Genomic DNA, 128,561 nt, shown 5'->3' on the forward strand with positions numbered 1-128,561 from the left:
AGAGGCAGAGACCCAGGCAGAGGGAGAAGCAGGCTCCATGCAGGGAGCCCGACCGGGGTCTCCATCCAGGGTCTCCAGGATCACGCCCTGGGTGGAAGGTGGCACTAAACTGCTGAGCCACCCGGGCTGCCCTTGTAGTAGTCATTTAAGAAGGTAAAAGAAAAAAAAATGAATTAAAACCTATATCCAAAATAGTATTTTGATGTGTTATCAATATGCAAAATTAGTAAGTCGCTTAACTTACTGAGTCCATGAAATGCAGTGACTGACTTACACGCACAGCGCCTAGGGCACATCTCAAGCGTTCAGGAGTCGCGCGTGGTGGCCTTTGAACGGGGCTGCGCGGCCCTGGAAGGAGGCCGCGGGGATTAGGTGACACAGCGCGTGGAGGGCTCGGGATCCGGGGCTGAGGCCCCTGGCATCCTCCGTGGCACGCAGGCCCCGCGCAGAACTCGCCGCAGCTGCACGGCCCTTACCAGGGCCCAAGAGCCCAGGGGATGCGCGGGGCCAGCGCAGCCCCTCGCACACCCACCGTCTTCCCGACGCGGTGGCACCTGCGGTCCCCGGAGCCCCTCCCCCTAGTCCGTCCCGCACCCTGGCTGCGGATCCGCACCTGCTCCAGGCCCCGCGCAGGCAGGAGCCCCGCACCCCGCCGAGGCCCCTCCCCCGTCTGGGACCCGCGCCCCCAGCCCGCCTCGGGCGCCCGGAGCCACGGGAGGGGGCGCCGGCAGCCGAGCCCCGCGCCCGGCCAGCCCCGCGCCGCGCACCTCGCACCGCGCCCCGGCTCCCCCTCGCGGTGCCGCAGTCCCCGCCGCCCCGCCCCCCGCCCCGCCCCATTACGTCACCGCGGGCCCGGCGGGGGCGCCTCCCGCGCTATAAAGGGCGGGGCGGGGGGCGGCGACTGCTCTCTGCTGCGGACTCCGCCGGCTGCGCCGCGCTCTGCTCCCCGGGCCGCGCCTCCGCCCGCCTGCAGCCCGCACCATGCGTGAGATCGTGCACATCCAGGCCGGCCAGTGCGGCAACCAGATCGGCGCCAAGGTGGGCGCGCCCGGGGCCCAGGGTGCGGACCCGGCGGGGGCGGGGAGCGGGCGGCGGGCTCCGAGGGATGCGGACCCCGGCGGGGGCGGGGGAGAGGGTGGCGGGACCTCAGGGTGCGAACCCCGGCAGGGGAGGGGGAGGGGCGGCGGGACCTCAGGGTGCGGACCCGGGCGGGGACGGGGAGGGGGCGGCGGGACCTCAGGGTGCGGATCCGAGTGGAGGAGGGGGAGGGGCCGGCAGGACCTCAGGGTGCGGACCCGGCAGGGGAGGGGGAGGAGCGGCGGGACCTCAGGGTGCGGACCCGGCGGGGGCGGGGAGGGGGCGGCGGGCTCCGAGGGATGCGGACCCGGCAGAGGAGGGGGAGAGGGTGGCGGGACCTCAGGGTGCGAACCCCGGCAGGGGAGGGGGAGGGGCGGCGGGACCTCAGGGTGCGGACCCCGCAGAGGAAGGGGAGGGGGCGGCGGGACCTCAGGGTGCAGACCCGGGCGGGGACGGGGAGGGGGCGGCGGGACCTCAGGGTGCGGATCGGAGCGGAGGAGGGGGAGGGGCCGGCAGGACCTCAGGGTGCGGACCCCTGCAGCGGAGGGGGAGGGGCGCCGGGACCTCAGGGTGCGGACCCGGCAGGGGAGGGGGAGGAGCGGCGGGACCTCAGGGTGCGGATCTCTGCAGGGGAGGGGGAGGGGCGCCAGGACCTCAGGGTGCGGACCCGGCAGGGGAGGGGGAGGGGCGCCAGGACCTCAGGGTGCGGACCCGGCAGGGGAGGGGGAGGAGCGGCGGGACCTCAGGGTGCGGATCCCTGCAGGGGAGGGGGAGGGGCGCCAGGACCTCAGGGTGCGGATCCCGGCAGGGGAGGGGGAGGGGCGGCGGGCCCCAGGGTGCGGGCGGGGGCGGGGGCGGGCCGGGGCCAGGTGTGGGCGGCCGTGGGCCCCGGTGGCGCCTGTGAGCGCGGCGGGGAGCGCCCCGACCTGCCCGGGCCCGCGGAGCCGCAGTGGGGCTCACGCTCACGGGCCTTAGGACTCCCGGCCGCTGCCCAGGCGCTGGGGTGGGCGAGCCGCCGCGCTGCCAGTGGCCTGGAGCGCAGCTTAATTCGATTGTGTATGTCCCTCTATAGTTTGAATGAAAAAATGCAGTGTCATTGGGGTGGCGAGCTAGAGGGACTTCTTTTTAGGTTACAAAGACCAGGATGCTCGGTGCCTACAGGGGCGCCATGGACGCCGAGCCCCACTGTCGCGGGCCGCTGCCTGTGGGCTGGTGGCAGGTGCGGGGCCCTGGCTCGGACCGCGGCGGGGGGGGCGGGGCGGGGGGGTGAGGCCGCGGCTCTCCTAGGGCCCGGCGCTCCCCTCCGCACCCCCCGCCTCTTCCCCCGCCTCCCCCCGCCTCTCCTTCATCCCCCCCCCCCCCCCCCCCCGCCGCTGCACATTCACACGGAGCTGCGCCCTCCCAGCGCCCGGCTCCAGCCACCGACCCCCGCAGGGCTGCCGCTCCCACTCTCCTCTCCCCATCCTCCTCCCTTCTTCCCTCCCTCTTCTCCCCCCTCCCCCCCTACTCTGTAGGGCTGCCGCTCTTCCGGCCCCTGCCCTTTCCCCCCCTCCGTCCTCACCGCTACCCTTCTCCTCTCCCCCACCCCTCCCCACCGGCCCCCGCGGGGACAGGGCGACCCGCCCGCTGCTGTCCGAGGTCCCGGCTGCTGCCTGCAGGGCTGGGTGGGGTTTGCACCCCGAGCAGGAGCACGCATCCCCGAGGCAGTGGCGGGGCGGGGTCTCCGCAGGCCTCCCTGCCCATCAGGGGCGGCTGTGACCTTCAGCCCTGCCGGGGGCGCCCGCCTCCCCAGCATCCGGGGCTCTCCCTGCCGGGGCCTCCGCCGCGCCCCCCCTCCCGGGGCAGTGCCCCTGGCAGCCTGGGGGAGGGGCCGCCGCCCTGCGCCCCGACGAGCCCCCCTGCGGCAGCCCCCGCAGCACACGGGTGCAGCTCTAGGCCCCCCCCCCCCCGCCCCCACGGGGCCCCTGCTCCAAGGACAGGGAGGGGACCCAGGGGCCGCCCTCCTCACTGGCATCCAGGGTGCCAGCCCCCTCCCTGACCTGTGTGTCCTTCCCCAGTTTTGGGAGGTCATCAGTGACGAGCACGGGATCGACCCCACCGGCAGTTACCATGGAGACAGCGACTTGCAGCTGGAGAGAATCAACGTGTACTACAATGAAGCTGCAGGTGATGAGCCATGCTTTCTGCCCAGTCCCCCTGCTTTGCACGCTGGGGCAGATGCAGTGTCCTAGGGACAGCCGGTGGCCCCGGCACAGAGAGGCTGCTTGCATGCATTTAAAGTGTCAGCTGCTAAAAATGACTGGCGAAGCCCCCCTGACTCCTGCATGTTGGCCATGACTAAGCAGCCGCCGCTGGCTCCTCTTCTAAGGCAGAGAGACAGCTCTGTTCGCTGCCTTTTGTCTCTGGTGCTAGAATTTTCTCTAATGATGCTGCTGTGAGAGGCGCATGGAGCACAGCCCGGGCTGTGATCCCTGTGCCCCCCGCCCGTCTAAGTCCGGCTCTGTTCCCCGCAGGTAACAAATACGTGCCTCGGGCCATCCTGGTGGATCTGGAGCCGGGCACCATGGACTCGGTCCGGTCCGGGCCCTTTGGCCAGATCTTCAGGCCCGACAACTTCGTGTTCGGTACGTAGTCACGGTCAGGGCAACGGGCTCCAGGAGTCTCCTTCCTCAATGCCGGGCAAGTCCCGATTCTTAGCGTCGCCTGCCAGGTGAAGACTGGGGGTCCACAGAGGCCTGGGTCCCGGCCTGAGCCCCCGGCCCCTCTCCGGGCAGCTCTGGGGACAGTGTGGGCCCAAGGCGGCCTCTAGAGCCCTCCCAGCGCGCAGCGGCCTAGGACGGGTCAAGAACACAGAGCGGGACCAGCGTCCCCACAGGAGTCAGTGGGCTTCTGGTAGCATCGCAGCCCAGGGCCAGCGGGCAGCCACTTCAGGAAGCCAAAGGCCAGGGGCACAGGTTATGCCCAGAAGTGGAGGCAGCTGCTTAGGGCCCATCTTCTCTTCGGATCATACTGTGCCCTTGCTCCTGCCTGTTTATTTCATCTGCTGTGAACACTTGTACAGAGCTCCTATTAAACCACCTTCCTGATAAGTTAATAATTCCATATAAACTAAACTTGCTTTTATCTCATTATGATCTCCAGTGGTTTTGAGGATCATTGATATGTAGAAAATTTTCCATGGGTAAAAAAGGGTATATATAAGAGCAGAACCGGCAAGTCTGCAGATTAGTCTGCAGTCCAATGACAATTCAGAATTCCTAATGTTTTAGTGTCTAATATTCTCCTTTCCCCCTGGCAGGCCAGAGCGGTGCCGGGAACAACTGGGCCAAGGGCCACTACACGGAGGGCGCCGAGCTGGTAGACTCGGTGCTGGACGTGGTGAGGAAGGAGTCGGAGAGCTGCGACTGCCTGCAGGGCTTCCAGCTGACGCACTCGCTGGGCGGCGGCACGGGCTCGGGCATGGGCACGCTGCTCATCAGCAAGATCCGCGAGGAGTACCCCGACCGCATCATGAACACCTTCAGCGTCATGCCCTCGCCCAAGGTGTCGGACACGGTGGTGGAGCCCTACAACGCCACCCTGTCGGTGCACCAGCTGGTGGAGAACACCGATGAGACCTATTCCATCGACAACGAGGCCCTGTACGACATCTGCTTCCGCACCCTGAAGCTGACCACCCCCACCTACGGCGACCTCAACCACCTGGTGTCGGCCACCATGAGCGGCGTCACCACCTGCCTGCGCTTCCCGGGCCAGCTCAACGCCGACCTGCGCAAGCTGGCCGTGAACATGGTGCCCTTCCCGCGCCTGCACTTCTTCATGCCCGGCTTCGCCCCGCTCACCAGCCGCGGCAGCCAGCAGTACCGCGCGCTCACGGTGCCCGAGCTCACCCAGCAGATGTTCGACTCCAAGAACATGATGGCCGCGTGCGACCCGCGCCACGGCCGCTACCTGACGGTGGCCGCTATCTTCCGCGGCCGCATGTCCATGAAGGAGGTGGACGAGCAGATGCTCAACGTGCAGAACAAGAACAGCAGCTACTTCGTCGAGTGGATCCCCAACAACGTCAAGACGGCCGTGTGCGACATCCCGCCGCGCGGCCTGAAGATGTCGGCCACCTTCATCGGCAACAGCACGGCCATCCAGGAGCTGTTCAAGCGCATCTCGGAGCAGTTCACGGCCATGTTCCGGCGCAAGGCCTTCCTGCACTGGTACACGGGCGAGGGCATGGACGAGATGGAGTTCACCGAGGCCGAGAGCAACATGAACGACCTGGTGTCCGAGTACCAGCAGTACCAGGACGCCACGGCCGACGAACAGGGGGAGTTCGAGGAGGAGGAGGGCGAGGACGAGGCCTAAGAACTTCTCAAATAAATTGTGCATCTTTAGTGACCTTCTGTTGTCCTCAATCAAGCATGGTCTTTCTATTTGTATACTATGGTGCTCCGTTTTGCCTCTGTCAGAAATTCACTGTTGGTGTAATAATGTGGAACTCCTAAAAACTACAGTATTGTCTAAGATACCTATACTAATAAAAAAGCATGTGTCCAAAACGTTGTGGTCTCTTCAGTTTCATTTCAGGCAATTTTTATTCTTTTATTTATTTTTTAACATTATATTTATTTATTCATGAGAGGCACAGAGAGGCAGAGGAAGAAGCAGGCTCCCTGTGGGAAGCCCAATGCGGGACTCGATTCCCCAGACTGCGGGATCAGGACCTGAGCCAAAGGCAGATGCTCAATCACTGAGCCACCAGGTACCCCTAGAGGATGTTTTAATGTCATTATTTCTATTTGGGAGCAGTTTGCAGGGAGGAGTAGAAAGTATGGGAAAGCAGGTGAGCTGAGGAATGACAGCAAGAGGCTCACCAACAGGTGATTCCACAGTAAGGCATCATCAGGTTCCTGCGGTTCTCGGGCATTTTTACTGTAGGAAGTCTTCTACTAACTTATTGAATTCATCTGCAAAGCGCAGATGGAGGTTGTGCTTGCCTTCTGGCATCAGATGCAACCTGAAAAGAAAAAAAGCTTATGATTAATGGCATACCATTTAAAACACTTACCCTTTCTAGCATTTCATGAAAATCTGAAGTGAAAAACTGCCCCCGTCCGTTTTTTCATGATGCCTATTGGGGAGGAAATGTAATATAAACTTTTCCCGAATATAGACATAAGGGTGAAAGCTGCGTGGGGAGTTTACAACCAACCTGGGGGTTGACTTAACAGAGCACACACAATGTATTTGGAATTTGGAACTGTATCATGTAACAAATGGTTTAACTTTATTTTTTTTTTTTAAGATTTTATTTATTCACGAGAGACACAGAGAGAGAGGCAGAGGGAGAAGCAGGCTCCACACAAGGAGCTCCAATGTGGGACTCGATCCCAGATCCGGGGATCAGGACCTGAGCCGTTAATCATAAACTTTTTTCATTACCTAAAGGGGGGAAAAACTCTTTAATAAGGTTGATTTTTAAGAGAGAAGGTTTGAAAGGCAAGAAAAATATGAGATGTCCAGACTCCACTGGATTGGAATAGGGGAGCTTCCTGGGATATCCTAGAGTGAAAGCCCAAATCAGAAAACACAGGCCCTAGCGGCTTGTCATTTAAGGTTCAAAATCACCCTGTCATTTTTGGAGGACTGAGTAAGTCTGAATACATGCCATCAGACAAAAGGCAAGTAAGTGTTCCCTGGGATGGTGAGGGCAGCTGGAGCCAGCCTCAACAACCCTTTGTTCTGCAGCTGTCACAACATGTCTTGTGGCAAACCTCACTGTGCTCCTCATAAGACTTCTTCCATAAGCTTTTGGTCAAGTGTGGCTGGTTTGCAATTTCTTTAATACAGGCAATTTTCCCTGAGTTCTATTTATTGGCTTTTTTTTTTGGCTGTGAAAGTACAGAAATAATAAGTTTTAAAGCTAGGATATAAGCACAAGTTCAGGCTGTTGTGTCTATAATAACAATTGGACATTAAAAGGATCCTATTGGGGCAAAATGCCAGTTATTACACTAATTCTCTGACCTTTCAACAACTGGGGGTTGAGAGCTCTATGAACTTCAGCGAGCACTAGGGAGGATTTGTGGGGAGCAGGAACTGGGGAATAGCTGTCCTTGGACAATGTCAGTGCCCCCGCAGCTCAACCACGTGGGGTGTGGGCTAGAAGTACCTAGATACACATCTTAATCCACTTGAAAGAAGGATATATTGTTGCCATCTTTCTGAGGCCCTTGGGAAAGCTTGTAATGCCATTAATAATAGCCAGAACCCTCCAAATTCAATTCTAATGCTGTTCAGAGAAAAAAGGATCAGCAGCACCAGCCCCAAAGACAGGATCCCAGTTGCCCTACGCAAGGAGCAGGGTCTGCAGGGATGCTCAGGGCCTCCAGTTGTAGAAGGCAGAAAATAACCAACTGCCAAGGATATCGAAAAGTCATAGAAGGACATGTCTACGCTAAGCTGCATCTCCTCATGTGTGCTAGGCTGAACTCTGAAGCAGAGGGACCCTGACCTACCCAAGCTGGAAGTCCACTTTTTGGGTAACCAAGCTGGCTATCACATGCCCTACCCTGTTTCTACAATTTGCTCAGATTCCCAACAATGAAGGAGAGATACCAGCTGTGCCTCATTTCTTTTTAGCCTCAGTGTACCTGCACTATTCCTACGGGAATCTCTGAGTCTTAGGGAAATAAAAACTAGGTCCTCTTCGTTAACAATATGCGAGGCCTGTTTTCAGGCATTTAACCTTAGAACTGCCTGGAATGGAGATGGATGGATGGATGGGGCTAAAAATAAAATTGCTCTTCTCCTTGATACGGTTTAGGGGTCATTATAAGGTCCTTACTATATCCTCATCCTTTAGGTCTGACACAGCATTCACTACACTTAAAACCTATCATGTGTTCCTCTTTGGAAAGAATCCCCCAGACAAGCATAACTATATAGCTCTCAGGGCAATGCGGCAGTGTACTGCTGATGTAGATTCTCGCCCAAGTAACAAAAGGAACTAATCACATGCTTCATGGAGGGTGGTTTTCAAACAATCACATTTTCCAGGAAAATGAGTAGCAAGTCCCCCACCATCAGACTCATGGTACAACTGGAAATGGAGGGGCCTCCGAGGGAATAAATGCAAACTGCTCTTTCCCAGGAGAGGTTCCTGCCTGCATTTGGCACCTTCAAAAAAAAAGAGCTTTGACTCTAGATCTTCTGAAAAGCTAGAATGTGTCTGGTCCCACTGTGTACATTCAGCGGTCACTTTACTTCTGCTTGGGAACAATCCTTCTAGGATGCTCCTTACAGATGAGGCGGCCAAGGACAAACATGCTGGCCCCATCATACTACCTCTCCCTCCTTGCCTCAGTCTAACCTTCAACGGCTTGCAGATCAAGCCGTGAGAGCTACAGACTGGAGCAGGTCACGAGCAATGTGCTGTAGCTTTGGATATGACAAAACTCTAACTGTATATAAGGTTGCTAGTTATGTCTGTTTTGTTTTTTAATTTTTAATATTTTATGTATTTGAGAGAGGGAGAGGGAGCACGAGCAGGGGAGGGGCAGAGGTAGAAACAGATGTCCCCTGAGCAGGGAGCCTGATGTGGGCTAGATCCCAGGACCCTGAGATCATGACCCAAACCAAAGGCAGATGCTTAACCAAATGAGCCACCCAGGTGCACCTGTTTTTTTTTTTTTTTTTTTCTTTTTTTTAAACCAAAAAAGGCTGCTGGTTCTTTGTGCCTGGATCTCCTCCACTATTAAACTGGACAGCCATGTGGCTACCAGGGAGGACTTGCCACTCTCAGGCATTCCCTCCAAGGCCACCCAGGCCGGGTTGCCAACAACATCCCCTTTGGGTTATTTATTCTCGGGGCACCTGGGTGGCTCGGTCAGTCAAGCATCCAAATCTTGATTTTGGCTCAGGTTGTGATCTCAGGGTTGAGACTGAGGTGCCTGCTGGGCTTCACCCTGGGCATGAAACCTGCTTCGGATTCTCTCTCTCCATCTCCCTCTGCCCCACCTGCCCCCCAACTTGCACTCCCTCTCAAAAAAAGAGTAATTTTTTATTCTCTGCCTCTTTCAGAAAGCCCATCTAAGAAAAGGGTAATAATGGGTAGGCCACAATCCCCTTTAAGCTGGTGAAATGGGGTGGGAGATGGCCTCCAAGCCTGCATCCTCTCCAGCAGGCTCTTTCCTGGATGATGTTTGGGAAAGGGAAGAAGATTTCTGAGAAGTTCCTTCTCTCAAATGCAACCATGACTCAAGCCTTAGAAAGAAATCAAATGGCGCCTGGGTGGCTCAATTGGTTAAGCGACTGCCTTTGGCTCAGGTCATGATCCTGGGATCCGGGGGTCTTGGGATCGAGTCCTGCACCGGGCTCCCTGCTTCTCCCTCTCCCTCTGCCACTTCCCATATTCATGCTCTTTCTCTCCCTGTCAAATAAATAAATACAATCTTTAAAAAAAGAAAGAAATCAAACTGCCTCAGAGGGTGCTCTTCTGGTAATGCCACAGCCAGGAGCAGACCCCATCTGGGCTGCCAGGGTCTATCAGACTGTGGAGAAGCCAGCCTTGGAGCCCTCTGACCGGACTGAGAGCTTTGAGTCACAGCTGAATGTAACTGGAGGTGATACCACAGGGTTCAAGGCATGGCCTCTACGGGGGCAGGACGCGTCCAGTCTAATCAACATGGCATCAATGCTGGCAAGTTACTTCGTCTCCCTAAGCCACACTTTTCCAGGGGGACAAGTAACAGCGTCTACCCGACAGGATTATTCCAAAGACAAAATGAGATGATGCATATAAGGTGCGTCGTACGGGAACTTTGGGAACGCAGTGAGCAATAGATGTTTCCTGTTCTTTCCTTACTCTGGGTTGCACTGTACAATATGCAAAAGTCCTCGCTATGGTTCTGTGTACAGCTTCGATGATCAATGCTCTGACTTGGGAGCATGACGCATTTACATTTGGCTAACACAATCCGTTCCAAGTGAAGATCCTTGAGAGAGAGTTTACAAAATGTCATAGGTAAAGTTTCTCTAGAAAGGATGAGACCTCACTCCCTCTGAAATAGAAAGGACTCAGCTCTGTAAGGACGAGGCCAATCCTGTCTGGTGTTCACCGGTACCTGGACTGTAAGCGGGGTCTTGAGCTGACTTGCTTTCCCTTCAAGCACAGCAGCAAGCAGCTAGAGATGAGGAACTAGAAGTTCTGGGATGTGGAGAGGCAGACAAAACGTCGTCCGGGGTAGTCAGGATGGGGGGGGGGGCCCGCAGATTTCCCCCCGCTGTCCCCAGGCTGGAGTGGCCTGGAAGTGGGAGCCACGGTGGCTACCCCTCCTGCAGGGTCCACCTGCCCCCAGTAACCTGCCTCACTCTACCACTAAACTGAAGACAATCCTGTCGTCAGCAGGAGCCTCTGTCACCAGGGTCGACTCATTTCAGCTCCTCCTGGGCTGCACTGGAGGCCTGAGGCCATCTAACCTCTGGTGACCCGACTTGAAGAGCCCAGAAGTTGCAGAGGGAAGTCCTTCTTCCCTCCCATGAGTCAGAGAACCTGTGGCACGTGGCCCACTGCCTAGACAGCCTCATCGCGTGTCCCCTCACTGCCAGCCTGCCGGCACACCCTCCCATAACCTACCACAGGCCAGGACCTCCGTGCAGAGTAGCTGGTACCTGTGCCCTCCCTGTTGTGTGGTTGGTTTTGTGTGTATACGGGACTGAGCCATGGATGCCCAGATATTTGGCCAAACATTGTTCTGGGCCTTTCTGTGAGGGTGTTTTCTGGATGAGAGTAACATTTAAATCATTACAATTCAGTGAAGCAGATTGTCCTCCCCGATATAGGTGGGCCACATCCAATCAGGTGAAGGCCCAACCCTTCCCCAGGTAAGAAGGCATTCCTCCTGCCTGACGGCCTTCAAACTGGGACATGAGCTTTTTCTTACCTTTGGGCTCAAACGGAAACACTGGCTATTCTGGGCTCTCAGGCCTACCATCAGCTGTCTTGGGTCTCTAGCTTGTCCACTGAAGGTCTTAGGCTTCTCAGCCTTCATAGTTGCGTGAGCCAATTCCTTATTCCATAAAGTCAACCAGCCTCCGTGTGTGCGTGTCTGTTGAGTGTAACCTACTGGTTCTATGTCTCTGGAGAATCCTGAGACGCCCATAAGCCTACACTGACAATGGTCTGAAAGTCAGGTCAGAGGGCAGCTTGCCCCTGACCTGCTGTCAAGCTACACCCCAGCTGTCTCCTGGGACCCTGGTCACCTGCGTCTACACCACCATTCCAGCCACAGAAGTGGCAGCTACTATGTACTGAGCTCTTACTAGATCTTAAATGTACAAATACTTCCTAATTCCTCAAAAAATATTTTGAAATGATGGGTATCATCCCCATCTTACCTACAAAGAAAGAGAGGTACAGAAATATATGCGCACTGCTTACGGGCACACAGTGCCAGAGCCAGCACTCAAAGGCGGGTTTAATGGGGTCCCTGCCAGTGCTCTTACCCACTGCGGAGCGCTGCTCAGGATCCCAGCATACCAATTCTGCTCTCTTGGCAAGATTCCACCTCCCACCTCTCCCCTCCAGTTCACATTGGACCCTTGGTGCCAACTCTTTGCACACATGGACTTTGCCCCTCATTCTTTCCCACCTGATCTGGCTCTCTGGCCTCGGCCCCGGAACATGCAGTTGGACTCTGCACCACACTTTTTGGGACTGAGTCACCAGTCAATGGCCCCTGTGTGCCTCTCATGTTCTCTTTCTTTCAAAGCGTACTAAGCACTTTAAAATGTACCAGACCACATCCTGGAACCGGTGCTGAGATGCTCAACAGGAGGAAAATTAAATTCATATGCTCACAGCTATTCAAAAGGACCATGTGGTCTCAAAAAGATGAGTAACTGGAAGAGGAGGCTACATCTGAGTTGCTACCTGAGAGATGAGTACACGTGGCCAGGCAATGGGAGAGGGTGGAGAGGAGGGCTGTGGAGAGGGATTCCAGGCAAGGTGCTGGTCATCTGCAGCCGGGTCTGAAACCTGGATCCTGGTCTCTGCTGGTCCTCTCATTCCTGAGATCTGAGCACCTCCATAGAAACATATGCTTGTGCACTGAATTCATGTCCCAGGAATCTGTATGTTGAAGTCCTAACGCCTAGCAATTCAGAGTGAGACCGTATTTGGATAGAAGATCTTTAAGGAGGCGATTATCTTTAAGATAGATTATCTTTAAGGAGATCATATGGGTGGGACCTAATCCCATGTGACTGGCGTCCTTATAAGAGGAGATTAGGGCACAGAGAGGAGAGACCATGCGAGGACACAGAGAGAAAAGCCATCTATAAGTCAAGGAAAGGAGCCTCAGAAGAAATAACCCAGCGATACCTTGATCTCAGATTCCGAGCCTCCAGGACCATGAGGGGATGCATTTCTACTGTTTAAGCCACCCAGCATGTGGTACGTGTTACAGTGGTGCTAGCTGACCAGTACTCACAGAGGGAGAACACAGGTGGCTTCACCAGCTGTGAAGTCACATCCTCTTCTGAGCTGGCTCAGCCCCACTGCCTCCTGAGGCTGGTCTACCGCAACCCCAAAGGCTGCCAACCTCTCCTCGGTGCAAACCCTCTGAAAGCGTGTGGGGCTGGCCTTGAAGAGTGATGCCCAAGAAGCAGCCGGCTACCCAAGGAGGCCGTGAGCAGCGTCAGGGCTTTGCAGTCTAGAGGGGAGGGCTGGATGAGCAGGGGACGCATAGGGGTTGGGGCAGGACAAGGTGCACTCCCCATCACTGCTAGAATCAGAGTAGCTTTTATGTTATGTATTATGTCTTGGACTTCTGCATTAGAGTCTGTTAGGAGGAAGGGTTCAGCTACCTAAAAACAAAGTCTTTAAAAACGCTGAACTGGAATGATATTTAAGGCCTCTTCACTACCATTGTTCCTCACAAAGAGAAAAAGAGAGACAAATTAACACACACAGCAAACAGGCCTGCTAAACCACCTGAGTCTTCATTTGGCCTCCTTCTGAGGACAAAAAGGCATTAGTTTCATACGTGGTATCTATTTGTTGGTATAATCTTTGAAGGGATAAACTGTATCCTTACAGTTAATTATACACGTACCTGGCAAGGTAATGAAATACCGAGTTCACTGCAAACTTGCCACTCAACCTTGCTTTCCTGTTGCCACATGGCCTGCAGTGCCAAATCTCAGGACTTTGGTGCTCAATGAATCCACCTTCCTTTTCTGGGGTCCGAAATAAACCACCTGTGCTCTAGGTGGGTTCAGGCCCCACAAAAAGAACTCTTTTAGCAGAGGAAGGCAGCAGGTGTAAAACGCAAGCCAGTTTAAGATCATCACTGCCAATAACACTTCACCTTCCACTCATTCATTCCAAGGAATATCTGCTCTAAGAGAATTATCTTCTGGGGCACCTGGGTGGTTCAGCTGGTTAAGCATCAGCCTTTGTCTCAGGTCATGATCCTGGGATCCTGGGATCCAGCCCCCCCTCGGACTCCCCGCTCAGGAGGGGAGTTTGCTTCTCCCTCTCCCTCCGTCTCTCTCCCCTGCTCGTGTGCTCACTTGCTCTCTCTCTCTCTCTCTCTCTCTCTCGCAAATAAATAAATAAATAAATAAATAAATAAATAAATAAAAATAAAAAAAGAAAATGATCTTCCATAAAATAGTCTACTGAAATAATTAACATCTGAATGGGAAGGGAATATTTTTTTCCCATATTGATGTATTCTGTTGCTAGGAGATGGGTTTGGAACAGAATTCCTAAATTAAACTTCCTTGCAGACTGACTTTTATTGAACCTGGCTCTCTAAGAGAATACACTGCATTTATCATGGGCATTAGCGTGCAAAAACCTGTCATTTCTGAAGCCAGAGGACAATTAACCAGGTCGGCAAGTATATAATCCAGGCATCTTACCATCATATTAAAGTAAGAGTATGTTTATGAGAGGCAGATGTACTGTGGGGGGAAAAGTGCTATATTAGGAGGGAAAAAAAAATCTAGGATTTGTCATTTGCTATCTATGCAACCTTGGGAGATTACTTAAGATCTTTCAATCTTCACTTTCTCATCTAAATGGGGACAACATTTCTTTTCACAAGTTTGTTGTGAAGCATAATTACGTATTGTATGTAAAATGCCTTTTAAAATATAAAATACTATATAGATCTAAAAATCATACAGGCTTATAATAATCATATTTTATTGTAGAATAAAAAGCATGTCCTTCACATTTAAAAGTTCTCCAAGAAATGTGTTGAAATTTATCATGGAATAGTATGATTAAGAAGCAATGGATGGCTGGAGCCCCTCGGTGGCTCAGTCGGTTAAGTGTCTGCCTTCAGCTTAGGTCATGATCACAGGGTCCTGGGATCGAGCCCCGCATCGGGCTCCCTGCTCAGCTGAGAGTTTGCTTCTCCCTCTCTCTCTGCCCCTCCCTCTACTCATGCTCTCTATCTCAAATAAATAAACAAATAAAATCTTAAAAAAAAAAAAAAGTAGTAGTGGATGGCTTACACCATACACAAAGATAAACTCAATATGGATTAAGGACCTACATGTGAGACCTGAAACCATAAAACTCCTAGAAGAAAGCACAGGCAGTAACTTCTCTGACATTGGACATGTCTCCTGAGGCAAGAGAAACAAAAGCAAGAATAAACTATTGGGACTTCATCAAAATAAGAAGCTTCTTGAATGAGAGAAGATATTTGCAAATGATGTATCTGATAAAGGGCTAGTATCCAAACTACGTAAAGAATTTATAAACTCAGCATCCAAGAAGCAAATAAACCAATTAAAAAATAGGCAGAAGACATGAGTAGACATTTTTCCACAGAAGACATCCAGATGGCCAACAGACACATGAAAAGATGTTCAACATCACTCATCCTCAGGGAAATACAAGTCGGAACTACAAGGAGGTATCAGCTCACACCTGTCAGAAAGGCTAAAACTGACAACACAGGCAACAAAAGGCATTGATGAGGATGCAGAGAAAGAGAAACCCTCTTACCCTGCTGGTGGGAATGCAAACTGGTGCAGGCACTCTAGGAAACAGCATGGAGCTTGCTCAAAAAAAGTTAAAAATGGAGCTACCCTACAATCCAGTAATCACACTACTGGGTATTTACCCCAAAGAATATAAAAACACTAATTCAAAGGGATACATGCACCCCTATGTTTATAGCAGCACTATTTATAATAGTCCCATTACGGTAATAGCCCAAGTGTCCCTTGATAGATGAATAGATAGAGACGAGGTCGTATATATACACAATGGAATATCAGCCATAAAAAGGATGGAATCTTGCCATTTTAACGACATGGATGGAGCCGGAGAGTATAATGGTCAGTGAAAGAAGTCAGTCAGAGAAAGATAAATACGATATGATTTCACTCATATGTGGAATTTAGGAAACATATAATCAAAAGAAAAAAAAGAGAGACAAACCAAGAAACAGACTCTTAACTACAGGGAACAAACTGAGGGGAGGTGGGTGGAGGGATGGGTGAAATAGGTGATGGGGATTAAGAGGACACTTATCAGGATGAGCCCCAAGTTAACATACAGAATTGTTGAGTCACTATACTGTGCACCTGAAACTAATATAACGCTGTATGTTAACTATACTGGAATTAAAATAAATTAATAATAATTTAAAAAGTAGTGGAACTGTTTTTTTTTTAAGGATTTTATTTATTTGAGAGACACACAGAGAGAGAGAGAGAGAGCAGGAGCAGGAGGGAGAGGCAGAGGGAGAAGCAGACTCCCCGCTAAGTGGGAAGCCCAACACGGGGCTCGATCCCAGGACCCCAGGATCATGACCTGAGCCGAAGGCAGGTGCTTCACTGACTGAGCCACCCGGGAGCCCCCGTGGAACCGTTTCTGAGTCTGTTCTCCTTGCTGGATTGTGTGAGTGCTCAGGACAGGGACCAGCACTAACCATGCCAGGCAGTGCTGGCTCAAGGTGGGCATCAGAAATCAGCTCATGGGGGGAAAGGAGCAAAGGAGGGAGGCAGAGAGGAAGGGAAAGGGGGAAGAAGGGAGAGAGGGAAGGAGGGAGGATTTTCTGAAGTCATTAATAAAGCCAATTTCAAAAGAATTCCATAGAATCCCAAAGATGTCCAGAATAATGACAGCATCTCTGGGATTAATACATAGTCTCTGAAGGGGTCGAGACTGACTTAAATGCTTATTTCCCAGTATGTTTGTTAAAAAAAAAAAAAAAGTAAATAAAATCAGGTCACTATCCACCCTGTCACAGCTCACTTTCTCCTCCATGGTATGCACCCATGGCATGGAAAGGAAACACTAAATTTATTCAACTTCAAATTTTCATCTTGATAGAAGTACCAGCAAAACCTGGCTTCTGCGTCAGCCGAAGTATTTAAAAATTAAGTTTCTGTTCCATACAAAAATGTACGGAATTGAAGAAGAGAATTTCTGCTGACATGTATAATAAGCTGCTTCGATGCCCAAGGCTGCTTGGCAGAAACAAGAATGCGAAGAACAAGTAACATGTATCTCCTGTTTCATCGACCGAGCCACCAACACGGCTTGGTATACGTTGGTATTTTGTGATTCTGAATAACAGGCTTCCCATCTGATGTGTACATATTTAAGGCTGAAATAACATGAGAAGTTTACAGCAGAATTCAAAGTGGGGAAAAAAGCAGGATTCAGAGTTGAATACAGAATATAATTATATCTATGTTTTTAAAATACTAGAAAGGAGGAACACACATTAATAATGCTAACAGCAGAGATATTTAAATGAGTGACAAGCAGCGGGCAATTCGTTTTCTTGTTCTGATTTCACAAATTTTCTTTCCTGGGTAGATGGTACTTTTATAACAATAAACTCATCTGAAAATCCCCAAATTATATAAAACCGTTTTAGTTAACACTGCTTGCTGTAAATCTAAGCTGTGTGCAGTGGTACAGAACTCAGCACCTATTAACACATTTGCTCTCGCGGCAACGGCAGCCGTAAGAGGTCCGTCTAAGAATTCCTTTCCTTCTGGTTCCCGTTTACCCATAAGTCAGGGCTCCCCGTGCTCTGGGTTTCCCTGGGAATCCTAAACATGTCAGTACTGTTTACTGGGAGGGTGTGGGGGGTGGGAGGGCTAAGGCTTTAAAAACCCCCAACCCCGGAGCGCCTGGGCGGATCAGTGGCTTCAGCATCTGCCTCCGGCTCAGGTCATGATCTCAGGGTCTGGGGACTGAGCCCTTATGGGGTTCCCTCCCTCTCCCTTTGATGGGCCTGCTCCTTGCTCGTGCTCTCTTACTCTCTCTCAAATACATAAATAAAATCTTAAAGAAAAAACCCCTCCACCCCCAACATTTCCTTTCAATAGCTCCTTCAGGGACATCCTCAGCTCTGGGGGGCGCGCCGGAGCAGAGACTGGCAGGGACTGCACTTACCGCGACCCTTTCACGTGTTTGTGTATGAAGTCGACGTGGGGACGGGGGACCAGAGGATCCTTCTCCCCGTGCACGATTAAGGTGGGGCACTGAACCAGGGGCAGCAGGTGCCTGCAGATATTCCCTGCAAGACAAACAGCACGGAGAAACTGTTTCAGGGTGGCCATGGCGCCAGGTGAGTCAGAGGCGTGGTGTCCTGCCTCCCCCTGGACCTCCGTGCCCCTGTCCCTAAAGAGGCAGTTTGCGCTGGATGGGCCTTGAGGGGTCTTCTAGCTCTCCCAATCAGTGGGCCTCCTTTTCTGTTTCTCAGGTTTTTTTTTTTTCTTCTTGGAAAGCTCTCCTGGTAAACAAGCAGCTTTGCCTGACTATATGTGGAATTCATGCAAAAAAGGAAAATAAACAACAACAAAAAAACCCACGACTCTGTATACCATGAATAGCAGTCCCCATTTTGCAACCTGATGGTAGATGCTTGGCACCTCAAAAGCATTTCCCTTGAAATAAGGTCTTTAGTGTTCCCTGGGGTCCCAGCTAGCCCTTAGGGCTTCTACACCTCACTGCGAAGTTTTAAGTTACACGTGCCAAGTAGGCCGCCCTTCATCCCTCCTGCCTCCGCGACATTCCTGACATACTCTGGAGATGGTGAGGCCCTCATCTCCTCCTGTCACAGCGCTTCTAAGTCCGAGGTGGGACAACCTGGCTCCGGTCCTGTCCTGCTCTTTCCTGCCTGGAGAATCTTGGTGGCTCTTCGGTGATGAGTTTCAGCCTCCTCTCTGGTCAAACAGGGGACAGTTACAGTTCTCTGGGGTGGCCGTGAGGCCAAAAGGAAGTGTCACAGCTACAGTTCTGGGCAGTGGGCAGGTACTCCGTAAAGCAAGCTCCTTCCTCCCCCACCTCTGCTGGGGTCGCTGGGAACCTGAGAAAGCTGGGGTGCTGCCCAGACCGGCCTGCTGCAGTGCTGCCTGGGCACCCGGCTGGTCTCCTCAGTATGGGGGTCACGGCCTGCTCAATGAGAAGGGGACAGGTTGGCTAGGGAAGTACTTCTCTAGGTCTCAGAAGCTGTCCTCTCCGGTCCCTGGGGTGACACACACCTGCTAACGCAGATCAGAACCCCGTTAGTCCTCACAGCACCTTGCAGGGTGGTGATTCGCCTCTTGGGTTCACAGGGAGGGAGCGGCAGCTTAGAGAGGTTGTGAAGTCTGCCCGTCGTTCTGAGAGCGACCAAGTAGCAAAGTAGCAAGGCCACACTTCACACTCGGGCCTGTCTGGCTCCAAATCCATGCAGTTAGCCCCGAGGTGAAACTGAGCACCCACAAACTTGAGTGCACAATTATGGGAAAAAAGGGGGCTCCTGTCAGATTATGAGTGTTGAGGGGAGATAAGCAGTTTATTAACAGGGACCCCTGGGTGGATCAGAGGTTAAGGGTCTGCCTCCAGCCCAGGGCATGATCCTGGGGTCCTGGAATCGAGTCCTGCATCGGGCTCCTACATGGAGCCTGCTTCTCTCTCTGCCTGTGTCTCTGCCTCGCTCTGTGTCCCTCATTAATAAATAAATAAATTCTTTAAAAAAATTAGTTTGTTAACAGTCTTGCTGTAAGATTATTTATACACTGCTAGTTCTTCTATATTTTGACATTTTTTCCTTTTTTTTTTTTTTAACTATATTTGTTTTTTAAAAAATTTAGGTTTTTCAAAAGTGGAGGGTTCAGGGATTTCCTCTGTGCACGTGCACTGCCTCCCCCGCTATCAATATTCCCCACCAGAGTGGGATGTTTTTATAACTGATAAACCTGCACTGACACGTCATCGTCACCCGGAGTCCGGAGTTTACATTGGGCTTCACTCTTGGTGTTGCACGTTCTGTGGGTTTGGGCAAGTGTATAATGACATGGAACCTTAATTATGGGATCACAGAGTATTTTCACGGCCCTCAAAATCCTGCTTTGGCCATTCTAACAGGTGAGTACTGGGATCTTGTTATTTGGCTCATCTTTTAATCAGGTTGTTTGTTTTACTAACAAGAGATGTGAAGAGTCTTGTACATCTGGATCACCTGCTTTAGCAAGTATTTCCTTTGCAAATATTTCCTTCCTCCCAGTCTGTGGCTTGTCTTTTCATGCTCTCGACAGTGTCTTTCCTTAGGATGGAAGGTTTAAATTTTGACAAACACAGGGCATATTTTTGAGCCTGCTAATTCAATTCTGCTTCTACCTTTGGGTCTTCCTACCCCTTCAGTCAGGAAAGCATTAAAAGTCCACATTTCAAAAATCTGTCTTCTTTAAAGGAGAACCGTCTTAGACATTTTTTTATGGCATTTTTGTTTTAAGAGCTGAGGGAGACACATTTGCCACGGCCTATTTCTGTGGCTGGGTACAGCATCTGAACAGGATATATTTGCTGTTTTGAACCTGAACCAAAAAAGTAACATTTCCAAATGTCCTTTTCATTGTGAAAGTTTTGATAGGTGTGACTCACTCTGGAAATGATTACCTAATGGATCAAACTGGTCCTGCAGCTGCAGCCATGTTGTCATCAACATGCTCCCAGATTAGATCTTAGCTACTCTATTCTTTTAGCAATTAAAATAGGAGAATGATTATAAATGTAAATAGCTATTTAAAAACAACTTTAATTCAAAATTTCTCTTTAGGATGTCAGTTCTTCCTGTTACTGGAAATCATGTTAATTTTTCAGATAAAGACGGGGAGCTACAGTCACATAACTAAATTCTGAAGGTGGGGAAATACACTGAACAGTTCTCCTCAGGCTAATTCTGGTGGAGCTGAAGGTCAGGACGGACAGGCCTGCTTTTTTTTTGGCCCAGTGACAGAGGATGTAATGCGTCTATATGTGAAAAAGAAAAAAAAATATGGTATACGTGGCAGCTTGTTTGTTTTCTGATTATCCAACTCCAGAATTAGAAAAAGACAAACACTATTTGAGGCTTCTGGAGAATTACTTGTCATCATACGCACAAAGGATTAGAAGGAAAGAAAGAACAGTTTGCTATTAAAGACTTAATGTGAACCCTGATACACATCATCTAGTTTAAGGTGGATTTATTCTACAAGAGCATGTATGGTATACAATCACTAGCATCCTCTGTCCGCACATCAGTGTAAAAGGACAATGGGTGAATGCATTCATCACCAGGAATTCTGGAACACCAAGGGAGGAATGCAAGCAGCGTCTCTAATCAGCAAAGGAAGAGCTAAACAGTTCATATAACCTACCATCTGGAAGATGTTTAAATTGTTGCATGCCATCCACCCACTTCTCACAGGTCTTGGCAAAGTAGTCATAGCCATATAAGGTTTCGAGAGGTTTTCTTGTTTTCTCACTCCATTTAGAAACATCTCGGATACCTGAAAAATAGACGAATTGACAAGAACAGGTTTAGTCTAGGGGCACTTGGGTGGCTCAGGTCATGATCCTGGAGTCCTGTGTTGGGCTTCGTGCTCAGCAGGGAGCCTACCCCTCCCTCCCCCTCTGCTCCTCCCCCAGCTCCTTCTCTCACTTGCTCACACTCTCTCAAATATATAAACTCTAAAAAAAAAAAAAAAAAAAAAAAAAAAAAAAAAGAACAGGTTTAGTCTAATGATAAGTAAGGTTTATCTTTTTTTTTTTTTTTTTTTTTTTTTTTTTTTTAAGGTTTATCTTTAGGTATTGCAAACATACTCTACTCTGGAGCCACGGTGTTTGCTGCTGTCTGCCTGGAAGCCCCCCAAACCCACCCCACCCCAGCCCACCCCACCTCCTGCCCCTGGTTTCACGTGGCTTACTCCTCACTTTATCCAGGTCACTGAGGCCGCACCCCTCCGAGAGTACTCTCCCTTCATCTACTCTGCTTAACATCTATCAGCATTTTCTGTGCCCCTGGCAGATGGTCTCCCCACTAAGATGAAAGGAACTTGGCTTTGTTTGATTGCCCATTTATCCCCAGAACCCAAACCAGTGCCTGGCACAAAATAAACTTTTACTAACTGAATGAAATTAGATCTGCATTCAATGCTTTCCGTTAAAGTCGTAAGATATAAGATGATATTTCTGCAATTAGAGTTACCTGAGTAGTAAGACTGACATGATTTATAAAAGAGAAGGTTTTTTCTGAATTATATTCATGTCCATTGAAAAAGAGAGAAATTATTCATTCTGGTTTCTGCTACTGAAGAAATATGGGTGTAAAAGGCTAACTACGAATTCAAAACCTTATTACAGATGATTCATTCTTTAGGAAAAGAAATAGTAGCTAAAAATTCCTTTTAAAATGCATGAACAAATTTAATTACTCATTCTTTTCTGTATTTCTTTATGTTTTAATTTTTTTAAAGATTTTATTCATTTATTCATGAGAGAGAGAGAGAGAGAGAGAGAGGCAGAGACACAGGCAGACAGAGAAGCAGGCTCCACACAAGGAGCCCAATGCAGGACTCGATCCCGGGACCCCAGGATCACGCCCTGGGCCAAAGGCAGGCGCCAAACTGCTGAGCCACCCAGGGATCCCCTCTTTTCTGTATTTATTTAAACACACTGATAACTCTAAGGCTTCTGAGCATATTACATATTGCTTACAGACAGCTTTTAACGCAGTGCTTCCCTACACAGTACACCACAAAGACAACACATTACTAATGATGTGAACTACTGAACAATAACCCCACCACAGCACTCTCGGTGGTGCCAGGCCCTTTGGCAGGCACCTTGTATGTACTCAGTGAGTACAGATAACAGAGTGGAAGGAAAATTGTCATGTACAACTGCAACTGCCTTCTAAGGAAGGTAGATGCTGTTACAGATGACCCCAGATCAGTTCATATCTGCAGAGGTAAGCCCAGAGAGCTGACCTGCTCTGCACAGGAACAAAAGGACCTCACAGAGGGGACAGAGAACTCTGGAAATTAGGAGGGTGGGGACGAGATCTGGGAAGAAGAAACAGGAGAGTTGGAAGAGGGGAAAGGAGAGAGGAGCAAGATGTCATAAAGATGGCCAGTAAAGAAATCTCCCATAGATAGTTCTTTTCTTTTTTTTTTTTAAGATTTTATTTATTTATTCATGAGAGATGCAGAGGGAGAGGCAGAGGGAGAAGCAGGCAGAGGGAGAAGCAGGCTCCCTGCGGGGAGCCCAATGTGGGACTCGATCCCAGATCTCCAGGATCATGACCTGAGCTGAAAGCAGATGCTCAATGGCTGATCCACCCAGGCGTCCCTCCCATAGATATTTCTACTTGGGCTCTACTGCAGACCACATCCTGCAGACCACATCCTCTGCAAGGTGTCCTTGCAGTGAAATGACTAGATTTTATTTTATTTTATTTTATTTTATTTATTTTATTTTAATTAATTAATTAATTAATTAATTAATTTATTTATTTATTTATTTTTTGAGTAGGCTCCATGCCCAGTGTGGAGCTCAATGCAGGGCTTGAACTCACGACCTGAGACCTACGCCTAAGCTGAGATCAAGAGTCAGGCACTTAACCGACTGAACCACCCAGGTGTCCCTACAACTAGATCTTTCATAAAAAACTTTTTTTTTGTTGCATTGTTGGAGTTGCAGCAATTAACGGAAACTGCCACTGCCATTAATGAAAAACAGACCATTGATAAAAGAGAAGGGAATAAAATACATTTGCCCTACGGAATGTGATACAGCAAGGATATGCATGTGTGTGTGTGAGAATGAAGAGAACCTAAAAACAGAAAAAAGAGTGGTAAGACTACTCAAAAGGCAGGGTTGCTTTTGGGAGAAACGCGACTACTAGCTGGGGTTGGGTGGGTAGGGCTGAATCTGGGATTCCTAGACTGACTGGAGATTAAGATGGCCCCAATTTGGTATTAATTCCGTGGTTCCCTACAGTAGCATAAGTAATGTAAATCCCATCTGAAGGAAAGCATCATCAATTTGTCTACATGGTCCTTTTTGCTTACGTGTTTTCAGGTTAAGAGTACTAATGACAGGTCAGAAAACAATCCGAATCTTTATACAGCTAATGAAAAAGCTAGAACATTGGAAGAGAAAGCTTAAGAAATGATGCAGACCAGGGCACAGAGAGACAGGAAGATGGGCAAGACACAGGGAAGATGGTAAGACCAGGCCCACAAAGTCCAATCAGTCCCGGAAGGAGGAGAGGACGGGGGAGAGCAGAGGAGAAGCCATTCGGGAAGGACACGGGCAAGGATGGTTTGCAGACCTGATCAAAGATAAGAGTCCGAAAAAAAAATAAATAAAAGGTAAGAGTCCACAGACAAAAATCGAATGTAACTCGAACTGGATTAACTAAAAAGGAATTTGCATCTAAACACACAACAGGGGATCCCTGGGTGGCGCAGCGGTTTAGCGCCTGCCTTTGGCCCAGGGCGCGATCCTGGAGACCCAGGATTGAATCCCACGTCGGGCTCCGGGTGCATGGAGCCTGCTTCTCCCTCTGCCTGGGTCTCTGCCTCTCTCTCTCTCTCTCTCTGTGTGACTATCATAAATAAATAAAAATTAAAAAAAAAATGGCAGAGAAAATAATTTGCCATTTACGTGTCTGTACTTAGCCAAATGATCTTTCAAGGAGTGTGGGATAAAGACATTTTGAGGTAAAAACTGAGCTCACTACTCACAGAGCTGCCCTTAAGGAACTTCTAAAAAACAACTTGAGAAGGAGAAGTGAGCTCAGGAGTATCTGAGATGAAAGAAGGAAAGGCGAGAGTACAGAAAGTGACAAATGGGTCCGTAAATGTAGAAACGCACAAAACTCGCCAAGCTCGCAAGAAAGCAAAACACTGTAACTTTTTTTTTTTTTTTACACTTACGTTAGTTCTGTCTGTAAAGGAAGCAAAAGGACAAGCCATATGCTGTGCAGCACAACTACTAACACGATTCCTAACCAGCAAGGGGAAAATAATCAGATTATCAATAAAACCCTGCCAATCAGTAGCACTGTAATAATAATGGGAGGTGTTCTAGTCTCCTGGGTGTCACCAGGTAGGCCTGTTAAATGTATCATTTTGTACGTATCAAATATTACATAAAAGTTTTAAATCTATAAAAAGATATATAAGGACATGAATAGGTACAATACAGAGGAAACCCCAGTGGTGCATAAATTCGCAAAAAAGATTCTCAATCTTATCAGTAGGAGGAAAATGCAATTAAGTCTCCCAGTAAGATACCATTTCACATCCATTTGACTGGCTAGGATTAAGAAGTCTGGTGATTGCAAGTTTCTGTTGAGAATATAAATTGAGGAATCTAATACGCTGGAGGTGGAAATGCAAATTTATTTAGTTGGAAAACAATGGGTCACTTGTAACGTGGTGTATTTGCATAACACAGTATTCAGCAAATTTCACGTCTGGGCCTACACTCCAGACCAACACTGTTACTCATAGGCCCTGAAGACATCTAGGTACATCAATGTTCATGGCAAGAGTGAAATAGACCATCGATAAAAGAGAAGGACATAAAATACATTTGTCCTATGGAATATGATACAGCAAGAGCATGAACGAATCTTAGAAATTCAATGTTCACTAAAAAAAGTGACTCAGAGAAGATCTATAGTATGAAGTCACTTTGCATAGCTCAAAGAAAATAATGAAACTAAATTACATATTGTTTAGGAATAGAAACATATGTGACAGAAGTGTTTTCAAAAAGTCACAGGGATGATGGTAGGACTCAGCCCAGAGGTAGGGGTACACTGGGGAGGAAGCACGCGGATACAGCAAAGGTATAAGCAGTGATCAATCTTAGGTTCCATGGTAGGCTCATGGGTGCCCGTAATTCAGTGTCACATGTGTTACATTATATGTATCAAGTATTATACAATTAAATAAAATTCAATTACAAAATAATATTATATAACAAATTGCAAAATAAACTTTAAATATATACCTTATATAATATATAGCATATACATTATTCATAATTAACTTATATATTTGTAAGATACACAATTTGTAAGATACACTAGATATAATACAAATGTTTAGTTTATATATGCATTATATATTTTATTATATTATTAATGTAATTAATATGTAATATAAATATAACATTTTGAATTTATATATATTTATTATTATTTTTAAAAGACTTTATTTATTTACCAATAAGACACACAGAAAGAGGCAGAGACAGGAAGAGGGAGAAGAAGATTCCCTGAGGGGAGCCCGATTCAGGACTCGATCCCAGGGCCTCAGGATCACGCCCTGAGCTGAAGGCAGACACTCCACCATTGAGCCACCCAGGTGCCCCTTAAACTTATATATTTTATAAAATCATATGTATTTTTATTTAAAAAAATTCCCTGTGACAGGAAAGCCAAGACTTTTTAAGATCCAAGTTGGCTACTGTTCAATATGAAGACATTTTTCTGCCTAAAATGTAAATTCCTCTTCTTGGGATAGTGGAAGATTTTTTTTTTTTTTAAAGACTTTATTTATCTATTTGAGAGAGAGCAGAGAGCACAAGTGGGGAGGAGTGGGAAAAGAGGGGGAGGGAGAAGCAGGCTCCCCACTGAGCACCGAGCCTACCTCGGGGCTCCATCCCAGGACCTGAGATCATGACCTGAGCTGAAGGCAGACACTTAACAGATTAAGCGACCCAGGCACCGAGCGAGAGATTTCTGAAAGTGAATTAACTCAGTAAAAGCAGGCATTTGGAATGAGAGGTATCTATTAGTATGTGAAATTTGGAGCAAAGCTTTTGACTCTCACAGGAAATATTATCTAAATCTCGAGGGGCAGAAAAATCCAGCTGTAGCTGGAGCAAGCCGGATGTTCACAGCAGGCGCTGTGGGTAAGGCCCGCAGGCTCAGAGGTCATAATGGCTGGGTCTGAATGCCAGCACCTGCACCTGCTAGCTCAGCGACCCTGAGCAAGTTCCTTAATCTCTCTGCTAGTTTCTTCATCTGAAATATGAGAATTATAATAACACTGAGATAAACAGTAAATAAGTTAGATATGAAATGTGCTAACCACGGCACACGGCATATTATAAGCACTCAAAAATATTCTACGTATCTATATACTTACTTGTGTTAACTTTTTTTCAAGAGGAAGTCAGCTTTACCCCAAAGCATGACTTCCACCAAAAAATAAGTAGCAATTATGTTTCACAGTTAAGTTCCTAAAATAACTATTTGAATCAAACTATTTGCTGATTCGAAAGGGATATAATTTATATTCCCCCCCTCCAGACTGATACATTTCTTTTTCTGAGCATATAATTTGTGCTAAGCACCAGAAAACTCATTCACTCTCCATTAATTAGTGAATTAATCCAGTAAGCATTATTTGAAGCTTGTTGAGTATTAGTCACAGCAGGTACAAACTTGAATAAGATACAGTCTCTGCTCCCACGGGCTTACCATCTAGCCCAGTTGTAAGATACCTCTTAGAAGAATGGGGTAAATGTTGTAGGAGAGGCCGGGGGAGGACAGAGGAGGGTCAGTAAGCTCAGAGGGGCAAAGGGAGGGAGTGGTAGTGGTGGGGGGCTTCCTGGAGGAGGCACTGCTAGATTTAAGTGTGCGAGAACAGAAGCCGGCAAGCAAATACGGGAGCCGTGCCACCTATTACTAGAACTTTCAGGTGGCGAAAGAAAAAGATGGGCGTGCGGGGGTAGAGGAGACCAAGCGGCAGCAGAGGGACACAGGAAAGAAGCAGGGTGTTGAGGGGGTAGGGGAGGTGGTCCTGGCTCGCTCAAACTTTGGAAGCAAAGCAGAGGAGTCTGAATTCTGTTTATCTGGAAAGCCATGCGAGACCTTGGAGGGTTTTCAAGTAAGACGTATCTTAGCAAATGACTATCCAAGCAGTTTGGAAAGGAGACTGAAAGGAGGTAAAGGCGGGACGGGGTGGAAAGTGCCGGTCCATCTAAGTGGAGACAGATGGGGCGGCCTGGACCCGGGGCCTGGCGGGAGGAACGGAAACGGTGAGATGGATCCCAGACAGCGCAGCAGACGGCGGGGAGAACGGGGAGGGCTGGATCGCTGCACCGCAGAGGCTAAGCTGCAGAGGCCTTACTGGCCCACCTCCCGGCTGCGCCGTCACCCCAGGTTTCTTTGCCTCCTCAGCCCCGAGCTGAGTAATAAATAGCTACGTTAACGGTGTTACCTCATAGGAGGCACTCAATAAATCATGCAATATGCTTTTCTGGAAGAAAGTATATTCCACTGAGCGTCACTTATCAAGGTTGAGAAACGTAGCAGGAAGAACAGGTGCAGAGGAAAGATTATGAGTTCGACTCTAGACACACTGAATGTAGGGAGCCCGTGGGGCAACTAGGTGAGAAAACGGACCTCGAAGTGTAATATCTGGAATTTGGGAGTCTGACGACGCCAAGCGATGAGGGAAGCTCCTTGGGTGTAAGAACAAGAAGGAGTGAGAGCTAAGGATGGCGGCTGGGGGAGCCCGGTGTCGCAGGGCCAGCAGCACAGAGTGGGGCGGTGTCAGGGAGAGTAAGCAGAGAGAAGGGGAAGCCGTGGACGCAGTGGCAGGAACTTCAAGGTAGGGACAGCTTCACAAAGGGGGATGCGGTCAGTATCATATCATGTGAGTGTTTTCTTTTTAAACATTTGATTTATTCATTTCAGAGAGAGAGCACGGGTAGTGGGGAGGGGCAGAGGGAGAGGGAGAAGCAGACTCCCCGCTGAGGAGGGAGCCGAAGCAGGGCTCCATCCCAGGACCCCGGGATCACGACCTGAGCCCAGGGCAGACCTTACTCAACGGAGCCACCCAGGCGCCCCACCTCGTATTTTCAAATGCTGCAGGATGGCCAAGGAGCCAAAGGGCAGTAAAGCCTCCGGGGGGCTTGGGAGCACCGAGGCGCTGCTTTCACAGGCCTGGAGGGTCCGAAGCCACCTTGACACAAGCTACGGGAGGGGGCACGAGGCAGTAGGAACGGTGCCTGGGAAAGAGAGGGGGAGCCCACACACAGCACACAGTAACCCCAGGGTGTGAGGTTAAGAGAGAGATCCTTGGGGTTTGTCTGCGTAAAGAAGGGAAGCCAGCGTCACTGGACATGGCAAGCGCACCCAGCAGGGGCTGCGGGGAATGCGTGACAGGGCGGCACTGCCCAGGACAAGCGGCCGCCGTGAAGTGCTGTGTAAAGTGTCCTGGCGCCAAACAGGCACAAGCATCCCCCAGGTCCCAGGGCTTAGGGCCCCCTCCCCTTCCTGGAATGGGGGCTGAAGCCGTGCTCGGTGAGGAGTGGCTGAGGGGAGCCGCTCGGGCGAGCAGAGGCAGGGCAGAGGGGCGCCAAGGAAGCACCTGTCCGGGAGTGGCAGCTGTTCAGCGTGGGAGCCGTACAGGAAGGCGGGGGCCAGGGCAGCAGCTGGCTCAACGGCCTCCCGGCCCAGGTGCCCCGAGGTCCTGACCCGAGGGCTTGACGGAGCAGAATCAAAGGACCAGGTTTTGGCCTCAGCAAGAGGACGAGGTGCCCTCGGGACCCAGGGCGCGGGCAGGAAGAGGGGGGTCACCTTCAGAGGCTGAATGAGAGGAGGTGGGCCCCCCCCCCACCCCCGGCAGGACCAGGTAGCCGGTGCTCCCACGCAGGCTGGGGTGGGGAAGAGTCGTCAGGTAAGGAGTCCAGCGCAGACGCGCCCGTTTTGACTCACAGGCTACCTGGACGCAGGTGCCCGCCCGGCGGGAAGAGAGAAAGCCAGCTCCGGGACTCAGGAGGGGTTCCGCTGGACAGCTGCTGAGCTAACTAGGGGTGCTAGCATCGCCCCCCGTCAGAGCAGAAGCCGCGGGACCTCTGCTCAAGTGAGCACCCACTGGCCCTCGGGCCTGGTGCGGGCGAAGCTGGCGCGAGCCCCTCTCCCTGGTGGAAGCTAAACTCCAGACAGAACAAGGACCACCTACCTGCCACGGCCAGAGCGGCAGGCTCAGCAGACTCAAACCTTGAACAGTGGCCCGGAAAGGGGGTGAGCTTCTGACATCCCCTTTCTTCCTCGGAGTCCCAACTCTGAAGCATGCGGTGGGGGTGGCGTGAGTCGCACGCGTGCATGGGGGGGGGGGGGCGCTGAAGGCAGAAACTTCAGGAGAAGACCCCCAGGGTTGGCCGGAGGACCAGGACATGCTCCCCCACATGACGGAGACTGTCTCTCTCTCTCTCTCTCTTCTTACCCTAGTCCATGTTGGGAAGGGGCATGGCAGGCAGGCACCTACAACCCCAAGAGCAGGCTAGCTCTCTGACCAAAGGTACCAGAGATGACTGGTACCTAAAGATGACTCCGGTTGCACAGAACTGTGCAACAGGGGAGGAAAGCATGGAAACCTGCCTTTCTTGTCACAGGAGCTTTGAAGGGGGTCCCTAATTCTGCGTACGGACTGATGAGACAATTCAAGTCCTGGGATCACCCCAGAGCTCTCCATATATGAGGAAGATGCAAAAAAAAAAAAAAAAAAAAAAAAAAAAAAAAAAGCAAAAGCACTGGGCATACGCTTCAAGAACCGGAATACCATAGAATCCACCACCTACGTCCCAGCATAGCCCAAGCAGGGTTTGTGCGGGGCAGATACAAAGAAGCGTAGCACAGGCTTTTGAGAACTGCCCTATGATGGAACTACAACCCACAGAAGTCTAAGTAGAATTCACAATGAACCTAACCAGGGTGGCTGCATGCCAAGAAAAGAAAAAAAAAAAAATCACCATTCCTCAGAGTTTTAACAAGAGATGGCGTCTCACAACATAGTACAATGAAAACAGTCCCAAATTAACCAACACACAAAACAAATAAATGAAAAAGCTCCACAACCTCCAGACAGGCAAATCTGACCCATTCCCAAGGGAAAAAGACAGCCAGCAAATGCTGAACCACCCCCCGCCCCCATGACCGAGACACTGGAAATATCAGACAGAGAAGGCAGGCCCTGTCATATGCATTTTCATTCAGTTCAGTGTTTTCTTTCCTCTGAACCCTGGAGGGATACAAGGACAGGCAGGAGTACCGATCAGGATGGGTGACTGCATCAGACTCATCATTTAAGAGGCTCATAGTCCTTTTCCAAACAGTGTAAAGAACGAAGATTCTACAACAGAACACAGCCATTTAGGGGCTTACTGAAACCAGTGGATTTGCAGAACAGCTGAATAAAACTAGACTTGTCAGGATGCCCGGGTGGTTTGGCGGTTGAGCGACCGCCTTCGGTCCAGGGAGTGATCCCGGGGTCCTGGGATCGACTCCTGCATCGGGCTCCCTGCTGGGAGCCTGCTTCTCTCTCTGCCTGCGTCTCTGCCTCTCTCTCTCTCTCTCTCTGTGTGTGTCTCTTATGAATAAATAAATCAAATCTAAAAAAAAAGCCACCAGACTGACTCTTCAGTCCTGGTGGGCCTGGCCAGCCGATGGTGGTGGCGGGCAGCTGAGGACAGCGTTGGTTTCTGTCCCCGACACTCCTAGATCCCGATGCGTCCTTCTTTCCTCCCGAAAGCCAAGTTGTTTCAGGTTGGCCAGCATGCTGGAGGCTAAGCGAGTCCCAAGCGGCTGAATGCAATTGCACAGCTGGGTGCCTGGGAGCTGCCAGCAGTCACCACCATGTAGGCAGCCACTGTGGGCGCAGGGGAGGAAATGGGGATGGAGGGGACGCCCCCGCTTCAGCTCTAGGCTCTAATGATGCTACCCTTCTCCATCAGTGTCTGGACTTACAAAAACAGACACGCTGGATCTGGTGCACAGGCTGCAGTTTGCAGGTGCCTGATCCGCCTCTAAGAATGTCAAAGATAAGCTTGAAGGATAACCTCATGAAAATTGAACAAAATTTCTTTATCAAAATATAAGGTTCCATGTTTGAATACAATGTTCCTTTTTACACTCCCATAGTTTTAAATGAGGTTATGAATAACACTTTCGGCCAAGCCCTCCCTCCCCGAGGTTCACTATCAGTAGTAGGAAATGGGAACACGGATTTTCTAGGACTATTTCCTGAGTCATGAAGGTGTTGCTTCTGCAAATAGAAAGCGTTGGGACACAAACTGCTTACACGGTACGACTTTTCTGAGAACTCATGACCTCAGGGCTGAGACCTGAGGAAGCATATGCGCCAAGACTTGTCAATACCTACCTAAGTGAGACCTGAGAAGGGAGGGCAAAGGTGCCACTTGTCCTGATCTCTCTGATTCATGAAACCTACCTTGAGGGAACCCTGGGTGGCGCAGCGGTTTAGCGCCTGCCTTTGGCCCAGGGTGCGATCCTGGAGACCCGGGATCAAATCCCACGTCGGGCTCCCAGTGCATGGAGCCTGCTTCTCCCTCTGCCTATGTCTCTGCCTCTCTCTCTCTCTCTGTGACTATCATAAATAAATTAAAAAATAAAAAAAAAAGAAACCTACCTTGATAAATCTTCTCATCTTCATCAGTCACGTAGGCATTAGCTCCCCAGATCACCATCTTGTTGATGTACAATGGGTATTTTGCAGCTGCAATGAGTGCTGTAATTCCACCATCACTCCACCCCAGCAGAGACACTTTCTTAAAGTTCAGCGTCTGCGAGAGAAATAGAGTGAAATGCTTATTAGCACAGCTGGTCCTCTCTGCTAGAAGAATCCGATAATGGACAACTGTCACAATCAATACACCTGTGGGGCTTGGGGCAGCAGTTGGTAATTAAAGAAAAATCTAGAGTCCACCATTTGATGACGTAAATGGTTTTTCTTCATTAGTTTTGGTGTGAATATAAGTATCGTAAGGTCCTAAGTACCTCTGAAACTAATAATACAGTATATGTTTATACTATTGAATTTTTTTTAAAAAAAACTTAATGTACATGGTGTTATTTTGAATCAATGAGGGAACTACATCTTCTGGTTGGACAGAATTTCTGGAAACACTGGAGATCAGCTGTCCTTGGAAATGACAAGTAACATGTGCATGCACGCCCACGCCTGAGCAAAGGCTTTGAGAATAGTAATGTAGATTAGAGAGGGAAACTTGATATTTACTGGGTGAAATGAAGTCACTGCATCTGATAAAACCACTGACTGCAACTGTGGGAAGAACAGGCTGAAGGAGGCTGGAGAACGAGGGAGTCACAGGGAGGTTATATTAGTCCTTAAATCAACCAGGCTCTGAAAATGTGTTTGACAGGGAAACTGAACAAAGATTTCATTGGAGAGATGCTGCCTAGAAGTAAAAATAGGATGACTTGGAAAATAAAGTTTAAACAATTATCAGTCCAAGATACTGATGGGACTATATATTCCTAAAAGTAGATGGGTAATAACTGGCACTATCTTGTAAAAGGAACATTTGCATCTTCTGTGACCCAGCATCATCCCCTAAATATGTATGGAACACCTGCACATGTGCACCGGGAGACAGGTCCAGGGGTGTCCACACCAACATTGTTTATAAAATGTCCATGGACACAACAACATTCGCTGCACTGCTGTTTATAATAACAAGAAAAGCAACTTACAATTTTTGATTATTTGTCCACCATTGGAGAGAGGTGAAATAAGACAGTGCATCCCTACAGTGGAATATTATGTGACTATTATAAGACTTACATAGACTTATTATTTATTAACATGGAAGGATCTCCTTGACAAGTTGTTCAAAGAACAGTAAGTTGGAAAAAACATTACGTATAAGTATGATGCCATCAGTACAAAACTGTGTATTTATATATGTAATAAGATTGGCCAGAAGGGAACCCTCTTACGCTGTTGGTTGGGAATGCAAGCTGGTGCGGCCCTTCTGGAACACAGTGTGGAGGTTCCTCAAAAAGTTAAAAATAGAGCTACCCTATGACCCAGCAATTGCACTAGTGAGTGTTTATCCAAAAGATACAAACATAGTGATTCGAAGGGGCACCTGCACCCCAATGTCTACAGCAGCAATGTCCACAATAGCCAAACTATGGAAGGAGCCCAGATGTCTGTTAACAGATGAATGGGTAAAGAGAATGTGATATATACATACAACAGAATATCTATCTAAAAGAATGAAATCTTGCCATTTATAATGAGGGATGAAACTAGAGAGTATTATGCTAAATAAATCAGTCAGAGAAAGACAAATATCATATGATATGACTCGTGGAATTTAAGAAACAAAACATGAATATAGGGGAAGGGAAGGAAAAATAAAATAAGGTGAAAGCATGGAGGCAAACCATAAGAGATGCTTAACTCTAGGAAACAAACTGAGGGTCATTGGAGGAGAGGAGGGTGGGGGACAGGGTGACTGGGCATTAAGGAGGGCACTTGAAGCAGTTTGGCGCCTGCCTTTGGCCCAGGGCGCGATCCTGGAGACCCGGGATCGAATCCCACATCGGGCTCCAGGTGCATGGAGCCTGCTTCTCCCTCTGCCTATGTCTCTGCCTCTCTCTCTCTCTCTCTCTCTGTGACTATCATAAATAAATAAAAATTAAAAAAAAAAAAAAAAGGAGGGCACTTGATGTAATGAGCACTGGGTGTTGTATGCAACGGGTAAATCACTAAATTCTACCCCTGAAACTAAGAATACACTATATGTTAACTAAATTGGAAAAAAAAAAAAAAAAAAAAAAAAAAAAGAAAAGGTTGGCTGGAAAGCCAGATTCTCAAAGTCATAACAGCAGTATCTCTAAGTAGTTGGATTATGGAATATTTCTACTTCCTAATTCATAGCTATTTGAACTTCCTGAATTTTCTGTAGGAATCACATGGTATTACCCTTATAGAAATAAATAAAAAAAAAAACCCAAAACAAAATAGATGAAGACAGGCTCAGCCATCCTCCCTCCTCTGGGCTCCTCCCTAAGAGACCCACCTTCATCAAATCAACAGCATCTTTTGCATCCCTTTCCAAAAAATCCATTGGGAAATCTCGATCTGGGGGTCTGGAATGTCCATATCCTCGAGGATCCCAGGCAACCACCGTGAAGAGCTTCTTATTCAGGTTCTTAATCTGGGGTCCAAAATCAGTCTTTCCACTTCCTAAAAACAGCCACTTGGTTACCCTCAGGTGAATGATTTCATTATTTCAAGCACATTACAGTAAAATCAGAAACAACTACAATCTTAAAACAAAGTAACTAGTTTCTACTCAAAGTTAGGCAGCAGAATGCATTCAGCAAAGTAGCCTCGTGATGGTAAAATTCATTTACTGGGAGGCTGACTTCCTTTCCTGGTGGAGTTCAGACCTGCCTTTTGTCTCCTCCTAGTGGCTACTTTGAGGACAGAGGCCCTGATTCATTAGGTCCTGTAATATTTCAGCACTTTTGATACTTTTCCAGTCAATCTTCCTTGAAAAAAAAAAAAAAAAAAAAGGAATTTATGCAACTGCATACAAACTGACTTCTGATATGATAGGTTTCTGGGTTATTTTTCTTTCTTTTTAAAAAAACGACTGTTGCAAGTGAGAGTGATCTCGATATTGTATCGGTCAACAAATTTATGAAATTTGGCCCAAGTTATTCAAAGTAGAATTCTAAATTCCCAGGTGTTTTTTTTACTAAGCTAACATGAAGAGCCCTGAAGATTTAATTTTCTGGTGGTAAGTAAACACCAGGAAACTAAAACACTTAAATGACGGGGAGGGGAGTATGTGGAGAGAAGTCAAATTCGCTTGTTTCATTCACAAAAAAAAAAAGAAAAAAGCAGCATAGGTAAAGGAGTAGAAGCCTGTCAGCAGTTCCCAGCCTGCCCATGAGGTCAGGGACACTGCGTGTACACACCCACTGTGTGTGGCGTGGAAGGCCAGACTCTCAAGGAGCCCAGTCCAGGGGCAAGTCAGCATTTAATTTTTATTTTATTTATTTTTATTTTTTATTATTATTATTATTTTTAGCATTTCATTTTTAAAGTCGGCTTAGCTTCTACAGGCTTGTAGCTCAGGCCACACTCGGATGCTAAACATCCTGCTTGATAGGCTAGCTCTTAATTAGAAAATGTCTTTTAAGAGGGCACAGGATCATTTAACATCATCAAGGACCACCATTCTTCCTGGGAACATCTACCTTTCTCAACGTTTGGAAAACCAAAGGCAAAAATATAAATGGATTTCAAGCTGGTGTCTACTGCTCTGACACACGAAGATTCTCTGATGATCCCTGGAGAAAGTTCCACATGGGAACCACTTTGAAAGAGGGGCAGGAGGTGAGAAGACGCGAAAAGAGAACAGTCTAAGTCAAGATCAATTTCAGAAATGATGAGACACTAGCTTTCTGGCACACAAGTATACATTTGAATACCAGTGCCAAGAAAATGAAATCCTTTAAAAAAATTATTTTAAAGAATAGTTACCAGTACATGATACCTGAGAAGGAGACACATCAACACTGGTTGCCTACGGGAACGGGTACTGGGTGCTAGGAACAGGGGATTAGGAGAATCTCACTGTGGTTTTGAGTTTTTAATAAAAAATGGGTTAATGTTTTACATAAACAAAAATTAAATTGCCAAAAGTGTTTTATACCTGGATAACAATCACAATACTGGAAAAATGGAAATCTAAGCCAGTAACTTGTTCATTGCTTTTACAGATACCTTTAGATCTACACCAGTCCCTAGAGTAAATGTCCTCCTTCATTACAATAGTTTAAGAGGAAGAAAAAGATACTAAATACTATTTAGGGACACCTGGGTGGCTCAGCGGTCGAGTGTCTGCCTTCAGCTCAGGGTGTGATGCCAGGGTCGGGGATCGAGTCCCAAGTTCCGCATGGAGCTCCCTCAGGGAGCCTGCTTCTCCTTCTGCCTACGTCTCTGCCTCTCTCTCTTTCTCTCTCATGAGTAAATAATAAATCTTTAAAAAAAAATAAAAAATAAATACTATCTAGACAAAGATGCTTCCATACCTACAATGGAACCACAATTAGCTGTGGCTGTCAAGTGGGACCACCAAGTAATTGAAGATTTTAGCATTTTACTTTTATTTTTATTTTTTTAAGATTTTATTTATTTATTCATGAGAGAGAGAGAGAGAGGCAGAGACACAGGCAGAGGGAGAAGCAGGCTCCATGCAGGGAGCCCGACGCGGGACTCGATCTCAGGACTCCAGGATCAGGCCCTGGGCTGAAGGTAGCGCTAAACCGCTGAGCCACCCGGGCTGCCCAGCATTTTACTTTTAGAAGAAAAGAAATCATAAGGTATTGGGATTATTAAAAAGTATAAATTAAAATATACTAAATTATACTAAAGTACAAATTAAAACAATACTAAAACCCTTAAAACCAAACTCAAGTGTCCTGGGATCACTGGATCCCCCTGCACTGTCTACATGTAAATTACTTATGTGCAAGATGAGATTGGGATCCAGTTGGCTTTACTATGCTCCATTCATGCCAATCTAATTTTGACTTCCAAAAGGGCTTTAAACTAAGTCTTGTTCTTAGCTCTTATTTTAACTGAACATATAATCCATCATGACAGGGTAATCAATCCATTTTTTAGCACTGGAAGTCTTGCATCCTGGAACCCCTCAATTCCAGGAACACTGGGATGGTCACTAGCTCATCTCCTTCATCTATCCCTTCTTCCCACACCCCTTTCCTTGATCCCTGTCATCATCCCAAATTGTAGGCAACTCCACAGCATAACTGCATAAGAAAAAAAAAAACAACTGGGAACTTAAAGGAATAAAGAATACAGCTAGTAGACAGTAATCTTTCTTTTCTGAATCACTTAAATTTGTAGCAAATATTAAAGCATTCAGCGAAGCACTAAAACTAATAATCAATACTTGGCATCTAATAACGTGAATGTATCACAGACTACACAGCATGCAAATTGTGTCAAAAACTTCCAGACCCAACATTCCAGGAAGCAGCAGGACTGCATGCTCTCCCTCTCCAGTCTGCTGATAATGCAAATGGACACCATTCACAGCCACTTTGGTAGAGGTTACCGAGGAGCTGAAAGAGAAAAATCCCATCCCCAAAGAAAAATTACTGAGCCGTACGTACAAACACAGTATGACCAAACTGCTCTTTATATACCTGGGTCAGCTCCAATAACCTCCTCAGGCTTCTTGGATTACCTTGACTTGCGCTTGTTTTCTAAACCTAAAAGGGGACCTGACTAGATTGTATATCTGAAGTGTGTCTTCATGTGTCAGTATCCTAGAGCGCCAGCCCAGGGCTTACCCTACTAAAGTACTGAGAGTTGCTAAAATCAATGACCAAACAGTCCCAAGGGCATATGCCCGGTGAGATGAAAGCTAGTGGTACCAAGGTACAGGGTGCAAGAACTTCATACAAGTACACGTAAGGGTGAGCAACCATGGCACAGACCCTGGAGTCATTTGTCAGGCCCATAGCACATGTAGGGGGGCTACCTGGGGACCTTCAGCTGCATCGGCAGTGTTCGTAAGGGTGAGGCTGGTCTCAGAAGTCTGCAGAGAAGGCCTTGGTCCCTAGGTAGTCCTTCAGGCATATGGCTTCTCATGTTCTCTGGCCAGCCACAGAAGGGCTCACGGCAGGAATGCTGGTCTGTACTCATAGGGCCAGCCCATTTCTTAACATGTGGAGATATTGGTGTTGATTGTTAAACAGGCAGGTCCATAAGCTTCCACCTGGTGAGCCCACCCTGTGCCGCTGACCCTCCTTGGCCCAACACCTCCCATGACAGTATCTAACTGGAGATGTTGGCACAGGAGACAGCCTTCAGCCGGGGCCTGTTCTGACTGATGCATGTACCATTAGCAAGGGTACTGCTGATGAACCTCTCTGCTGCTCTTCCAAAAGCTCCAGGAGGACTCTGCAGGGCTTTATAGCTGTAGAGCGTACACAAGGCTCCTGCATCAGGCTCTAACAGCCTCCCTGCCAATTTCCTAGGTGGCTTGGTGACACACGGAAGGGACATTTTGATATGCCAGGACAGGTACTGACTGGAAGGAGGCGCTCCTCTTCTCCCAGTAGAGTGTTAAGGAATTTAAATGAACTGCTGCCTCTTTCTCTTTACATACCATCAATCCCATCAATCTCTCTGAAATTACTTAAAATGGTTATTGAAATGAAGCATTTTTTTAAAAAAATGAGGTCCTCTTTCCTCTTTTGGTTTCTTCCCATCACCATTTTCAAATGAGAACGAATGCTGAAGGCAGGGGCATCAAGTCTTAATACAATTTTTGCAAAAATGACAACTGGGTGGTAACAAAGCCTGACATAACCATAAGCTCATTATCTAGAGAAATCATGAGGGGCAATAATAAAGCCCCTGAGCAAGGGTGGTGTCATACTGACACTACCAAGTTACTTATCTACGTCCTATTCTTCAGTCATTCATACTGGTAAGGGGACTCTGGGATCCAGATAAAAGCAAATAATACTCTAGTAATAAAGATTCTTTTCTGCAAACATTTATTGACGCATTTAATTTTGCCCACAACCTGGTAGGAGAAAAGACAAAGAGACAAGAGATTCGCTCTGCAAACCGGGCGGGGGGGCAGGTTATGGCTGAGGCCAGGAGCACAAGGGGGCATGGCTAGAAGTGGTTACTAGCAGTTCTCATGTTCACCATGCAGGAATGAGGCCACGCCATAACTAGAGATGACCAGCATTTACTCGGCTCATGCTAGTAATAATGTACCTTTATTACCTCGTGCCCTGAAGATTTCTGAGGGGCTCCCTTTCTTGCAGCATTCAAGGGACACGCCTGCAAGAATCATCTTGTGCAGCAAGGAGATTATGTACAAGAGGAACTCCACTCCCACAGCATCTTTCTCAATGTCTAACACTGGGTTTTTGTGGTTGGGTGTTGCTGACTCTGTCTGCCACCCTTCAGGGAGCAAAGGCATGGCCTTACATGGAGATGAATGAAAAAGTAGCATTTGGACTGAACTTCCAAAGAGGAATAAAATTTTGAAGAAAAATAATGTGGTGGGGAGGGTGTTTCTAGAAGGAAAAATAGCATGCATGATCAAAGGCCAGGGAGCAAGGGACATATGTGGGGACAAGCCAGTGTTTGTCCTGGCAGGAGTATGGGGCAGAGGGTGGCAAAGGTTGCCAGACAAATGCCAGGAAGGGAGGAGGGGTTTGCAGCTAGGCTAAGGGGAAAGAAAATGTCCCTGGTGCCTTGTCATCAACATCCTCTGTGTCACCACACCAGAGGTACCTGCTGCTGTCACATCGGCCTCCCACCTGGGGTAAATGGAGGTGGGAGACCGAAAATCTTTTACCAATCTCCAGGTTGGGGAAAAAGGACAGACAAGTACTTATGAACAAAAGTAAATCAAAACAAATCAAACACATGAAAAAATTTTTATTAAGAAAAAGTCATTGAATGATTTATTTTCACATTAGCAGAAGATCACAAAAATGAGTAATTTTTTCTCCAGCTTAGCAAGCGGCTCTTAGACACTAGTTCAGGCCTCATTTTGTTTGTCTGTTGAAAAGAAAATCAGGCTGCAGAGAGACCAGGATTTCAGTAGCCCTGAAACATGCATATTACTTGAACCCCAATCAAGATGCCAGATTTCCCAACCTCTCACACAGGAAAAGAGAGAAATCTTCAGGTAATTTAAAGACCAAAAATGACTCTTTCCTTTGGGATGTCAATCTGTCTTTACTGCCACTTTCTCCCTGCTTATAATCACTTTACTTCTCTAACTCACATGTTCTTAAAGCAGGTGTGCTCGTCAGAATCACCTGTGGAGAGTTAAACCTACATCTGCCTAGGACAATCCTCGGAGACTCAACGACTGGGGCAGTCGTTTTAAATAAATCTTAAAAAAAAAAAAAAAAATTCCAGATGCCTAGGCTGCAAAATCTCTGGAGTGGGACACAGACATCTGTATTTTTCCTGAGTTAATTTCTTTAGAAGGGGTAAAAAAAAAAAGTCCTTCCTCTCTATTAAGAAGGCATGCTCACCCAGAAGGCCTGTGCCTTACTTCCAGTCCCTCTTTTGCTGGGAAGCCGGATAGGGAAGTTAGTGAAAGGAAAGGATGTCATAAGCAATACAAGGACAATAACGTCCTGATTGAACTGTTTGTTCCCTTCAAGGAAGGGAAGTTTCCCTCCCCTGTGGCAGAAGGCAAGAATCTAACAGCTTGGGAAAATAAACTATCGTTTAGTTTTATTATAAGCTAAATAATGAATAATATATTCTTTAATTTTTTATTTATTTATGATAGTCACAGAGAGAGAGAGAGAGAGAGAGAGAGAGGCAGAGACATAGGCAGAGGGAGAAGCAGGCTCCATGCACCGGGAGTCCGACGTGGGATTTGATCCCGAGTCTCCAGGATCGTGCCCTGGGCCAAAGGCAGGCGCTAAACCGCTGCACCACCCAGAGATCCCAATAATGAATAACATTAAGAGCTTACTTACCTCATTTGTTTTGCTACTTATGGTCTCAAATCTGCAGAACAATTCTACAAGGCTCTAGATTCAAAGAGGTTCAATAACCTGGTTCCCCTTTGTACAGCTTCCTGGAAGCCACGCTGTTATCGAGGCTGAACAAAGTCTCTCCAATGGGGCTCTGGCCCTGGGGCCCTCCCTCACCCTGACGGCCAGACAGGAAGAAGGTGGAAGCAGGTGCCAGGGCAAGAAGGAAGGGTCTCTCTGATTCTCAAGCACAGCACCCCGAGGTTGAACTCAGAAAACGTTTTTCTTCTGGGAGGTTGTTAGGTTCTATAAATTATTAATACTGTAACTGTACTCAACATACAACTGCAGGCAGAAAAGGCTTTTAATTATTATTTATTTATTTTTACCTGGTCCTGGAACAAACCAGTTTACAGATTACGAAATAAGAGTCAAGAGTTCCAAACCGCAGACTTAACCAAAGCTTATGGAACACAACTCATAAAGTGTGGTTTGGGTCCTGAGGCTCCGAAACAAACGTTTTTAGGGAGTGCTTTCTCCTACTTACGCTGGGCTGCAGCCTCATTTCAGGATCAACCAGCAGCACCGCTGGTTTTCTCTGATATTACATATAATATCAACTTGCAACTGCATTTATAAGACGGCAGTTTCAAAATCCAGGGGAACCGGTTTTTCAGAGATATTTCAGGAAGAATGATTTACACTAAATGGACAGAGCCTTCCTGCAACCATTAAATAACTTATCTTAGACTTGCGTACTGGTACATAGTAACCTTATTTCAATCTCTTTCTGCAAACAGGAAACTGGAAAAACTGTCATTTTTCAATGTTGCTTTACACAGCCGTGAACAATGATGCATTTTTTCCCCCACCATCTGCCTTAAACGATCCCTGAAAACTTAGAAGCTCTAAAATAATAAAGAACTTCGACATGAAAACTCAAGACCTGATCAGTCACAACATAAAGCTGAGTAGATTTCCCCTCCTCTTTCGCAATTACATTTTCAAACGAGAAATTTCAAACGAGATGTCTCAAATGAGAACTTCAGGTTCTCCCCAGGTAGCACTGGACTTTTGCTGGTGATAAATGCAACCGATCCGTCAACGGGCTAGCTGCATTCGCCGCCCAGGTAGGTCCGCGTGGCCCGGCACAGGTGTGCGCGGATGCGCAGGCTTCGCGCCGCCCGCACCGCGTTTTCCGCTGGATTTCTCTCTCTCCAGACCCAGGGGCGCCCGCATTTCGGGCAGCGGGTCCCAGGCTACTCTAGTCGTCTTATCTCAAAGTGGACGTGGCGGTGGGGGATGGGGGGCCTGAAAAGGCAGACTCTTGTCTCCTCCAGCTGCAGCGAACCGGAGTCAGGCCAAGGGCCTGGAGGTTCCCCGGCTTCTGCAGGGGGCTCTTTGGAGCATCAAAGTCCAAAACCAGCAGGAAAGGAGAGGGCGGTGCACGTCCGCGAGCCTGGCGCCCCGCAGGTGCGGAGGGTCCCCCCCCCCAGCCCCCGGGGGTCGAGTCAGACCCGGAGCCGGCTCCTGCGCCCAGGTCACGGCCCCCGGGCCACGCCCCCCCCCCCCCGGCCCCCGCGCCCCTCTCGACGCGCACCTGGCCGCGCGGGCTCCCGGGGGCGGGGCGCACCATTACCCGAATGCGGCCGCCGGCCCGGCACGCGGCACCCGGCTCCCGGCCTTCAGCGCCGACAGGATCATCCGCAGCTGCCGCGACGCCCGGCGGTCCAGCACCGCAGCCATCGGCCTCGGCGTGTGCATGCGCCGCGCTCCAAGGAGCGCCCCGGGAGAACACACCTGCGCCCCGCCCCACACCGCGCTCCGGGCCCGCTAGGAGGAGGCGCTAGCAACACGCAGGCGCGGAGAACCCGCTCCGCCGGGCGGCGGGGAACACGCATGCGCCGAGGGCCCGCTCCGGGGGCGTCTGGGGAACGCGCATGCGCCGCGGACCCGCTTCGCCGGACAGCCGAAGAACACGCATGCGCCGCGGACCCGCTCCGCCGGACGGCCGGAGAACCTGCATGCGCTGAGGACGAGCTCCGCCGGGCGGCCGGGAATACGCAGGCGCGAAGAACCCGCTCCGCCGGGCGTCTGGGGAACACGCATGCGCCACGACTCCCTCCGCCGGACGTCCGGAGAACCTGCATGTGCTGAGGACCCGCTCCGCCGGGCGGCCGGGAATACGCAGGCGCGAAGAACCCGCTCCGCCGGGCGTCTGGGGAACACGCATGCGCCACGACTCCCTCCGCCGGGCGTCTGGGGAACACGCATGCGCCACGACTCCCGCTGCCGGACGGCCGGGGAACACGCATGCGCCTTGACTCCCTCCGCCGGGCGGCCGGGGAACACGCATGCGCCACGACTCGCTCCGCCAGGCGGCCGGGGAACACGCACGCGCCAGGACCCGCTCCGCCGCCGGCCGGAGTAACGTGTCCCGTCGGGCCTGGTCGGCGGGGCCGGTCGGCCGCACTGCCCGCCGCGCTGTCTCTGACCCTCGGCGGGAGCGGAGCTCGGGTCCCACGGTACTGCCCGCACGTCGTCGTCCCGCGGGGCGGCCCTGGCGCTCGAGGAGCACGTCAGTGTGCGGGCCCGCCCTTCGCCGCGCCACCCGCGCTTCGCGGCCTCCCGGGGGCGTCGGCGGCGGGGCGGGGCGGGGCCGCGGGGGGTAGAGGCCTCGGGCCGGACGCCCGTGGTGGGGGGAGGCTTCTGCGCAGGGGGCACGGCGCGTCCCGTAGCCAGGTTGGGGCTGCGACGCGCAGGACGGAGGCTGAGGCCAAGTGAGCACGAGCCGTGCGGGGCAGGTGCCGCGTCCGGTGCGAGGCGCCCGGGAAGGCACGTGGAACGGGTGGAACAGGTGCACCGGGGGCCGCGAGGGCGGGGCGGGGCGGGCGGCGCCCGGTGGGCCCGAGCTTCCGTTACGGAGGCGGACGCGGTGCGCGATGCGGGGCCGCTGGATGCCAGCGAACTAAGCCTTGTTTGTGTTGTATCAGAAGACGGGTTTTGAAGGTTTTATGTATTCGCTCATCAGAGGCGCAGGCAGAGGGACCAGCAGCTCCCCGCGGGGGCCTGACGCGGGACTCGATTCCAGGACCCCCGGGTCACGCCCCGGGCCAAGGCAGATGCTCCACCGCTGAGCCCCACCCCCCACCCCCGCCCCGGCCCTCGGGCGTCTCCGAATCTCAGCTTATTTAGATCATAGAATTCAAGCTTTTTAAAGGTTATAAGCGTTACCTGCACTAGACACTTCAGTGGAGGAAAAAACAAAAAACACTCCTGTAATTCTGGCCACCACTCTGCCTTGACTGCAAAGAACTGGCAGGTCCATGGCCACCGTTTAGCCCCGGCTAGAATTATTCAGGATGGCAACAGCTTCCTTGCATATTGCATTGTTTCTCCTCCTTGAATCCCCCCCCCCTTTTTTAAAGATTTTATTTATTTATTCACGAGACACACAGAGCGGCAGAGAAGCAGGCTCCATGCACGGAGCCCGACGCGGGACTCGATCCCAGATCTCCAGGATCAGGCCCTGGGCTGAAGGCAGCGCTAACCGCTGAGCCACCCGGCTGCCCGAATCCCTCCTGTTGTAATGGTCTTATATACATAATACTTTTCAGTGTTAACAGCCATGGAAAGTTCTGATACCTGTAGTGTTCTCACTGGCCATTTGAGTTTTTTTTTTTTTTAACTAAGACTGGCCTAAAAATGGATTATGCAAAAATATTCCTTCAACATGAATGTGTCACATCAATTTTCCCCGCATAGAAGGAAAGAGAAATACATTTCAGCTGACTACTGTCATCTGACTTTCAGAAACCTTTGGTAGATCAACATTTCCTTTTTTTTTTTTTTTCCCTGAGCCGCTGTTTTGGGATTTCTTGTCGGAGATCACGAAAGTAAAAATAATTGTACAATTTTAACATGTTAAACCGTAGCACTTGTGGGGCTCTAGGTGATTGGTGTCACAATGTATTAAATGCACACTTGAGAACTAGTCCTTACTGTGTAACACTGTTGCACAGCTTTAAAAATAACTTTGTGCCAGGCACCTTATGGTGCATTATTTTGATCCTCGGGTCAGCCTTACTGCCTATTTATAGAAGAGAGAATGGAGGCTAAGAGAGGTTAGGAAGCAGGCTCTTGGTACACAGCAAAAGAGGAGCCGAGGGGAAGTTAAGCCTACTTGATTTCGCAACCTGTACTTGGGTTGTTACGGAATTCACTGGAATAGCGTTAGGCCTTCAAGAATTTCTTTGTAATCAGATCCTTCTAAAATCTTGGCCACATAGACACCTAGTGTCCTGCTTTGTAAATTTTATTTATTCATAGACACACAGAGAGGCAGGGACACAGGCAGAGGGAGAAGCAGGCTCCATGCAGGGAGCCCGACGTGGGAATGGATCCCAGGACCCCAGGATCAGGCACTGAACTGAATGAACGCACCGCTAAACTGCTGAGCCATCCAGGCTACCCTCTGCTTTGTTTTTTTGGTTTGGTTTGGTTTTCTTGACCTCAGTCCTTTGCAGTGAAATTGCACAGTAACCCTGCTGATTGCAATGAGTAAAAATCATCAGTCTTTCACTTCTTAGTTCTATAACAGTAACACCTGATGAGTTAAATTTAAAATTTAAACCACGATGTTGTATTACATTGTTTTGGCAGTTAGAAATTTTTATCCTACAACAGATGTGACTAAAAGAATTGATCTTGTTGACATGGTTACCCTCTTATAGAAAGAAATCAAAAGTATCATCTATCTGTGTACGTTCTGGCAAGGGAGCTTTCACCATAAAATCAGGTTGAGCTTTTTTCCATTGTTAGGTCACAGCCTGTTTCTGATGCAAAACGTTTTTATCTGCAATTGTTAAGTCGTCTGTCTTAGGAAACACCAAGTTTTATTATAAAAAGAAAGCCTTTATAAAAAACATACCTTAAAATGTACATCAAAATACTACTTAACATTTTCAGGGCAGCGCGGGTGGCTCAGCGGTTTAGCCCCCTCCTTCAGCCTAGGGCATGATCCTGGAGACCCGGGATCGAGTCCCACGTCCGCCTCCCTGCATGGAGCCTGCTTCTCCCTCTGCCTGTGTCTCTGCCTCTCTGTGTCTCTCATAAATAAAATCTTAAAAAAAATTTTTTTCGGAGAAAGAACAAACTATTTTTGAAGATCTAACTTCATACGATGGACCCCAAACAAATATTGTAACCACAGCAACAAGTGGAAAATGCTGATTTCACAAGGCTGTGAGGGTTGGAAGTGGGTGTTCTTTACCAGAAGAAACCTTACGGTCTGAGTATCTTTTTTGGAACCAAATATGGATAATCATCTTTCTCATTATAGTCTGTGTCCTCTCACTTAATTTTCTGCCCAATTGATTCTCTTGTATTGAAACTCTTCAGATACAAATTTGACTCTTTTCAGCCCAGTTTTTAGAGAATAGGGGCTGAAGGAAAGACTTTGGAACCATGTCTAAGGACAGATGGGCTGCAGGCTCTCAAGCAGCGTGTTTTCATCCTGAGAGCCAGAAAGCTGTCCAGAAACTTCTCTTTTTACCATCAGCTTCCTCTTGCCTGCTAAAGGCAGGAGGGTGAAAAGGGCAGTACATATAGGAAATGCCAACCTCAGTGAAGAAGCCCAAACGGTCTCATTTATATAAACACATCATTTCAATTGCTTATATTTGAGGTACAAAGTTTTATTTTGAAAAGTCCATTAAAAATACCTTTCATTTTTGGCTTTAACATTGATCAATTTCTTTGGAATTAGAAAATTTAAACACTGTTAGGAAAGAGGTACAAGGGGTACGTTTAGAAAAGCAATCATCCATCCATTCCTCTCTAGCAAAGCCTGGGACTCTTTCCCCATCCAACTTTTCTTCTGGTCTGTGTAGTCTAATGCTATGTTATATGGAAACTAAGTGGACCTGGATATGTGTGTGGATAAGAGACTGGGGTTCATTCCTTCGTAGCAGTGCTCTTCTCGACTGGGGCAGCTCTGTCCTTCCAGGGAACATCTGGCAATGTCTCCAAACATTTCGGCTTGTCACAGCTGGGGAGCAGGAAGAGGGAAGAAGGGGATGCCACCATTGGCATCTAGTAGTTAGAGGATGCTTTCACATGGCCAGATCTTACCCTGCACGGGACAGCCCCCACAATAAAGAATAACCTGGCCCAAGATGCCAGTAGGTACAGAAGTTGAGAAATTGTTTTCCAGTCCCAACACTTCAGGTGTGTGTGTATATCAGCTGTGGCTAGGGGATTTTAGAATCGGAACCGCAATATTGTTCTCAGCCCACCAGACCCTAGAATCTGTTCTGATATCCAGAGTCACCAGACTGCATCCTGCACTCCCTCCCTCCTGGACAGGCTGAGCACAATGACACGCTCTCGGGTTAGCCGAGCGCAGGCAGTGATAACTGGATGGCCTGCCCGCCTCAGTCTTCTAGTCTTCAGGTTCCTTTCACACATTCAAGTTTCAGGTGGGCTTTGAGAGGTCGAGTGTTAGAAGCACAATTATCAACCTTTGAAGCGTTCTTTTTTTTTTTTTTTTTTTTTTTTTACGTTATAGCTCACAGAAAAAAAACGAAAATACTTCTACAGTATCCTGGGGTAACCTGAGGAAGCTGCTCAGTAGTGACCAGTCCTGAGGCTCCAGTCACAGCCAGGTGTGAAGAGATCAAAATTCCCTGCATCCATGCTCCCTCTGCAGGGCACAGAGGTTGGGAAAGTACATAAAGTATCAGAATGCTAGGAAAAAACTTAAAAACTTCATCAAGAATTTCTGTCATCACCACAGTTAGTAACAATTCCTTGTAACAACCGCCTGGAAAATTCTAGTATTTTTGTTCTCTATTTTTTTTTTCCATCTTAGTATTCCTTAAAATTCCTCCAGTTAGTTAATTTTTTTGGAGTGGAGACTGCATGTAATTTTTGAAGCCTGTAGTGACTGACACAACATTTGATACTGAAGTTAACAGACATTATAGTTTCAGAGCAAACCATGGTTAGAATACAAAACAAAAAACAAAACAAAAAAACCCTATTTGAAGAGAACTTAAAATTTCACTGTACTCGTGAAGAGAGCGTAAAATAAGAAAGTTGACTTAGTTTATGTCCTCTGAATTTTTTTCTTACTCTAGCAAAACTCCAGTAAGTTAAATGAATGGCATCAGTGAACGCTGAGGAACGAATCTTCCTCAAATATCTCTCTCCCCTTCAAAACCCAGTTAGGCTTCTTTTTGGACTTGGCCTCAGACATTAATAGGTCTTCCTGGTTAGTAGGCGGTTTGCTGTAGGCTTCTTTCCCATTCTCCACCTACGGAATGCAGGAGATTTTTATGCAGACCCAGAACCTGTATTAGTGAGGGAAGAATTCTGAAGGATCAGAGGCAGCGCGCTTTCAGTGGGTGACTTACTCACTACGCGAGGAGAATACCCCATGCTGCCCAAGCCCCTTCTCGAGTTAGTTCTGGCTGATGTGTATCAAATAGTTCAAAAGGTCTATTCTTGAGCACTGGTAGAGCGCATAGGCCAGCTTTCCAACCGTGGCCCCTTTATTGCCTTCCCTCATCAGCCACTTTTGGAGCATCTGGTAAACCTTTTCTTTGAGTCCATCTCGCTCATAGTCGTGGTCAATTTCATCAATCTGAGGTTCAGTGAAGCCCAGTTTGCGGGCACAGTTTTTCCATTGCTTTCCCAGATTTTCCCTGACTGGGTCCAGATGTTTATCAGTCAGACTAGTGACATTATCTGCCAAACAGAAAAGATAAGAAGGCATCAAACTATAACTCATTTGAACATTCTAGTTTTAAAAACCTGTAGAGACAGTATCAGGAGACGGTAAAACAACAACAACAACAAAAAAAACTTCATTACATAGTTGTGGACTCATTCCTTAGGGGATCCTTTACATGTCTGGAAGCCCATGTGCAGTGTGTATATGAATACAGCAGAGAACCTCTACCTCCTAGCAGATGCATCTCTGAGCCACAGCTGGTGGCTTTGGGAATACAAGCTCTGCTTGGCTTCTAGGCTGTCCTCTATGACCTTAGCCAATGGCCCTGGTTAATTTCAGACCTTCCTGATACAAAGAGGGAAAATACTATTTTTGTTCCTTTTGGCATCATCTACATACCTGGCCAGAATCAGGGTCATTCAACTCCTCATCCCCTGCACCCAATGGTCTACTTTCCTCTTACTTAGGGAAACTGAGGCCATCAAGTGTGAACTCCTGCAATTATAATGCCTTCCCTTGTCTTTTAAAGAATGAGGTATCTACTTTTCCAGGTCTATTTTGGGACTCAACTCTCCTCTAAGTGCCGTCTTCTCTTCTCTTACAGCCACAGCCTCCCTTTCTAACTGGTTCCTTCCTCTCTGGCCTTCATAAAAATAACAAAAGGAGCCGCTATCCTGGTTGCGTGTGGTTGACTGTTACCGCCATGTCTTCTCACAAGACTTTCAGAATCAAGCGATTCCTGGCCAAGAAACAAAAGCAGAATCGTCCCATTCCCCAGTGGATTCGGATGAAAACTGGTAATAAAATCAGGTACAACTCCAAGAGGAGGCACTGGAGAAGAACCAAGCTGGGTCTATGAGGAAGCATCCATCGCACATCATGAAATAGCAAATATAATTGGCACACATATTTAAGCTGCATGGAGATCACATGTTCCTATCCTGTCAATATGGAAACACCCTTCCTACCTGGCCAATAGACATGTCTTATTAAGGAAACGTTCTTGTCTGTTCCTATGCCTCTATACCAGTAGGCTGGTTCAGTAATAAATGCGACACCTTTCAGCTGAGCTGCTGTTGTGTTCTGATTTGTGAAGTACTGAAATCCCCCTCCTGTCAGATCTCACATAGCACTGTCTGATAGAACTTTCTGCAGTGATAGAAATGGCCCTTGACATCCAAGTATTTAAAGTACGGCTAGGGGACGCCTGTGTGGCTCTGCTAAGCATCTGCCTTTGGCTCTGGTCTTGACGGGGAGACTGCATGTCTGCCCCTCCCCCTGCTCAGGTGCTCTCTCTCAAATAAAATCTTTTTTTTTTTTCCTAAAGATTTTATTTATTCATGAGAGAGACAGAAAGAGAGGCAGAGACACAGGCAGAGGGAGAAGCAGGCCCCATGCAGGGAGTCCGACGTGAGACTCGATCCCGATACTCCAGGATCACACCCTGGGCTGAAGGCAGGCGCTAAACCGCTGAGCCACCCAGGGATTCCCAAATAAAATCTTTTTTAAAAAAAATAACAAAAGTAAACTAAAGTATAAAACTACCATCACCACCACACACATTTTCCTTGATCTTCAACCTACCTCAATAAGCTGAATATAAGGAAAAAGACATCTCATTTCTGCCCCCCCCCTCAACTCCCATCCTCTCCTTAGCTCCCCACAATGCAGCTTCTGTTATCACCAAAGGACATCAGCAGTCCAAAAACCTTCCAAGATATTAGCCTAGTTTTGTGAGTTCCTCTGGGAGAGGGACCCTGGGTTTCATCAGATCCTCCAAGGTACTTTTGTCACCCCAAAAGTTAGGAACCTCCTCTCTAAGAATGTTAAAGACTATTTTTCAAATGGATTAGGCCAGGGATTGGCAAACTATGGCCTGTGGGTCAAATCTGGCCTGCTGCCTCGTTTTGTTAAGTGAAGTTTTATTGGAACACAGCCATGTCCATTCATGTACATCTTGTCTGTGGCTGCTATTGCACTACAATGTCAGGTAGTTGCAACAGAGATCTCAGGGCCAGTGAAGCCTAAAATAATTTCTATCTGGCCCTTGATAGAAACATTTTGCCAATCCTAGAGTTAAACATAAAGCTGGGCTCTTAAATCCCATTGATTTGGCCTCATGACTATGATTCCCAGGTTGTGTTTTGGGATTAATGTTTTGAGCCTGCACAGTTAAAAGCCCATAAGAGAAAGCTCTCTTGTTTTTATTACAGGGGTGCTGTTGAGGGCATAGTCTTCTATTTTTTCAGAATCACTTTTGATGAAGACCTGAGGGAGATACCTCTCCTAGGTCTGAATAGTGATATTGATGATATGTTCAGTACTTTCACAGATCTTAACTACATGCCAGGCAGTGTTCTACACTCTTTATACATATTGATGATAATTTTCACAACAAATCCATGAGTTAGATATTGTAATTATCCCCATATTAAGCATTAATAAATCACAACGGATTATATCGAAGTTACAGAGATATTTTACAGAGAAAACATGGGTCAACTGTCAGGGAGAATAAATCAGAGAAATTTCAGGATTCCACTATATCCCTCTAAGCAATAAAGTTCAAGGTTGCTAGAAAATGTGTCCTTAAAGGGCATCTTACCAAAGATATCTTGGTACTTATAAGCTGGCTCTTCTTTCACGTTCATGTCGAGCAGGGCTGAACTCATTCCACCAACCTCCATATAATTATGCTCTCCAACCTGAATGCCAGAACTGTTGTATATGGTACATTTTACAGACTCATCTGAATAGAGTGAAACACACAGGTAAGTAAATCTAGGTTGAAAGCAAGAGAAATAAATACAACATGGTAAAAGGACAGGGCTTTATTCTAGATATAGAAGTTAAATTATTTATCCTATGACAGTCTTTGAAATTTTCCTCTTCAAAATGTAGCTGAACTAACCTTACATCCACCAAAATGGCTACTATAAAAAAAAAAAAAAAAAAAGTAACAGTGTTGGCAAGGATGTGGATGAACTGAAACCAAGGTGTGCTGCTGGCGGTAATACAAAATGGTGTGATAAATGATATGGAGATCCCTCAAAAATTAAAAATAGACTTCCCTCAAAAATTAAAAATAGACTTACTCTAAGATGTAGCAATTCCATTTATGGGTATTTACTCAAAGGAACTGAAAGCAAGGCCCCAAACAGATATTTATATAGCCATGTTTACAGCAGCATTATCCACAACATCCAAAAGGTGGAAGTCACTCAGGGTCCACCAACAGATGAACAGATACACAAAATGTGTTATGTACGGACAATGGAATATTATTCAGCCTTAAAAAAAAGGAAGGAAATCCTGACACATGCTACAATATTGGCAAACCTTGAGGACATTGTGTTCAGTGAAATAAGCCAGTCACAAAAGGACAAAGACTGTATGATTCCACATATATCAAGTACCCTATAGCAGTCAAATTCATAGAGACAGAAAGAATGGTGGTTGCCAGGGGCTGGGGGTAGGGGAATGGGGAGTTAGTGTCTGATGAGTACAGAGTGTCAGTTTGGGAAGATGAAAAGAGTTCCAGAGATAAATGGTGGTGATGGTAGCCCAACACTATGGTTTCCTCACCAATGCAGTCTTTGGCCGATATAAGATAAGAATTAAAATATCCAAGACTTCTTTCTTACCTTCAGAAAACAGCAAGCAAGTAAAAGAACACAAACCCATCAGCGATTGGGTATAATGGGACCACTGTGATGCAGATTAAAGCAGAAGATACCCACTGGTTACAAGGACCTGTAACCCAACACCTGTGGGTAGCTGCAATGAATCCTACTCAAACCAAAGCCAAGTGCTCTGATGGAGACTAGTCCATGGCTGCAAACGGCATGTGGCAGCTGAAGACTATAAACAACTCACCCTTGTAACCTTAGAGTCTACATCAGAGCTAATAGCTGCTTTATTTTCAGAAACATTTAAAAAAGATTATAGCTAAAAAGAACTGTTTACCTCTTGATGGGAAGGAGCTGAATGGAATGGTGGGCGTGTTCCCCAGTAGGTTGGTCTCCGGCACTGGAGTTTTATTCACGCTTGGGATATGGCTTGGATTTGGCTGATACCAGACTCTTGAACCTGTTGTTCCCAGAGCCAGTGGTCTTGTTCTAAAATTGAATGGACTGTACAATTCATTGTTCCAGTACCTTACTGGGGGTTGGCTGGTTAGCCCCTTTGGCTGGTGTACTGCATTACCAGGACTGGTTGCAATAGAATAAGGAAGGCCTTTTACTCCTGGGTTCTGAATGTTTTCATAAGGTCTCTGCTGTGCAAAAGGGTCATGGGAGACCCTTCGTCTCCTTTCCTCCTCTCTATTATAAGCCACACTCTGTCTGAGTGGTTTCGTCTGCCTGTCCATGCGGCTGCCATAAAGATGGTAGTTGGCTTCCTCCTGGAGTTTACTCTGCAAGCTGAGCTGGTTCTCATCCTGCTGGTTCTCCAGGGAGGGAGCAAACCAGGACTCTTCCACGGGACCTATCCCCAGTCCCTGGGAACTGTGCAGCGAACTGGGCTGTTCTGGGGCTGAGGAGAAATGATCAACATTGGAAAGAGTTTCAGACAGCAACAAGAAATAAAATAAAACCTGGGCACTGCCACACATCTGTGTCTCAGAATAACATACTGCAACCTTTGCAAGCAAATAAAAAAAGCATTGACTTGATGGTCCTCTTCCTACAAATATGTAAGTAATTTGTGGAAGCCCCTGCAGGGTGGTGAGAGAGCACTAGAGAAATGTTAACAGGCAATGGCAACATGAGTGTCACAGGAATGACCAAGGGAGAAAGGGACTGGTCTTTAGTAGAGAAGGTGGCTGTGTCCTTGGTGTGGTGCAGGGCTGGAAAATAAGACCCGGAGCAGCTTGGTGCTAAGCACTCTCCATGGATTCTTTTATTCTCTAAAAGCCCTGTAAGAATAGGAGCAATTATATTATGATTTGAGGGATGAGGTTTACAAGAGGTTAATTTGCCCTAGAACAGATAGCTAGTAAGTGGCTTCAATATCCTATACTCTGTTTTTCCTTTTGTGAAAATGAAAAAAGTATCCCTCCTTGAATCCAAGACCAACCTCTCTGCTAATTCTCTGGATATCATCCCTGACCTCAAGGACCTTGCTTCCACATATGTCCCCTCTTTATCCTGAGCCCTTACACTCTCCCTATCAGATATATGTTAGGCCTCTTATGTTCAGGATGTTTTATGATTTTAGTGAACACCCTGTTACTTACTATTTCAAATATATGTTATCTTCATTCTAAATATATTATAGATTCCTTTAAGGCAAGAGTTAAATTTTATAGCTTCTTCTGTTTCTTATATGTTCATGAAGAGTATTTTTGAGAACAGAGTGCATGCACGAACAAACAAGTGAATACGTTATTTTCAATCATAGTATGTTACCTGAATTTGACCTGCTTGGAGGTGTTGCTACACAGTCAATCTGGAGAGACTGCATTCTCTTCACAACTGAATTTTGGGCTGGGTCTGGATACTCTTTCTATAATTGACAGCATAAATGTACACTTTAGTAAACAGTAGAAAATAGTTCCAAAAAATTATTATAGAAAAATGAAATCTTTTCAAAAGGTAGAGATTTCATATAGCTCTTACAAGGAATAAATCTTTTTTCCCCAAATAGCCAAAACAATCCTGAAAAAGAAGAATAAATTTGGAGGGTTCACACTTCTTGATTTCAAAACTCACTACAAGATTACAGTAATCAAAACAGTGTGGTATTGCTCTAAGGACAGGCATAGACCAATGAAAGGTAGAGAATCCAGAAATAAACCCTTATATGGTGAACTGATTTTCAACAAGGGTGCCAAACCATGCAATGGGGGAACACTGGATACAAACCTAAAAGAATGAAGTTGGACCCTTACTTTTATTATATACAAAAATTAACTCACATGGACCCAAACACTGAAGCTTAAGTGCTCAAACCATATAAACATCAGAAGAAAACATAGGGGGAAAGATTCACGACATTCAATTTGATAGTAATTTCTTAGACATGACACCAATAACACAGGTAACAAAATAAAAATAAATAAATTGGAGTACATCTAAATTAAAGCCTCTGTGCATCAAAGGACGCTATTAAGAGAGTGAAAAGATAACCCAGAGAATAGGAAAAAAATACTGGCAAATCATATCTCTGATAAGAGATGACTATCCAGATTATATAAAGAATTTGCATAATTCAACGATAAGGCACAAACAACTCAATTCAAAAATGGCCAAAGGGCCATTTCTCTAAAGAAAATATACAAATGGTACATGAAAAAGTGCTCAACATCATTGGGAAAATATCCTTCAAAACCACCATGAGTTATACATTACTTCACACGACTTCACACTCTAGATGGCTATCATTTAAAAAACAAAACAAACAAAACCCTGAGAATGAAAAATGCTGGTGAGAATGTAGAGAAATTGGAACCCAGAAATGTAAAATGGTAGGACCCTTATGGAAAACAATTTGATGGTTCCTCAAAATTTAACATAGTATCATCATACAATGTAGCAATTACACTCGTGTATATACCCAAAAGAATTGAAAGGAGGAGCTCAAAAAAAATTGTACATCAATGTTCACAGATAAAAGGTGGAAACAACTCAGTATCCATCACAGTTGAATTAATAATCAAACTGTGATATACACAGAAAATGGAGAATTACTCAGCCTTAAAAAGGAACGAAGCTCTTAAAACATGTTAACATGGATGAACCTATAAAACATTATGCTGAGTGAAATATGGCAGACACAAAAAAATGAATATTGTTTGATCCCCACGTCTGCAAGGTACCTAAAGAGGCAAATTCATAGAAAGTGGAATTACACGTTACCAGGAACTGGGAAGAGGAATGGGGAACAGTTGTTTAATGGGCACAGAGTTTCTGTTTGGAATATTTAAAAATGGAAATGGACACTAAGTGATGTTTGTACAGCACTGTGAGTGTACTTAATGCTACTGAATTCTACACTGAAAGATGGGTAAGATGGTGGGGCAGCTGAGGGGTGCAGTTGCTTAAGCATAAGACTCCTGGTATTGGCTCAGGTCGTGATCTCTGGGTCATGAGATGGAGCCCAGTGTCAGGCTCTGCAGTCAGCCTGGAGTCGGCTTAAGACTCTCTCTCTCTCTCCCCCTTTCCCCCCTTCCCCCATGCACATATGCATGTACGCTCTCTCTCTAAAATAAATAAATCTTTTAAAAAAAAGAAAAGGTAAGATGGTAAATTTTATGTTATGTGTATTTTACCAAAATAAAAAAAAAGGAAAAAGAAACTCTTTTTTGCTATAAAAGTGATACCACTCATTATTGAAAATATAGAAAATGTACAGAATTATATTTAAAACCTACACATTCTGCCTTCACTCCAAGGACAAAATTAACATTTTGGTATTTCCTTTAAGTTTTTTTCTTAGTCACATTTGCATTTTGTTTTAATATGTAGTGCTTTTGTTAGTCTTCAGTTCAAAATTTTTCTAAATTCCATTGTGATTCCTTTTTAATCCACAGGCTATTTAAAAATATATTTCTTTACTAACCACATGAGAGTTTTAAATTTTAAGATTAATTTCTAGCATAACTGAAATGTAATCAGAGAAAATTCTTAATATGATTATAATCCTTTTAAAATTGGTTGAGAACTGTTTTATTTCCCAGGACACAGTCAATTTTAAAGTATGTCTGTATGTGCTTGAAAAGCCTATTGTAGTTATTAAATGCAGTGTTTTCTATATTTCCATTCAGTCAAATGTTAATCATGTTCTTCAAATTTCCTATATCCTTACTGATTTTTTTTGTCTATTTGTTCTGTCAGTTAAAGAGAAATTTGTATATTAAAATCTCCAACTATGATTCTGAATTTGTCTTTTGCTCCTTTGAGTTTTATCAAGTTTGGTTTTGATATTGAGACCATGTTATTAAGGGCATGCACATATTTAAAGCTGTTATTATCTTCCTGGTGAGTTGAACTTTTTATAGTTATGATATATTTCTGATTATTGTGACTTATCCCTAGTGACTCTCTTTCCTGACGTTCTTTTGATGCCCAAGCATGGTTTCCATTGGATACCTTTCCTTTTATAGTATAGGTATCCCTCAGAAGTCTGGTAATTCTCGCCTCTCCGGTTTTTATCTTCATTTTGAAATCTCCATATGCCTGCCTGTTTTATTGACTGTAGTTCTTCCCCTCATGAATCTAGCAGCATGTTGCTGTACTTGTGCCAGCAGCTTGTTTCCTAAGTGTGTGTGTAGGGAAGGTCTTTGTTTGTCTTGGCTACTTGGCTGGTAATAACCTTTGATATACTTCTAGTCCCCAGACCAAATTCACTGTTTCAGGTTGAGGAAGATGCTGCTCCCATGTGTTGCACAGCACAAGGGACTCAGAGGGAGGAGCCAACTTTTGTAACTGGCACAAGCATGGTTCCCAAGTGACAGTCTTACACCAATGCCCCAGCTGACTATGCTGTTTCTTCTACAAATGGACATAGACTTGTTCCTCCAGTACTCCTTCAGCATTATGTTTTGGGTTAGCATTTTCTTTTTCTGTTATAGGTCTTAGGAAATAAAATTCTGTTGGCTTCCAAGAATTCCTCAAAATGACTGATCCTCCTATGGTACTTTCCGTTCTACTCCAGTGAGGTTGTGCTTTTGTTTCCACATTGCTATATATATAATTTCTCTCATTTCATTAGTTTTGATGGAGGAATGGGTCCAGTGTGCCAACTTGATGGTTATCTGTATAGAATTGCTAATTTTGTTTCATGTGGTTACCAAGCTAGCTTACCTCAAATCTTAGTAACAAATTATATTGCTTTGGTTTTCAAAACTGGTAATACATATGCTTTGATATGTTAATGTTTTGAGTACCTGCTATGTTACCTACTTTTAAACTTGTCACATCTTCTTCTACATTTTCTTCTAATTGATCTTCATAAAAAGGCCTAAATTTTTCTTCAATGCCTATGTAAAAAAAAATAGTACTTTAAATTTCTTAGGTATTTTCTAAACTAAAATTTAAATAACCAGTAATCTATTATTTTTTAATTACTTACCTTAATCTGTGGACAAAGCAGTAAAATAAAAATTTTAATGCCAAATCACTGACTTATATGAAGAGACTAATAAGACTAATAACTAAGTAGACAGACGAAGGGACAAGGCAACACTGGAAACCAAGAAATATTGCCTAATAGCATGTTTCTCCAACTGCAGCACAAAGCCCAATTTATTATGAATTAATCTCCAACTGAATAGGGATGGACAACTCCTTGTTTTGGTCTCTCTGGTATCAAAATGATTATAGGCTAGAACACTCAGAATAGGGATTTGATATAAAGAGTTCAAAGCTGCTAGCCTTAAAAGAAAAAGGCAACTTCCACTTTCAAGAAGATGGAGTAGACATACCTTTCCTTATTTCTCCCTCTAAGCACAAGAACCCCTATAAAATCACACATAAAACAAACATAAAAAGAGCATGAAAGGAGGAAAGACAAAGGCAGACAAACTAGGGACTCTGGGATCTGAGGAGACATGGCGATGAGTTCACTAGTATTTCTTTTTGCCTCTTAGATCCCAGACTTGCACTTAAGGAAGCTGGCAACCGAACAACAACAACAAAATCCTAACAAAAGCCTGCTTTTTCTAGCCAAAGGACTAAGCAAAGGGTAGCCTAGCAAGACAAAAGACTTTTAGTCAATAACCACTCTCCAGCCAAACATCACAGAAAACACTGTGGCTCCACCCCCAACCTTACCAGCAAAGGCCAAGTAGGGAGCTAAGATTTCCAACCTCATGAGACAGGAACAGGGTACTTCAACACCCCCAGCACGGTGATGTCAGAGAGGGCCAATAGGAAGTCCTTTCCTCCTCCTGGTCCATTCCTAAACATGTGGCCTCCATGTGGGTGCTAGGGGCATGGGAAGAACCACTGCTGTGCCTTCCTTCCTGCCAGATGGTAATGAGCCTCTCTACTCTGTGGTTTCAATGGACTATGAAGGTAGACTAGACTTGCACTCTTACTTTGCAATAATAAGGTGCTCCTACCCATTCCAACGGAGAAGTGTCAGAAGCCTAGTGGGAGTCAGAACTTTCGCCTCCATTGCAGTGTCCATGGACTTCACTGGAACTTCCACCCTGACCAGGACAAACAAGGAACGCCCCCCCCTTCTCAGGTGTCCTAGACTCCCCTCTACCTGTCATGAACAAGGTGGCAGCTACTCTTCCACTGCCAAATCCATGTCAAAAAAAGGCCAGCTAATGTAGAAGGATTGAAGAATACCCCAAAACTCCTAGCATTGTAAAAAAATGTGCAAGTTTCAAGAGAAAAATCACTCACCAGACTAAGAACTGGAAGATTTAAAACTGAAAGAAAAAAGATAATTGATACCAGAGATATTAGAACTAGCTGTTTAAAGATTTTTAAACAGCCATGATACAAATGCTTCAATAAGCAATTACAAACAAGCTTAGAACAAATGAGAAAACAGAAAGCCTCAACAAAGAAACATAAGATAAAAAAGAAAGTTCAATAAAATTTTTGAACTGAAAAATATAATAAACCAAAGTAGATGAGTTCAACAGCAGAATAAAGGAGACATAGGAAAGTCAGTAGACTTAAAGATAGAATGATAGAAATAACCCAATCTGATCAAGAGAGAGAAAATAAACAAAAAAAATGTGTAGAGGGCAGCCCAGGTGGCTCAGAGGTTTAGCGCCGCCTACAGCCCGGGGCATGATCCTGGAGACCCGGGATGGAGTCCCACATCGGGCTCCCTGCATGGAGCCTGCTTCTCCCTCTGCCTGTGTCTCTGCCCCTCCCCCCTCTCGATTAAATAAATAAAACCTTTAAAAAAAAAAAAAGAGTAGAGACTCAGGGACAAGTGAAACTATAACAAAAGATCTACTATTTCTGTTATCTCAGTCTCAGAGAGGAAAAAGAGAGCATGGATGAAAAAAGTACTCAAAGAGATAATGGCTGAAAGCTTCTCAAATGTGGCAAGGGACATACACCTACAGATTCAAAAATCAAAACAAAACTCAAATAGAATAAACCCAAATTCATACCAAGACAAATAATAAACCTCTGAAAGATAAAAAGTGAAAACAGCCAGAGAAAATGCCTTACCTATATGTTAAAAAAAAAAAAAAAGAATTTCTTAACTGAAACCATGGAGGCCAGAGTAAGTGGTACAGTATTTATTAAGTCTTGAAAGAAAAGAATTGTCAACCCAGAATCCTACACCCAGCAAAAAATATCTTTTACAAATGAAGGTATGACCAAGACATTCTCAAATGAAGAAAATTATGATAATCTGTTCCTAGCAGAGGCACCCTAAGAGAATGGCTAAAGGAAGTTCCTTAACAAGCAAGAATTGATAAAAGAAGATACCTTGGAACATCAGGAAGGAAGAAAGAATCCATGTGCTATAATTGAAAAATAAATATTTGTTCTCTTCCCCAGCTTCACTTAGTTCAAGACAGGGAGCTCCCCAGATCCCTGGGATCTCTCCTAAGCAATAAAAATATCTTTTGTAATGTTAATGAAATAGCTCCAGGCTAGAGGGATGAGGAGGAGAAGATAAATAGCTTCAGGATGAGGGATGGTCACCAGAAAGACCTAGCTATGATTACAGGGTTGGAGATTTCAGTACCACTCCCTGACCTCCAGAGAGAGGAGGGAGACTAGAGATTGAGTTCAATCCCCAGATTACCTAATGAAGCTTCCACGAAAACCTCTAAACAATGGGGTTTGGGGAGCTTCCAGGTTAGTGAATACATTAAATGAGTAAATTGTTGGAAAAGTAGCATGTCCAGAGAGGGTATGAGAGCTCTGTGGCACATCGCTCCCACCAATAACTTACTTAATGAATCTCTTCCTTTGGCTCCTCCAGAGTTGTCCTTTATAATAAACCAGTAAACATAAATAAAATAGTTTCCTGAGTTCTATGAGTTGTTCCACTGTATTACTGAACCTTAACAGCGTATTATGAGATCCTTCAAATTTGTATTTGGTGGGCCAGAAGTGTAAGCAGCCTGGGCACCCTATCTCCATCTCCATCTTTAAATTTCACAATTTAAAAACTCCCAAAACTCCATCTGGTGTCTAAAGTGGGAACAATTTTACAGCAGAGCTAAGCCCTTAAACCTGTGGAGTCTGACAATAACTCCAGGTAGTTAGTGTCAGAATTTAATTGAATTCTAGGACATCTAGTTGTGACACATTTGGTATCAGAAGTAGTTTCACAAAAAACACCCCACAACACAGTAATCAAAAATAAAGCTAAAGGGGTGCGGGTGGCTCAGCGGTTTAGCGCCACCTTTGGCCCAGATTGTGATCCTGGAGGCCCCGAATCTAGTCCCACATGGGGCTCCCTGCAGGGAGCCTGCTTCTCCCTCTGCCTGTGTCTCTGCCTCTCTCTCTCTCTCTCTCTCTCTCTCTGTGTGTCTCATGAATAAATAAATAAAATCTTAAATATATATATGTATATATATATAAAAATAAATAGGCTTTCTTTCTCCTTTTGAAAAGTTTTCTAAACTATGACAGGTGAAGCAAAACTGTAACAATGTCAATGTATTCTAAATACATGTAGAGGAAATATTTAAGGCAATTATACACAAAAGAAAGTAAAGGGAAGTAAACAAAGTAAAGTTTTTCTACTTCACTCAAACTGATACAATAACATCAGTATGCTGTGATAAATTGTGTACAAATAAAATAAAACCTAGAGCATCCACTGGACAAACTATCCTCAAAGATACTATCAATTAATTCAGGGGCCTGGGTAACTCAGTTGGTTAAGTATCCAATTCTTCATTTCAGCTCAGATCATGATCTCAGAGTTATAAGATCAAGCCCTATATTGAGCTCTGCACTGGGACATGAAGCCTGCCTCTCTTGCTGTGCTCCTCCTCTGCTCTTGCATGTGTGTACTCTCTATTAAAAAAAAGAAAGAGAAAGAAGAAAGAAAGAAAGAAAGAAAGAAAGAAAAGAAAGAAAGAAAAGAAAGAAAGAAAGAAAGAAAGAAAGAAAGAAAGAAAGAAAGAAAGAAAAGAGAGAGAGAAAGAAAGAAAGAAAGAAAGAAAGAAAGAAAGAAAGAAAGAAAGAAAGAAAGAAAGACTATCAATAAATTTAAATGGGATTCTAAAAATGTTCAAAAAAGAACAGGAAGGAAGCAAAAAGAAAATGGAGAAATAAAAAAAGGAAAGAGTAAACAAAAAAACAAAATAAAATGGCAAACGTGAGCTCCACCACATATCAAAAATTACACTAAATTAATATGGTCTAAACACAAATCAAAAGACGCATATTGGCAAAACAGATTAAGGAAACATGACCCAAGTATATACCGCCACAAGAAACTCACTTCACACATAATGATTTTAGGCATTTTAAAGTAAAAAGATGGGGAAAGATAAATCATATAAACATTGATAAAAAGAAAGAAGGTGCCTATCTTAATATTCAATAAAATAAACTTCAGAGCAGATTACTGGAGACAAAAAGGGATATTTACCTAATGATAAAAGGATCAATCCATCAAGACAGCAATCCTAAATATATACGCACCAAACAAGAGATGTAAAATCTATAAAGCAAAAGATAAAACTAAAAGCAGAAATAGACAAATCCACAATCACAGTGGGAGACTTGAACATCTCTTTCTCAACAACTGAAAGAACTAGACAGAAAATCAGCCAAGACATAAAAGAATTCAACATTATCTACAGATCTAATTGAGATTTACGCAACACTCTACCCAACAAGAGCAGAATAATCCATTCCTAAGTGTCCACAGAACATATCCCAAAATACACCATATCCTGAGCCATAAAACCAACCTCAATAAATTTGACAGAAGTTAAACATACAGAATGTGTTCTCTTACTACAATGAAACCAAGCCAGAAACCAATAACAGAAAGAAAGCAGGAAAACTCCAAACTCCTGGAAACTAAACAACATGCTTCTAAATAATGCATAGATCAAAGAGAAAATCTCAAAGAAAACTTAAAAATGCAATTAAGTAAATGAGAATAAAAAACAATCTATCAAAATCTGTGGGACATAACTAAAGCAGTGCTGAGAAGGAAATTTATGGCATTACATACACATTAGAAAACAGATAAGGTCTCAAATCCAAATCAATAATCTAAATTCCCACCTCAAGAACTTAAAAAAAGAAGAACAAAGAAAACAAAAAGTAGAAGAAAGGAAATGAACAGGAATCTATGAAATGAAAAACATAAAAAAAAAATAGAGAACATCAATGAAACAAAAAGCTGGTTATTTGAAAAACATCAATAAATTGATAAACCTCTAGGAAGACTACTAACAAAGGAAAACAGAAGACATAAATAACCAGTATCAGGAATGAAACAAAGGACATTAATACAAACACTGCAGATAGCTAAACAATAATAAGAGATACTACAAACAACTTTACACATATAAATGTGACAACTTAAATGAAATACATCATTTCCTCAAAAAATACAAACTACCACAACCAGAACTAATAAACGATTTCATATATTACTCTGATATAAAACAGACTACTCTGATATACAGATTATCTTGATAGCTCCTATAATATTAAAGAAATCAATTTCACAATTTAAAAACTCCCAAAAAAGAAATTTCCAGGCCAAGATGGTTTCTTGAGAAAATTCTAAAAACCTTTTAAATAATTAACATCAATTACATGCATTCTCCTCCAAAAAATAGGAGGGAAAACTCCTCTATTTTATGAAGCCAATATTGATCCTGATATCAAAACCAGACACAGATAATACAAAAGCAAAAAGCCATAGACCAATATCCTAGTGAATATACTTGCAAAAGTCTTAACAAAATATTAGCAAATGGAATTTAACAACATATAAAAAGAATTATACACCATTACCAAATAGGTTTTATTATTATTTTATTCCTGGGATGCAAGGCTAGTTTGGTATTCAAAAATTAATCAATGCAATTCACCATATTAACAGTGAAAAGAAGGGAAATCACATGATCATATCAATCACTGCAGAAAAAACATTTGACAAAATTCAAAGCCCATTCAAGAGAAATTCTCAGAAAAATAAGGATAAGTATGGTGAACTTCATTCAGTGATAAAGAGTATCTACAAAATACCTACAGCTAACATACTTCATAGTGAAAGTCTGAATGCTTTCCCCTAATATTGAGAAAAGGTGAGGGTGTCTGTTCTCACTGTTCTTATTTAAGATAATGCTAGAAATTCTAGCCAATGTGATAAAGTAAAAAAAGGAAATAAATGTCATACAGATCAGAAAGGAAGAAATAAAACTGTCCCTATTTGGAGATGACATGAAAATCTAAAAAAGATCTCCTAAAATACTTCTAGAACTAATAAGTGAGTTCAATAAGGTAATAAGATACAAGATTAACATACAAAAAAATCAACTGTATTTCATATTCTAGCAATAAACAAATGGACACCAAATTTAAAATACAAACTATTTACAGTTGCTCAAAAAGAAATATATAGGACTTGTATGCTGAAAACTATACAACACTGATAAAGCAAAGATACAAACAAATGAAGAGACACATTGTGTTCATGGATTAGAATACTCAGTATTGTAAAGATATCAATTCTCCCCAAATAGATATACCGATTTACACAATTTCTATCAAAATCCAGGTAAGATTTTTTATTTGGTAGATATAGACAAGATTTTTCTAAATTTTATATGGAAAGACAAAGGAACGAGACTAGCTAAAATAATTTTTTAAATAAAGGAAAAAATGGAAGGAATCAGCCTACTCAGTAAGACATATCACTGTAGGTATTGGCAGAGGGCTAGATGCACAGCTCAATGGACCAGAATAGAGAACCCAGAAATAAACCCATACAAATATCCCCAACTGATTTCTGCCAAAGAAGAAAAAGCTATTCAATGGAGGAAAGACAGACTTTCAACAAATGGTACTGGAACAAGTGGATATGCATAGGCAAAATATGAACTTCAATCTAAACCACATACCTTATACAAAAATTTACTCAAAATAGATTGTGGTACTTTTCCAACAAAATATAAATTGAATGACTTGCAAGAAAGAATCAAATATTTAGTTTTGTGCTATTGTTCTTTGGTTAGCAATCAAAAATTTTCCTTGACAATTATAGAAAAAAAAAATACTTAAAATAGACTTAAATGTAAAATTGTAAGAATTTTAGAACAGAACATATAGAAAATCTTTGAAATCCAACCCTGGCAGTGTTCTTAGGCTTGACAACAAAAGTACAATCCATAAAAGGAAAAATTCATAATCTAGAATTCATCAAAAACTTTTACTCTGTGAAAGATGCTGCTTAAGAGGATTAAAAAAAACCCACTATGTTTTGGAGAAAATATTTGCAAACTACAAATCCAATGAAGGAATACTACATAGACGATATAAAGAACATTCAAAATTCAACAGCAAAAAAAAACAAGCAATCTAATTAGAAAACAGGCAAAAGACCTAAAGCAACATTTCACCAAAATCGACAGATAGCAAATAAGCATAAAAAAGGATATATTCAATATCATTAGTCATTAGAGAAATACAAATTAAAACCACAGTGAGGTATCACTACCTACCTATCAGAATGGCTAAAATGACATGGTGACAACACTACAAATGCTAACAAAGATGCAGAGAAACTGGATCACTGGTGGTTCACATTGCTAGCGAGAACATAAAATGGTACAACCACTCTGGAAAACAGTGGCAAAAAAATCCACAAAAAAACAACCATGAAACTACTGTATAACCTAGCTATCTCACTCCTGGTTATTTATTCTAGAGAAATAAAGACGTATTCACACAAAAACCTGTCACATGAATACTTACAGTAGTGTTAGTTATAATAGCCAAAAATGGAGAACGAACCATATTTCTTTTGAGGAAAGAATAAACAAACTGTGGTACATCCACACCATGGAATACTACTCAGCAATAAAAAGAACAAATCGTTGGTATACACAATAGCCTGGATGAATCATGCTGAATGGCAAAAAGCCAAACCCAAAGCATTCCCAAAAAGTATTTTATGATTCTATTTTTTTTTAAGATTTTATTTATTTATTCATGAGAGACACAGAGAGAGAGAGGCAGAGACACAGGCAGAGGGAGAAGCAGGCTCCATGTGGGGAGCCTGATGTGGGACTCGTTCCCAGGACTCCGGGATCATGCCCTGAGCCAAAGGCAGATGTTCAACTGCTGAGCCACCCAGGGGTCCCTATGATTCTACTTATGTAGTATTTGTGAAGTGACAAAAAATGACAGAAACGGAGAACAGATTAGTGATCAACAGAGGTGAAGGAGGAGGGTGGCGTTGGGGAGGAAAGTGGGTGTGGGTACAAGAAGGCAACATAAGGCACCCTTCTGGTGATGGAGATGACCTGCATCTGACTGTATCAAGGTCAACATCCTAGTTGTAAAACCATACTGTAGTTTGGCCAGATGCTATCACTGGGGTAAACTAGGTAAAAGGTATATGGGATATTTCTGTGTTATTTCTTTTCTTTTCCCTATTTTTTTTAGAAAGATTTTTTAGTAACCTGTACATCCAGCCTGGGGCTCGAACTTACAACCCCCGAGATCAAGAGTTGCATACTCTATTGACTGAGCCAGCCAGGTGCCCCTGTTTTTCTTACAACCACAGGTACATCTACAATTATCTCAAAATAGGAACTTTAATTTTAAAAAAGTGAAAAAGGCATGAAAGAAAAGAAGAGACCAGGTCAGGAGAGGATTCAGGCTGACTAGGAAAATAGGAAAACAAGCAAGTAAATCAAAGTACCCTTCTAATCCTTGGTTCTAGTGGTGGGTGGGGCTTTATTCTGTTTTCTCATGGCAGAAATAGGCTCCTAAGTGACTTCCTACTATTTATTTCTTGCTTACCTGATTTTCTTTCCTCTGCCTCTAGAATCTTAGCAAGGTCCTAGGTAACCTAGTGGAATGGGAAGACATGCAAGGATGTGACAAACATTCATGTCCCCTTTCCTCGCCCTCTATTAAAGGCCTAATTTTTTTAAAGATTTTATTTATTTATTCATGAGAGACAGAGAGAGAGAGAGAGAGAGGCACAGACACAAGCAGAGGGAGAAGCAGGCTCCATGCAGGGAGCCCGACGTGGGACTTGATCCCAGGTCTCCAGGATCACACCCTGGGCCGAAGGCTGCGCTAAACGGCTGAGCCACCCGGGCTGCCCTACAGGCCTAATCTAAATGACAATATACATTTCCAAAGAAGTCTGCATCCCAAGGGGAAGGAGAAGAAATAAAAGATGCTAATAAAAAAGGACCAGTGGAAGCTACCAAAGTATCCATCAACAGATGAATGAATAAAGAAAATGCGGCGTGTGTGTATACATACACACACACACACACACACACACACACCCCTTCTCTCTCCCTCTGCCTGTGTTTCTGCCTCTCTCTCTGTCATGAATAAATGAATAAAATCTTACAAAAAAAAAAAAAAAAAGGAAGGAACTTCTGACACACACCACAGCACAGAGCAACCCTAGACATTATCCTGAGTGAAACAAGCCAGGCACGAAAAGACAAAAACTGTATGACTCCACGAGGTGCCTAGAATCGTGCCTATTGATGTAATGATAGAAATAATAGAATAAATTCATAGGGATGAAAAGTCAGAAGGGTGGCTGCCAGGGCTGGGGGAAGGGGGATGGGGAGTTGGTGCGTTTTAATGGATACGAAGTTTCAGTTTGGGAAGATGAAGAGGTTTTAGAGATGGCTGGTGGTGCTGGATGCACAACACTGTGAACGTACTCAACGCCGCTGAACTGTACACTTAAATAAGGTTAAAATGGTAACTGATGCATTATGCATATTTTAACACAATTTTTATTTATTTATTTTTAAAGATTTTTTTTATTTATTCATGAGAGACACACAAAGAGAGAAAGAGAGGCAGAGATACAGGCAGAGAAGCAGGCTCCATGCAGGGAGCCAGACGTGGGACTTGATCCTGGGTCTCCAGGATCATGCCTTGGACTGAAGGTAGCGCTAAACCGCTGAGCCACCAGGGCTGCCCTTAACACAATTTTTAAAAAGTTAATTATGCAGAAAAAAAAAAAAAAGAAAGAAAGAAAAAAGAAAGAAGAGGGCCTCATATAACTTCACACTTTTAAGAGGGATGGTATCTTTTCATCGAACAAAATGTGTGAAATCTAGAAAGTCTATTTGAAATCACAAGTAGAACTCAGGTTTCTGAACACTTCAACTTCCTGACAACATCTTACCAGGAAAGTCACCTCACTGGCAATGTACACAGTCACAGAAGATGCTCTTACCAGCAAATGTTGGCCGAATTTCGGGTTTTGCCTCCCAGCATTGCTTCATGATGCTGATAATCTCCTCTGGGCAGTACTCAATGATGTCCTCCACATCTGGCCTGTTCCCAGATTTAATGCACAGTATCAGCTGCTGTTCACAGATAGCATCTATAAGGCAAAGAATTTACGTTGATTTTTTCCTCAGGTCCTGCGTGTCTTAGGCAGGAAGGCAGCAGAACTTGGACAATCCTGCTGATCTCCTCTACCTAGGGTATGCTTTTAGGACGGGCGCCTCATCTGTTAGGGGCAGAAGGACCCTCTGACAAGGCACTGACATATTCTACTGCCCAGATGATCAAACGACATTTTAACCTCTGCAGAAGAAAGAAAGAATTCACAACAAAGTGGCCTCCTGGTAGAATAGAATATACAAATAAAAACAATGGCAGACTCCAGACTTTAATACAAAGGCGAACATGGAACAGCTTTTACCCGTAAAGAACTAAGTTTATTGAGAGGGACTTAAAATACAGATTGGTAATGGTTATTCAAAAATTAAGTACAAAGGTTTCTGCTAACACAACCATGATGAGAAGGTCAGAGAAGGCTTTGCTGCATCAAAAAAAAAAAACTAGAAGGATTTATCGATAAATCAGGAAGGAGGACTCAGAGAACAGGATTCCAGGATAGGGGGGCAGGATATGAATAGCTTGGAAGTCTCCAAAATCGTGATGTATCCTAGAAATTATGCGTAGTTCTCAATAACTGGGCATATTGACTAAAGAAAGAGAGGTAAGGAATAAGGCTAGAGAAAGATGGAAAAGCCAGAGAGGGCCTTGTATTCCATGCTGAAGAATTTGAACTCTATACTGGAGGCCCAGGGAGCCTTGGAAAGATTATAAATAGATGAATCAGATGGTCATACTTGTCTATTAGGATGACCAGCCTGGCTGCAGGGTGAATGGGGAAATGAGCAGCCCTCAGTAGAAATACGGATGGTCTGAACTAGAGAGTCTGGTGGGGACAGAAGTGGGGGGATTCAAGATGGATCTTGAATCATATATATACCTTGAATTCATAGGTTTTGAATGGACAAAGCTGAGACCGGAATGCCTACAGTTTCTGGTTGGGCAACTGGTAAGTGGATGCTGATGCCATTTTCTGAACATGAGCAAAGCTGAGTGGACTACAAGGAGCACATGTAGAAGATGAATTTATTTGGGGGGATGTTGCTTTGGGGATCCTCTGGCATGTGTAATGGATCTAACAGATAAATGGATATCCAGGCCAGGGATAGAGATAAGAGATTTGAGAGGCCCTGGCAATGGGTGATCGATCATTAAACTGGGGGAGCTGATAATCACCCAAGAAAATAGAAATGGAAAATGTCCATTAATTTAGACATTTAACAAACTGAAGATGTGTGTATATATATATATGTATATATATACTTTTGTATCCATTCTCCTCCATGAACATGTATCTGTTCTCATCTTTTTTTTTTAAAAAAAAAATATTTTATTTATTTATTCATTCATTCGAGACACACAGAGAGAGAGAAAGAGAGAGAGAGAGAGACACAGGCAGAGGGAGAAGCAGGCTCCACGCAAGGAGCCCCATGTGGGACTCGATCCCAGGTCTCCAGGATCAGGCCCTGGGCCAAAGGTGGTGCTAAACCGCTGAGCCACCCGGGCTGCCCTGTTCTCATCTTTTTATTCTTGTATCTTGTATCTCCATGTATCTGTTCTCATCTTTTTATTCTTAATTCTGATTAAAGTACCCCTAGTAAGTACTAAAAAGAAAATTCTCAAGTGAAAGAGCAAGTGAATAATGAATCAAAGTATGAAGTATATGCCTCATAAGCAGAAGGAAGTAAGTTTTCCTGTCCAGGAAGAATCCTGGAATTTTACAGCACCTCCCAAATACAGACACATCATCATGGCTCCTATGTGTCCTGTGATCCCTGATTCCTAAACCGAGATTACTCATGCATTCAACATAATGGTACTGCACACCTACTGTGTTCCAGGCACTGTGAGATGAATACTGGGGAAATAGTGCTGAATAAATCAGATATGGTCCTAGCCCTCGTGTAGCTTGTGGTCTCGTGGGTAAGAAAGACCTTAAAACAACAAACAGTTGGAAATCCTAACTGCCTTCATTGAAGGCCAATATTTCACTCAGCAGTTTTGATTAATAGCCAGATCCCACTCCTCTATAAATGTCTTACTTTCATATGGCTCCTTATTAGCAAATATCGCCCAAAGTACTATGCCAAAGCTGTACACATCTGACTTCTCCGAGGGCTTGGCGTTGATGTCATTCAGATGCTCTGGGGCCATATAGCAGAGGGTTCCACCATTTTTCTTAGAGACACTATTCAATTTCCTCTGCTCATTAATTTCCTCTTTAGTCAGTTTACTCCACGTCTTAAAGGAAGCAACTCCAAGATCAGCTATCTGCAAGAGATCAAATCAACGTGATTGTTCTATGAGAGCCAGAGGCAAATTAGACTTGTCTTTAAATGTTGGGCTTAACTAATAGATGCAAGGTATAGTGAATTTCCAGAAATTTCCACTAGATAGATTTAAAACAGCTACTTCTGAACAAGTTCATAGAAACTTTGTTTCCTCAGCTATCTGGAAAATGTCCCTAAGATGTGTCCATGTGAAATTCTGGTATTTGAATTCTTATGCAATAAAACCATGTAATTTGCTAGGGGAAGGGGAGGGAAAAGAAAAGCAGAAGTCATTTCTGACATGAACTACAGCAGAACGTGTTTATTCTAATTCCTCATTTACTCTGCATACTTTTTTTTCAACTATTTCTGGGGCTAGGAAGAAAAGGGGTCTTCTCAGCAGATGTGTATAGCACATGGGGACTAGATACCGCACCTTCAATTTTCCCAAATGGTGTCCCGAAGCCCATGGATGCGAGATTCTAAGAACTCCAAAGTCCTGAGGATACAGACTGCTGTGCTACTTGTTTTGAGTTGGTAGCCTGAACCTGAGAGAAGATGGGATAGGAAGAAGGAGAAAAACCAACAAGGAAACCAAAAGAAAAATACAAAGGTCAGACACAGAACAAAGAGAGAGGTGGCAGGGCAATGATAGAACAGGGAAGGATAGAACAATACAGTTAAGAAGAAATCAGAGGGAACAGTTTCACTTTTGCCTCTAGGAATCCAAGCATTTGGGTAGATCATGTGGTGATCTAAAATCCCCCGATTTTAACCTAAGAGATACATAAGAAATAAGTGATTTAATGTTAAAGAGGGAAACTTCCTTTTAAAGTTATAGGAATAAGAATCTGTCCAAGACTAGAAGGAAGCATTAGAAGCAGAATCTCATAGTGGAGGGACTCTGAGTCAGCAGCTCCTGCGCTCCCCACCATTGCTGCTTCCCCTTTCAGATTCTCGTGCTTGGATTCCTGCTGCCAAAACCAATTAGATGTGATGTTCCACCTACTTAAATCTGCTCTTGGGTGAACAAAAGGAAAATCCCCTCCCCTTGTTCCCTTTACTACAATGGAATAAATTATAGTTAAAAAAAAAACTGATAAAAAACGTAGATAACATTAATAAAAAAATAAATAATATGAACTCCATCGAGTCCGTATCTTTCTTGTGAATCCTTGGCACCACCGTTCACCAGTTCTAAGCTGAGCGAGGTCTTCCTTTAGTGTTTATCACATACAAAAATGGGTTTATAGCAGAGAATTAAAACTAAAACCCCCCTGGGGCACCTGAGTAGCTTAGTCGGTTAAGCATCTGCCTTTTGGCTCAGGTTATGATCCCAGGACCATCTCAGGTTAAACCCTGCATCAGGCTCCCTGCTCAGGGCGGGAATCTGCTCTTTGCTGCTATCTCTGTTGCTATCTTTGTCTCTGTCTCTCTCTCTTTCACAAATAAACAAAATCTTTAAGAAAAAAACAAAACCACCCCAATCTTCTAGAAACTTTCAGATTCTGATTTACCTTAATGTGAAAGTCATCATCGACAAGGATGTTTTCAGGCTTTAGGTCCTTGTGTATTACGCCTTCTCCATGGAGGTAGCACATCCCTTCAATGGTCTCCATAATTATCCTTCCTTTTACAGAAAGGGGGATACTGACCTAAAACAAGGGACATTAAGTCTATGACATGGAAAGGTAAGTCAAACAGGCCAAAGCAACTGTTTTATTCAAGGTTGTGGGGTCTGAACCTGTGGATATCCAGATCCTCCTCGACATACAATGGAGTTGTGTTATGTCCTAATAAACACATCACAAGTTGACAGTATTATGAGTTGAAAATGTGTTTAATACACCTAACCTACCAAACGCCATAGCTTAGCCCAACCTACCTTTAATCTGCTTAGAGCGCTTACATTAGCCTTAGTTGGGCAAAATCATCTAACACAAAGCCTATTTTATAATAAAATGTTGAATATCTCAAGTAACTGACTGATAGTGAACAGCAAGTGAAAAACAGAATGGCTGTGTAACAGAATGGTCGCGAGCATGTTGGCTGTCTACCTTGTGATCACACAGCTGGCCGGGAGCTGTGGTTCCGCTCAGCGGCTGCTGCCCCAGTATCATGAGAGAGGACTATAATGCATATCATTAGCCCAGGAAGAGACCCAAATTCAAAATTCAAAGAATGGTTTCCACTGAATGCCCATGGCTTTTGACCATTGTAAAGTGAAAAACTCGTAAGTCGAACCATAAGTTGGGGACCATCTGTAGTCACCAGGATTCCTTCTACTATGCTTTGCAGCACAGCTATCATTTTAAAAGAAGCCTCCTTTTAAAGAAAGATTTCATCCCATGTGCTAAGGGTATTACTATTGTGTTCTGTCCTGTAAAACTAAAACTTCCACGCTAATATGGAAATATGTTAAAATGCTATAAAGTTAAGCTCTTTGAGCGCAGAACACGATGATGATGGCGATGATTATAATATACATCCTTACTTACTACCTAGCATGGTGCCTAGAATTGTTGTTGAATGAAGGCATAAAGAAATAAACAAAAAAACCAATTATTTTTTACAGTCCATTAGTATATGCTACTATATATTAAATAGACGAACAATGTCACAGAAACGTGTGTATGAAATCATACGAGAAAAGACAATATGAAAGAAATGTGCTGATTACACTGATTACAAACATTTAAGATGAACCTATGAGGTAACATGATGTTAAAAAAATGCTGAAGTGCAGTGGCACTGCTGGGGATTTACCCCAAAGATAGAGATGCAGTGAAATGTCAAGACACCTGCACCCCAATGTTTATAGCAGCAAAGTCCGCGATAGCCAAACTGTGGAAGGAGCCTCGGTGTCCATCGAAAGATGATGGATAGAGAAGCTGTGGTCTATGTACACAATGGAATATTTCTCAGCCATTAGAAACGACAAATACCCACCATTTCCTTCAACATGGATGGAACTGGAGGGGATTATGCTGAGTGATAAGTCAATTGGAGAAGGACAAACATTCTATGGTCTCATTCATTTGGGGAACAGAAAAAAATAGTGAAAGGGATTATAGGGGAAAGGAGGGGAACTGAGTGGGAAAAATTAAAAGAGGGAGACAGACCATGAGAGACTCCTAACTCTGGGAAACAAACAGGGGGTAGTGGAAGGGGAGGTGAGCAGGGGGTGGGGGTGAATGGGTGATGGGCACTGAGGGGGGCACTTGATGGGATAAGCACTGAGTGTTATATGTTGGGAAACTGAATTTAAATCTTAAAAAGAAAAAAAAAAAAAACATAAACGAGACCTGATACCACGTTCACTAGGAAACAAAAAACAAAACAATGCTGAAGTGAATAGCTGCTTGATAATTTCATATCAGATACTTCAGCAAGTCTTTGTAAATTCAGAAGTCACTTACTTACAATTGTATTCTAGTTATATAAATATTAATGCTATTACAGAGAATTCCAAAACATTAATTTTACTTAACACCGAAAAACGTAAACTGTATGTGTGCGTGTGTGTGTGTGTGCATGCATGCATGCATACAGTCCCTACAAATGGGCTGTTCTCTAAAAATTTACTTATATGTTGGTTGTTGGTAAACTGGACAAAAATTTAAATGATGGAAGTTAGAGTCCAAGTCAACCCTCTAAACCATATTTAAAACCCATAATGTGGCTGATTTGGCAGCCTGATCGCCACCACCCAAAAAACAGCAGGAGATTTTCCCTCCTTCCTTGGTATACACCTTTGGACTTGGGAAAACATTCGGAGTAAGCAAAGAAAATCCCCTTCTCATTTTCCTTTCTGCTCTTTTCCCTGACATCCTCCTGGATTCTTCTGGAGCCCAAACTAGTCCACTTATCTCTGCGTCTGGCAGGATGCCTCAACGCCTACTACAAGCAGCAGCTGGTCTAACCTGGTTTTGGGGAGAAGAGCAATCACATCCAACCACAACACAACGTGCATAAGCCACACTCTTAGCCTTCCCACCGGTGCCTGTGAGAGCTGCCCAGGGCTTCGAGGAATCGAAGAAGGGACAGAACCTTGGGCAGTTGTAGGGCTGGGGAGAAGGTGGGGAAAGGGGGGTATCTGCCCTGCAGACAGCCAATCCCACCAGGCCCACACGCCCTCCATGCTCGGGCCAAGTCCAGTTCTTGACGGTGTTCCAAAATTGCTGTATTCTCTGTCCTTCGCCGTCCTCCCGCCAGGAACACGTGCTCCCTAACTGCGCCTGTCCTTCAGGCTTTGGCTCAGGAACCGTCCTTCTGGAATCCCTCCTTATCCACCCCACACTGAAGTGAGTACCTGTCCTCGGTGTCCCCACGGTTGGGGGATGTACCTGTCCTCGGTGTCCCCATGACTGGGGGGATGTACCTGTCCTCAGTGTCCCCACGGCTGGGGGGACGTACCTGTCCTCGGTGTCCCCAAGCTGGGGGGATGTACCTGTCCTCGGTGTCCCCACGGCTGGGGGGGATGTACCTGTCCTCGGTGTCCCCACGGCTGGGGGGGATGTACCTGTCCTCGGTGTCCCCATGGCTGGGGGGATATACCTGTCCTCGGTGTCCCCACGGCTGGGGGACGTACCTGTCCTCGGTGTCCCCATGGCTGGGGGGATATACCTGTCCTTGGTGTCCCCACGGCTGGGGGACGTACCTGTCCTCGGTATCCCCACGGCTGGGGGGATGTACCTGTCCTCCATGTCCCCACGGCTGGGGGGACGTACCTGTCCTCGGTGTCCCTACGGCTGGGGGGACGTACCTGTCCTCGGTGTCCCCATGGCTGGGGGGACGTACCTGTTCTCGGTGTCCCCACGGCTGGGAGGATGCCTGTGGAAACGCCACCAGGCCACATGGTTTTCCTCCTTATCTGTGCCGCGGGCGGGTCTGTGTCATACTTGCTGTGGGCTCCGGAGCAACCAGCACAAAGCCTCGCCCCTAATAGCTAGACAGACGCTAAAAGGTGCTTTACTAAGGGGAGGGGGTTTTCAGAATCGGTTTCTATGTCCTTATTTCAAGCCTTCCTTACCCAGCCTTCTGGCCGCTAATGCATTAACACTTAGGCTCCAGCGGCATCGGAGAGCAAGCATCACAGGAGCGCACGGCGACCTGCGGTGTGTCCTTCCACGACCCGGGGGCAGAGGCCTTCCAGCCAACGGGCCCGGGGAGATGGGCTGTCCCCGGCCCCGAGGATGCAGGGAGCTGACCAAAGGCAGCTGCGACCGGCCCATGGGGGGCACGGGGCGGTGGGGGGGAGGTGCGGCCAGGCCCGGGGGGGACAGCAGGCTGCGGAGTGCACTTACCTCCGCCTTGAGAACGTGCATCAGGTTGCCCTTCTCCATGTACTCCATCACCAGGGAGTAGTTCCCTTCCTCGAGAATGACACCCAGGAGCTTCACCACCCGCCTGTGCCGCAGCCTGTGCATCATCCTGCCCTCCTCCAGGAGGGACTCGTTGTACCTGCGGGACGGAAGGTGGCCCGTGTCCCTTGAGGCCCGAGGACGCGGGACACGCGGCCATCGCAGCCCACGCTGCTGTCCGGGCTCATGCGGGTCTCGACCCCTTCCGGGCCCGGTGCTGGCGTCGGCGGGCAGAGGGGTCCTCGGTCCTTCCCGGGGGTGTGCAGCGAGTGCTCAAGAGACCTCAGCAGGGGAGGAACGAGGAGCCCCCGGGGAAGCAGCCCCACAGACGCCACCCCACACCACGCGGCCTCTCTTGCTAGCGAGTCCACCGACTGCTTTCAACAGGGGGCTTCTGGAACCTCTAATTAATGGGCTACCTCTTTTTGCCCTCTATGTAAGGCCGGTCCCCAGCAGAGCTCTGCAGCAAGTACCCAAGTCTATCTCACGGACCCCTCCCACTTTCTTCTCACTGCCTCCCTCCTGCCCCTTCAGTTCCTTCCCTCTCTCTAATCCCCCCCATCCCTCCTCTTCCATTGTCAGCTGGCCCTGAGCTTCCTGCTAATCAGCCTCAGGAGCCGTTCAGGGCTAACGATGACCAGCTAGCGCGTTATCTGACACAGTCTGCACACTGTCACCCCGCCGTCTGTCTCCTTCTAACCTCCGGCCGTGCTTGCCCACACCTCCACAGGAGTTCTTCCCATGGCCCAGCCCGAAACCTGCCCCAGCCCCCACTCACTCAGTGCGCTTGGGCCCTGTGTACACCTTTTTCAGGATTACGAGTCCATGGGATCTGTGTAAACACAAAGACACCTTCCCAAAGCCCCCGCTGTCCAGATGCTCCTTCTCCAAAAAGTCACTAGATTTCATCTTAATGTCATCCAAGGACATGGTTGGTTTCCTTGTGAATCCTAAGAATGTCCACAAATGCACCACCTTTTCCTCCTCAGAGCTGTGCCCTGTACAACAGAAACACAAACGCAAACAAGGAGACATCTCAGTGCAGAAAGTCACTACTCAAAAAACATGTAAAGTTCCACCATGTGCTTGGTGTGCCTTAATCTTTTTGAGGATGGATATAGCTTGTAAATGCACCATTTGTCATATTTTCGAGAATTACAGAAAACCACAAGTTTTATTCCTTTAAACTTCCATCTCTGGCAACACGGAGGACTACAAAAATTGTAAAACCCTCCTGCTCCAAAAGATCTCTGTGTATGGGATAACATACCACAAATGTCCATTCAAATGCATAGGTGGGCCCAATAGAAAGGAGAATAATTCCAGGGATTAAAAAACAAAGAGCAGGCATTGGCCCCACTGGTGGCTGCTATGGACTGAAAGTGTTCACCCCAAGCTTCATTGGTTAAAGCTGACCTCACGGTACAGTATTAGGAGGTACAGTCTTTGGGAGGTAGTTGGGTCATGAAAGTAGAAGCCTCATGAATGAGCTTAGGGTCCTTATAAAAGCTGTAAGAGCTCCCTTTCTCTCTCCCTCGCTCCACTATGTGAGGATACGAGAAGACGACAGCCATCTGCAAACCAGGAAGCCCGTCCTCACCAGGCACTGAATCTTTCGATACCTTCATATTGAACTTCCAGCCTCCATAACTGTGAGAAATTATGTCAACTGCTTAAGCCCTCAGTCCATATTTTGTTATAGCACCTGAACTAGGACAGTGCCTCTAATGTGCATGGCCAATCTTGACATCCAAATGTCAAGGTTTAAAATGCAGCCAGGGACTGGAGAGATCATGGCAAGGGAAGAAAAGAGGGGTGAAACAGACACTCCCCCCTTAAAATGGCACTTGTCAGTGAAGGGACAGACAGGGAAAAACAGTCTGCCAAGCAGAGGAAATCGCTTGTCTTGGATAGGACGTGGGGGATAAAAAGCACCTCCAAATGAATTCATAACCTGGGCCCATCTTCAAATAGATTTGGGCTTTGAATTTATACTTCTATGGCCAAAATGGCCCAAACTAAGAACTTTTTAAAAAGAAAGTGTCTAGGGATGCCTGGGAGGCTCAGTGGTTGGGCATCTGCCTTCGGCCCAGAGGGTGATCCTGGAGTCCCAGGATCGAGTCCTGCATCAGGATCCCTGCGTGGACCTGCTTCTCCCTCTGCCTGTGTCTCTGCCTCTCTCTGTGTGTCTCATGAATAAATAAATAAAATATTTAAAAATAAATAAAAAATAAATGAAAAGAAAGTGGCTACAGGCTGATGATATCCCTGAGTTAAGTTTAGGTTAAGCAAACAAACACCCTCAAGAAAGACCAGATATAATTCCCACAAGTAAAGTCTAACTTAACATTAGCTCCTAAAAAAAAAAAAAAAAAAAAAAAAAAAAAAAACATTAGCTCCTGTTCCAAAATTACAAAACACAAAGGAGAAAAGTTCAGCATGAGCCAGACCCAGCAGATACAATGGCAGTAGAAGGCACCAAGGAATTTTAGGTAATTAAACTATTGGATACTCTTCGAAAATAACAGGTTGTGAGTAACTATGAATAAAAGAACCAATTTGAAGAATATAAAAAGAACAATGCATTCTCTAGAAGGAATATAAAGGTGGAAAGAGGATGAGGATTTGGAGAATTTGTACATAAGTAACACAAGGTATACAGTGTATGTAATCTCAAAACAGAATGGTTTGCTTCTCCTTCTTCCATTCATTTTCCTCAAACTGAAGAATAAAAACTCATGGGGGACCATAATGAGATGCCATTACACACCTACCAAAATATCCAAAATTTAAAAGGCTGACTCTACCAAATATAATGGTAAAGATAAGAAACAACTGGAATTCTCATACATCGTGAATAGGAGCATAAAGTGATACAACCACTCTGATAAAAGGTGGAGGGGTTTCTTCTAAAAACGCAACATACACTTAAACCAGGGCCAAGCAATTCCAAGCCTAAAGGAAATGAAAACATATGTCCCCAAAGATTTGTATGAAGTTCAGAGCAGCTTTATTCATCACCCCAAACTTGAAAAAGTGATGATGCATCAAGACAACACTGGATGAAAAAAAAAAAAAAAAAAGATTGTATATTCATACAATGGATTACAACTCAGAAATGAAAAGCAATGAACACAACAATGTGGATGAGTCACAAAACATACTAAATAGAAGAAGCCTCATACAAAAGAATACATACTGTATAACTCCATCTATATTAAGTTCTATTTGCTTTTTAAATATTTTATTTATTCATGAGAGACACACACAGAGAGGCAGAGACACAGGCAGAGGAAGAAGCAGGCTCCCTGTGGGGAGCCCGATGCAGAACTTGGTCCCGGGACCTGGGATCATGCCCTGAGCCAAAGGCAGACACTTAACCGCTGAGCCACCCAGTCCTCCCAATATATTAAGTTCTAGAACAAAGTAATCTATCTTGGAAAAGGAGTACTTTCTAGGGACAGGTTGCTCAGGGACAGGGTGAGGAATGAATAGTTTGGGGCATTAGGTAATGTTCTAGGGTGGTAGTAATGCTCTACCATCTCGGCAGGGGTTAGGGATACACAGGCATAAGCATTTGTCAATACTCAGCAAATGTAGGCAAATCCTGCATCAAAAGAAAACTCTGGGGGATCCCTGGGTGGCTCAGCGGTTTAGCGCCTGCCTTTGGCCCAGGGCGCAATCCTGGAGTCCCAGGATCAAGTCCCGCGTCGGGCTCCCAGCACGGAGCCTGCTTCTCCCTCTGCCTGTGTCTCTGCCTCTTTCTATGTCCATCATAAATAAATCTTAAAAAAAAAAAAGAAAACTGTAAACATATTGAACTCTCGTTAGTGGTGTACATGCTGAAAATATTTAGGAGGAAAGGTACTGACATCTGCAATTTACTTTGCAGATAGACTGGTGGAGAGAGACAGTGGTAGACAGATACTATGTGACAAAGCAGGTGGAATAAAATAATATTGACAGTAGACACATGAAAGATCACTCTAAGATTTTTAAAAATTTGTTTCTATGTTTCTATTTTTATTTTTTCCTGTATATTTCTCACCTACTTTCTAATAGTATGTATGTCGAAACTAAGAAACCAACCTTGTACATTACTAGTAATGAAACCCCACACTTGATTCTGATTTTACCCTTTTTTTTTTTTTTTTTTTTTTTTTTTTTTTTTACACAAATGCCCCTTTTCTGGTCTAGGATCCAATCCAGGATACTACATTGCCTTTTGGAGCTTTTAGGGTTTTTTTTTTTTTTTTTAATTTTTTTTAAAAAAACCTTTACCCTTTCTCCCAACCCCTGCTTCTGGCATCCCCCATTCTCTGGATCTATGAGCAAGCTTGTTTGCTTGCTTTCTCTTTTTTTTCCTTCCTTTCTTTCAAGATTCTACAAATAAATGAGATCATATGGCATTTGTCTGACATTTCACTTAGCACAATGCCGTCAAGGATCAATCACGTTGTCACAAATGGCAAGATTTCCTTATTTTTTATGGCTGAATATACATTGATATATTGAAGAATATCAATCAATATATATTGTTATATTATATATAGATGAAATTATATATTGATATATTATCAATATCGATACCATCAATATAATCAGCATTACATTTTGAGATACATAAATCACATCTTCTTTTTCCATTTATCTATTGATGGACTGTTAAGCTATTTCCATATCTTGGCTATTAATGCTGCTATGAACATGGGAGTGTACATGTCTTTTTGATTGTGCTTTTGTTTTCTTTGAGTAAATACCCAGAATTTTTTGAGGAAGCTTCATACCGTTTTCCATAATGGCTACAACAATTCACATTCTCATCAACAGGTACAAAGGTTCCCCTTTCTCCACATCCTTGCCAGCACTTGTTATCTTGTCTGTATGATAACAGCAGCTCTAATAGGTAGGAGATTATATCTCATTGTGGTTTTGATCTGCATTTCCCTGATGACGCTGAGCATCATTTTTATGGGTCTGTTGGTCATCATGTATCTTCTTTGGAAAAATGTCTATTTAGATCTTCTACTCATTTTTTAGTTAAATCTTTTTTTTTTTTTTTTTTTTTGCTATGAAGTTGTATGAGTTCTTTATATATTTTGGATATTAAGCTCCTAACAGATGTATGGTTTGCAAACATTTTCTCCCATTCAATAGGTTGCCTTTTCATTTTGTTGATGTTTTCCCTTGCTGTAAAGAAGCTTTTTAGTTTGATGTAGTGGTGTTGTGTAGTGGCCTACGACAGTCTGGCTCAGGTTACCATCTGCACCTTGTACAAAGGTTGTGGGCAGACGACATCACCCCAAAAATGTTCACACATCAGCACAGTAGACAACACTAAGGACCATCTTTTTTATAACTATGAGACATTGCCAAACAAGAGGAAGCACCCTCTGGGAAGAAGCACATCTATGTATGGGGTAGACAAGGGGTGGGGAAGGCTACACAAATAAAGGGCCAAAGACCAGGAGCAGAGGGTGGTGATGGTATTGAGGCAGGCATTGAAAGAGAGGTAGCAGAGCCATATTACTGTGGAAAAAGCACAGGCCTTTCTCTTGAGAGTATGGACACTAGCTCTACAATTTATTAGCCTCATGACTTGGGTAACTTACAAACCTCAATTTCCTCATTTCCCAAAGGAAACACATTTGTTGCCTGCTTTATGGTTCTGGCTATGGCAGGCCCAGCTGCCCACATTTATCCAAATTTATCCTGTTTCAGTGGCCTTTGAGAATGTCAGTCTCCAGCTGGGATCCTCTGCTCAGTAGCTCTCTACTGATCCATCCTTGTGAGAATAGTAAGATTGGGGAGATAGAGTAATTCGTTCCACTCTCCCCTATAACCCTCTGAGGGCATAATCTTCTCCTGGGTCATCCTGTTCATCCTTCAGTTCTCAATGAAATGTCATTTCCTCAAGGAAGCTATCCTAGGTCTTCCCATTAGACATTTTCATAGCACCCTTTACTTCTCCCTTGAAATAATTAAGATAGCTGTAATTTGAGAATTATTTCTAATTAATTACATAGGAGGCAAGAAACTATCTTGTGTGCTGCCTATAGTGCCTAGGGCAAAACCTGACATTTTTTGCCCTAGGCACTGATCAGTAACAGGACAAGGACACCCACTCTTGCCACCTGTATTCAACATAATGTGGGAAGTCCTAGCCATAGCAATTAGGCAAGAAAAAGAAAAGGTACCCAAATTGGAAAGAAAACAGCAAAGCTGTCACTATTTGCAGAAGACATGACATTATATATAAGAAACCACGAAGATTCCATATGTCCTAATTGATCATTAAATGGGTAATTATTTTTTAAAAGGACTATTTAATTGTCCAAAATGAAATGATACAGTTAAATGAATTACAGGACATTCATAAGATGGAAGCTTATATAGCCATTCAAAATAATAAGTAAAAATAAAAATATATTTACAGATAGATGGCTAAATATACATATAGATATATGTACAGAAAAAAAAGACCTAACAAAAGACACTAAAATGTTAGCAAAGATTATATTTGTATAGTAGGGTGATTTTTATTTTCTTCCGTACACTTTCATTTTCCAAATTTCCTACAATAAGCATGAATTACATTTATAATAAAATGTATTTCTTAATGACAATAATTACTCCACTTAGTATTTCTTTAATCAAATCAGAGATGCTGAAAAGATTATTTACAAGGATGGTCCTGGCAACATCACATAGAATGACAAAAGCATATAAAACAATTTACATACACAGAAGAGAGAATAAGTTAGGGTGCATCCACATTCTGATATACAACTGGCAGTTTTCAAGACTACTGTTGTATACGACTTTAAAAAAGGCTCATAGAGTAAAGAAACAGGAAGGAGTTATTAACAGTGAAGTGTGCCATTTGAGTATAAGATTTCAACTTTTTTAAGGAGTTCTAGTTGCTCTCTTTCCTTCAGCCAAGATCTTGTCTCCTCAAATTTGCCAGGACCAACTAGCATTTGTAGCACCTCTTGCAAGATGAAGGACCTTGGAGAAAGGAGGCCTCCAGGTGATTCCAAGCACTTTGTGAGGTTGGTTCCTGACCCAAATCAGTTCTCCTTCCAGTCTTGCAATTTGCTGGTTTAGTCTGATCTTACTTAATCTTATACACCTCTTGCATGGTTTCCAGTGATTTCTTTTGTTTTTAACCACTTTCTCTCTCTTTTTTTCCCCCATGAACAATTCAACTTTATAAGCACTGAGCATCTTAGGAAGGTCTTGTGAATAGTTTAGTACCCAACAGTCACAAAAATACTGAATGTAGGCAGGTAGAAAACCGTATTATAAAGCCATTGCAGGGTAATTAATGAAAGCACACTGCCCTCTTATATCATCTTATGATAACTAATTTGAACTAATAATGTAATTGTGTCCATTTTAACAGGATTTCTTAGTTTTTTTCATAAATGGATACTAATTCAGGGACTCAGAAAAGCAAATTTTGTCCACTAAAATTAAGTAAAAATTTCAAGAAATTTCATAACTTTCTAAAAATTTTTTTTAAAGATTTTATTTATGTATATCAGAGAGAGAAAGAGAGGCAGAGACACAGGCAGAGGTAGAAGCAAGCTCCATGCTGGGAACCTGATGTGGGACTCGATTCCGGGACTCTAGGATCAGGCCCTGGGCCAAAGGCAGGTGCCAAACCGCTGAGCCGCCCAAGGATCCCCTCTAAAATTTTTTCTAAGGCAGGATGAGTCTATGTATCAAAACACTCACACTGATAGTCAATTTTGTTTGTCAATTATACCTCAGTAAAACTGGGAGAAATACAAAGAAATAGCAATAATAATACCACAAACAAAGGCAAAATTAATTTGTGATATTAACAGGCAAGACAGTAGTTACTACACGATAGGAGACAGGAGATAGTGAATAAGAAGAGAGAGGAACAAGAGGCTTCAGGAACGATGGATGGAAATGTTCTATTTCTTAACCTGGGTAATGTTCACTTTATGATACTTCATAAAGCTGTACAATTACAAAACATGCACTTCACATTATGTTACACTTCAATAAAAAAAGTTTTAAAAACACTTCTAAAATATTCATACTTACCTTTTGGTGGTAGAAAACTATTTTTGTCAATTTTTCAATGATGACCATACATAAGAGTTAGAAAACGTCAGTTGCCTACCTATCATGGCCCTCCTTTCCTCTGCTAATAGAAACTCTGATTTTACCCAAGTATCCAACATGGGCTTCTCTCAGGTTCTTTATTATATTAATGGTTTAATGTTGGCTGGATGTTATATTCTGAATTATATTCAACATTAAGCCAACATTAATGGCTTAATGTTGGCCCCAAATAAGAGCTCCAAGTAAGGAAGAACCAAATGAAGAGCAAAGGATAGACTGGAAGAGTTCAACCAGGTATTTTGATATACATTAGCACATTATGACCCCAGGCAGTAAGTTTTATTCTTATCATTTCAATTTAGAAATAAGGAAATTAAAAAAAAAAAAAGAAATAAGGAAATTAAAATCTGGAATTAAATCATTCACCTAAAGTGGCAGATCCTGGCACTGAACCTTTGTTTTTTCATTCAAACTTCCTCGAGCAATTTGCTGATACATGCAACTTCTCTGGACAGCAAACTATAACCTTTGTTAAAAACTCATTCAGGAAAAAAAAAAAAAAAACTCATTCAGGGCAGCCCGGGTGGCTCAGCAGTTTGGTGCCGCCTTCAGCCCAGGGCGTGATCCTGGGCCCCGGGATCGAGTCCCACGTCGGGCTCCCTGCATGGGGCCTGCTTCTCCCTCTGCCTGTGTCCCTGACTCTCTCTGTGTGTCTCTCATGAATAAATAAATAAAATCTTAAAAAAAAAAAATTCAAAGACCTAATCTTATAGCCTTGTCACCTATATTAAATGAGTATGCTACAGTCAGAAACATGGGGAATGCACAGACTAAATTTTTAAAGCGTAACAAAATATGTGGTTCAAAAATCAGCATTTTACAGGAGAATGCAGTCAATCATTTTTGCCAGAATATAACATCCAGTCAAAGCATGGGAACCTATGTGTATATATTTCCAAATACCAGATCATATTGGTGGTATTAACACATTACAGATTAATAAGCTCCAAATAGGAGTTTGCCATTTTGGAAGTTGATATCTTAGGAATTTTTAATTGTCATTAATATTCACGTTCTTAAAAGTGCAACATGTTGGTGTGCCTGGGTAGCTCAGTCGTGTGGGCACCTGACTCTCCAGGTCAGCTCAGGTCATCATCTCAGGGTTGTGAGATTGAGCCTGGCATCCTAGTGCCTCCACGTGGGTGTGTGGCGACTGCTTAAGATTCTCTCTCTTCTCTGCCCCTACATCCCACTAAAAAATTAAAAAAAAAAAAAAAAAAAAAAAGGCAACATGTTTCTGCTGCTTCATATAGTTCAGAGGAAAATTAAAATTAAGTAATTAATTAATAATTAATCATTGGAAAAAATTAATCATTGGGCAGCCCGGGTGGCTAAGCGGTTTAGCACCTGCCTTCAGCCCAGAACCTGAACCTAGAGACCAGGGATTGAGTCCCACGTCGGGCTCCCTGCATGGAGCCTGCTTCTCCCTCTGCCTGTGTCTCTGCCTCTCTCTCTCTCTCGGTCTCTCATGAATAAATAAATAATATCTTAAAAAAATATATTTGAAAAAAAATTGATTATTTTTGTTTTATTACCAATAATTATAAAATTATTTCTAATACATAATTATCATAAAATATCTGATCTTTTTATTAGCAATAATTATAAAATCATTGCTAATAAGTAATTATTAAATTAATAATTGATCATTATTTTGTTTTATTAGCAACAATTATAAAATCATTGCTAATAATTATTATAAAATTAATAATTGATCATTATTTTGTTTTATCAGCAATAATTATAAAATTATTGCTAATAAGTAATTATTATAAAAGAAATAATTATTATTTTGTTTTATTAGCAAGTTATAAAATTATTGCTAATTATATAAAATTAATAATTGATCATTATTTTGCTTTATCAGCAATAATTATAAAATCATTGCTAATAAGTAATTATTATGAAATTAATAACTGATCATTATTTTCGTTTTGTTAGCAATGATTCCCTAACTATTGCTAATAAGTAATCATGAAATCAATTGATCATTATCTTATCAGCAATAATTATAAAGTTACTGCTAAGTAGTTATTATGAGACTAATAATCGATCATTATTCTCGTTGTATTAGCACGAGGTCCAATGACCCGCCCTGAATCTGCAACGTCGCCTCCAGCTTCCGTGTTCACGGGAGCCGCAGCGCCGCAGGTTCCCTCCGCGCCCTGGCACCTACCCGGCCTTCACAAACTGCAGGTCAGGTACGAGGCCCCCGTCGGTGCGGGGCTTCCCTGCGCCTCGATCCCCGGGCGTCAGCGAGGGAAGCGCCCACCCCGGCGACGAGGCCCGAGGGGCGGCGCCCCCGCAGCGCGCACCGGCAGCGCGCGGGGTCTCGGTCCGCCCGCCCCGCCCCGCCCCGCCGCCCCTCCGGGTGGCCCGCTCGCCTCCGCGGCCCTGGGGGGACGGCGAGGGGGAGCCGCCGGGAGTCCCGCCGCGCCCGCCTAGCCCGAGGGCGGGCCCGCGCCGAGCCCCCTCGCCGAGACCCCTGGCCGAGCCCCCGCGCCACCATCCCGGGCGGGCCCCGCCCCCGCCTCCTTCCGGGCCGCCCGCCGGAGCCCCGCCCACCGGGAGCCCCGTCACCGCCCGACTTCCGGCGCGCGCCGGCCCCGCCCCCGCCGGAGCCCCGCCCCCGCGGAAGGCCCCGCCCCCCCGGAAGTCGGTCGCCGGCGAACCTGGATGTGGCAACCGTGGCCTCGGCGCGTTTACTTTCGATTCTGCGGCCGAGTCCCCGAGGCCCGGTCAGGGCGGAGCGAGGCGGCGGCGGGAGCGTCGGGGGCGCCTCCGAGGCCGCCACGGCCTCTCCGGGCGTCCGTCCGAGCCTGGCGGCGGGGTCGCTCGGGGAGTCGGAGCCGCGCCCTCGTGCCCTCCGCGCCCCGCGCCCCGCGCCCGGCTCCGGGGCCCCCGTGGGCGGTGCACGCCCTGCGGCGCGGCCCGGGCTCCCTCCCTGCGGCGGGCGGCGGGCGGCGGGCGGCGGGCGCACCTGCACCTGCACCTGCGGATGGGGCCGCCGGCAGCGCGCTCCGGGAGGCCTGGTCCGGCGTCCGCGCCTCCGGCTGTGAGCGAGTGCGCGGGGCGCGGGGCCGGCGGGAGGGCGTGGACTGCTCGCCCCGCCTCCGCGGCCTCCGGAACCGGGAGGAGGGGAGCGCCCGCCGCGCCCCGCCGCGGCCCGGAGCTGGCCCCCGGGACGCCGAGGCTCGGCTGCGCCGCGGAGGGCACCGGTGACGGAGACCGCGACGCCCGGGGAGGCGGCCCGGCCGGGGTAAGCCCTGCGGAGGCCCCAGCCCGGCCGGCCCGGCGGCTGCCCCGAACCTGTGAAGCGGGGCCGAGGCGATCCGCCCCGCGGAGGGACAAGTGTGGTCTGTGCCCTGCAGCCCGTGAGCGCGGCGACCTGCGAGGCTCCAGCCCGGCGGGGGAACGCCGCCCTGTCCACCCGACAGCCAGCCACGCACAGCTTGGCCGCGGGCCTTGAGCGGCGCGGGGCCCCTGACACCTGGATTCTTTCCAACACCTACAGTAGACTCCTGTCCATGTACCTTCCGCATATTTTTGAACATTTACAGTTCCTCTAGTTTATTGTTAGAATGCACACGACATGTAGAATATGCCTTGAAGCGACTGTCAGTCAACAGCTGGCTATTGAGGTTTTGGGGGAGTCACAAGTTCTATGGGGATTTTCAACTGTGGGGGAGGGGTTAGTGCCCCTAACCCCTGTATTCAAGAGTCAAGCGTATGCCTCAAGAGAATAAGAAGCCACAAGCTGGAAGAAAGTATTTGCAAATGACATCTGATCAAGGACTGTGTTATCCCCAGTATACTGAAAATTCACCAATAAGGAAAGGAACAAATTACAAAATGGGCAAAAGATCTGAACAGGCACCTCACCATATAGATGGCAAATATACGAGACTGTGCTCAGCATTATAGGTCATTAGGGCGTTGCAAGTTTGAAACAGCAATGAGATACCACTAAATACCTATTAGAATGGCTAAAATCTAAAACACCGATGATGAGTGTTGGTGAGGATGTGGAGGAACAGGAATTCTCATTCGTTGTTGTGAATGCAGATTAGATTGGTACATCCACTTTGGAAGAGAGTTGGGTTTCAGAAGCTGCAAATAATCGTACCATTATCGTATGGTCCAGAAACCACATTCCTGGTATTTGCTCAAGTAAGTTGAAAGCTTATATCTACACAAGAATCTGACTTATGAGTGTTTATAGCACATTTGTTCCTAATTGCCAAAACTTGGAGGCAACCAAGATGTTCTTCAGTAAGTGAATGTGCAAAAACACTGGTCCATCCATACAATGGAATATTATTCAGCACTTTAAAAAAGAAAAAAGCTATCAGCCCATGAAAAAGCATGGAGGAACCTTAAATGTCTAAGTGAAAGCTAAACTGAAAAAAAGCTACATAATACATGATTTCAACTATATAACATTCTGGAGAAGGCAAAGGTATGGAGGCAGAAAAAAAAATCGGGTCAGGTTTACAGGGAGGTGGAGCACAGGCTTTTAGGGCAACAAAACTATTCTGTATAGTGCTATGATGGTGAATACATCAAACATTGCCAAAACCACAAATGTACAACAAAGAAAGTGAAACCAGATGTGAACTATGGACTTTGCATGATAGTGTGTCAGTGAGGTGACTGGTTATTAACAAATATTGCCTTGCTGGTACAGGACACTGATGGCAGGATAGGCTGCATGTTTGTGGGTACCGGGGGAGGTAAAATAGGAGCATTCTGCTCTTTCCACTCAGTTTTGGAAACTCTTCATTTGGAAACCTATTCACTCAAAAAACATTTCTGACTGATAAATGCTAAGCAGATACTAGATATAAGAATAATTGATGGTAGATACAAGTGCTACAAAAAGGCATTCATTCAGTGTTAAATTCATGTTAAATATTTGCAGATTAGTGTTTGCAAACACTAAAGGCTCAGTTGTGAATAAATCAAAAATACCCTTTTGGAGCTTACATGCCAGTGGGGAAGATGAATGAATGAGGAAACTAGTATGTTAGTGGTAAGTGCAAAGAGAAAAAAGAGCACCAAAGTTGGATAGGAGATGTGCATGTATGAATAGGGAATGGGTCATGGTATTGAATGGCTAGGTGCAAAGGTAATATTTAAGTAAGGAAGGGAGGAAGCCATGAGGATATTTTGGGGAAAAAGCAAGGACAAAGTCTCGGAGATGCGAGCATGGCAAGGAGATGCCTGAGAAGGAACAAGATAAAAAGTAGTAATAGAGGATGAGTTCAGAGATGTTAGGGAGCAGGAGAGACTATATGAGGCTCTGTAGGTGATTTAAAGAAGTTTGCCTTTTACAGAGTCATTGAAGGGCTCTGTGCAGAAGAAAAGCATGCTCTAAATTATAATGGAATCATTTTGGATGCTGAGTTGAAAATCTACTAAAAGGAATAAGAACAGGGGAACCTGGATGGCTCAATTGGTTAAGCATCTGACTTTTTTTTTTTTTTTAGATTTTAAAATCTGTTTTAAAGCAAGATTGTGCAAGGGGAGAAGGATAAGGGGAGAGGGAGATAGAGAATCTCAAGCAGACTCCCCACTGAACCTGGCACCCAAGGTAGGGCTTGCTCTCACAACCCCAAGATCAGCACCTGGGCCGAAAATCAAGAGTCAGAGGCTTAACTGACTGAGCCACTCAGTCCGACTCTTCATTTCAGCTCAGGTCATGATCTCAGAGTTGTGAGATTAAGCCCAGGGGAAGGCTCCATGCTCAGCACACAGAGTCGGCTTGAGATTCTCTCCTCCCTCTATCCCATGCCCCTCCAACTTGCTCACTTGCTCCCTCTCAAATAAATACATAGAATCCTTAAAAAAATAAAAGGAATAAGAACAAAGCAGAAAGACAAGTTTGGAGGTTATTACAGTAATGTTGACAGGATAAGGATGGCTTGAATGAGAGTGATAGCAATGGAGATATTGAGGAGTTGTCAGATTCTAGACAAAATATGAAGGTGGAAGTGACCATTAGCTTGGAAGTCAGAAACAGCATGTGAGAAATGAAACCAGAAGTTTTCTGTCCTGAGTGTAATTGGAAGGACAGAGTTGCTGAGAAGAGAAAAACTAATGACAACAGCAGGTTGGTGGAAATATCAGGAGCTCTATTTGAGCATGTTAAGATTTGAGTCGTCTATTAAATGCCCAGGTGCAGATGTCAATTAGGCAGATGGATATATGAGTATGGAGCTCAGAGAAGAAGTCCAGGTAGGAAATAGAAATTAGAATGTTATCAACACATGGATGGTATCTAAAACTAAGAGGTGAGATCTTCATGGGAGGGAATGTTGATAGAAAAGAGGAGAGGTCTGAGGAATGAGCCATGAGGCTCCACAAGGTTTAGAGGTTGAGATGAAGTGGAGCCACTAGGAAAGTAGGAGAAAACCTAGCGGGGGGTCGGGAGGGGTGGGCAGGAGGGTGGCGTCCATAAGACAGTGATCAGGTGGGACAGTTGCTACAAATAAGTAAGATGTGGCCTGAGAATTCACCATTGGATTTGATAACATGGAAATTGTCAATGACCACAATAATGTAAATTTAGTGGTATGGTGGGAGCAAAAGCAAGTTTGGAGTCCATTCAAGGAAAACTTGGAGGAGATAGGGAGAAAACTGAGACACTGTGAATGTAGATAAGTCTTCAAAGGAATTTTTCAGAAAGCAATGAAATTAATAGGAAAGTCCCTTAGAGAGGCAATTGTTGCATAAAATGTTAATAGAAATGTTATCTAGTAAGAGCAATGATAGAGATATGTACCAGGTTCTATGGAAACCAGGAAAAGTTCCATGTGAGATGATATTTTCTAGAGCAAAAGAATCAGGAAAAACTCCACAAAGGAAGTTCCCTTTAGGTTGAATCTTAAAATATGAGTAAGAACTTCTTATTCTGGTCTCTATAGGACTCCATAGAATTCAGAATGAATCCTTCCATTGAAAACAATAATGAAAAATGGACAAAAAATATAAAATGATTTAAGGCATTGGAGCTAGTTTCCTTGCTTTTTCTCTGGGGCTATATCTAATTCTGTGCAAAGGATAATAGAACCTAAGCAGAAAGTAGCAGTCTCACTGAGGGTGTCAGAGTTTGAAACTTGAAGAGCAAAATCTCAGGAGGGAACTATAAAGAAGTGACCCCCAAATTCTCCATTGATGTTACACTTCAGTGATTGGCTGATGACTAAACCATGCATATGTAGGGACAGACTCCAAGAAACCCAGCAAGCAAGAGCAGACCAGAGGCTAAAAGCTGAGCAGTATTTTCAGCAGCTTCATAGTGCTAGAGAGATAGAGGTTAGAGTTCAGTCCTGCCAAGATGAATGGGTCTCAGAAAACACCCTAGGCTTTCCATTAATATCTCATAGAAGGGACAGGCCCTAGGAGTCAGGACCATGCTTGCCTTAGCCTGCTCAGAATGCTATACACTGAGTAGGTAAATACCATAGAGTTGGTAGCTAAAACAATGCATATTTATTTTCTCACTGTTCTGGAGACTGGAAGTCTGAGATCAGGATGGTCAGTTTCCAGTAAAGATCTCCCTTCCTGCCTTATTAGTGACCACCACCTTGCTGTGTGTCTGCATGACCTCTTCTTTGTGTACTTGAGAGAAAGCAAGCTCTATGCTGTCTCTTACAAAGACATACATCCCAACATCCATCATCATGACCTCATCTAAACCTAATTACCTCCCAAAGTCTCCATCTCTCAATATCATCAGATTGGGAGTTAAGCCTTCAATGTATGAATTTGGGGTGGGGAACATATAATTCAGTCTATAGCAATTCCCTTGAAGTAAGAACATGATTCAAGAATGAGGCCGAAACTGAAGTAACCCAGCTCTAATAAGCTCAGCTTCAGCCCACCTAAACAGGACCATGATAACTTGCTGGTGAACTATGTGCTTGCCAAAGGAAACAACACTTTTTGAAGGTAGACAACACTCTTCTGTACTTCTACACTTTTTCATAATATCTGGCATCCAATGAAAAGGTAGGAAACATGCTTAAAAATGATAGAAATTTCAAACAACATGAGGAAAACGAAATGGCATCACTGGTGGTTCAGATACTGAATAATGAGATGGGAACGTAAAATAATTATCACGAGGTGTCTGGGTAGCTCAAGCATCTGCCTTCAACTGGTCATGATCCCAGGATCCTGGGATCAAGTTCTGCATCAGGCTCCCTGCTTATCAGGAAGCCAGCTTCTCCTTCTCCCTTTGTCTGCCACTCCCCCTGCTTGTTCATTCTCTCTCTCTCTCTCTCTCTCTCTCTCTCTCAATATTTTTAAAAATAATTATGATGAAGATTTTAAACAACACTGTTGAAAAGATGAGTCTCACCAAAAATCTGAAAGCTGTTTAAAAGAAAGCCAAATGGAGATTATAGAACCTGAAAAATATTATACTTGAAGTTAAGAAATCAAGTGTATGGGATCAATATCACATATGAACAAAGGATTAGGGATGTGGAAGAAAAGGCGGTAAAAAATATACAGAGTGAAGAACAGAAGGGAAAATAGATGGAAAGAGGGGGAAAAAGCACAAGAGATATATGGAACATGATGAAAATGTCAAATAGTTATGCTACTGAAATACCAGAGAGAGAGAATAGGATAGGACAAATACATGAAAAATTATTGACCAGAAATTTTCCAAATTTAATTGTCAAGCATTAAACAACACATTCAAAGAACTTTATAAACCCATACGGGATAAATACAAAGAAAACCACACCTAGACATAGAAAAATCCACTGAAAATAAAAGCAAAAAGAAAATCTTAAAAACAGCCAGACAGAAAAGACATATTACATTTAAGAGAGTAACAGGAATACATATGGCTGATTTTTCAGCAGAAATTGAAGCCAGTGAATTGTCTTCTTTTAATGTGCTGGTAGGGAAAAATATTCATATTTCAACCTAAAATTCTGTAGCTAGCTAAAATACCATTCAAAAATGAAAGAAAATACATATTTCAGACAACTAGAGCTTAGAGAATTTATTGCCAGAGAGCTGTATTACAAGAAGTTTTGAAGGGATTTCTATAGGCTGAGGGAAAATGATCTCAGAGAGAGCACAGAATGACAGGAAGGATAAAAAGCACTTTGGAAAGGATAAATACATGTGGATAAATATAAATATTGAATTTTTAAAACAATGATGACTTGTGGGCTTTAAACTAAATATGTGGAAATAAAATATGTGATAACTAGTAGAAAAGGGTTAGAATTGAGAAAATAGAAGTGAACTGTTTTCAGGTTTTAACATTGTGAAGTGGTAAAAATACTAATTTCTGGAAGACATACCCCCAACTAAATAGTTTAATTCCAGTAAGAGTAATGTAAGACTGCATAAGTTAAAAGATAATATAGTGGAAATATAATAATATAAAAATTTTAGGAGTCCTAAAGAAGGACAAATAAAGGAATAAAGACAGATGGGACAAAAAAAAACAATGTGGTAGGCTTAAATTCCATTATGTCAATAACTGTATTTCGTGTACACAGTTTAAACACTCCAATTAAAAGACAGTGTCATGTGAAGAAAAATACAAAATCCAACTACACATTGTTTAATGTGTATGGGCCAAAAATCTGAAAGTAAAATAATAAGAAAAAATATATAGTGTAAACACCAACTAGAAAAAAGTTGGCAAAAAAAATAAAATAAAATAAATTTAAAAAAAGAAAAAAGTTGGCATAACTATTCTAATACCATGCAGAATAGAACCTAAAGGAAGAGATGTTGCATAACAATAAAATGGTAAATTCCACAAGAATATATCACAATTCTAAATTTGTATGTGCCTAATAACACAAAAAGATAATGAGAACCAAAATAATAGACCTACAATGATAGTTGAATAATTTTTAAAAATGTCTGTCAGTAATGAATAGAAAAAGCAAACAAAATGAATCAGAAAAGATATAGAAATATTTGAATAACCAAAACAGACTCAATGACATATATAGAAAACTAAATTTGACAACTGCAGAATATCCATTCTTTTAAGCGCACATGAAACTTTTACCAAAGCAGAAAATATCCTGCACAACAAAGCAAGTCTCAACAAGTTTCTAAGGATTGAAGTCATATAGAATATCTTTGGCTACACTAAAATTATACTAGATATCAATAACAGCAAGATAACTATAAAGTCCCCAAATACTCAGAAATTAAGCATCAGAACTCCAAATAACTAATGCACCAAGAAAATAATAAAATAACAATTAGAGCATGTTTTGAACTAAAGAATAATAAAAATATGCACTGTGTGTGTGTGTGTGTGTGTGTGTGTGTGTGATGCAGCCAAACCAGTACTTAGAGGAGGTATTTTGGCTTCTAAATGCATGCATTATAAAATAAGAAAGGTCGAAAATCAATTATCGAGTTTTCATCTCAAAAATCTGAAAAACAGAACAGCAAATTAAACTCAAAGAAAACATGGTAATGTTCTAATACATTTAAGAGAATAAATCATTGAAATAAAAAACATACAAAAGAAGAAATCAAGAAAAAGTTGATCCTTTGTAAAGACTAAAATTAACCCCTGAGCAAGATTGACCCAGGTGAGAAAGAGAGACAGAGAAAGAGAGAGAGAGAGAGTTAGTTCACTGATAGTAGAAATGAAAAATATGACATCAATACAGAATTTTAAAACATTAAAAAGAAAAGAGTTCCTGTTGACTACCTTATGCCATTAATTTGACAGTGTAGATGAAATAGACACATTTCTTGAAAAATATAACTTGTCAAAACTAATCAAAGAAGAAATAGAACATTAGAATAGTTCTATATCTGTCAAATAAATTGAATGCATCTTTAAAAATTGAAGAGAGCACCACACCCAAATGACTTCACTCCTAAGTTTTCCTAATCATTGAAGATGAAATAATGGAAATTCTACACAACTTTTCTAGGGAATAGAAAAGGAAATTTCTCAAAATTTTTTAATAATACTAAACATGGTAGCTAAACCTGACAAGGACAATGCAAACAATCCTAATTTGGATATTATCATATTGAATTTAGAGACATATTAATAGACTAATACATTATGAACAAGTCAGTTTTATTTCATAAATGCAATGTTATTTTAACATTCAAAAATCAGAGTAATTTACCACATTACAGAAGAATAAAATATCATACAATCTCAAAAGATACAGAGGAAGTACCAATAAAAATTAAAGACTTGTTCATGATAAAAGCCTTTAAAACTAGGAATAGAAGAGAACTTCTTTAATCAGATAAAGATATCTACAAAAAAAAAAAACTACAGATAACATCATACTTAGTAATGATGTATTAAACACTTTTCCTTGAGATCAGGAACAACACAAGGAAGTCCACTATCACTTCTTTTAAAAATTGTGCTGGAAGTTCTGGTCAGTGAATTACAGAAATAAAAGAGAATTAAGACATATAAATACTGGAATGGAAGAAATAAAAATGCCATTATTTTAGGATGAAATAATTATGTGTGTGGAGTATTCTAAAAGATCAAAACAAATTATTAAAATTAAGTGAGTTTAGTAAGGTCAGTGGATTCAAGATAAATATGAAAATAAGCTATATTTCTGTTATCTAGCAAGAAGTAATTAGAAGATGAAGTTAGAAAAGCAATATAATTAAATTATAATAGCATTAAAAGTAGGAATTAATGCAGTGAAAAATATGTAGGACCTCTACAAAAAGAACTACAAAACATTGCCAAGAGACATGAAAAAATACCAAAGTAAAGGAATGTTTCCTGTTTCTCAATTCAGAGAATTGATATTGTTAAGCTATTAATTCTCCTTAAATTGTTCTTTAAAAATTTTATGAATTGTGCTTTTAACATCAAGTCTATGAACTCTTTATCTCAGCCCAGATTATGAAGATCTTTTTCTATATTTTCTATCTAGGAGTTTTATAGCGTTATGTTTTACATTTAGAGGTATGATTTATTTGAGTTAATATTTATATAGGGCATGATGTTTAATTTAGATCAAATCTCTTTGTCTCTCTCTGAATGCCTAACTGTTCAACACAATTTGTTGTAAAGATTCCTCTGAATTGCTTTTGCACATTAATAAAAATTCACTTGGTTTATCCAGTTTCAGTTCCACATGTAAACAGTGTAGAAGTCACTACTCCCATCATTGCAGTAAGAAAAAAATGTGAACAACCTGAAAATCAAGAACAACTTCAGACCCAACAGAGAATTGAGGCGAAAACACAAACCTCTACACTGAAATCTGTGGAAACAAGCAAAAAATACAAAGAATCACAATATCAGCATATGTGGAGCAGAAACTATTGGAAAGATAAACTGGTAGAATCATTAAATGGTGATTTTGGTGAATTGCCAGGGGATAAATGTGCATTAGTTTGAGAGTGGAAAAACTACCGAAGACTCAGTCTTATGGGATACTTTCATCAGTTTTACCACCAGGAAATCCATTAGTTTCTCAGGTAAAGAACCAAAAAGAAACAAGAATTTCCTCCTGTTTTTGGTAACAGGAGGAGGAAAGAAACCATTTTTTAAATACTCTCAAGGAGTTCACATATCCAAGAACTGCTCTCCAAAGGAAAAAATTTTACCAGAATCCTATTTACATGGGAGAAAGAAAATCAAGCCACTGAAAACTAAAAAACCTGAGATTTAATCATAAAATTATAGGATGCTTCCTCTCTTTTACACATTACCACCACATCAAAGGGGTTCCAGGATAATACGTGGGTTACAATGGAGAGCCCTGCAAGATAACAACTCTATTTGAGATAGAGTACTTAGGGAAATCCAAAAACAATGGAGGAGAAGAGAGAAAGGGAAACTAGAGGAAACTGAAGCCTCTGAAACCTACAGGTATAGCAAACATTAAACACGGCCCAATTCATAGAATTAACATAAAACCTCTTACTAATGACATAGTAACATAATTTAATACTGTACATAATTTACATCTTGTCCATATGTCTTCTGTCAACAAAAATTTATAAGGCATGCTACATGTCAAGAATGAAAACAGTTCAGATAGATAAAGCAAACATCAAAACCAGACTCAGATATGAAAATGCTTTGGAATTCTCAGAGAATTTAAAATAACTATGCTTAATGTACCATAGGATCTAATGGGTAAAATAGATACCTTGCAAGAACAGATATTATTAAGTAGAGAGATGGAGACTTTATGAAAAAATCAAAGAGACATGTTAGAAGTCAAAACACTAACTAATGAAGAATGCCTTTGATGGGCTCATCAGTAGAATGAAAATGACCAAGGAAAGTGAGCTTGAAGATATATCAATAGAAACTTTCCAAACTGAAATGCAAAGAGGGGGAAAAAAGGATAAAAACAAAACAAAAGAACTGCGGAAAAACTATAAAAGTTGTAATAAACATGTAATTGGAACTCCAGAAAGAAAAGAGAGAATAAAATCAAAGAAATATTTGCAATAATAATGACAGAAAAATCTCCAAAATTAGTTGCATACACCAAAGCACATATCCAGGAAGCTTAGATAATTCCAAGCAGAGTAAACACCAAAAATTATATATGTACATATATTATATTCACATGTGGAAAACCAAAATCAAAAAGAAAATCTTGAAGGGAGTCCATGTTAAGAGAAAGAAAGAAAGAAAGAAAGAAAGAAAGAAAGAAAGAAAGAAAGAAAGAAAGAAAGAAAAGAAAGAAAAGAAAGAAAAGAAAAGAAAAGAAAAGAAAAGAAAAGAAAAGAAAAGAAGAAAGAAAGGAAAAGAAAGAAAATAGAAGAGAAAGAAAGAGCAAGCCTTACCTATAAAGAAACAAGCACAAGAATTCCGTTTGGAATGATACAGGAAAATGACAGAGTAAAAAGCTCTAGGTTTTTGTACACACACACACACACACACAGCATTTTAAAAACAGAAATTATTAGACACAATCTTATAAGAACTGTCAAAGATTCATACCTTCTAAGTGAGCACAGAATCAAGAAGAAGACCCTTTGCCCCATGGGCGAAGGATACTGGCACCACCTGCCCCATGTCCTGCCTTAGCTCCAGTCATGCGACCAGTGTGCTGCTTGCAAAGTACTCCAGGAACCCCAGCTTGCACTCACTTTAGCTTCAGCTGTCCTTCCAGGGCATTCTCTGTACAGAGAGCCTAGAGACTGCCCTAGCCCATGCCTACTTCAGCTTTAGCTGTCCTAACAGGGTGTCCACATGCTAGAAACCCAAAGACCACCCTGACCTTGCCCACTTTGGCTGCTCTCTTGAGGCACCCTCTCTGCATGGAGAGACTTGAGACTTCCTCACTTGCACTCACTTCAGCTTCAGCTGTCCTGCCAGCTGAAATCTCTGCATGGGGAGCTTTGGAAACACCCTGGCCTACACCACTTCAGCTCTGGCCAACCCAGCAGGTAGCTCCAACACAAAGTAGCCCAGGTCCCCTAGCCCATGCTAGCCACAGATCCAGCCAACCAGCAAATTAATCAGGCACAGCCAACACTAGGGATAACTCTACACAAGATCATTCCTTGAAGTTTATGAGAAATAACTGTTCCACCTAATTCATAGAAACAAAAACAAAAAATCAAGCAAAATGAGACAGAGGAATATGCTCCAAATGGATGAACAAGACACAACTTCAGTAAAAGAACTAAATGAAATAGAGATAAGAACTATGTCTGATAAAGAGTTTAAAGATATGATCATAAAGAGGTTCAGACTGGAAAGAAGAATGAAAGAATTCAGTGAGAATTTTAGCAGAGAGAAAATATTTTAAAAGAACCAATTAGAGTTGAAGAATTCAGTAACTGAAATGAAAAACACACTATAGAGAATCAATAGTAGAGTAGCAGATGGAGAAGAATGAATCAGCAATCTGGAAGACATGGTAATGGAAGGACCCAAACTGAAAAGCAGGAAGAAAATAGAAGGTAGAATTCTTTAAAAATGAAGATAGATTAAGGGTGTCCTGAACAACATGAAGTGAACAAACATTGACATTATAGAGTTCCCAGAAAGATAAAATAGAAAGGGTCAGAAAACTTATTTGGAGAAATAATAACTAAAAATTTCCCTAACCTGAGGAAAGAAACAGACATTCAGATCCAGGAATCACAGAGAGTTCTAAACAAGATGAACCCAAGGAGGTCTACCCTATGACACATAATAATTAAAATGTGAAAGATTAAACATGAAGACGAATTTAAAAAGCAGCAAGAGAGAGAAGCAAATAGTTACATACAAGGGAAACACCATAAAGCTATAAGTTGATTTTTCAGCAGAAATTTAGCAGGCCAGAAGAAAGAGGAAAGATACACTCAACATGCTGAAAGAAAAAAACTCTACACGCAGTAATGCTCTACCTGGCAGGGTTATCATTCAGAATTGAAGGGAAAATAATGAGTTTCCCAGATCAAAATTAAAAAAAAAAGTTAGAGTTCATCACCACTGAACCGGCCTTATAAAGAAATATTAAAGTAACCTCCTAATGTGAGAAAAAAGGTCATAATTAGAAGTAAGAAGATTATGAATAAAAAGATGTAAAGTATGACAACATATACATAAAATTTGAAGGTAGGGATAATAAAAGGTCTTTAAGATTGCATTCAAACTTAAGTAACCATCAACTTAACGTAAAGTGCTATATACTTAGGATGTTACACATTGAACCTTATGTAACCATCAACCCAAAACAGTGTCTTTGAATGATACATTATACCAGATGGACTTCACAGATATATACAGAACATTCCATCCAAAATCAGAATACACATTCTTGTCAACTGCACATAAAACATTCTTCAGGATAGATCACTTATTAGGCCACAAAAGAAGTTTTGATGAACTTGAGTAGATTGAGATCATATCATGTCTTTCTTCTTTCCACAATGGTATGAACCTAGAAATCAATCACACACACACAAAAACAAAACAAAACAAAACAAAAGCCCTGGAAAAAATGCACACAAACATGTGGAGGCTAAAGAACATGCTACCAAAGGGTCAATAAGGAAATCAAAGTGAAAAAAAAAAAGAAATCAAAGTGGAAACAAAAAAATAAACAGAGACAAACATAAATGAAAGCACAATGGTCCAAAGTTTTTGGGACAAAGCAAAAGCAGTTCCAAGGAGGAAATTTATAGCAATACAGGCTTCCCTTAAGAAACAAGAAAAATTTCTAACAGTCTTACCTTATATCTAAAGGAATTAGGAAAAAAAAAAAACAAGGTTAGTACAAGGAACAAAATAATAGAGCAGAGCAGAAATAAATGCAATAGCACTAAAAAGAAAAAAAAAGATTAATAAGGGGGAGCTAAGATGGCAGTGTAGTAGAAGGATGCTAGGCTTGCTTCATCCCTCAAACACAACACGATAACTATCAAATCATTCTAAATACTCAAGAAATCAACCTGAGGACTGACAGAAAAAACTGCACAACTAGGAGAGAAGAGGCCACATCGAGGAAAGAAGGAAGTATGGAAATAAGATGTGGTTTGGGGGAAAAACAAATCATGGGTGCTGCAGTTGGGAGGAAACACCAGTTGTGAAGAAAGGCAAGGGAGAGTGGAGCAATGAGGGATACATACAAGGAGAACACTTGCCCAAAACCATTGGCTGGGTAAATGAGAGGGCTAATTTTCACGAGTTTTTGCAACCAGAAGGGCTCAAAGACTGGAGTTTTAGAGGTCAGCAGGCTTGTCTGAGGATGCTGCCCTACTCCTGGAGAGGAGACACACAGCAACCCCAGTGCAGACAGTACCATCTGAGAAATACCTAAGGCACAAGGGAAGAGACTGTTTGCTCTTCTTGGAGCACATCTGTGAGAGATGGCATTTGCAGAGAGGTGGCATCTCTTCAGAGATGAAACGGTTGGCAGGTCATATTTCCCTTCCCAACCCCTCAGCATAGGTGCAGAGACACCTGCTGACTGCAACTAAGCAGGACGCTGGCTGTTTAGCCTGTTTTGCTCCAAATCCCATAGCCCTGTCCTCTGGCATAACTGTCCTTCCAGGTCAAACCTGCATCAGTCCCAGCATAGTTGACCCTCCCCTAAAGACAAGTGCAGGCCCCTGCCACAGCACGTCCCTAAATTTTGGAGTTTTAAAAGTCAGCAGACTTGGCTGGGATAGAGCCCAAAGTGCACTGCACTGCTCTAGGCAGACAAGCAACCCAAAGACAGACAGCATGAAAACAGTGATCTGAAAAATGTCTGGGAGGTACAAGGGGAAACTATTCGCTCTTCTGGGAATGCTTCCCTGTGAGCAGCAAGCACAGAACTCCCTCTTTGGGGACAAAGGACCTGGCTGGCACCATTTCCCTTCCCCACCTCTCAGCATAAACCAATGTCAGTAAACAGCACAGTGCCAACACTAGCTGCCTGACCTGCTTACAACAAGTCCCACGTCCCTACACTATGTTGGTACTGCTTTTCTTGGGAAAGTGTGCCTAAGGCCTGGGACAGTGGGCCTCTTCCCCAGAAGGCAGGCAGAAACCCCTGCACGCACCACATCTATCTACCACAGTACTCTGCCAGGCGTCAGTTCTAGTGGAAGTAGCATCAGGTCTCATTTAACAAGCAGACCAGAGCACACCTAGTTAGAACTCACCACACTCTGCCCAAGGGCCAAACACTATCCATTGCAAGCAAGGAGAGCCTCTGTAGAATACTGGCTTGAAGGACAGAGCAGTCAAAACACAGCAGCACAGCGTGTGCAGCACACATCAGGGACACTCTTTGAAGCACCAGATCCTGGATACTGTATGACTTCTTCCTCATAAAGCCAACCCTCTCAGGAGCAGGAAACATAACACGCTATCCTAACACAGAGAAGAAGTTAGAGACCGAGACAAAAAGCCAATATGGAGAAATTCATCCCAAAGGAAAGAACAAGAAAGGGTCATAACCAGAGATCACATGATCCTCTAGAGAATCTTCTCCTCTAGAGCAGAAAAAGCACTTGACAAAGTGCAACATCCATTTGTGATAAAAACCCTCAACAAAATAGGGATGGAGGGAATATACTGAATATAATAAAGGCCATATACAAAAGATCCCACAGCTAATATCATCCTCAATGGGGAAAAATTGAGAACTTTTCCTCTACACCAGAACACAACTGGGATATCCACTCAGTATTGTTATTTAACATAGTACTAGAAGTCCTAACCTCAGCAATCAGAAAACAAAAAGAAATAAAAAGCATCCAAATCAGCAAGGAGGGGGGGAGGAGCAAGATGGCGGAGGAGTAGGGTCTCCAAATCACCTGTCTCCACCAAATTACCTAGAAAACCTTCCAATCATCCTGAAAATCTATGAAGTCGGCCTGAGAATTAAAGAGAGAACACCTGGAATGCAACAGTGAGAAGAGTTCGCGCTTCGACCAAGGTAGGAAGATGGGGAAAAAGAAGTAAAGAAACAAAGGCCTCCAAGGGGGAGGGGCCCCGCGAGGAGCCGGGCTGAGGCCGGGGCGAGTGTCCCCAGGACAGGAGAGCCCCATCCCGGAGACGCAGGAGCTGCACCGACCTTCCCGGGCGGAAAGGGGCTCGCGGGGAGGTGGAGCAGGACCCAGGAGGGCGGGGATGCCCTCGGGTTCCCCGGGACAGTAACAGAGCAACTGCGCGCCCAGGAGAGTGCGCCGAGCTCCCCAAGGGCTGCAGCGCGCACGGCGGGACCCGGCGGGACCCGGAGCAGCTCGGAGGGGTTCGGGCGGCGGCTCCGCGGAGGGGGCTGCGCGGCCCCGGGAGCAGCTCGGCCGGGCTCGGGCAGAGGAAGAGGCTCCGTGCGGAGGGGGCTGCGCGGTTCCAGGAGCAGCTCGGAGGGGCTCGGGCGGCGGCTCCGCGGAGGGGGCTGCGCGGCCCGGGAGCGCGAATCCACCAGCGCAGGCTCCGGGGCACAGGGCGCCGGGACACAGCCCAGGATCCCGCCTCCCCCGGGACAGGCAGAGGCCGGGAGGGCCCAGGACAGCAAGGACGCTCCTGGCCCAGCTGAGCAGATCAGCAGCCCCGCCCCGGAGCCTCCAGGCCCTGCAGACGGAGTTCCTGCCGGAGCTGAATCCAGGTTTCCAGAGCTGCCCCGCCACTGGGGCTGTTGCTCCTGCGGCCTCACGGGGTAAACAACCCCCCTGAGCCCTGCACCAGGCAGGGGCACAGCAGCTCCCCCAACTGCTAACACCTGAAAATCAGCACAACAGACCCCTCCCCCAGAACACCAGCTAGACTGACAACTTCCAGGAGAAGCCAAGGGACTTAAAGTACACAGAATCAGAAGATACTCCCCGGTGGTTCTTTTTTTTTTTGTTTTGTTTTGTTTTGTTTTGTTTTGCTTTTTGATTTGTTTCCTTCCCCCACCCCCTTTTTTTTTCTCCTTTCTTTTTCTTTCTCTTTTTCTTCTTTTTTTTTCTTCCCTTTTTTTTTCTCTTTCTCTTTTCTTTCCTTCTTTCTCTCCTCTCTTTTTCTCTTTTTCCCAATACAACTTGCTTTTGGCCACTCTGCACTGAGCAAAATGACTAGAAGGAAAACCTCACCTCAAAAGAAAGAATCAGAAACAGTCCTCTCTCCCACAGAGTTACAAAATCTGGACTACAATTCAATGTCAGAAAGCCAATTCAGAAGCACTATTATACAGCTACTGATGGCTCTAGAAAAAAGTATAAAGGTCTCAAGAGACTTCATGACTGCAGAATTTAGAGCTAATCAGGCAGAAATTAAAAATCAATTGAATGAGATGCAATCCAAACTAGAAGTCCTAACGACGAGGGTTAACGAGGTGGAAGAACGAGTGAGTGACATAGAAGACAAGTTGATAGCAAAGAGGGAAACTGAGGAAAAAAGAGACAAACAATTAAAAGACCATGAGGATAGATTAAGGGAAATAAACGACAGCCTGAGAAAGAAAAACCTACATTTAATTGGGGTTCCCGAGGGCGCCGAAAGGGACAGAGGGCCAGAATATGTATTTGAACAAATTCTAGCTGAAAACTTTCCTAATCTGGGAAGGGAAACAGGCATTCAGATCCAGGAAATAGAGAGATCCCCCCCTAAAATCAATAAGAACCGTTCAACACCTCGACATTTAATAGTGAAGCTTACAAATTCCAAAGATAAAGAGAAGATCCTTAAAGCAGCAAGAGACAAGAAATCCCTGACTTTTATGGGGAGGAGTATTAGGGTAACAGCAGACCTCTCCACAGAGACCTGGCAGGCCAGAAAGGGCTGGCAGGATATATTCAGGGTCCTAAATGAGAAGAACATGCAACCAAGAATACTTTATCCAGCAAGGCTCTCATTCAAAATGGAAGGAGAGATAAAGAGCTTCCAAGACAGGCAGCAACTAAAAGAATATGTGACCTCCAAACCAGCTCTGCAAGAAATTTTAAGGGGGACTCTTAAAATTCCCCTTTAAGAAGAAGTTCAGTGGAACAGTCCACAAAAACAAGGACTGAATAGATATCATGATGACACTAAACTCATATCTCTCAATAGTAACTCTGAATGTGAACGGGCTTAATGACCCCATCAAAAGGCGCAGGGTTTCAGACTGGATAAAAAAGCAGGACCCATCTATTTGCTGTCTACAAGAGACTCATTTTAGACAGAAGGACACCTACAGCCTGAAAATAAAAGGTTGGAGAACCATTTACCATTCGAATGGTCCTCAAAAGAAAGCAGGGGTAGCCATCCTTATATCAGATAAACTAAAATTTACCCCAAAGACTGTAGTGAGAGATGAAGAGGGACACTATATCATACTTAAAGGATCTATTCAACAAGAGGACTTAACAATCCTCAATATATATGCCCCGAATGTGGGAGCTGCCAAATATATCAATCAATTATTAACCAAAGTGAAGAAATACTTAGATAATAATACACTTATACTTGGTGACTTCAATCTAGCTCTTTCTATACTTGATAGGTCTTCTAAGCATAACATCTCCAAAGAAACGAGAGCTTTAAATGATACACTGGACCAGATGGATTTCACAGATATCTACAGAACTTTACATCCAAACTCAACTGAATACACATTCTTCTCAAGCGCACATGGAACTTTCTCCAGAATAGACCACATATTGGGTCACAAATCGGGTCTGAACCGATACCAAAAGATTGGGATTGTCCCCTGCATATTCTCAGACCATAATGCCTTGAAATTAGAACTAAATCACAACAAGAAGTTTGGAAGGACCTCAAACACGTGGAGGTTAAGGACCATCCTGCTAAAAGATAAAAGGGTCAACCAGGAAATTAAGGAAGAATTAAAAAGATTCATGGAAACTAATGAGAATGAAGATACAACCGTTCAAAATCTTTGGGATGCAGCAAAAGCAGTCCTAAGGGGGAAATACATCGCAATACAAGCATCCATTCAAAAACTGGAAAGAACTCAAATACAAAAGCTAACCTTACACATAAAGGAGCTAGAGAAAAAACAGCAAATAGATCCTACACCCAAGAGAAGAAGGGAGTTAATAAAGATTCGAGCAGAACTCAACGAAATCGAGACCAGAAGAACTGTGGAACAGATCAACAAAACCAGGAGTTGGTTCTTTGAAAGAATTAATAAGATAGATAAACCATTAGCCAGCCTTATTAAAAAGAAGAGAGAGAAGACTCAAATTAATAAAATCATGAATGAGAAAGGAGAGATCACTACCAACACCAAGGAAATACAAACGATTTTAAAAACATATTATGAACAGCTATACGCCAATAAATTAGGCAATCTAGAAGAAATGGACACATTCCTGGAAAGCCACAAACTACCAAAACTGGAACAGGAAGAAATAGAAAACCTGAACAGGCCAATAACCAGGGAGGAAATTGAAGCAGTCATCAAAAACCTCCCAAGACACAAGAGTCCAGGGCCAGATGGCGTCCCAGGGGAATTTTATCAAACGTTTAAAGAAGAAATCATACCTATTCTCCTAAAGCTGTTTGGAAAGATAGAAAGAGATGGAGTACTTCCAAATTCGTTCTATGAAGCCAGCATCACCTTAATTCCAAAGCCAGACAAAGACCCCACCAAAAAGGAGAATTACAGACCAATATCCCTGATGAACATGGATGCAAAAATTCTCAACAAGATACTGGCCAATAGGATCCAACAGTACATTAAGAAAATTATTCACCATGACCAAGTAGGATTTATCCCTGGGACACAAGGCTGGTTCAACACCCGTAAAACAATCAATGTGATTCATCATATCAGCAAGAGAAAAACCAAGAACCATATGATCCTCTCATTGGATGCAGAGAAAGCATTTGACAAAATACAGCATCCATTCCTGATCAAAACTCTTCAGAGTGTAGGGATAGAGGGAACATTCCTCGACATCTTAAAAGCCATCTATGAAAAGCCCACAGCAAATATCATTCTCAATGGGGAAGCACTAGGAGCCTTTCCCCTAAGATCAGGAACAAGACAGGGATGTCCACTCTCACCACTGCTGTTCAACATAGTACTGGAAGTCCTAGCCTCAGCAATCAGACAACAAAAAGACATTAAAGGCATTCAAATTGGCAAAGAAGAAGTCAAACTCTCCCTCTTCGCCGATGACATGATACTCTACATAGAAAACCCAAAAGTCTCCACCCCAAGATTGCTAGAACTCATACAGCAATTCGGTAGCGTGGCAGGATACAAAATCAATGCCCAGAAGTCAGTGGCATTTCTATACACTAACAATGAGACTGAAGAAAGAGAAATTAAGGAGTCAATCCCATTTACAATCGCACCCAAAAGCATAAGATACCTAGGAATAAACCTCACCAAAGATGTAAAGGATCTATACCCTCAAAACTATAGAACACTTCTGAAAGAAATTGAGGAAGACACAAAGAGATGGAAAAATATTCCATGCTCATGGATTGGCGGAATTAATATTGTGAAAATGTCAATGTTACCCAGGGCAATTTACACGTTTAATGCAATCCCTATCAAAATACCATGGACTTTCTTCAGAGAGTTAGAACAAATAATTTTAAGATTTGTGTGGAATCAGAAAAGACCCCGAATAGCCAGGGGAATTTTAAAAAAGAAAACCATATCTGGGGGCATCACAATGCCAGATTTCAGGTTGTACTACAAAGCTGTGGTCATCAAGACAGTGTGGTACTGGCACAAAAACAGACACATAGATCAGTGGAACAGAATAGAGAATCCAGAAGTGGACCCTGAACTTTATGGGCAACTAATATTCGATAAAGGAGGAAAGACTATCCATTGGAAGAAAGACAGTCTCTTCAATAAATGGTGCTGGGAAAATTGGACATCCACATGCAGAAGAATGAAACTAGACCACTCTCTTTCACCATACACAAAGATAAACTCAAAATGGATGAAAGATCTAAATGTGAGACAAGATTCCATCAAAATCCTAGAGAAGAACACAGGCAACACCCTTTTTGAACTCGGCCATAGTAACTTCTTGCAAGATACATCCACGAAGGCAAAAGAAACAAAAGCAAAAATGAACTATTGGGACTTCATCAAGATAAGAAGCTTTTGCACAGCAAAGGATACAGTCAACAAAACTCAAAGACAACCTACAGAATGGGAGAAGATATTTGCAAATGACATATCAGATAAAGGGCTAGTTTCCAAGATCTATAAAGAACTTATTAAACTCAACACCAAAGAAACAAACAATCCAATCATGAAATGGGCAAAAGACATGAACAGAAATCTCACAGAGGAAGACATAGACATGGCCAACATGCATATGAGAAAATGTTCTGCATCACTTGCCATCAGGGAAATACAAATCAAAACTACAATGAGATACCACCTAACACCAGTGAGAATGGGGAAAATTAACAAGGCAGGAAACAACAAATGTTGGAGAGGATGCGGAGAAAAGGGAACCCTCCTTCACTGTTGGTGGGAATGTGAACTGGTGCAGCCACTCTGGAAAACTGTGTGGAGGTTCCTCAAAGAGTTAAAAATAGACCTGCCCTACGACCCAGCAATTGCACTGTTGGGGATTTACCCCAAAGATACAAATGCAATGAAACGCCGGGACACCTGCACCCCGATGTTTATAGCAGCAATGGCCACGATAGCCAAACTGTGGAAGGAGCCTTGGTGTCCAACGAAAGATGAATGGATAAAGAAGCTGTGGTTTATGTATACAATGGAATATTACTCAGCTATTAGAAATGACAAATACCCACCATTTGCTTCAATGTGGATGGAACTGGAGGGTATTATGCTGAGTGAAGTAAGCCAGTAGGAGAAGGACAAACATTATATGTTCTCATTCATTTGGGGAATATAAATAATAGTGAAAGGGAATATAAGGGAAGGGGGAAGAAATGTGTGGGAAATATCAGAAAGGGAGACAGAACGTAAAGACTGCTAACTCTGGGAAACGAACTAGGGGTGGTAGAAGGGGAGGAGGGCGGGGGGTGGGAGTGAATGGGTGACGGGCACTGGGGGTTATTCTGTATGTTAGTAAATTGAACACCAATAAAAAATAAATTAACTTTAAAAAAAAACAAAAAAAAAACAAATCAGCAAGGAGGAAGTCAAACTTTCACTATTTGAAGATGGCGTCAAAAAAAAAGCAAACAAACAAAAAAAAAGAAGATGGCATCATACTTTGTATTAGAAAACACAGAAGACTCTACCAAAAAAATTGCTAGAACTGATACAAAAATTCAGTAAAGTCGCAGAATACAACATCAGTTTACAAAAATCTGTTGCGTTTCTATACACCAATAATAAAGAAGCAGAAGGAGAAAGCAAGGAATCAATACCAATACCATTTATAATTGCACCAAAATCTGTAAGATATCTAGGAATAAATGTAACCAAAAAGGTAAAATATCTGTATTTTGAAAACTATAAAACACTAAAGAAAGAAATGAAAACTGATGACACAAAGAAATGGAAAACCATTCCATGCTCACAGATTGGAAGAACAAACATTGTTTTTTTGTTTTTGTTTTTGTTTTTTTTAACAAACATTGTTAAAATGCCTATGCTACCCAAAGCAATCTACACATTTAATTCAACCTCTATCAAAATACCACCATTTTTATAGAGCTAAAACAAGCAATATTAAAATTTGTATAGAACCACAAAAGACCTCAAATAGCCAAAGCAATCTTGAAAAAGAAAAGAAAACCTGGAGGCATCGTAATTCTAGACTCGAAGCCTATATTACAAAGCTGTGGTCATCAAGACAGTGTGGTACTAGCACAAAAACAGACACATAGATTAATGGAACAGAATAGAGAACCCAGAAATGGACCCACAACTATATAGCCAACTAATCTTCAACAAAGCAGAAAAAGATAATAATATCCAGTGGAAAAAGACCATCTCTTCTAGATGGTGTTGGGGAAACTGGACAACATTCCAAAGAATGAAATTGGACCACTTTCTTACACCATACTCACAAATAAATTCAAAGTGGATGAAAGACCTAAATGTGAGACAAGAAACTATCAAAATCCTAGGAAAGAACACAAGCAATAATCTCTTTGATATTGGCCATAGAAACTTCTTACTAAATATGTTTCCTGAGGTAAGGGAAACAAAAGCAAAAATAAACTATTAGGGCTTCTTCAGATAAAAAGCTTCTGCACAGTGAAGGAAACAATCAATGAAACTAAAAGGCAACCTACAGAATAGGAGAAGATATTCGTAAATGACATATCTGGTAAGTGTTAGTATCCAAAGTATATAAAGAACTTACAAAACTCAACGAAATAGGGGCAGCCCCGGTGGTGCAGTGGTTTAGCGCTGCCTGCAGCCCAGGATGTGATCCTGGAGACCCTGGATCGAGTCCCATGTCAGGCTCTCTGTATGATGCCTGCTTCTCCCTCTGCCTGTGTCTCTGCCTCTCTCTCTGTCTCTATGAATAAGTAAATAAAATCTTTTTAAAAAAACTCAACGAAATAATCCAGTTAAAAAATGGGAAGACATGAATAGGTATTTTTCTGAAGAAGATATACAGATGGCTGAGAGACACATGAAAAGATGCTCAACATCACTTATCATCAGGGGAATACAAATAAAAACTACAATGATTTATCATCTTATACCTGTCAAGGGCTAAAATTAACAACACAGGAAATAACAGGTATTGGCAAGGATGTGGAAAAAGAGGAACCCTCTTGCACCGTTGGTGAGAATGCAATTGGTGCAGCCACTGTGGAAAACAGTATGGAGGTTCCTCAAAAAGTTAAAAATAGTACTACCCTACGAGCTGGCAATTGCATCACTATTCGAAGGACACAAAATACTGATTTGAAGGGACACATACACCCCGATGTTTATAGAGCATTATCAACAATAGCCAAATTATGGAAAGACCCCAAATGCCCATCAACTGATGGATATATGGATATATATGGATATATATATGGATATATATATTCATATATATATATTTGAATATTACTCAGGCACAAAAAAAGAGTGAAATCTTGCCATTTGTAACAACACAAATGGAGCTGGAGTGTATTATGCTAAATGAAATAAGTCAGTCACAGAAAGATAAATGCCATATGATTTCACTCAAGTGGAATTTTAGAAATAAAACAAGTGAAAATGGTGGGGAGGGGCAAAAAAAAAAACAGACTCTTAAATGTAGAGAACAAACAGAGTTGTTGGGGGGAGGATGGGTTAAATGGATGATGAGTATTAAGGAGGACACTTGTGATGAGCACTGGGTATTGTATGTAAGTGATGAATCACTGAATTCTACTCCTCAAACTAGTATTACAGTGTGTGCTAACTAATCAGAAGTTAAACAAAAACTTAAAAAAGAAAAAAAAACTGAAAATAAAAAAACTGAAAAAGGATTTTAAAAAACCCACCAACTTTTCTTAAATGCTTTCAGAAACTAGGGGATCCCTGGGTGGCTCAGCAGTTTGGCACCTGCCTTTGGCCCAGGGTGTGATCCTGGAGTCCCGGGATCGAGTCCCACGTCGGGCTCCTGGCATGGAGCCTGCTTCTCCCTCTGCCTGTGTCTCTGCCTCTCTCTCTCTCTCTCTCTCTCTCTCTGTCTATCATAAATAAATAAATCTTTAAAAAAAATTCTTTCAGAAAATAGAGGAAGAGGAAACACTTTCAAACTCATCCTATGAGACCGGCATTACCTCAATACCAAACCAAACAAAGAAATCACAAGAAAAGTTGTGATCTAGATCACAATATCATTGTGCATATTGATGTAGAAATCATCAATGAATATTTGTAAAGCTAATCAAAACAGGATATTAAAAGTATTATATATCATGACCAAGTGGTATTTTTCCCAGAAATGCAAGAGCAGTTCAATATAAAAAGACCAATGAATAGAACATAACACATTAATAGAATGAAAGGTGAGGATAATCAACATGTAATCATATCAATAGATGTAAAAAAGGTATTTGACAAGGTCCAGCATAAACTCATGATAAAAGCACTCAGAAGTTAGAAATAGAAAGAAACTTCCTTAACATGATAAACTACATTTATGAAAAGCTCACACTAGAATTTTACTCAATGGTAAAGGACTGAAATCTTTGGCAGGTTCTTAAGAAGCTAACCACAGTCTCTTACCTATGATTCATCCATCATCCTCCAACTTATTTACTCAAATGAATTGAAAACTTATATCCAACCTGCATGTGAATGTTTATAGCAGCTCTATCTGTAATTACCAAAAACTGGAAGTAGCCAAGATGTTCTTCAATATGTGAAGGATAAACTGTGGTATACTCATGAGATAGAATATTATTCAGTAGTAAGAAGAAATGAGCTATCAAGCCACAGAAAGACATGAGGCACTTAAATGCACATTGCTGAATGAAAGAAGCCAGTCTAAAAAGGCTACATATTGTTTGATTTCAATTATGTGACATTTTGGAAGAAACAAAACTATGGATACAGTAAAAAGATTAGTGGTAGAAAAAAAAATTAGTCGTTGCCAGAAGTTTGCGTGTAGAAGAGGAGCAATGAATAGAGGTGAAGCGCAAGAGATTTTGGTGGTGGGAGGAAGTAAAGATGGTGGAAGAGTAGGGGACCTCGTTTTATCTGGTCCCCTGAATTTAGCTAGATAACAACTATCAAATGATGCTGAACACCTATTCAACCTGAGATGTAAGAAAGGAATTGCTGGAATTCTACAAATAGAAAAGCGACCACTTTTTGCAAGGCAGGAGGTGTGGAGAAGTGAATCTGAGGGGACATATATCAGAGGATAAATGGCGGGGGGGTGGAGCCTCTGTAAACCCACTACTGGAAAGTGATATAGCCTTGGAGCAGAAATCAGAACCTGCTCTGGTGAGAGATGTCCCTGCCTGAGAGGTGCTCAGTGGTGAAGTGGGGCAGAGTCCTATGTGGGACAGTGTGATCTAGGATCCCCAGGGTCACAGAAACATGGGGGTTCCTGAGCCAGCAGAGTTCCCAAGCTTTGGAGTGGGGAAACTGGTTAGGGTTACCAAGCCCAAGAGGGCTCTTGGCTCTCTGCAAGAGTCTGCAGAGTTTGGCGCACACACAAAAGTGAAGGCTGCTTATCCCTGAGGGTTTATTGAAGAGAAAGGACCATGATCCTTCAGCTCTAGGGCTGGAGATCGGGGTACAGCAATTTTTATTTTTATTCTCTAAGGAGGTGCAGAAAGCCTCCAGGGAGCAAAAGCCACGTAGAGCAACCAGAAGCAGCTCACACTGAGCCCAGCCCCCTGGCAAGGGGTGGTGCTACTCCACCCAGGCAAAGACACCTGAGAATCAACGCAGCAGGCCCTCCCCTAGAAGACCAGCTGAAACAAAGGCAAACACCAAGTTTACAGAGCACACAGGACTGCAAAACTCATTTAAGTAAAATGTTAGAGATGGAATTCAGGATAACTATTATAAAGTCACTAGTTCAGCTTCAAAGAAGCATAAAAGGCTAAAGAATTTCTTAGTGCAGAAAGGAGATCTAATCAGGCTGAAATAAATACTCTGAGATGCAGTCTAAACTGTATGCTTTAACAGCTAGGGTAAATGAGGCAGGAGAGAGAATAAGTGACACAGAAGACAACTTGATGCAAAGGAAGGAAGCTGAGGAAAAGAGAGAAAAAACAGCTAATAGCCCATGAGGATTGGCCCCAAGAGATAAGTGATGGCTTAAAAAGAAATCTGAATTATTGGAATTCGTAAGGGTGCAGAGAGAGAGAGAGAGAGAGAGAGAGAGAGTGCCAGAGGTATATTTGAGCAAATCATAACTGAGAACTTCCTTAATCTGGGGAAGGAAACAGGCATTCATATCCAAGAGGTAGAGAGGACCCCTCCCCAAATCAACAAAAATTGTTCAACACCCCAACAATAATAGTGAAGCTTGCAAATTTCAGAGATAAAGAGAAAATCCTGAAAGTAGCTTGAGACAAGAGATTCCTAACAGATAGGGAGAAATATCAGATTAACAGCAGACCTCTCCACAGACCTACAGGCCAGAAAGGGCTGGCACGATATATTCAGGGTCCTAAATGAGAAGAACATGCAGCCAAGGATACTTTTCCCAACGAGGCTGTCATTCAGAATAGAAGGAGAGAGAAAGAGCTTCCAGGATAGGCAGAAACTGAAAGAATATGTGACCACCAAGCCAGCCCTGCAGGAAATATTAAGGGGGACCCTGTAAGCAAAGAGGGAGCCCAAATGTAACATAGACCAGAAAGAAACAGAGACAATCTGCAGAGACAGGAACCATGCAGGTACAGTGGCACTAAATTCATATCTTTCAATAGTTATTCTGAATGTGAATGGGCTAAATTCTCCAGTCAAAAGACACAGGGTATCATATTGGATAAAAAAGCAAGACTCATCCATGTGCTGTTTACAAGAGACTCATTTAAGACCTAGAGACAACTCCAGATTGAAAGTGAGGGGGTGGAGAATGATTTATTTTGCTAATGGACATCAAAAGAAAGCTGGGGTAGCAATGATCGTTATGGGATAAATTAGATTTTAAACCAAAGACTGTAGTTAGGGATGAAGAGGGACACTATATCAGGGAGCAGCCAATTATATAAATCAGTTGATAACCAAACTAAAGAAACACATTGATAATAATACAATAATAGTAGGGGCTTCAGCACCCCACTCGTAGCAATGGATACATCATTTAAGCAGAAGATCAACAAGGAAACAAGGGCTTTGGATGACTCACTGGACCAGGTGAACTTTACAGATATATACAAAGCATTCCATCCTAAAGCAACAGAACACACACTCTTCTCATGTGCACATGGAATGTTCTTCAAAATAGACCACATACTGGGTCACATATCAGGTCTCAATCAGTACCAAAAGATTGGGATTATTCCCTGCATATATTCAGACCACAATGCTTTGAAACTTCAACTCAACCACAAGAGGAAATTTGGAAGGAACTCAAACACTTGGAGGTTAAAGAGCATCCTACTAAAGAATGAGTGGGTCAACCAGGAAATCAAAGAAGAATTTTAAAAAATCATGGAAACAAATGAAAATGAAAACACAGCTGTTCAAAATCTTTAGGATACACCAAAGGCAGTCCTAAGGAGGGAAGTACATAGCAATAAAGCCTTTCTCAAAAAAAATTAGAAAAGTCTCAAACACATAAGCTAAACTTACACCTAAAGGAGTTGGAGATAGAACAGCAAGTAAAGCCGAGAACTAATAAAGATGAGAGCAGAAATCAATGAAATAGAAACAGGAGAACAGGTCAATGAAACTAGAAGCTGATTCTTTGAAACAATGAATAAGATTGATAAACCCCTAGCCAGACTTATCAAAAAGAAAAGAGAAAGGACTCAAATTAAAAAATCATGAATGAAGGAGGAGTGATCACAACCAACATGAAGGAAATACAAACAATTTTAAGAACATATTTTGAGCAACCATATGCCAACAAATTAGGCAATCTAGAAGAAATGGATGCATTCCTGGAAACTTATAAACTACCAAAACTGAAACAGGAAGAAATGCAAAGCCTGAACAGACTCATTAGCAGTAAGGAAATTGAAGCAGAGTCCAGGGCTGGATGGCTTCCCAGGGGAATTCTACCAAAAATTTAAAGAGGAACTAATACCTATGCTTCTGAAGTGGTTTCAAAAAATAGAACTGGAAGGAAAACTTCCAAATTTATTCTATAAGGCCAGCATTACCTTGATCCCAAAATCTGACAAAGACTCCCTCCAAAAGGAGAATTACCCAATATCCCTGATGAACATGGATGCCAAAATTTTCACCAAGATACTAGTCAATAGGATCCATCAGTACATTAAAAGGATTATTCACCACAACCAAGTGGGATTTATTCCTGGGCTGCAAGGATGGTTCAGCATTTGAAGGTCAATCAATATGATACATCACATTAATAAAATAAAGGACAAGAACCATATGATCCTTTCAATTGATGCAGAAAAAGCATTTGACAAAATACAGCACCCTTTCTTGATTTACACTCTCCACAGTGTAGGGATAGAGGGAACATATCTAAATATCATAAAAGCCATCTTTGAAAAGCCCACGGCAAATATCATTGTCAGTGGGGAAAAACTGAGAGCTTTCCCCTAAGGTCAGGAACAGAACAGGGATGCCCACTCTCACACTGTTGTTCAACATAGTACTACCGGTTGAACTTGTTCTAGCCTCAGGAATCAGAAATGGGCAGAAGACAAGAAGAGACATTTCTCCAAAGAAGATCTACACACGGCCAACAGACACATGAAAAAATACAAATCAGGGATTTACAGGGAAATACAAATCAAAACCATGATGAGATTCCCCCACACCAGTCAGACTGGCTAAAATTAGAAGACAGGAAACAACAAATATTGGTGAGGATGTGGGAAAGGGGAAACCCTCTTACATTGTTGGTGGGAATGCAAGCTGATACAGCCACTCTGGAAAACAGTGTGGAGGTTCCTCAAGAAGTTAAAAATAGAGCTGCTTTATGATCCTGCAATTGCTCTACTGGGTATGTACCCCAAAGATACAAATGTAGTGATCCAAAAGGGCACCTGAACCCCAATGTTCACAGCAGCAATGCCCACGATAGCCAAACTGTGGAAGGAGCCTTGATGTCCTTTGACAGATGAATGGATAAAGGAGATGTGGACCATATATACAATGGGATATTAGCCATCAGAAAGGATGAATACCCACCGTTTGCTTCAACATGGATGGAACTGGAGGGTATTATGTTGAGTGAAATAAGTCAATCAGAGAAAGACAATGATTATATAGTTTCACTCATATGTGGAATATAGGAAACAGCGCAGAGGATCATAGGAGAAGGGAGGAAAAACTGAACGGGAAGTCATCAGAGGGGGAGAAAAACCATAAAAGACTCTTAACTATAGGAAACAAACTGCAGGTTGGGTTGCTGGAAGGGAGGTGGTGTGGTGTGGGGTAATTGGGTGATGGGCATTAGGGAGGGCATGTGATGTGATGAGTACTGGGTGATAAACTGATAAATTACTGAACATTATCTGAAACTAATGATGTACTATATGTTGGCTAATTGAATTTAAATTTTAAAAAAAAGAAATTTTGATACTGTGCAACCATTCTCTATGGTACTGTAAAGGTAGATCCATAACATCATACACTTATCAAAGACTATAAAACTTTACCAACAAAGAATGAAACTAAATGTATGCAAACTTAAAAATAATAACTTAGGAGGTCTAGAGATCCCCGGAAATACGTAGACTGTGGCAATTAAACCTAACTGTATTACAACCGTATGGAACAACCTCATTGAAGGGGGTAGCAAAAGATGCTGACCTAAGTTACTTTGGAAAGGAGTGAAGTCTGGAAGACTAAAGACAAAAGGAATTTCCCCCAAATACTTTAGTCAACAAAGTCAATTCTCATGGTGTAGAAATGAATAATTATGACACTGCTCTATATGTATACTAGAATTGAATAATTGAGTAAATAGATGGTGGGTGGTGGCAGCCAGGTCTCTTGGCATTGAAATGGGAATATATAGATAATGAAGAAGAGGAGATTAGAATAATCTTCGTGGAAGAAGAGGAGACCAGAATAATCCAGGGATAGAACTGAAGACAGTAAGAACATGATATGCATATGGATGGCTACATAGAGAAATATTCATAGGTAAATGTATATATAGTGGTGGGTATACACACATATATTTCTTTTTTTTAAGATTTATTTATTCATGAGAGACAGAGAGAGAGAGAGAGAGAGAGAGAGGCAGAGACACAGGCAGAGGGAAAAGCAGGCTCCATGCAGGGAGCCCGATGTGGGATTCGATCCCGGGTCTCCAGGATCACGACCTGAGCCAAAGGCAGCCGCCCAACCGCTGAGCCACCCAGACGTCCCCACACATATATTTCTTTGCTCTTCTGTTGACAGTCTAAAAGAAATCACACTATGCAGTAGCAGTGAACATACCTAATGCCTAGACCTTGGTTTGTTTGTTCAAAAGATTTTATGTATTTATTTGACAGGGAGAGAGCACAAGTTGGCAGAGTGGTGGGCAGAGAGAGAAAGAGAAGCAGGCTCCCAGGACCCTGGGATCATGACCTGAGCTGAAGACAGACACTTTACCAACTGGGCCACCCAGGCACCCCTAGACCTTGGCTTCTAAAAGAATTCCCAATGGCCAGAGCTAGAATACTTTGAGGGAGAAAAGTAATACATTGGATTATAACATAATTGGATGATAACCAAGAGTGTAAAATAATATCCATCAGTCCACATTGATACAAATAAGTGACTAAATAAATAAATAAATAAATAAGAAGAGACAAGTGTCTTATGCAGAAATTTCCAAATAAATTATGTAGATGGAGTGGGAGGCATAACTCCCACCGAGTGTGAGCTCCACGAAGTGACTTCTTTCCAAATAATACGTCATAAAAAGAGGGGAAATAGAATCCAACTACTTAATCCAGTTGATCAAGGTCAACATCAACAGTCATATTTATACTATGTGTCCTTGATATGATGTGATGAAAATGGCACTTTCCCTCTGTGATCTTCTACTCCAAACCCATAATTCCAATCTAATCGCCATTTTAAAGATTTTATTTATTTATTTATTTATTTGAGAGAAAGGGTGAGAGAGAAAGTGGGGGGGAGAGGGGCAAAGGGGGAGAGAGAGAATCTTAAACAGGTTCCATGCCCAGCAGCATGGAGCCTGGCATGGGGCTCGAACTCATGACCCTGAGATCATGACCTGAGCCAAGACCAGAAGTCTGATGCTCACCTGACGCCCCTAATCCATACGCCCCTAATCATGATTTTAAAAACCATGCACATCCCACTGGAGGAACGTCCTACAATGTATCAGTGTTTTCAAAACTGCCAAGGTCATTAAAAATAAGAATCTGAGAAATTATCACAGATAAGAGGAGTCTCAGAAGACATGACAACAAAATGCAACATGATATTGTAGATGGGATCCTGGAATAGAAAAGAGAATACTAGGTAAAAACAAACAAACAAAAAAACCACACAAGATAATCTGAATGAACTATGAACTTTAGTTAATAATAACGTACCAGTTTTGGTTCATTGATTGTAACAAATGTACCATAATAATGTAAGATAATAATAAGAGGAATTGTGTCCATGGAATATATGGAAACTCTGTACTGTCTGTTCAGCTTTCCTGGAAATCTAACCTGTTTTAAAAAATAAAGTCTATGAATTCTTAAAAGCTAAAACAATCACGCAGGGGTACTTGTGTGAGTCTGTTCCTCTCTCTCTCCTTTCACTGACCTTGTATGTACTCCTCTCTATACGACACTGTTTATTACTGTAACTTTAGAATATGTCTTAAAATTGAAATAGTATGGGTCCAACTGTTGCTTGTTCAAAATTGCTTTAACTATTCTAGCTTCTTTGCCTTTCCCTAGAAATTTTAGAATTAACTTGTCTATATCTACAAAATTTTTTCTGAGATTTTGATTGGAATTGTATTAGGTGTATGTACAAATTTGGGAAGAATCGACATCCTTACAAAATTGATTCTTCTAACTCATGAATATTGTGTATTTCTCTATTTATTTAGAACTATTTTAATTTTTTTACCAGCCATTGTAGTTTGCAACAGAGACTGTATGCATGGTTTGTGAGATTACTCCATTTTTGTATCTATCATAAATTTTATTTTAATTTTGGTTTACAATTGTACATTTGTAGTTTATAAAAATATAATTTATCTTTGCTTGTTTATCCTGTGACTTTATCAGACTCTTATTAGTTCTAGAGGATGTTTTTGGTAGACTCCTTGAAATTTTCTATGTAGCCAATCATATAACCTGTAAATAGAAACAGTTTTATTTCTTCCTTTATAATGTGTATAAATTGCACTGACAGGGTCTTCTGGTATTGAATAGAAGTGGTAAGAGTCGATATCCTTGCCTTATTCCTGCTTTTATGGCAAAAGTCTATTTCTAGCTATAGGTTTCTAGATGCTCTTTATCAGATTGAAACCATTTCTTTCATAAGCTTGCTGAAAGGTTTACGGTTTAATTTTTTGTGAATAGACATTAAATTTTGTCAAATATTCTTTTTTTCAAATATTCTGCATCAGTTAATATGATCACGTGTTTTTCTTCATTAATGTATTATGGATTACATTGATTTTCAAATATTAAACCAGATTTCATGCCTAGGATAAACCCCATTTTGTCATGTTATTTATACTTTACTGGCTCTGAGTTCCTAATACTTTTTTGCTATCTTTTTAAAATTGAAGTATAGCTGATACACAATGTTACATTAGTTTCATGTGTGCAACATAGTGATTCCACAACTGTTATGCTATATGCTCACCACAAGTGTAGTTCCCGTCTGTTACCGTACAGTGCTATTACAATACCATTGACTGCATTCTCTATGCTGTACCTCGCATCCTCATGACTTTTCCATTCTATAAATGGAAGCCTGTACCTCCCACTCCCCTTCATCCATTTTGCCCATACCCATCCCAACTCCTCCCCTTTGGTAACCATCAGTTTGTTCCCTGTATTTATAAATCTATTTTTGCCTTTTTAAAAATTTGTTTCATTTTTTAGATTCCACATATAAGTGAAATCATACGGTATTTGTCCTTCTCTGTCTGACATTTCACTTAGTACAGTACTCTCTAGGCCATCCATGTTGTCACAAATGGAAAGATCTCATTCTTTTTTTATGGCTGAGTAATATTCCATTATATATATAAATAATAAGTGAATAAATTCCATTATATATAATTATATATATATATATATATATATATGTAAAACATCCTCTTTATCCATTTATCTATGGGTGGACACTTACATTGCTTCCATATCTTGGCTATCATAAATAATGCTGCAATACACATAGGAGTGCACATACCTCTTCAAATTTTTGTTTTCGTTTTTCTTTTGTTTTTGAGAGAGAGAGAGAGGAGAGAGAGAGAGAGAGAGCAGAGACAGCATGAATAGGGGAGTTGCAGAGGAAGAGGAAGAGAGAGAATTTTGAGTGGACTCCACACTCAGTGAAGAGCCTGACACAGGACTCGATTTCACAACCCTGAGGTCCATGATCTAAGCTGGAATCAAGTCAGACACTCAACTGACTGAGCCAGATGCCCAAAGTGTTTTTGTTTTCTTTGGCTAAACACCTAGTAGCAGAATTACAGGAAATTGTATGGTATTTCTATTTTTAAGCTTTTGAGGAACCTCCATACTGTTTTCCACAGTGATTGCACTAATTTACATTTCTGCCAACAGTGCATGAAGGTTCCTTTTTCTCCACATCCTTGCAACACTTGTTTCTTGTCTTTTTTATTCTATGAGTTGCTAAATATTTGTTGAGAATTTTTGCATTTATATTAAAAACATATAGTGGTACAGTAGTCTATAGATATAGTGGTCTAAGATTTTCTTTTTATACTGTCTTTGTTTTTGCTATCGTGATAATATTAGCTTCATAAAATAAGTTGGGTAGCACTCCCTCTTCTATTTTCTGGGAGAGATTGTGTAGAACTGATATTTTTTATTATAAAAATATTCGGTAGAACTTACTGGTAAAACCACATGGGCCTAGAGATTTCTTTTACAGAAGGCTTTTAATTATAAATTCAGTTTTATTCAAGTTGTCTAATTCAGGTTGGGCAAAATTTAGTAGTTTGTATTTTCAAAGAATTGGTCCATTTCGTCTAAGGTTTATGTGTATAGAGCTATGCTTACAGTATGTCATTGGCTTCTTAGTTTTTGATATCCACAGGTTTGTAATGATATCACCTTTGATAATTACATCAATAATTTGTCTTCTTTTCTGCTTCCTCTGTCTAGGATTTATCAATTTTGTTGACATTTCAAAGGACCAGCTTTGAGTTGTGATTTTTTTCATTGTTTTCTGAGTTCAGTTTCATAGATTTCTACTCCTATCTTTATTACTTCCTTCCTTCTGCTCTGTTGGGTATATTTTGCTCTTCTGTTTTTTATTTCTTAAGATGGAAGTTTAGATTATTGATTCAAGACTTTTCTTTATGTTTAATATAAGAATTGAATGCAAAAATTTCCCTCTAAGTACTGCTTTAGCTGAATCTCACACATTTTTGTATGTTGGATTTTCATTTTCACTCAGTTCAAGATAGTTTCTAATTTCTCTCAATACATCCTCTTTGGCCCGTGGATCATTTATATGTGTTGCATAATTTGCAAGATAAAAAGTGTGTGACTTTTTATCTTTCTTCTATGGGTATCTGGTTTATTATTTTTTTTAATTTTTATTTATTTATGATAGTCACACACAGAGAGAGAGAGAGAGAGAAAGAGAGGCAGAGACACAGGCAGAGGGAGAAGCAGGCTCCATGCACCGGGAGCCCGACGTGGGATTCGATCCCGGGTCTCCAGGATCGCGCCCTGGGCCAAAGGCAGGCGCCAAACCGCTGCACCACCCAGGGATCTCCGGGTATCTGGTTTAATTCCATGATCTTCAGAGAATATATTTGGCATGATTTCAATTATTGCAAACATGTTATGACTCAGGATATGGTCTATTTTAGTTAATGTTCCATGTATACTTGAAAAGAATGTGTATTCTGCTGTTGTTGAGTGTAGTTCAATCTATTACTGAGATAAATGAATTCTGATGAGAAATCTGCAGCCATTTGAAGTGTTGTTCCCCTATAGCTAATACGTTTTTTTCCTTTGGCTTCTTTCAAGATTTTTGTTTTGTTTTGTTTTTAGTTTTCAATAGTGTCATTATGATATATGTGGGCATGAACAGCAGTTCATGTTGTTTGGGTTTGAATTAGTTGCATTATATCTTTTACTAAATTGAGGAAGTTTTTAGTCATTTTTTCTTCAAATATTTTTTTAGCAGTACACTCATTCTCTTCTTCTTGGACTCCAATTATACCAACCTTTTGTTATTGTGCCTCAGATTGTATTCCTGAGGCTATATTTATCTTTTTAAATCATTTTTTTCTCTGTTATTCGGATTGGATACTTTCTATTGATTTATCCTCAAAGCCACTGACTTCTCTTCTTGTCTTTCCATTGTGCTACTAAGATAGTATTTTGGTTCTTGTATTTTTCAGTTTAAAAATACCATTTGTTTCTTTTTTATATCTTCCATTTATTTGCTGAGATTTTTTTGCTTTTTCATTGGTTTCTAGACTATCTGTGATTGCTCACTGGAGCAGAGATGGGGTGGATTGGACTTATTTTATCTAATCCACAAAACCACAAAACCAAACAAGACTTCATATTGTTCATACTGTTTTACTGGAGAGTTTTACCAAGTAAATGATTTCACTCAAGGAACAAATTATTTCATTCTTAATCAAGTTAATGCATAGTGTAGAGAAGGGGCTTCACTCCCCAAATCACTTTTTTGAAATTAAGCTCATATTAAATTCTGACACGGACAGAAGGAGAAAGAAAATCATAGGCTAATCTAATTCATTAACATAAATGTAAAACTTTAACGTCTTTTTTTTTTTTAGGACTTTATTTATTCTATTCATGAGAACCACAGAGAGAGAGAGAGAGAGAGAGAGAGAGAGACATAGGCAGAGGCAAAAGCAGACTCCATGCAAGGGAACCCGATGTGGGACCCAACTCTGGGACCCCAGGATCACGCCCCGGGCCAAAGGCAGGCGCCAAACTGCTAAGCCACCCAGGCGTCCCAAATGTAAAACTTTAAAACCAACTACTAGCGAACAGAATTCATCAAAAGATAAGAAAGATAATACATAATGGCCAAAGTAAGTTTCCCAGGAATGCAAGGCTAGTTTAAAATTAGGAAAACGATCACTAAAATTTACTATATCAACAGATAAAAATTAAAAACAGGATTATCTCAATATATAAATACAAATATTTGATACATTCAACAACTATTCATCATACTAAAAGTGAGTCCTTAAAAGCTTTCACATTAAGATTAGTAACAAGATAAGGATGCCCATCTATCATACAGAGGTGTCCCTAAGTACAAAAAAAAAGGCAAAAATGTACAAGAATTGAAAAAGAGGACATGAATGATCATTATTCACCAATGAGTGATGCTGCTGGGCCTAAGAGCACCCTATGCATTCCCATGATTTGTGGGAAGGCCAGGGAGAAATTCTGACAAGGGAAAGAAACAGAGATGGTAACAGCAGGAGGAGGGGACAATTCTCTTCCTCAGTTTTCTGAAAACTGCCATTGGACTGGGTTCTCTGCCCAGCGCTTGCACGTGAATACATGTAGATATGTAGATGACAAGAGCGCAGAACAATCCGAAAGAAAATATTACGACACCAACAAAATCATTTTTTTTCATCTCTTGTTTCGGTCTTCAAGTCTTATGCTTAGCTTGTACTTTGTTGTTGGGAACGGCAATCCATCGAGGGTGCTGAGCTCCCTGCAGATTCCTGCCAAGTACGCTGAGAACGCTTGCGTGCTCTCTGCCTGGGCTGTGCTGTTAGCTCATCAGTGGATGAGCTAACATCTCTCCCCAGGGAAGAGCAAGCTTGTTTCTGCTTTCTGTAAAAGCAGTGAACCCCGAAGCTTAATGTTCCTCTGCTGAATCGCAGCCCTGTGGTTGTGGAGGCACCCGTGGAGGGCCTTTGTATTGCCTTCACAGGACTTGGGTGGCCTGCGGAACCAGCACAAGAGGATATGATAAGCTCTACCTGCTGCTTTTGGTGTGAGTAAAGAATGAAGCTCTTTGTCTCTGGCCCTAAAGTCTCATGTCTTCTGTCAGCAGCCATGAAACAGGATGTAATAGACTAACTTGTTAGCTTGTAAGTAGGGTAAAATCCTAGAACCTGCCCAGCTCTTGACAATTATGTAGTCCTAGTTTACTGATTTCTTGTGTGCAACACTCTCCATGACCAGGTTGTATAGGTTGTGCCTAAGAACACATGGTTTTTCTGTTAAGTATGTAATGTTACATCAAATATGACATAATTTGCTTAATCCAGCCTGATGAAGTTTTGGAATAAAGGTGAGGTCCAGAGCCAATGACCAAGAAAGGATTCTTGAGACGTCTTTGGTGCAAAATGGTGGTTTTATTAAAGTGTGGGGACCAGACCCGTGGGCAGGAAGAGTGGCTGCCCCGGGCCTGTGAGGGGGGGCTGACTGTATACCTGTGAGTAGGGAGGGGTGTGAGGATAGCGTCCTCTCTAAGGAATTTTGGAAGCAAGGTTTCCAGGACCCCGAGGGGGCTGCTACTGTTGGGAAAGTTCGCTTATTACTGTCTAATAAAACCTGAGTCATGAGACCCTTCAGATGTGTATCCGTGGGCCATATGCTTGGGGGATGATCGCCAGCATGTATCTTGGGGGGTAGAGATAAAGGAACTTTCTAAAGGAATTTCTATAATATGTTAAAGTAGACTTACAGGTTCCTGGGGGTCGGGCTCAGATTGCCTGTTGTCCTCAGCAAAGTATGAACCTCGAGGCAGTTGAGTCCGTAGAGGAAGGTCCCTCTGCCTGTTTCAAGGACTTGTCAATGTGCTGCCCTGGGGTTGTGCTTTGTCCTCAGCTGGCCCTGCTCCCCCATCACAACCCATATTTATTATCCTTTTCATTTAAAAAAAATCTATAACTTAGTGATTTTAAAAATAATTTCTTAGGACAAATTCTCAAGAATGAAGTTAAAGTATTGAATGTAATGAATATTTTCTTTATAATTTGTCCCATTACTGCCTGAAAGAAAAAAATTAGTAATAGAATATAGCCTACAAAAGACTCATTTCATTTTTTTTAAATTTAAATTCAGTTTGCCAGTATATAGTATAACACCCAGCTGGTGCTTATAACAACCTCCTTAATGCCTGCCACCCAGTTACCCCCCGCCCCCAACCTTCCCCTTCCTTTTTTTTTCCCCCACCTCCCCTTCTGCAACCCTTTGTTAGTTTCCCAGAGTTAGGAGTCTCTCATGGTTTGTCTTCCTCTCTAATTTTTCCCACTCAGTTCCCGTCCTTCCCTTATGGTCCCTTTCACTATTTCTTATTTTTCACATATGAATGAAACCATATGATAAAAGACTCATTTCAGATTGAAAATGAGGGGGTGGAGAAACATTTATTATGCAAATGGATGTCAAAAGTAAGTCAGGATAGCAATACTTAGACAAATCAGACATCTTTGATTTTGTATTGTTTTTATGTTGCTTTGGTATCAGGGTAGTACTGGACTCATGGAATGACTTTGAATGTGTTCCCTCTACTCTAATTTGTAAGATTTTGATAAAGATTGTCAGTAATTATTTTTTTCAGTGTGATAGAATTCACCAATGAAATCGTGCAGTCTTAGGCTTTTCTGTGCTGGGTGATTTTTGATTCCTAATTTAACTTTCATTCTTGTTATTGGTCTAAGAAGATTTCCCGTTTCCTGGATTCAGGATCCATGATTTAATCTTGGCAATTTGTGTGTTTTTAGGATTTATCTGGGTTTTTTCCCTAAGTGATCTGAATCATTAGTATATAATTGTCTCTAGTAATCTGTTATCACACAATGTATTTTAGTGGTATCTGTTGTATTGTTTTCCATTTCTCCTTTTGGTTTTTGAATCTTCTTTTTTTTTTTTCTTAGTGTAGTTAAAGCATTGCCAATTTTGTTTCTGTTTTAGAAGAAACTAGTCATCACTTCCAATGTTAGGTCATTATTTATTCTGGTCTCTTTTATTTATTTATTTTTCTTTGATATTTTCTTCCTCTACTAAATTTCAGTTAAGTTTCTTCTTTTTCTAGTTCCTTGTGGTGTCATCTTAAGTTGTTTATTGAAACTTTTTTTCTTAATACACTTCTTAAAGCATTTATAGCATAGATTTCACTATAACATCTGCTTTTGCTGTATCCCAGAGGTTTTAGAATATTGTATTTTCTTTCCTCTTGTTCTGACACATATTTTGATTTGCTGTTTGATTTCTTATTTGGCCTAATATTTGTGCAGTACTGTGTTGTTTAATTATTTACATGTTAAATATTTACATTGTGGATTTTCCGGCTTTATTTTGTTCTTTTAGTTTTGTACCATTGTGGTTGGAAAAATATACTTGGTATGATTTCAAAAAAAGAAAAAGAAGATATAGCTCTATGGTTAAAAATAATCATAAGTGGAGCGTGTGTTTCATGAAAGCACAGATTGTATCACAGGGATTTGATTCTAGCTGTCTTCTTTTTTTTTTTTTTTTTAAGATTTCATTTGTTTATTCATGAGAGACACAGAGAGAGGCAGAGACACAGGCAGAGGGAGAAGCAGGCTCCCTTTGGGGAGCCCAATGCAGAACTTGATCCCTGGACTCTGGGATCATGACCTGAGCTGAAGGCAGATGCTCAACCACTGAGCCACCCAGGCGCCCTGAATCCAGGTATTTTAAGAGTAGCCTTTGAAGACTTAGAAAGATTTGATTTTGTAAAATATTAAACATACATAATTCATGAAAGCTATTTACCATTTGGGTTACTTACTTATTGTGAAAGCTTTATGCATATTATGAATTGTAGCTCCTGGGTCAAATTAGGAGATAGAGAGCACACATTAGGAATTTAATGTAAAGAATTGTGAACTATGATAATTGTGAACTATGACATAAGATATAAGACAACCCTGTAAGCTTCCTTTGGGCTGAGAGACAGTAAGAACCACAGAAAGGCGGACACTGGTTGGGTTCAGACCTGTTGGAGAAAGTGTGGCAAAGAAATTCACTGCTTTGTTCCCACAGGAGCTGAAGTGGAGGTGCCGAGAGGGCAGGAGACTTCCCCGGGGGTGCAGGCAAGCGGCAGCATCTGCAAAAGGGGGCTGTGCTTTGCCTGCAGGGACTGCGCTCAGGGTGTCCTGCCCACGGCCAAGCGGGCAGTGTGTCCCGCCTGCAGCTGCACAGGCTCCACTGGGCGTCCTGACGCCACACCATGGACGCGGCCCAGGGCCTCCTCCTCTGTCCTGGCCTGTCCCCCCCGAGCCTCCACCAACCAAGCTTAGTATCATACTTGCTCTGGGGGAGAAAATGCTTAGGGAATTCTGCTCATCACGCAGCAAATACTAGAGGTGGCACTGGGGCCGAGAGGCAGTAAGCGGAAGTCGATTCAGCCAACTGTTCTGGAAGGTTTATTTGACCGTAGTCCCATCGGAGCCCTCTTCGGTGGGCAGAGTGGGGGGCATGTTACTGCCCGAAGTACCGGGCGGTGGGCAGTGCACAGTGGGCAGGCTCTCCATCCCCTGCCTCTGGGCCCGCACTCCCGCTACCCTGCCTTCCATCGTCTGGTGCAGCAGCAGGCCATGCTCATCTGGGCGCCTTCAGCTCCAGGGAAAGGCCGCATATGGTCCCAGAGTCGGTCAGAAAACAGCTGCAAGGGGGCTCCTGGGGGGCTCAGCGGGCCAGGCCCCGGCCTCTTGGCTTCAGCTCAGGCCCTGATCTTGGGGTGTGAGACTGGGCCCGCGGCAGGCTCTGAGCTCAGCGGGGGAGGCTGCTTGGGATTCCCGCTCTCCCCCTCCTCCGCCCTCCCCTCGCTCGCTCGCTCTCAAACAAATGAATGAATAAATAAATAAAATCTAAAAAAGAAAGCAAGAATAGAAAAGAACTGGCTAGGGATCCCTGGGTGGTGCAGCGGTTTGGCGCCTGCCTTTGGCCCAGGGCGCGATCCTGGAGACCCAGGATTGAATCCCACGTCGGGCTCCCGGTGCACGGAGCCTGCTTCTCCCTCTGCCTGTGTCTCTGCCTCTCTCTCTCTCTCTCTCTCTCTCTGTGTGTGTGACTATCATAAATAAATAAAAATAAAAAAGAAAAAGAAAAAGAAAAGAACTGGCTAGAAGCTGTCCCCTGCCACGGCCTCCAAGCAACCAACGCCCCAACGCCTTTCCAGCACGGTTAGGGGCCAGTTAGCTAAACCAACGCCCTTCAAAGGCCAAAAGGCACCGGATACACAGGTTTTCCAGTGAGCCAGCCGCCTCAGGTCTGATTCGCAGTCGGGGGGTGGGCACCGGGCAAGAGGGAAGCCGCTGCCCGTGCAGAGCAGCCCCGAACTCCAGGCCTCCAGGCCTCAGAAGCATCAGCGCACCTCCTTCCTAAGCAGGTGCAGGGCTCGGGCCTGGCGTCCCGTACGAGCACCCCAGGTTCTGTATGAGCATCCCGCATGCCCGCCCTCTAGGATGCAAGCACCTGGCTCACATACCTGCGACCGGGGCGTCCTTGGGGTCCAGCGCCTGCGTTGCCACCTCTGCGAACGTGGATCCATTTGGCAAACAGCAGAAAACAGGCTCTGCTTGGGCCCCGTCGGAGAAGAGCCAGCGACTGCGCTCGGGCGGCCTCCCTGGAGGCACCGGCAGCAGCCCCAGGCCGAGACTAAACA

General features: G+C 43.3%; 4 protein-coding genes across 12 annotated transcripts; 2 read left to right on the forward strand and 2 right to left on the reverse strand.

Annotated features, from left to right (window-relative positions):
- The first annotated feature begins 879 nt into the window (after positions 1-879).
- Positions 880-5,630, forward strand: LOC140626367 (tubulin beta-2A chain). The gene is made up of 4 exons (XM_072814125.1): positions 880-1,038; positions 3,135-3,243; positions 3,591-3,701; positions 4,376-5,630. The coding sequence occupies exons 1-4, from the start codon at positions 982-984 to the stop codon at positions 5,434-5,436; spliced, it is 1,338 nt and encodes a 445-aa protein (XP_072670226.1). The 5' UTR covers positions 880-981; the 3' UTR covers positions 5,437-5,630.
- Positions 5,631-5,642: 12 nt separating this feature from the next.
- Positions 5,643-42,640, reverse strand: BPHL (biphenyl hydrolase like). 3 transcript variants are annotated; one of them, XM_072814127.1, is made up of 7 exons: positions 42,379-42,640; positions 37,228-37,331; positions 34,250-34,416; positions 31,828-31,981; positions 20,746-20,877; positions 17,513-17,636; positions 5,643-6,088 (listed from the first exon to the last, which is right to left on the reverse strand). In XM_072814127.1, the coding sequence occupies exons 1-7, from the start codon at positions 42,501-42,503 to the stop codon at positions 6,001-6,003; spliced, it is 894 nt and encodes a 297-aa protein (XP_072670228.1). In that variant the 5' UTR covers positions 42,504-42,640; the 3' UTR covers positions 5,643-6,000. The 3 variants fall into 3 exon arrangements, with proteins under 3 accessions (XP_072670228.1, XP_072670229.1, XP_072670227.1); XM_072814128.1 differs by lacking the exon at positions 42,379-42,640 and adding an exon at positions 40,743-40,895; XM_072814126.1 differs by lacking the exon at positions 42,379-42,640 and adding an exon at positions 37,754-37,788.
- Positions 42,641-42,736: 96 nt separating this feature from the next.
- On the forward strand, positions 42,737-49,543 carry LOC140626369 (large ribosomal subunit protein eL39). 4 transcript variants are annotated; one of them, XM_072814130.1, is made up of 3 exons: positions 43,121-43,264; positions 47,308-47,404; positions 49,079-49,543. In XM_072814130.1, exon 3 carries the CDS (start codon positions 49,178-49,180, stop codon positions 49,331-49,333), a length of 156 nt encoding a protein of 51 aa, XP_072670231.1. In that variant the 5' UTR covers positions 43,121-43,264; positions 47,308-47,404; positions 49,079-49,177; the 3' UTR covers positions 49,334-49,543. The 4 variants fall into 4 exon arrangements, with proteins under 4 accessions (XP_072670230.1, XP_072670231.1, XP_072670233.1 ...); XM_072814131.1 differs by lacking the exon at positions 43,121-43,264 and adding an exon at positions 43,577-43,596; XM_072814129.1 differs by lacking the exon at positions 47,308-47,404 and having other exon boundaries at positions 42,737-43,264.
- Positions 46,415-86,877, reverse strand: RIPK1 (receptor interacting serine/threonine kinase 1). 4 transcript variants are annotated; one of them, XM_072814122.1, is made up of 11 exons: positions 86,774-86,877; positions 76,412-76,631; positions 75,577-75,733; positions 71,788-71,925; positions 70,043-70,271; positions 67,831-67,980; positions 57,378-57,454; positions 53,883-53,979; positions 52,441-53,007; positions 51,080-51,223; positions 46,415-48,488 (listed from the first exon to the last, which is right to left on the reverse strand). In XM_072814122.1, the coding sequence occupies exons 2-11, from the start codon at positions 76,561-76,563 to the stop codon at positions 48,202-48,204; spliced, it is 1,998 nt and encodes a 665-aa protein (XP_072670223.1). In that variant the 5' UTR covers positions 76,564-76,631; positions 86,774-86,877; the 3' UTR covers positions 46,415-48,201. The 4 variants fall into 4 exon arrangements, with proteins under 4 accessions (XP_072670223.1, XP_072670225.1, XP_072670224.1 ...); XM_072814124.1 differs by having other exon boundaries at positions 86,786-86,865; XM_072814123.1 differs by lacking the exon at positions 86,774-86,877 and adding an exon at positions 86,466-86,605.
- Positions 86,878-128,561: the final 41,684 nt, after the last annotated feature.

This window comes from Canis lupus, chromosome 37 (assembly GCF_048164855.1).
Source record: "Canis lupus baileyi chromosome 37, mCanLup2.hap1, whole genome shotgun sequence".
NCBI classification, from domain to species: domain Eukaryota; kingdom Metazoa; phylum Chordata; class Mammalia; order Carnivora; family Canidae; genus Canis; species Canis lupus.

Excerpts from the sequence above, each read along its gene's own strand:
- RIPK1 (XM_072814122.1), bottom strand. The coding sequence starts at position 76,563 with ATGTCCTTGGATGACATTAAGATGAAATCTAGTGACTTTTTGGAGAAG. Across the intron at positions 71,926-75,576 it reads TGCACGTTCTCAAGGCGGAG|GTCAGTATCCCCCTTTCTGT; the intron begins GTAAGTGCACTC and ends CCCTTGTTTTAG. Across the intron at positions 67,981-70,042 it reads TAATAAGGAGCCATATGAAA|ATGCTATCTGTGAACAGCAG; the intron begins GTAAGACATTTA and ends TTTGCCTTATAG.
- LOC140626367 (XM_072814125.1), top strand. The coding sequence starts at position 982 with ATGCGTGAGATCGTGCACATCCAGGCCGGCCAGTGCGGCAACCAGATC. Across the intron at positions 3,244-3,590 it reads GTACTACAATGAAGCTGCAG|GTAACAAATACGTGCCTCGG; the intron begins GTGATGAGCCAT and ends TGTTCCCCGCAG. Across the intron at positions 3,702-4,375 it reads GCCCGACAACTTCGTGTTCG|GCCAGAGCGGTGCCGGGAAC; the intron begins GTACGTAGTCAC and ends TCCCCCTGGCAG.
- BPHL (XM_072814127.1), bottom strand. The coding sequence starts at position 42,503 with ATGCACACGCCGAGGCCGATGGCTGCGGTGCTGGACCGCCGGGCGTCG. Across the intron at positions 37,332-42,378 it reads GGGCCGGCGGCCGCATTCGG|CTCCTCGGTAACCTCTACCA; the intron begins GTAATGGTGCGC and ends TTTCTCTTTCAG. Across the intron at positions 6,089-17,512 it reads AAACACGTGAAAGGGTCGCG|GTTGCATCTGATGCCAGAAG; the intron begins GTAAGTGCAGTC and ends TTTTCTTTTCAG.
- LOC140626369 (XM_072814129.1), top strand. The coding sequence starts at position 43,094 with ATGCGCCACGACTCGCTCCGCCAGGCGGCCGGGGAACACGCACGCGCC. Across the intron at positions 43,265-49,078 it reads AGCGGAGCTCGGGTCCCACG|CCACAGCCTCCCTTTCTAAC; the intron begins GTACTGCCCGCA and ends CTTCTCTTACAG.